At 36.9% G+C, this 144,179-nt stretch overlaps 5 protein-coding genes and 1 long non-coding RNA gene across 8 annotated transcripts in view; 5 read left to right on the top strand and 1 right to left on the bottom strand.

Moving 5' to 3' along the window:
- Nucleotides 1-7,432, top strand: part of LOC137033159 (uncharacterized) — a 10,082-nt gene extending 2,650 nt beyond the window's left edge. The window contains exons 2-3 of the long non-coding RNA XR_010896823.1: nt 5,163-5,181; nt 5,312-7,432. This is a non-coding gene — a long non-coding RNA (uncharacterized lncRNA). The remainder of the gene's footprint in view (nt 1-5,162; nt 5,182-5,311) is intronic.
- A 579-nt stretch (nt 7,433-8,011) lies between these two features.
- Nucleotides 8,012-14,066, top strand: zgc:195282 (uncharacterized protein LOC100192223 homolog). Its single transcript, XM_067405317.1, has 4 exons — nt 8,012-9,257; nt 12,658-12,752; nt 12,937-12,991; nt 13,076-14,066. Exons 1-4 carry the CDS (start codon nt 9,215-9,217, stop codon nt 13,120-13,122), a joined length of 240 nt encoding a protein of 79 aa, XP_067261418.1. The 5' UTR covers nt 8,012-9,214; the 3' UTR covers nt 13,123-14,066.
- A 20,994-nt stretch (nt 14,067-35,060) lies between these two features.
- Nucleotides 35,061-39,910, bottom strand: slc25a51a (solute carrier family 25 member 51a). The gene is made up of 2 exons (XM_067405127.1): nt 39,813-39,910; nt 35,061-35,989 (listed from the first exon to the last, which is right to left on the bottom strand). Exon 2 carries the CDS (start codon nt 35,907-35,909, stop codon nt 35,061-35,063), a length of 849 nt encoding a protein of 282 aa, XP_067261228.1. The 5' UTR covers nt 35,910-35,989; nt 39,813-39,910.
- A 583-nt stretch (nt 39,911-40,493) lies between these two features.
- LOC137032285 (thymosin beta-b) lies at nt 40,494-41,253 on the top strand. The gene is made up of 3 exons (XM_067404001.1): nt 40,494-40,555; nt 40,680-40,797; nt 40,929-41,253. The coding sequence occupies exons 2-3, from the start codon at nt 40,698-40,700 to the stop codon at nt 40,958-40,960; spliced, it is 132 nt and encodes a 43-aa protein (XP_067260102.1). The 5' UTR covers nt 40,494-40,555; nt 40,680-40,697; the 3' UTR covers nt 40,961-41,253.
- A 6,095-nt stretch (nt 41,254-47,348) lies between these two features.
- pgm2 (phosphoglucomutase 2) lies at nt 47,349-61,301 on the top strand. The gene is made up of 14 exons (XM_067404683.1): nt 47,349-47,592; nt 49,646-49,813; nt 51,805-51,996; nt 54,464-54,547; nt 54,656-54,849; nt 56,353-56,542; nt 56,667-56,764; nt 56,841-57,024; nt 57,767-57,860; nt 58,335-58,464; nt 58,553-58,742; nt 58,838-58,971; nt 60,046-60,144; nt 60,498-61,301. The coding sequence occupies exons 1-14, from the start codon at nt 47,518-47,520 to the stop codon at nt 60,511-60,513; spliced, it is 1,848 nt and encodes a 615-aa protein (XP_067260784.1). The 5' UTR covers nt 47,349-47,517; the 3' UTR covers nt 60,514-61,301.
- A 905-nt stretch (nt 61,302-62,206) lies between these two features.
- Nucleotides 62,207-142,611, top strand: tbc1d1 (TBC1 (tre-2/USP6, BUB2, cdc16) domain family, member 1). 3 transcript variants are annotated; one of them, XM_067402881.1, is made up of 24 exons: nt 62,207-62,623; nt 64,323-64,602; nt 65,068-65,310; nt 88,217-88,507; nt 88,966-89,160; nt 95,693-95,782; nt 96,503-96,607; nt 97,000-97,132; nt 98,147-98,238; nt 98,833-98,943; nt 99,098-99,208; nt 100,174-100,260; nt 102,478-102,758; nt 104,926-105,024; nt 106,345-106,464; nt 107,278-107,414; nt 118,834-119,022; nt 121,824-121,985; nt 122,857-123,018; nt 126,244-126,488; nt 130,232-130,391; nt 137,027-137,196; nt 141,583-141,759; nt 142,071-142,611. In XM_067402881.1, the coding sequence occupies exons 2-24, from the start codon at nt 64,327-64,329 to the stop codon at nt 142,281-142,283; spliced, it is 3,849 nt and encodes a 1,282-aa protein (XP_067258982.1). In that variant the 5' UTR covers nt 62,207-62,623; nt 64,323-64,326; the 3' UTR covers nt 142,284-142,611. The 3 variants fall into 3 exon arrangements, with proteins under 3 accessions (XP_067258982.1, XP_067258983.1, XP_067258984.1); XM_067402882.1 differs by lacking the exons at nt 104,926-105,024; nt 106,345-106,464 and having other exon boundaries at nt 62,217-62,623; XM_067402883.1 differs by lacking the exons at nt 62,207-62,623; nt 64,323-64,602; nt 65,068-65,310 and adding an exon at nt 74,491-74,628.
- The last annotated feature ends 1,568 nt before the right edge of the window (nt 142,612-144,179 follow it).

Raw genomic sequence — 144,179 nt, 5'->3', positions numbered from 1 at the left:
TTATATGTGAACATGTAGTAGCAGGCTAATTTATGTCCTGAGATAGTAGCCTATAAAGGGGGGCTGGTTTTTAATCTTGCTCTTTCTTTCTCTTTTTTTTTCCATTTAACTGATTTAACCCAGAAATAATGTGTTCTGGGTTAAATAAAATGTTTAGTGAATTAACAGATCTGCAGTTTTCTTCAAGAAGTCTTCAGTGAGTCACATAGGAGCTGTGATGTGTGGGTGTGCAGTCCCATTTTATAATCCCACCTTGACACACTGTTTTTATCTCACTTTCTTTTGAAAGTCACATGCACGTCATATGCTTCCCAGAATGCGTTTACGATATACTGTTTATTCGTGTCCTGTTATCTCTTTATGTGTAAAGCTCCGAGCCCAAAGTAAGATCTTTTCTGGTAACACTGAAACGCATAGGATAGATACTACACTTATAGAAGGCGTGTTCTGTAGTGATAATTTAAAGATTGGGCGAGAGATGGCAGCAAGAGGGGCTGCTTTGAAAGGAAATATGGGGGAGTGATAGAGAGAGGGATAGGGGGATGGGGAGAGAGAGGATGGGGGTAGGGAGGTGTGTGAGAGTGTGTGTAAGGGGGGGCTCGGCTGATATGTCCTCTTATTGGTTTGTTCAAATGGTGGGGGAGGGGCACCCAGCATACACCAGCTGTATGAGGAGAGAGAGGAGAAACAAAGGGTGAGATGGCGAGGGGGGGATAGCGTATATTTCCTCACTAATATTCCGGGATAATTAAAAATCAGGCAGGGCAGATGATTTAAAATGCTGATACGCTCAAATTAAAAATGAACATGCACCCAGATTCTGATCTGTTTCAATATTAAACAAAAAAAAAAAACTAGTGGAAAAACTTGCTTTTAAGAATATAACTCTTTTATTAATACTTAATGAATATTTTACAGTAGTTTTATGTTTTCAATTGTTACATTGTTTTTTTTTTATCCAGTGCCCATTCTCAGCACTCTTTGACCAGGCAGATTTTATTCATCAAGAGATCTTTGTAATGTAGTGAAATGCATATACGTACATAAGCCAGATGAAGCTGTGCTTTGCATTATTTATTTAAAGGACAAAGGAATTACTGGAACCCTCGAAAACCAGTGTGACTAGTCTCAAAAAAGAGAGAGCGCGCAAGACCGAGAGAGAGGAAGAGAGCAGACTGGGTGAGAATGAGCGAGAGAAAGAAGGGGGAAAAAAACAGGAAATGAGAGAGGGAGAAGGGAGGAGAGCGCCCGGTCTCCTTGTGTTTAAGCCAAACCAAATCTGAGGGAATTGGCATTGGCCGCTTCGCATGAGAACCGAGAGGAAAAAACTATAAGACAGAAAAAGGTTGAAGAGAAATGCCAAGAATGCAAAGGCAAGAATCAACACATTTAAGAGTCTTTCGTTCTGCTGGCTGACTCGCTCTCTTTTCTGAATGCAATTATAAACTACCACATTTTCACACTGTAAGCTGAAAGCCGGTTTTGATTAAGACGCGTCGACTTGGGTGTTGGTAGTTCGGCGTTAATTAGTGGAAGACCTGGGTTTAATCACCTCTGCGGGCCTGTAAACATAAAAACATGTCTACTAAACCTAAAAGTTCTTCAAAACGGTGCATTCTGGTAGGCAGCTGGGACGTCTTAAGCTGTCTTTGAATAGTTAGACACCACCATTTGGCTGGGACAGATGAGTTTACTGATTCGGGATCGCTGTGATGTTTTTTGGAGTTGAAATAGTGGGATTCTGGTCTAGGCATTCCGTGTTGCGTCTTCCATGTTAACATCAGAGGTTGAGTGTTTTTGCCAAGTTTTCTATAGCGGGTCAGGCGTAGATACGCTGTCTGCTTTCAAGTCACATGGCCCATGGATGTCATGCCAAAACCTAACACACACACAATCATATATACATCACACACATGCCAGCTTGTCTCAGGCCTGTGGCTCTGTATGTTAACGTGCCACATACTGTTCACATAAACATGTTTTATGACATGTTACTAATGCCAAACCTAGATAATCACGAATCAATTTGCTAACAAGAAACTCTTATGAGTTGTTTCCTTTTAATGAAACTTTTAAAGAGACTCAAAAACTCAGGAGTTGGCATGTTTAATCAGTCTGGCGAATTCTTCAATGAATGAATTCACCAAATCAGTTAGAGCGGCTATAATCAACTGTACAAGTTCCATCTTAAAAGAGTGCTGTAGGGAAGATGTATATTTGGAGGTTAAAACCCAGAAATGAGTTAACATTTTAGCACTTCTGGTTCCATCGTCTTGGAGTCAATGAGTTTATTTGAATAGGATGTTGGTTAAATGCCTGAAGTAAGGTCTGTGTTTAACACAATCTCAAGATATTTTCTTATTTTAATGTATGACAAAATAAATTCACCTTCCCCATTCAGGATTGTTTAAAGGTGCCCTAGAATCAAAAATTGAATTTACCTCGGCATAGTTGATTAACAAGAGTTCAGTACATGGAAAAGACATACACTGAGTTTCAAATTCCATTGTTTCCTCCTCCTTATGTAAATCTCATTTCTTTAAAAGACCTCCGAAAAACAGGCAAATGTTACGTAACAGTTGGGATCATTAATATGTATGCCCCAAATATTTGCATATGCCAGCTCATGTTCAAGGCATTACACAAGGGCAGCCAGTAACGTCTGGATCTGTGCACAGCTGAATCAACAGACTAGGTAAGCAAGCAAGAACAATAGCGAAAAATGGCAGATGGAGCGATAATAACTGACATGATCCATGATATCATGATATTTTTAGTGATATTTGTAAATTGTTAGCATGTTGCTAATGGACTGTTAAATGTGGTTAAAGTTACCATCATTTCTTACTGTATTCACAGAGACAAGAGAGCCGTCGCTATTTTCATTATTAAACCCTTGCAGTCTGTATAATTCATAAACTTCATTCTTTATAAATCTCTCCAACAGTATGTAATGTTAGCTTTAGCCACGGAGCACTATCAAACTCATTCAGAATGCATGCAGTATGCATGATGAACATCTTGTAAAGATCCATTTGAGGGTTATATTGTTGTGTGAACTTTGTAAATACACTGTATTATAGTCGAGAGCTCGGGGGGGCAGGGAGCGTGCGATTTAAAGGGGCAGTGCATAGTTAATGATGCCCCAAAATAGGCAGTTAAAAAAAATGAATTAAAAAGAAATCTATGGGGTATTTTGAGCTGAAACGTCACAGACACATTCAGGGGACACCTTAGTCTCTAGCGTCAGTCAGGTTTACATGCATAGCTCTTATTAGCCTTAGCCTACGTCTGTTACATCGGGAACCTTAAGGCCTGTACACACCGGGATGAATATAGCGCTTGATTATCGCCGACATTTAACGCCTCATGACTAAACAGACTAAAACGCATTCATTTTTAAAAAAAACGCCACAGGTTTGTTTTTTTGGTTTGACGCACCGTTAAAAACTGACAGACCAATGAGAGTGGTGTTTTTTTTCATGTGCCTGGAGCTGCTGAAGTTACAGTAAAACACGACTTGTTGGCGCTCAAGCACAAAACGGGCTTGCCTAGCACACAGTGATACCAAGATGACGACAAGGAAGACCCCTACAAACTATCCCTGCATCTCAAACAGCTCTCTAGCTTCCTAGGTCGTATCAGTATACCGTGTAAATGAATGTGGCCGACTCCCTGATCAGTGCCCTGACTAGTGAACTAGGGAGCTGAATGAGATGCATGCTATGGGTGCTCTGCCAGTTCTTGGCCACATCAATAGATGTGTATTATTTCTGTATTTTTACTGTTTTTTTTTTTTTTCTTTTACATTCAAGAAATATAGTTGAGAATGTCCGTTTCATAAATATGTTTATTTGCACTACTGTCATTGTGACTTATTTGCAGTACCTTTTCTGACTACCATCTCTCATAGGTCATATGCCATATATGCCATTTTATTAATATTATAAATATGTTTATTTGCACTACAGTTAAGCAGAAGCGCCATATACTGTCAGGGAGTGAATTTGCATGTTCACTCTGCGCATCGGCAGTGAAAAACGCTTGGGTATGAACACAAAGAATGTCTCTTGAAAAACGCTGGTGATTAACGCGTGCGATATTTGCCCCGGTGTGTACAGGCCTTTAAACGTCATGACTCTGAATGGGAAAACTCACTAGTCCACTTTTATACTCAAACTTTCAGGGGAACTATATATTAAATAAACATTGTCAAGATGGTTAAAGATGGTGATGATGTTGAAGTAAACTGACCGTGGTATAGTTTGTTTATAGACTACGTTTAGCTTTTTATTTCTGTCGATTGTATTTAGGCTTCTAAGTTCATAAAAGTTGTTCATTTAACATGATGAAAAAAACTTGTAAGAATTATAAACTTTTGTTGGTCGGAGCTTATTTTCTGCAATAATCCAAAAGCCAGTGGAAAAATCCTGTTGGGTTTTTGTTGAGGGAACCAGGGTGATGCTAACGTCTGGGTTGCCCTACAAAAATATGTTATTACTGCAGTGCTCTATACATCATTACTTCAGTGTAACCATTAGGCTGCTCTAACTTGCACTGAAAGAAAGCAAAAATATATAAAGTTTTTGTTCATGTTCATCCTAATTTTTATAGCTACTTTAAGCATTATGGTAATGCAGTTAATTAATACACATCTTCACCTAGAGAGCTTAATTTTAGCTCTTTAGGTCCAAGTATGAAAAAAGTTTGGAAACCCCTGTACTAATGTACACTCCCAACATCTTATTTTGATATATTACCATTTTCATAAACCAACCAGGTCTAATACAAAAAAAGGTTTATTATTCAGAATATTTGAATGTATAGTCAAACTGTTTTCAACATTTTGAAGTCATTTTTCCTACATTTGAAAGAAAGCTTTCATTAGACACTGACACAACTTACCCCAAAGCATCTGACTCACTTTATCCCACAGCTACCATTCAGGATGCTTCATTTAATAATTCATGGCTAATCTTTAGCAAAATAATTTACATCTTCATTGGCAATTCACCAACATGTATAATGTATATTTTCAGACCTGAATAAATTTGCTTTGACCTCAAATTAATTTTATGTGCACTGTGGAAAATATACTTTGAAATGCAAACAACAGTTCTGAATAAAAAATGATTGTCACTTTTCTTGTGTTCATCTCCCAGACACCGGCAGCTGTAAATGGTGAGTACTTTCTAAATATGTATTCACAATCACATGGCAAAAATTGTGTACAGTTTGCTTGATTAAGAGGGTGACACAGCTTACCCCACTCTCCCCACTCTTATTCTATCCCCTCTCCTCCATTTCTCAGCCAGAAAGAAGAGGATTTAGGCTGGTTTTTCAGAGCCAAACCAAACCAGCATGAAAAAGGACAGAAAGAGAAGCCCTCCCTTCCTCTAACCCTGTTTTGCTCTTCTCTGTGTAGTTTGGCAGTAGACGGTAGTGCTTGTGTGTGTGTGTGTGTGTGTGTGTGTGTGTGTGTGTGTGTGTGTGTGTGTGTGTGTGTGTGTGTGTGTGTGTGTGTGTGTGTGTGTGCGGTCTGTGTGAACAAGCGCTCATGTGGACAGGGCTCTGACTCTGCTGTTTGGTGAAGTTCCCAGTTAGGCTTGATGGGAAATGCTTTTTTATCCCTCACTGAATGAAGTTGGTTCAGCATACACAAAACTGTAGAGTAACCATTGGACCAAACGCTGAGAAGAAACTCATGCCTGATGCTTACCTGCCCAACAGAAATCCACTATTTAAAGGTACAATATGTAAAATTTTTGCAGTAAAATATCCAAAAACCACTAGGCTAGTGTTATATATTTTGTCCAGCTGATTACTAACAATATCGCTAATGTTTTCAACTACTTGTAAATCATGAGAAAATTCCCATTCTAAACAGTGACACGGGGCAGTGCAGTCGCCTGTCAATGACGCAGTTACCTTTGTTACCGCCTTTACTGACGTAGAAACCACATGACAACAGTGCCGTGGACAAATGCGGAAGTAGAGTCTAGCGTCCAGCAAACCACTAGCTTGCTTCAAGCAGTTCCTTATTTACTTCTTGCATGTTTTATGGTGGATTGTGTTACTTATTTATGGAACATAATTACTGTTTACCATCTGCCGCTTGTTCTGTCGACAAGGACAGCTCCCGTAAACTCATGACCGGAAAAGCGGAAGCGGCGCCGGCGACTGTGTCATAATAAAAGTCCCGCTGCTCGTGAGGCGTGTGTTGATCAATCGCTCCAGCTCCTCGTTCAGCTCCCGCAACACTCAGTCCTGCTCTGCTTCATACTACAGTAACATTAATAATCGCATCCACGAACATGAGTTCTTCCAGACTCCAATCCCTATTCTTTTGCACCGTCTGTTGAGGTAGAGACCACATGTCCCAAGTTTCCGCTCTAAAACTTAGCGTCATCAAACTACGCCTTTGTTTTGAATAGGCTTCTAGCGACCTCTAGCGGAAAAAATTATAACAAATTGTACCTTTAACCCTCTATGGTACGTGTCATGTTATTAATATGGAATAAACTACCATTCAACAGTTTGGGGCAGTACAATTTTAAGATTTTGAAAAAAGTTTCTTTTGTCCCATTTGTTGGATCAGAAATACAGTAAAAACAGTCATATTGTGAAATATTATTACAACTTAAAGCAACTGTTTTCTGTTTTAATATATTTTAAAATGTAATTTATTCTTGTAATGGCAAAGCTGAATTTTCAGCATCATTACTCCGGTCTTCAGTGTCACATGATCCTTCAGAAATCAATCTAATATGCTGATTTGGTGCTCAAGAAACATTTCTTATTATCATCAATGTTCAAAACAGCTGTGCTGCTTAATATCTTATGGAAACAATGATGCATATTTTTCAGGTTTCAGTTTTTTTGTAACAGTACAATGCTTTGTAATTTTTACTGTCGCACTTCTTCAGTTTAATGCATTCTTGCTGAATAAAAGTATTAAAGGTGCTAAAGAGGATGTTTTGTTTTATACATTTTTGCAATATTACTTGAAACTGTCTTTACAAACTGATAAAAGACTATTTATTAGGTGCACTGAAAGGAATAATATTAATATACATCATCTGTGCACGAGGTAGGGCCTTAAAAATATCAGCCAATCGTTTACGCGATCATCGCATAAACGATTGGCCCTCTGGCTTGTCAATCACTGCCATGACGTTCCTTGTGAGAGACGAGCGCGGCTGCGCGCTCCAGTAACTTTCCACACTCCACAGGCGCCGCATGCGATGCAGATTATGAGTTACCTGCGGTGAGTCCGACATAATGAATCCACTAACACAACACAGCGAATGCCGGTGGTAAACACTCATGGTGTTTACGAGTTTTGGGAGGCGTTCCTTCGAAGGAGGGGGGTTGTTCTTACGCATGCGCTCATTTCAAAAACTCTAACAGTCTGGTTTCTCAGTCGACGAAAAAATCCTCTCTATCACCTTCAATTTCTTCTGAAAAACAAAATCTGACCCTATACTTTTGAACGGTATTGTACAGTAGTTTGGAAGTTTGTAAACATTTGGAAGTATGGTAACATTACAATTTTTTTTATGTTTTATGTTTTAAGGCTGCATTTATTTAATTAAAAAATACAGTAAAGAAAAGAAAACAATTTTAATTTGTAATAATATTTTGCAATATAATGGTTTTTACTGTATTTTTATTAAATAAATGCAGCCTCTGTGTGCATAAGAGACTTTTTTCAAAAACATAAAAAATTGCAATGTTTCCAAACTTTTGACAGGTACTGTATGTTTACAAAAATAAAAACATAAACAGATAAAAAAAAAAAAAAAAAAAGTGAACATTTTGGGAAATAGCAACATTGGCCTAGTAGCATGGATGCAGCATCATGCAAATGCAAATATTTTCAGTTGCTTAAGACATTTTAGAAATATGCTTCAGCCATGATGACTTTATTCCATAAACAAAAGTATCTGTCAACATGCCGCCTCCAATGAGGCAAGCCGCTCCAAGTAGAATAAAACAGCTTTTATTAGGCTACTTATTTAACTGAAGTCTTCATCCATGTAAATGCACATGATTTAAAAAAATATTTTTAATGAGGAAAAAATAGTGAGTGCACCTCTAAAGGCTGCCCTTTTATTGCCTTTTTAAAAAAACTCCAACAATGCAAATGCTGTAGTTGTTTAAAACAGCAAGAAAGTGAGGACTCGCATATATTTACAGACAACAAAAAAACATTATAGTTAGAATGTGAGTTTATAAAATCTACAAATCAGGTGCAGCTAAACACCCAGGTGAGCATTTACCACTTATCAGCTATATAGAAGAAATCATATGAATTCCAGATTGAGCTGCTCAAACCATAACAAAGCTTGTCCTATTCAAATAAATTCTATGTGTTTTCCCTGCCAGTGCACGCATTGTGGAGGAGTTGTGTGTATGTGTATAAATCATGCTAAACTGAGGGCAATAGTGCATTGCAACTCGAGCCAGACTCTTATTCATCCTTTATATCTCAACACACTCTCAGTCTCGGCTTCAATGATTCTCCTTCTCACGGCTTTCTGTGCTCATCCAATCAAACTCCTTGTGGTGATGTCATTGCTCTGTGTGCGCGGCAGCAGTTTTGGGTTTCTCCTAAACTCCCATCGTTCTCCCACACTGGAGCTTTTTCATCTCTCGGATGGAGAGAAAGAGGATGAAAAAGCGCGAGCGGACAGATCGAGGGGTTGAGAAGCGGCGACCATGACAACACATGAAATCTGAGCGGCTGACATCTGTGTCTCTCTCGTTCCCTCTGTCCCTCTCAATCTCCCTCTGTGTTGTTTCTTTGACTCGCATCCAGCAAACAACCCACAAGCTTTCATTTCATAACAGACTCCGACAAGTCTGATGACCTCACACGGCCCTCGACATCATCTTTGATTTCAAACCGCAACGACTGACCACAGCAGAAGTGTGAATAAAGTCTCTTTAAAACAGCAAGACTGACTTAAGTCCAACCCTGCTATGACAGACTCATCATATCACAGCACCCACACACACTTCTGACCAACATTTTCCTCCTCTCTTTCTTCCGACTGTTCGAATTGAGCGTATTTGTTTTTGAAATCATTTCTTGCTTCCTGTCACTGCACCTCTTGCCACATCCTGAGAGGCTGTCACAGTTGACAAGCTCACATGCATTTCCTGCATCTCAACATCTTGTGCATAAAACTATTAGAGGTCGGCTACAAACATGGTGAGCTTCTGTCCTATATGTGGGAAACCTGTTTATTTTGGTGAGTGACATCTGGGGTCGAAGGGATCCATCTTTAATATGCTTAAAACATACTGATTAAGATTATATTGAGGTATTATGTAGTTATCAACAGTGAAAAACATCAATATAAGGCGCCGAGATGCTGCATTTAACAAACATTTCACATCAGGTTCTGTTTTGACTTAAAAATGCTCGTTTTGACTTGCTGTTGAGGTATTTCAATACTATATTGATTATATTGAGCCCAAGTTGTGTGTTCTCATGTTTATTGGTGTGGTAACATTTTATATTAACAATAGAGGGTTGTAAAAAGGGCATCGCAGAGCATGCTAAATGCTAATTTCAGAGTAGCTTTATAGGATAGATCACTGAGACATCTATCTGATGTCTGCACTTACATCTGCAAGATGCAGAGGTCTAAAGAGTACCTAAAACCATACTTGAGTAAAAGTACAGATACCTTGCATCGAAAATAACTCCACTACAAGTTACAAGTAAACAATTTCAATATGACTTGAGTAAAAGTCTGAAAGTATCTGATTTTAACAGTATTTTACTCATGCTGAATGTAGGCTCAGAGATGCTCTAGTCCTGAGAGACCGCCAGTGAAAATAAGAAACAATTGATTTGTAAGATGAGAAATCAAATTTATTTTCTAAAATCAAAATAAAACGGAACACCTCAATATTACAATAAATCAAGGTGGACACAACAACCGTCTACAAACTCTCAAGTCTCAGTTAAGCTCAAGTGGCCATAAGTAAACCAATATAAAATAGTCAAAGTCTACCGTAAGTGTTGGTTTGAGCCTCATCACCAGCTGCAGTCAGTTCCTCATCTAATAAATCAAACAACTGCGATCAGCAACTACCTGCTAATGCACTCACATTCATGTAAAGTAGCCTTGTTGACAAGTTTGAGTGAGTAAGGGCAAAACGCACAAGATATAGTACCTTCAATGCACTTAGATGGCGATATCACTTCTTTATATCAGAAACAAACTGCTGCAGAAAAAGTTAGATGCAGTGCAATATGTAATTTGTAATTGCATTACTCATCACAAATGTAGTGGAGTAAAAAGTAGATTTACTTGCTCAAAAATGTAGTCAAGTAAAGAGTTAAAGTTGCCAATATCTTTGATATTCAGTAGCCAAAAAGATAGTACAGTAACTGCTTTACACCTCTGGCAAGATGTATTTTTTAGTCTTTGCTCATCTGCAATATGTCTCTAAAACGTTTCCTGTCAGATGTTAAATAGACATTTCGAAAATATCTTTAAGATGTTGATGATTTATGTAAAACTGCTTTTTCCTAGACGTTTATCAGATGTTTGTGCACAACAGATGTTTTCCAGATTAAGCACGCTTTAGCAGACATCTTAGAGACGTACCTGTGCTATATGGGTTCTGCCATTACTCTATGAAACAAACTAGTTGTGTAACTAAGAGGGTGTAGGCCTTTATCTGTATGCATTTTTGTAGAGTTAATCAGTCTGCAGTCTCCTAACCGCCATCAGCGTCTCACGACATGAGTCACATGAGCACAGGAAGTGTCTGCCTGTGGCAGGAAGTGGAATAGGGCAGAGCAAGAGAGGCTTGATTGTTTAAACTGGCAGATAGCAATGCAGAAACCTATGGACACTTGAAGAAAGAGGAGAATTTGGATAGAAAAATCTTGTAGCTGCCAGTCAGCTTTCAGCATCTAGACTGAAGAAAAAAAACTCCTTCAGTTATTGAGGTGGACTGCAGGCTGTTGTTGATTCTGCCAGGAAGAGAAAAGCTGAGCAAGATGTTTGTAGCTGAGGTTCAGTATCAGTATGATCCTGGTTCAACCTAGAGGTTTCATGTCCTATGGTTAAGGTCAGGGTTTTAGTAGGAGGGCTCGTGCTAGGCCCACATGAAAGAGTAATGAAAGGGTAATATATCTACATAGAACTGCGAATGCAATCCAAAATGAATGTGAAATCGATCCAAGATGGAAGAATTCAATGAGTGGAATACAAGTTCAGATTCACAGTCTCCTTATTAATTGGAGTGTGAGGTTAAAACTAATATAATTATTTTTTTTACAACATAGAATAATTTTGATTTATCCTTTGGTATGTAAAAAAAGAAAGATGAATTTATAATATTGCACTTTTCAGTAGATATCTATGGGGCAAGTCTGTACCATTCCAAATAAACTTTACAAACTAAATGACAAGTCCAAATTCTTCTTCTTTTAGTCGTTTCAGAGGAATAGCAAGAATAATCTGGTTCAAAATTACAAACACAAACCATTTTTTTTTCTTTGGAACAACATGCACCAACAATGAGCCATGTAAGACCAGAATAATGCATTAAGGAAGTAAATAGGATAAACTTTGATGTCATGTTGACTTACAGTTATGAAAAGAGATTTAAAAAAAGGAAACGATTATTGTGTTCATATGTTGGCATGAAAAATGTCAAAAAGTCAGTGTTTTTATTGTTAACTAAAACTATTAAAAACCCTTTTCTGTAATGGGCTGAAAAAATATATAAATATTAGATGAAAATATTAATATTAGATGAATGTAAAGTTTAAGTACTAAAACTAAAATAAAGTTTAATAGATTAAAAAACTAATATAAATCAAGAAAGCACATAAAATTACTAAAACCAAAAATATAAATAAATATAAAAATATATATGCGGAAGAGGATTAGGGCCAAGCAATAATAAAAAATAAAACCATCTCAATATTAAAGTCATTAAATTACGAGAAAAAAACGTGTTAAATTTCAAGAAAAAAGTCGAGATAAAATGTTGAGAATAAACTCGTTAAATTACGAGAAAAAACTTGTTAAATTTTGAGAAAAAAGTCGAGATAAAATGTTGAGAATAAAGTCATTAAATTACGAAAACAAATTCGTTAAATTACGAATTTGTTCTCATAATTTAACAACCTTTTTCTCATAATTTAATGAGTTTATTCTCAACGTTTTATCTTGACTTTTTTCTCGAAATTTAACGACATTTTTCTCATAAATTAACGAATTTGTTCTCGTAATTTAACAACTTTTTTCTTGTAATTTAATGAGTAAATTCTCAACATTTTATCTCGAGTTTTTTCTCGAAATTTAACAACTTTAATCTCGAGATGGTTTTATTTTTTTATTATTGCTTGGCCCTAATCCTCTTCCGTAAATATAAAAATAGAAACTAATTGAAAATATCAATCAATACTATAATAACACTGATTCTGCACTTTTAAAAAATCTGTTAAATAGGGCACGATAAATGTATTAATTTGACAGAATTTTCCGTATTTATTTTTTTTTACTGGTGTTTTTATCCCTCGATTTTAAACCGCTTCCTTTGACTCTTACCAAACTAACTCTATAGCTTCAGTAAACTCACCTGGCTGATTGCTTAACCTTTGACCTTTGATTCATGCAGGTGAGAAGAAGAGGTCATTGGGACGGGATTATCACCCATTATGCTTGAAGTGTCACAAGTGTAAAAGACAGCTAACACCTGGTCAGCATGCAGAGGTATACATATATCCACTTTATCATATGTATTTGTCTTTTTATGCATAAATAATAACAAGCTCTGTAAACTGATGATAAAATGGATGCATTGAACTGTTACACTGATAATATGCAAAATGCAGAAAAGTGGAAGTTGACAGAAAGAGTACTAGATCCAGATTGTCATTTTTACATCTCTATGCAGCATGATGAGAAGCCATACTGCACTAACTGCTACATGAGAGATTTTGGACCCAGAGGTGAGAGCAAATGACTGTATTTATTGTATTTTTTAATATAATAATAATAAAAAAAATAATAATGTACTATGTTTCTTTGTGCAGGTAGCCGAAATCCTGTTGCTCGGACCTTTAACACAGCTGCTTCTTAAGAGAGATCCTGCAATCTTGAGAAACACACAGCATCTAGATCTCAACACATCTACAGTGTCTTTACGCACAGTAAACCATTGGAAAATACAGCCAAGTTGATCTCTCCTAACCACAGAATAAAATATAACTCCGCCCTTATGTTTCCATTCATCATAAACTCATAAAAATAGCCAGAACCTACCAAACCAACAGCCATCCACGTTGGCATTCTCTCAGGGAACTGAACTACTTCATATGTTTATTCTAGAAATCTCTTGCCATGCTTTCTGAGTTATGGCACTTTATTGAACATTATTCTAGAATTAAGTTGTGTCTTTCCTGTTTCATCATTTCCTGGCCTTTAGAATGGGAGATGCAGACAAACTAGTTATGAAAATTGTTGGCATGTATCTCGTATATAAACGCGTTTTTGGTTTAAAAATACAAAGTCAACACTCTGTATACCATTAATTAATTGATTAACTTGAAACACAATGTAATTTTTTTGTGTGTTCTATTATTGTTTGTTCTTTTTTTCTGGGATTTTGCAGATCAGAGACAATAAAACAAAGGTTTTTTTTTTTTTTTTTTCATGAGCCAGCAAATGTACAAAGGAAAAATGACAATAATTAATCATTGTGTCTTTTTAATTAGAAGCAGAAGCTTGCGTCCCAAACCTCATGGCGCATATGTGATGGCTTTATCATTTTTGTTAGTTCAGGAAGAATACATATTTGATTTTATCTGTTTTTTTTTTTCTTTTTTCTCATTAGCTCATTGAACAGGAGTGTCACTCAGAGCTGCCAGCTATCATACTGTCAACTCATTTAATCAGAAGTGTAATTTCATGTCTCTTATCCTCAAATCCATGAAATAAACTGTAAAAAATTAATAATTTAATAACTATGTTTTTATTGAACGTTTTTTTTTTATGAAAATTGGATTTGAATAAAGATTTATACCTCAAAATGCAACTGCCTACAATTTAAGTTTCTTATTTCATATAAAAATAAATATATTATAAAAATGTATAAATTATATAAATATAATTATACATATATAATTATTAATTAAAAAAAATATATATGTATGATTATATCTTTATTATATCTAAATTATATAATTTATATCTATATCTATATATATATATATATATATATATATATATATATATATGTGTGTGTGTGTGTGACAATAAGTAATCATTGTCTTTTTAATTAGTTTTAATTATTTTTATTAAAATAAATATTTTCATTATTTATTTTAATTTATTTATTTTTATTTAGATATTAATTTATATAAATATATATTATAAAAAATATAATAAAAATGATATTATGTATAATTATATCTATAATATATAGCTGCCTGTTAACGTATTGTTAACTCATTGATTTTATTAAATAATAATTATTGTTTTTATTGATTTGTCTTTTTTCTGAAAATTGGATTTGAATAATTAAACATTTATACATCAAAATGTAACTGCCTATTGAAATAGATAATTTACTAGATGCATATTTTCTAAAAAGATATATAAACATTAGAATATCATCAAAAAGTTTCACTAATTTCACTAATTCCATTCAAACAGTGAAACTTGTATATTATATTCATTCATTACACACAGACTGATATATTTCAAATGTTTATTACTTTTAATTTTGATCCCAAATCCCAAATTCAGTATCTCAGAAAATTAGAATATTGTGAAAAGGTTCAATATTGAAGACACCTGGTGCCACACTCTAATCAACTAATTAACTCAAAACACCTGCAAAGGCCTTTAAATGGTCTCTCACCCTGCGTTCCAATGTCCATACTATCCATCCTAAATAGTATGTGAGATTAAAATAAGTGTGTCCCAAAGCATAGTATGTTGAAAAGAGTATGCCAAAAGTCCCCGGATGATCTACTATTTCTGGTAGATTTTCGAAGTGTGGATCCGTGCACACTATAGAGGCTAATATTGCCCACAACCCATTGCGCGTTGGACGAGGATTCAGTTCAGAACTACAAACACGAGTAAAAAGTGTTAAAAACTACAAAACATGGCGGATATACGCGATCGACGCTGAGAGATTTGAGTGACTAATAATCAGTTTAACCTGATAGAAAATATATATTTAATGTTACCCGTGTTATTTTTCATCTGCAAATACCAATGTGGACTTTTATAAAGATCTGATTGGCCATTAACTTTTAAATGCATCATTATGCATTAATATGAGGACAGTTCTCCACATGAAAGACTCGCGACTGCAGATCAACGTGCTGCATTTCTCTCCGATACGGTAGGAAATTAACTAAATGAAATGTGGAGGATGTAAGATGATTGACAGGGCAGTTTACGGTGACTGGATGCAACAGAGAGAATTGACGCGATTGTGACGTGTTAGTATGTCCCAAAGCTTGTCTACTCTTTTACTACACACTCAGAAGTAAGTACTTTTTGTTCACAGAAAGAGTATATACTTTTAGGGCGTAGTATTAGTAGGCGAATTGGAACGCAGCACCAGTCTAGTTCTGTAGGCTACACAATCATGGGGAAGACTGCTGATTTGACAGTTGTCCAAAAGACGACCATTGACACCTTGCACAAGGAGGGCAAGACACAAAAGGTCATTGCAAAAGAGGCTGGCTGTTCACAGAGCTCTGTGTCCAAGCACATTAATAGAGAGGCGAAGGGAAGGAAAAGATGTGGTAGAAAAAAGTGTACAAGCAATAGGGATTACGGATGGGCATGATTAATCGACGATCGATACGAATTTCGTCGATCACGTTAATTTGTTATCGATTAATCTAATGCATTTTTTTTATGTAATGCAGGTTGCGTTGCGTGTGAGTCTTAAAGCAATTAAATGAATTTCACTGTGTGGCAGCAATTAAACATTTTACAACCAGGGTGCAATATTTGACACCATACTCGGTTATCTGTGATCTTCCGTTTTGATTCTGAGGAAGACTCCCCCACCCCTGAATGGTACAGACTGGTGGAAAGTGAACGGAATAAGGTTCCCCAGGTTGGCCAAGTTAGCACGGAGGTACTTGTGCATCCCAGCAACGTCAGTCCCCTCAGAGCAGGTGTTTTCAGCGGCTGGACTGACCCCAGATTATGTCAACATACTTATATTTCTCAACAAAAATCAGTAGACTGGTGCAGAAGTTGTATGCGAGTTACTAAAGTTAGTTATTTTTCACAAGGCTTTAAGTAGCCTAATTTGTTAAGTTAGCCTAATTGTTAGGAAGGCTAATATCTGGCCCTTTCTTCTGGCTTGGATAGTTTTGAGTTACATTTTGACAAAACCTGTCAGATCTAAGTATTATTATGTTTTTTGTTTAAGTTATTGTTTAACATGATTCTTTTTTATTATTAATATTTTGGAACAAATGAGGTCTCGGTTTAAGAACATCGGCTCACAGCTGCAGGTTCCGCTGCTTTAGTTTGCCTAACTGAACCTAGTTTAACTGTCTGCCACAAGTTGATCTTGTAATAAAGGTCTCATCAAGGAAAAACATGCTGTATTTTTGTATTCATTGCATTTTTTTAATTATAAAAGTTAAATAATTAATTTTACTATAAAAATATTATTGAATAATTGATAGTCGATCATTAATTCTCCCAACAATCGACTAAGAAAATTTAATCGAATGCCCATCCCTAATAGGGATAACCGCACCCTGGAGAGGATTGTGAAACAAAACCCATTCAAAAATGTGGGGGAGATTCACAAAGAGTGGACTGCAGCTGGAGTCAGTGCTTCAAGAACCACTACACACAGACGTATATGCAAGACATGGGTTTCAGCTGTCGCATTCCTTGTGTCAAGCCACTCTTGAACAACAGACAGCGTCAGAAGCGTCTCGCCTGGGCTAAAGACAAAAAGGACTGGACTGCTGCTGAGTGGTCCAAAGTTGTGTTCTCTGATGAAAGTAAATTTTGCATTTCCTTTGGAAATTAGGGTCCCAGAGTCTGGAGAAAGAGAGGAGAGGCACACAATCCACGTTGCTTGAGGTCCAGTGTAAAGTTTCCACAGTCAGTGATGGTTTTGGGTGCCATGTCATCTGCTGGTGTTGGTCCACTGTGTTTTCTGAGGTCCAAGGTCAAAGCTACCAGTACCTGGTTTAAGGATCATGGTATCCCTGTTCTTAATTAGCCAGCAAACTCGCCTGACCTTAACACAATAGAAAATCTATGGGGTATTATGAAGAGGAAGATGCGATATGCCAGACCCAACAATGCAGAAGAGCTGAAGGCCACTATCAGAGCAACCTGGGCTCTCATAACACCTGAGCAGTGCCACAGACTGATCGACTCCATGCCACGCAAAAGGAGCCCCAACTAAGTATTGAGTGCTGTACATGCTCATACTTTTCATGTTCATACTTTTCAGTTGGCCAAGATTTCTAAAAATCCTTTCTTTGTATTGGTCTTAAGTAATGTTCTAATTTTCTGAGATACTGAATTTTCCATAAATTAAACGAATTAAACATTTGAAATATATCAGTCTGTGTAATGAATGAATATAATATACAAGAATAACTGATGATATTCTAATTATATGACCAGCACCTATATATATATATATATATATATATATATATATGTATGTGTGTGTGTGTGTGTGACAATAATTAATAATAATTATGTTTATAATATTATAATTATAATATATATATTATTATATTAAGTATAATTATAATAATTAATCTATAATATAATATATATATATATATATATATATATATATATATATATATTATTGCCTGCTCATCTTCATAAGCATCCACATGCATTCACAGTAAGTATGATTTACAAAAACACCCATCATCTGGAGCCAGAGAGAGAGAGAGAGAAGCCTGGCAAAAGGCTGTTTTCACAAGGCCAGGGCAGTCTGCTGGAATGTGTCTGTGTGAGTGTGTGTGAGCTGGCAGCCTTTCTGTAGCAGACCTACTGCTGGATACCTGCTGCTGATCCTGTCAAACTCTCACATGCACACACACACACACACACACACAGGGCCTGTTTGTGCAGGCATATGTGCATGTGTGAGCACGGCCTTCAAGTGCACATATGTGATTACCTTCATGCATGAGCAAACATTTGCACTGAGGAAGAACATAAATCAGGTGAAGATCCCAGACTTAGTTCGTTATCATTGCCACTTCTTTTTTTCTTTCCGATTAAGACAGAGAAAAAATGAAAGCACAAAAAAGGTGGCATGGAGGAGGTGGCGGGATTATTCCAGGGAGCGAGTGAGGGAGGGTGCGTGCATGTGTGTAAAGAGGGTTCCCTGCTGCAGCGTGTCTTTGAACCCACCCCCACCTTGACAGGTCACATGGTTTGTGTGATGCCAGCTGTCTCATTTGCATGTGTTTTAACTACACCGCAAATCCATCAATTGGGAGAGAAAGGGAGAGAGAAAGAGAGAAGGGGCGGAGATACAAAAAAGGGGCTGTAGACACAGTAGAAGAACTGATTGATGAAGAAAGAAAAAGATGCCTTCATTCCTATGGGCTTCAGAGATGTGGAGGTTGTTAGATGCCCACCACACCCTCTGAAGGCTCATTTGATATGTGCATGGCAAAGAGCAGGGATCGCCTATGTTACTGTGGCTAATATGCATATGGCTCTTTCTATAATTGGGGTACATTTCACATCAAGACAAAATACAAAAACAATATGCTTACTCAAAAAAAAAAAAAAATACTATTGGTTTCAGTTTATATATTTCATCAGTGTAACATCTGCAGTTGCTAAGCTTTATCATTAAACATGATGTTAAAGGGATGATTCACCCACAAATGAAAATTCTGTCATCATTTACTCACCCTCTTGTTGTTCCAAACCTGTATGAGTTTCTTTCTTTTGTTAAACACAAAATAAGATATTTTAAAGAATGTTGGTAATCAGAAAGTTGATGGCACCCATTGACATCCATAGTAGGAAAAAAAAAATACTTGATATGTCTGGTTACCAACATTCTTTGAAATATCTTATTTTGTGTTCAACAGAAGAATGAAACTCATACAAGTTTGGAACAGCATAAGTGTGAGTAAATGAAGAAAAAAAAAAATGTTTTGGGTGAACTAAAGAGAGGTTTTTCCTTTGTGTATTTGTCATGCTACAGACAATCTGATTAAGTGCTGCAATTCAAGTAACATGTACTTAACAGTTCTTTTATCTGTTTTGTATACAGTAATTATTTTTAAGAATTTTTGCAGATATCCATATGATTTATTATTATAACTCTGCCTTTTTGCATAATATCTCATCAAATTACCATAAGTATCTGGGATAGTCCACCCAAAAATGAAAATTCTGTCATTATTTAATTGTGTTGTTCCAAACAGTTATACATTTCTTTCTGATGTGGAATGTAAAAGAAGATTTTGGTAACAGAACAGTCACAGTTCCCCCTTTACTTCCACTGTACAGACAAAAAATACAATGGAAGTCAATGGGATTGGGAACCTTAACTGTTATGTTATCAACATTCTTCAAAATATCTTATTTTGTGTTCAGCAAAAGAAAAAGTCATTTTGAAGACCCACTCAATTGGGACACTGCAAAAACTAATTTTAAGAGACATCAAGGCAATTTCAAGCAAACTGAAACTTATGGTGCACAAATTTTCTGTGAGATTATAATATACTTTCCCTTAATGGATAAAATAAACATTTTTCTTAAGAAAATATTTTAGAAAAATATATATAATTATCATCAATGGACATGAAATATACCCTAAATTGTATAGTGACTCATATATACCATCTGCATTGTGGGAGTGGGGGGAGAGTAATGCATATGCATTCATAATATGCATAAATTGAACATTTTATATTAATTTTATTCCTCATAGTGAACACTATTCTTCATTGTTCTTGTTGGCTATTAATAGCAATATAGCATTGTGCTTAATTACTGTCTTAACCAACTTTTATTGTCTTGCATTGAAAAATGTGTTAATAAGCACCCTGAAGCACTTCATAAGACTCGGTTTGTGCTTCTGCGGTGGAGGTTTCACATTCACCCACTCATATCGGTGACACTGTGGATGTAGGAGGCTAATGTCATTGTACTAATCAAAGCCTGGGCTAATAGCTAATGCTATCAAAGAGTGATGAAGCAGTCCATTCATCTTTACAGAGACAGCAGCTCTGCATGAGAGAACCGTGCACTTCAAACAATGTATTGTGAGATCATCAAACACAAAGGCGTGTGGGTATTTTCAACCCTGCAATGTGAACATGTGGATGTTTTTGTTTGATATGAAAATCTCATTGATATGTAGGTACTGTGATAGGTCTATGTGCGAGGATGGTAACATAATGCAATGTGATATTAAAGGAAGTCTGTGACATTTTTTAAGCTGCTGGGAAAATCAGGGAGCTTTTCGATTCTGATGACAAAGTAAGGTACAAAACATTTGTATCAAATTTTGTTATTGCAGTAGATTGAACAATTGGGCCTTGCTATGTAAATGTAAAGATAGATGTATTCAATAGCAGAAATGACAGCTATCAACTACAGACAGCAGCCCCTCACTGCAGAACACTCAAGATCCAAGGGGCGGAGTCAGGTAGGTTAAGGTATGTGGGAAGTGGGAGGAGTTGGATCTAGAACCAGGGGGTGGGGATGGGTAGGTTTAGAGTCAGGGGGCGGAGTCAGGCAGGTTTAGGGCTATGGATCTTGGATCTTGTGTTCTGCACTGAGGACCATCTTACTACAGAAGCTAGATGTGTGGTAAAAAATAAGAATTATTTAAAGTAAGTACGAAAAGGAAGTTGTGATAGTCTTTTCTTCCCTATTTTGACTCATATCTGAATGAAACAGCTGGGGAAAAAGGGGAATGGGGCAGGACTTGATTTTGTCCATTGGGGATTGATTAGATGGTTGTGGTTTGCTTTTGACAGGATGCCCTGCCCTCATGCCAGTAAACACGTCATCAGAGAAGAGATGTCGCTGCAAAAGGCAGGGGAAGTTATTTTGATTTAAAGCACACGGAAGTGTTTTCTCAGACACTCCCCCGTCACCCAAATGCATTCACGCCATCATAATTAACGTAGTCTCGAGATGACAACACGTCACATTCTATTCAGAGCTGTTTATGTCCTCGGACTGGGAATGCATTCCATGCAAAACTATCAACGGCTATATGAATCTGCAGCGGAAAGTGGTACAGCGTTCACGTGGTACAAGTAGGAGCTCTCCGAAAATTCCTATCTTACAAGCTGTAATTACGAGCTCTAAGAGGACGTGAACAGTTTTGAAATCTTGTAATTACGGTAATTACAACATGGCGTAAAGGCACGTATAGTTAGTCCCGCCCCAAAGGCTCACACTATTGGTTAGGCCAGTGGTGCTGTGTAATGGTGCATTCACATGGGCCATCAGCGTTAAAGTCGTCATGAAATCAATATTGACCCTATTTACTTTGTTAGTGCATATTACTAGTCTTGGTGAACAATTAATCAGTGCAAGTTAATACACAGAAAAAAACTGTTTGTCGTGGTAATCTTTAATTCAGGGATGCAAACAGGTAAGGGGAAAAAAGGTGAGAACATTGCGTGGTGCAGGGCATGGATTTTTTTAAAAGTTATTTGCTTTACATGCTCATTTGTAGTTATTTTACCCTATATGTCCAAAACTAATTTTTCATGAAAAAAAATGACTTGCAACAAATGAATTGCAACATTTTACCAAAATCAACATTTGGTTGAAATCTGATGTTATAAAAGACGAAGTGCTATGCAGGATATTTAAGACAATATTGGCTGATTAGATGGCAATACTGTTTGCCATATCTCAGACCTCAAAAACATAAAATATTACCCATTATAGACATGAGTTTTAAAGTAAAGAGTAAAGGAAACACTGTACAGTACTGAAACAACCAGTTCTTTATTTACCCTTGTAAGCTCACAAGTAGGCTACCCTTGTTGCTCGTGGTGGATTTTTCTGGACCTCGGCAACTAAAGATGCGTTCATTGAATAAAATGAATAGCAATAAAAAGCGTTCACTAAAAGCTCCTATGTGTACCAGGTGGCCGCTGTACCACCTGACCGCTGTAGATTAATTTAGGTGTTGACAGCGGTGCCATTGAAACACATAATTCCCAGTCCGAGGACGTGAACAGCTCCAAATATAACGTCACGTGTTGTCATCTCAAGATTATGCGGTGGCGTGAATGCAGCATAACTTCTCTGCAATAGAGTACCTCAGGGATGACGCATTTTTGTAGCTAAACCCGGAAGCGAGTTAGCATTTTAGGGCTTCCGGTTCCATCGCTCCGAAGTCAATGGGTTTTTAGAATGGGTTTTTGCTAAATCACCTGAAATAAGATCTGTGATTAACAAAGCCTCTAAATATTTTCACATTTTGATCTATGACATAAAACACACAAGTTATAACCTGCTTGTGATTTTTTAAACCTTTAATGTGTCTTAAAAACAGCGGTTGCTAACAAGGTGCTAAAACGGACTACTTAATTTGGCGGGGACTTTAGACGTCATCATGACAAACAGAACATTTGGACAGTATTGCTCATGAAAAAGTGGATAAGCATTAATAACAGCGCAGATCATAATCAGCGAGCATGTTTTTAAATAAAGTTTGAGGAAGCTTGGTGGTGACGACGTTGATCCGCGACCATGGTGTGCTGTAGTCCGTTTATAGCCCTACTGTTAGCTTTTTATATCTGATGACTTTATTTAGGCTTCAAAATGTATAAATGTTGTCAACTTATAAAGATTATCTTGATAGACAAAACGTTTAAGTGTCATAACCCTTTGCTAAACAAAGTGTTACGAATGGAGACTCAGGCAGGAGATCCAAGTGCAGCATTTATTTACAAGTGAGAGTGGTCGTACAGGCAGGGTCAATCAGGAGCGAACAGGAACAGCAAGGAACAGGCAGAATCGTGGTCAAGGAACAGGCAATGATCAGGACAGGCAGATATCACTCACAGGTCGGTATACAAGCAAGAGGTCGAGGCAGGCGGCAGACAGGGATAAACAGGGTAACAGTCCAAACGGTAACAGGCAGAACAGACAGGGAATAAACGCTCAGAAATGACACACAAGGAAATCAAGACTTCGCGGTGAGGTGGTGTGAGTGAAAGTCCTTTATAGTCCTGATAATGAGCTGCAGCTGGGTGTGGTGATAGTGTGGAGTGATTGTGAAGTGAGTGCAGGTGATGAGCAATGGAGGATCATGGGAAATGTAGTCCGGGATGTGACAGGAACATGACAGGAACAGATGGTGATCGTGACATAACGCCCCCCTCCCGGAAGGCGCGTCCTCGCGACGTAAATGGAACAGCTAGGGAGGGGGGGGTGGGTGCATTGGGGACTGGTATGCGGACATGAACAGGGTCCCCAATGCAGGTTCCAGGAACTCGACCACCATGGCGGGTCAGGTGCTACGGGCAGCCACGGCAGGTCAGGTGGCTCAGGCGGCCACGGCAGGTCAGGTGGCTCAGGCGGCCACGGCAGGTCAGGTGGCAAGGGCGGCCACGGCAGGTCAGGTGGCAAGGGCGGCCACGGCAGGTCAGGTGGCAAGGGCGGCCACGGCAGGTCAGGTGGCAAAGGCGGCCACGGCAGGTCAGGTGGCAAGAGCGGCCACGGCAGGTCAGGTGGCTCGGGCGGCCACGGCAGGTCAGGTGGCTCGGGCGGCCACGGCAGGTCAGGTGGCTCGGGCGGCCACGGCAGGTCAGGTGGCTCGGGCGGCCACGGCAGTTCAGGTGGCTCGGGCGGCCACGGCAGTTCAGGTGGCTCGGGCGGCCACGGCAGTTCAGGTGGCTTGGGCAGCCATGGCAGGTCAAGAGTCTCTGGCGACCACGGCGGGTCAGGTGGTCTGGGCAGTTCAGGGACCGCTGATGACCGCGGCCGTGCAGGGTTCCCACCCACAAACTCCCCACCCCTAGGTATACTGCCCCCCCCCAAAAAGTTCTTGGGGATTTCAGCGGGGCCCGTCGCAGGTTCGTGGGCAAGGAGTTCGGGTGGCGGCGGCAGGGCCAGGCGTGTCGGTGAAGCCGTCAGGGCAAGACTCCTGAGTGGCGTTGGCAGCGCAAGGAGTTTGAGTGGCGCCGGCAGGGCTGGAAGCGTGGATGGCACCGGCAGGGCTAGAAGCGTGGATGGCGCCGGCAGGGCTAGAAGCGTGGATGGCGCCGGCAGGGCTAGAAGCGTGGATGGCGCCGGCAGGGCTAGAAGCACAGGTGGTGCCGGCAGGGCAAGAAGCACAGGTGGCGCCGGCAGGGCAAGAAGCACAGGTGGCGCCGGCAGGGCAAGAAGCACAGGTGGCGCCGGCAGGGCAAGAAGCACAGGTGGCGCCGGCAGGGCAAGAAGCACAGGTGGCGCCGGCAGGGCGAGGAGCACAGGTGGCGCCGGCAGAGCGAGGAGCACAGGTGGCGCCGGCAGAGCGAGGAGCACAGGTGGCGCCGGCAGAGCGAGGAGCACAGGTGGCGCCGGCAGAGCGAGGAGCTTGGGTGGTGCTGGCAGACCGAGGAGCTCGGGTGGTGCTGGCAGACCGAGGAGCTCGGGTGGCGCCGGCAGGACAAGACGCTTGGGCGTAAGAGGGGGAAGAACAGAAGGAGCCTTCTTCCTCCTCCTCCTCCTCTTCCGAGGATGAGGCGATGGTTCACCGACTGGAGCGGTTTCTGGAGCAGACTCACTGGCTGAAGCGGGTTCTGGGGTGGACTCCATGGCTGGAATGCCCCCTACCTCCGTGAGCACCGAAGAGGCGGCCATCTTGCCCGTAGGCACTGGCAAAGCAGCCATCTTGTCCATCGCGTCCAGGGCGCTTGAGTCCATGGCAACCGGCGAACTTGAGAGCGTTGCAATAGGCGAACTTGAGAGCGTTGCAATAGGCGAACTTGAGAGCGTTGCAATAGATGAACTTGAGAGCGTTGCAATAGATGAACTTGAGAGCGAAGCGGCCACCGGGCTTGAGAGCGTAGCGGCCGGCGGGCCTGAGAGTGTAGCGACCGGCTGGCTTGGGTGCGAAGCGGCTGGTGGATGCTTAGGGATGCCAGCCGCTCGAGCTGAAGTCATCGGCGGATCTGCCACACTGCAACGCAGTCCTCTCCGCTCCCTGACTGATCTAGAGACGTGACGTGACTCTGGGCGATCAGCGGCGACGTGACGTTGCTCTGGGCGATCAGCGAAGGCGTGACGTTGCTCTGGGCGATCAGCGAAGGCGTGACGTTGCTCTGGGCGATCAGCGAAGGCGTGACGTTGCTCTGGGCGATCAGCGAAGGCGTGACGTTGCTCTGGGCGATCAGCGAAGGCGTGACGTTGCTCTGGGCGATCAGCGAAGGCGTGACGTTGCTCTGGGCGATCAGCGAAGGCGTGACGTTGCTCTGGGCGATCAGCGAAGGCGTGACGTTGCTCTGGGCGATCAGCGAAGGCGTGACGTTGCTCTGGGCGATCAGCGGCGACGTGACTTGTGGTAGAGGCCGCCATTTTGTGTGTGTTCTCGGGCTTGGCAGCCATTACAGGATTCACCGTTGTGTCGGAATCCTCTGCGACTCCCACAGTGAAAGTCGAACCAACTGCAAGCAAGGCAAAGTCCAGGAAGTCTATGAACGATCCGCGGGGACCATTGGTGAGTACACAGTCCTTTAGTGGTTCGTTTAATCCGTAAGCGAAGAAGTCAATGAGGGCACAGTCCGGCAGATCAGATAGATAAGCAATATCCAAAAAGTTCTGAATGTGCACCTCGAGGGTACGGGTACCTTGGCGGAGGCTGATCAGTTGCATTGCTGGGTCCATGTTGAAACGGGAAAGACGCTCACCGAAGCTGCTGGATCTGGTAGTGGCGAAGTCTTCTGTTACGAATGGAGACTCAGGCAGGAGATCCAAGTGCAGCATTTATTTACAAGTGAGAGTGGTCGTACAGGCAGGGTCAATCAGGAGCGAACAGGAACAGCAAGGAACAGGCAGAATCGTGGTCAAGGAACAGGCAATGATCAGGACAGGCAGATATCACTCACAGGTCGGTATACAAGCAAGAGGTCGAGGCAGGCGGCAGACAGGGATAAACAGGGTAACAGTCCAAACGGTAACAGGCAGAACAGACAGGGAATAAACGCTCAGAAATGACACACAAGGAAATCAAGACTTCGCGGTGAGGTGGTGTGAGTGAAAGTCCTTTATAGTCCTGATAATGAGCTGCAGCTGGGTGTGGTGATAGTGTGGAGTGATTGTGAAGTGAGTGCAGGTGATGAGCAATGGAGGATCATGGGAAATGTAGTCCGGGATGTGACAGGAACATGACAGGAACAGATGGTGATCGTGACACAAAGAGCTTATTTTCTGCGATTTTCCAAAAGTCTATGGGAAAAATGAATAGGCTTTCGATTGAGGGAACCTGTGCGCCGCTAACTTCCAGATTGGCCTACAAAAACATGTCATCCCTGAGGTACTCTATGGCGTCTCTCATTTTAAATGCACAAGCCCTTAAATTCGAACAGATTTTGATTGGCTGTCAGTGTTTTATCGTTCAACAGCTGGAAAAAAATCATTCTGAAAGCGATCCCAAAAATATTATTCCTCTATATCATTATCATTATACCTGTGGTGTGGACTCTGCTATTCTTATATGTAGATTGATTTTTAGAACTATATCTTTATCGTTATCGTTCTTGGCATGAACGGGCCTTAAAGCTGCTTAGTGCTGCGTTCAAGCCATGTCCTAATTACAGTAATTTTGAGACGTTCTACTCTGAGCTGTTCTGGGAATTGGGACTGGGAATTATGCATTTCTTTGACAACACTGGGCAAATTCCAATTGGAAGTGAGCATCCCTATCACTTCTAAGGGCAGAGCCCTTGAAGTAGGGAATTTGGAGGGAACAGGGTGCTTGTGTGTCATAATGAAGCCATTTCAAATGCAGTTTGTGAATGGGGCAATGAAAGACCACATACTTTCCTCAGCTTTACATGGAATGATACACAACAATGTTAGGCAGCAGCAACAGGAAAATCTTATTCTAATTAATATGATACAAATATATGAACATTTATAATAAAGTTTTTTAAAATATGCTTTATAGCCTATATGTGCATGTGTTCTTGATTTGCTCTTAAATTTATAAGTTCAGCATTAAACACATTTCTTACCTATGAAACTTTTTTAAACTTATTATGAAATGCATGACGAAAATGTGTATAACATATCACAACAAAACAACTTGAATTATATACGTTAACGCCAGCTCTCCCGCCATATCTAGATTTAAAATGAACCCTGGGCCAAATGATCATAAACAATTAAATTACTTCCTTCAAGTGAACATGGCATGTTCCTTCACTAATGGATTTGTGGAAGGGCCCTTCGCAATTCATTTTTTCACTTTCCTACAAATGGCGTCCCCTTCCCGAAGTGCTCAAGAATGCAAAAAATGCAGTTTGGATTCGCCCACTATCAACACCTAAATGAATCTACAGCAGCTAGGTGGTACGTTGGTCACGTGGTATGCGAAGGGGCTCTCAGAAAATTCCCAGTTTAGGCTACATGTAGTAATTACGAGCTCTAGGAGTGGGTGAACGAGTTTACAAGTTGAAATCTCATAATTACGACATGACATGAACACACTTTTGGTTCCCAATGAAAACAAGCAATGTTTTATTGCGCCACAAAAAGAAAAGAACACAGTGTTTATAGTTTTTAGGCAATTCAACACACAATGACTTACTTATATGCCTAGATGTGGCTGCATATTAAGCTAAGATCTTAAAAATTACACTTTTCTTCTTTAGAAAAAATAACTTACCTTCCAGCTCATCGTGGGTGTTGGAGCCGTTTCAGACATGCTATCGTCGCCCCCTGTTGGAGACTGTTGTTTGTGCACTCTCCTTCAAAACAAGGGTTATTTCTGCACACTGCAAAGGAGAGCCCAGAGAAGGCCAGAGAAGAGTCAACTAATATAACGAAGTAAAATGCTGTAAATGGCTGGTAGCCTGGTACACATATTTCTGACTAGAGAAAAAAGTAAAAAGAATGGTCTTTAAACTAATAAGCCTGTGTTTACTTGCTGTACTTATTTAATGTCAATTCTGAAGAAATAATGTAACATGCAAAAATGGACGTCATTTTATGTGATAGAAGGCCATTATATAGGCAACCTCATGTCTTTCTGTGACCATATCAATAAACAAGGGTGACATTATTTAAAATGCAACACATCTTAATTACAGAATATGATGATCAGAATAAGTAGGCCTTCACATTTCATTCAGTAAGTTGTTTTAATTAAATTTTACAGTGTTTTTACAAGTTACAAAGTTTTTACTTAAATAAAAAACACACAAAAACCAATACAAAGTTTTAACACTTAACATCATAAACACACAAATATTTGCAGTAAACAGAGTTACATTTATTTAGATGACAGGCATGAACAAACTGAGGTCAGGAGATACATGGGGGAAAGCGTGTAAAATAATTTTATCAACAATTGTAAACAGTCTGACACATGAACAACATTTGATCTACTTAGAACATAATTATCTAAAAATGAACTTGATTTAAAGGGATAATTGCAGAGGAAATATTTAGAGGTAAATATTGTTTATAAAGATTTCATCTCTCAGTTCACATGCAGTTGTTTTAAACAGTGTGTCTTGAGCTTAAATGTTGCCAAGTTCAAGATTAAATACTTTTTTATTCTATTTTTTCTTTTTATATCAGTTATATCTTCTTAACTGAAGTTTAATAGTTTAAGTATGTGCTCAAGTGTTTTTTGAATTTTAAACTTGAATGACATAGAACAAGATGTGAAATATTCCTTCATGTTGATGTCTAGTTTGTGAGATTAAACTGATTTTAATTTAAATTTTGATCCTCCGTAGATCAAATGACTTTTCACATATGAATGTGCAGGTCAGAGTTCAGCTTCATAGTATGCAGGAAAGCTTGTGTATTCATTCTCCAACATTTGCATACTGTTCAAATGATTGGGGTCAGTAAGGTTTTTTTCTCTTTTTTTGACATAAATGAATACTTATATTTAGCAACATTGCATTAATTTGATCAAAAGTTACAGTAACATTTTTTAAAACGTTACAAAAGACTTCTATATCAAATGAATGTTGTTCTTTTGAACTTTCTATTTATCAAAAAAAAAAAACATACTATGGGTTTCACAAATATATTATCCTGAGTAACCCTAAAAAAGTTTCAGAGATTGAGAAAGGAGAAGGAGGCCAGGCGAGCTCATTTATGAAGGACCCATACAGATTCACCAAAACTTTGTTGGAAGAAGCAAGATCTGGGAGGTTGACCAGTCCTAAGAAAGTTGTGGAGGGATTCCTTAAAGAGAGTCACAGTGACACTTTTGGGTCACCAGAACTAAAACTCCTGAGGAAGAGTTTGACACCAGTGAACCAAACTGGAGAGTCCAGGAAAATGTACATAAAACTGATCAGCATCTGCTCTAGGACCAAATGATATACCTTATAAAGTATAAAAGAGATGTCCGATGTTACTCCACCGGTCATGTAAACTATTGCGTAGGATATGAGCAAAAGGCATCATCCCATTGTCCTAAGAAAAGAGGGGAGGGCTGCTTCATACCAAAGGAAGAGGACTCCTCTGAGAAAGGAAAGTTTTTTTCTCTATGTTGGCCAGAAGCATGGCTACTTACATGGTGAAAAACAAGTATGTTGATACATCAATTCAGAAGGGTGGCATCCCAGGCTTCTCTGTGTGACTGGAACATAGTCAGCTAAGTCAGCTATTATTCGGGAGGCCAAGGAGAGAAGATGCAATTTTACAGAAATCTTTGGCTAATGTGTATGGATCATTCCCCCATCATCTTATTAATACAGCCATGGGAACACAGCACAAGGAAAGGAATCCAGAGGGTCGTTAATGGAGTCAACCTCCAATAAGAGGCTTTATAGATGACCTAACTGTAACAACTTCAAACTATGTATAAGCTAGATGGATCCTAAAGGAACTTGGTGATGTGGCAGCATGGGCAAGAATGAAGTTCAAACCAAGGTAGTCAAGAAGTATGGTGATCAGAAATGGGAAATTGACAAGTTCCTAATTCAAATCCAGGGGAAGGTTATACCATCAATTGAGGAAGACCCAGTAAAATGACAGAAGACTCTTAATGACAGAAGAAGCGTATCCAGGACAGGCAGAAGAATTGTTGAAAAAGAGAGTATTCAGGCTTACAAGGAAAGTTCAAGGCCTCACTCTTTCAGCATGGCCTGCTACCAAGTCTTATGTGGCTCCATGCCCATGACATTAGTGGAAGGACTTAAGAGGCGAGTGAATAAACACCTTCACAGGTGGCTTGGAATTCCACCAAGTTTCACATCAGTAGGGCTATACATCAGATTGGGACAGTTACAGCTACCCCTGTCGTCAATGGTTGAGTTCAAAGTGGCAAAGTGCAGGGCTGTGATGATGTACAGAGATTCAGGTGATGAGAAGATCAGAGGTGCAGATGTCACCACAAGAGCAGGACACAAGTGGGCAGCTGATGCAGCAGTGGTACAGGCAGAGAGAAGGCTGAAGTTGAATGACATGATTGGGAGTCAGTGCATGGGGAGACAAGGACTCAGAACTACCCATTTCCAGCAATGAGGGAAGGCAGACATAATACAGAGGATAGAAATGATCCAGGCGAAGTTCGACACCTGGAGGAGAACGAGACAAGGACTAGGGCATAGGTAAGCAAGTTTGGTCCTAGAGAGCCACTGTCCTGCAGAGTTTAGCTCCAACCCTGAAAAAAAAATACTCACCTGCCTATAGCCTTAGTAATCCTAAAGAGCTTGATTAGATTGATCAGGTGTGTTTGATTAAGGCTGGAGCTAAACTGCAGGATAGCGGGTCTCTAGGACTGAAGTTGCCTACCCCTGGTCTAGGGTCTTGGAACTGGGAGTATATCAAGCCTCGACAAAGTAGGACTTGCCAAAGCGGAAGATCATGTGGCCTGAACTTTTTTTTTGCATCTCTTTCCTACTCCGATCAGTGCATGACACTCTTCCATCACCAGCAAACTTTTACAGGTGGAGAATGAAGGAGGGCGCAGTTGCGTAAGTTATGTAGAGGGAAAGGAACCTTGGCGCACATAATAGCAGGATGTAAAACTGCAGTTAGCCATGGAAGATACAGATGGAGTCAGGATAATATCCTCCAAGCACTGTCTGACAGCTTGGAGTAGGAAAAATGGAAAAAGTTCATCAGTGAGGGAGAGAAGCCGCACTCCTCCAAAAAGGCCAAGAAGAGCCTCCTGCAGTAAACACAGTGGGAGATGAGGGTGGACCTGGAAAGGAAACTATGTTTTCCCCAGGTTGTCCAAACATCCCTAAGACCAGATGTGGCTATCTGGTCTGAGCAGTGAAGAAGGATCATAATTATTGAGCTGACAGTCCTATGGGAAGATGGATGCGAGAAGGCCTCAGACAAGAAAGCAACCAAATACCAGGAACATGTACAACAATGAAGGAACAAAGGGTGGAAGGCATGTTTCCAGTTGAGGTTGGTTGCAGGGGTTTCCCTGCACAAAGCTTTGGGAATGGAAGAAATGGAGATGAAGACAGCTACACATAGGTTGGGGGAGGCAGCAGAAAGAGCCTCTTGTTGGCTTTGGAATAGGTGGGAGGAGTTGAGCTGGAAGCCAGGAGAAGATGGGCCGTGACTGGCCTTCAATGCTGACCAGCAAACTGGAGGACGTTGTGGTTTAGGGTCAAACAACAGAAGAATGTTGGATGCCACCTGATGACGACATATCCTAGCTGAAAGCTAAAGTCATAGTTGACTGCAGGAGTTGGCATTTCATATGTATTTAATAGTATGCAGTTTGAACTATTATAAGTGCAGTTGAATAGTATGAACTGTTTTCAACACTGATGATGAGAAATGTTACCTGAGCACCAAATCAGCATATTACAATGATTTCTGAAGGATTGTGTGACACTGAAACTGGAGTAATGGCTGCTGAAAATTCAGCTTTGTCAACTCATGAATAAATTACAAATTTTAAAGTATATTAAAACAGTATTTAATACTGTTTTTATTGTATTTATGATCAAATAAATGCAGCCTGGGTGAGAACATGAGATTTCTTTAAAAAATTATTTTAAAAAATTGTAACGACCCCAAATTTTTGAACAGTAGTGTAAATGGAAGTGAATAGAGCACAAAATGTACTTTAACTGCCCCTTTACAAATATAATCCATTCACACTGCTGTTTACACCAGAACTGGTGTCAGATCGACAACATAGTATGTGAAAACTAAAAGGCGAATCTTAATTCCACAAAACTGCAACAAATTACATTTACAGACACAACTGATATCATCCAATATGCACCTTGGCACTTTGCCATTTTCAACTGAGTCTGTGGTCTCACCTTAAAAACCAAATATATTTGGGAGTCACTCAAAGAAGCTTTTAGTGCATGAGAAACACAAACCAAACATGGCCAAATCATTGCTTATGCCATTGAAATAACCTGTTATATCTTAAATGGGCACAAAAGCATGAAGAATTCTGGCTCAGATGGGATGAATCTGTTACCACATGAAAGCTACAGCGACCACAAACACCCAACTGACTCTGGTGTTTATTGGTTTCCAGATGACTAATCAATGCTTGGACTGAAACCAAAGTCATCATAATATGGTGACTGGAGTCTACAGCATTTGGCGGCACCAAAGCTAACTCAGCAAAACTATATATAAAGCTGGCAGCAAAAAAAACAGTAAACTGTGCTCCTGATCATTCCCACCCTAGTAATGACACACTTAGTGATTTGAATACTTTGTGGTTAAGAGACCACAGTACAGTCAGTTTAGAAAAAGAAAAAGCTGGGAATATAGAGTCCCTGAGTGAGTTGAGGTCAACAATGTCTCTCTCAACACTCGCTTTTTCTCATGTGTGATCCAATCCGAACATTATTCCTTTCATAAAACTGGATGAGGCATATGTTTCATCTAGTCAGATGCTGAATTAAATGGATAGTTAAGTTAAAAATGAATTATTTTATGTAACACAAAACATGAATTCTGCCCACTCTTTTCAATATAATGAAAGTGAATTAAGACTGCTGTCATGCTCCAAAAGGAAAACAATTATTTTATCAACATAAAAGTATCAGAGAAGTCTTCTGCAGCCAAATTAATTTAAGTCATTATCCACTGAATATCCACCCTTTTATGAGCACTCATGAAACAGATGTTTGATTCATGAATGAATTGTTCTTTTATGTCTGTCAATGAATCGGCTGATTCAGTTCACAAAAACTGCTCTGCTTCATTCATGAATAATTTTTTGTGTCATGCAAGATCCTTCTGAGGTGATTTCTCTTTCCTCAATAAAACCATTCCATTGGGTAAGACAACTTTTTATGGGTACTGCTGCCTGATTAGAAATGATAAAAAAAGCACTTTTTCTGTGTATTTAATTGTGAAAATATGTTAAAGGGGCCCTTGATTATGATTTGGTGTGTAATGTTGCTGTCTGAGCAACATCTGCAAAGTTACGACGCTAAAGTTCAATGCAAAGGGAGCTATTTTCTTTTACAGAAATCGCTTTTTAAAGACTACAATGAGCTTCTTCCTGGGTTGGTGACATCACAAACCCCAAAATGTACATAAATCCTGCCCCCGGGAACACGCAACAAAGGGGGTGGGGCCATGTTGGGCTGCTTTAGAGAAGAGTTGTTGTTGCCATGCCGTCATTTGCTGGACTGCTTCACAAACGAGTGTCAATTTGCACAAAAGATTAACATAACGGCACATGCTAGTTAATGAACAGAATCAACTCCACAGAAACTACATAAATTCATCCACTCACCATTCAGAAACATCCAGTTGCATTCTAAAAGTTATAACTTCTTCCTGAGTCTCCCCATCACTGTCCAACTCTGGTTTGAACAATGCAAGGCTGAACACCATTACTGATAATCATAATTTTGGCTGCGTGAGATTCTCCAGTTTTGTTGTTGTTGAGCAACCAAAGCAAGAGCTGTTAAAGCTCCACCCTCTTTTGGAAAGTGGGGCAGGAGCAGCAGCTCATTTGCATTTAAAGGAATACACACAAAAAACGGTGTGTTTTTGCTCACATTCAAATAGGGGCAAATTTGATAAGCTATAATAAATGATCTGTGGGGTATTTTGAGCTGAAACCTCACAGACATTCTGGGGACACCAGAGACTTATATTACATCTTGTGAAAAAGGACATAATCGGTCCCATTTAATTAAGGTCTTTTAAATTACATACAGTACCATTTAAATGTTTTGGGTGAGTAAGATTTTTTTTAAAGAAAATTAATATTTTCATTTAGCAAGGATGCATTAAATTTATCAAAATGGACAGTAAATACATGTACATTGTTACAAAAGATTTCTACTTCAAATAAATTCTGTTCTTTTAAACGGCACTGTTTTGAACATTGATAAGAAATATTTCTTGAGCATCAAATCAGCATATTAGAATGATTTTTGAATGTTCACGTGACACTAAAGACTGTTATGGCTGCTGAAAGTTCAGGTTAATAAATTACATTTTAAAATGTATTTAAAAAAGAAAACAATTATTTCTAATTGTAATATTTCACAATATTACTGTTTTTACTGTATTTTTGGTCAAATAAATGCAGCTTTGGTGAACATAAGAGAGTTATTTTTCTATAAACATCTTACCAACCTCAACTTTTGAGCAGTATCACAAATTTAAGAAAACATGTTTTTCTAAAAATTATCAAAATAAACATTTCCCTTTCAGTAAGTCTTAGGTTCAAAGTCATATGGAATGACATGAGGATAAATAAATGAAAACAGAATTTTCATTTCTAGGGTGAACCTTTAATATAGCATACTATCCCTTTAACATATTGCACAATATGTATTTAGCAGCAGAAATTGAGTAAGGAAGACTAATTTTCACTCCTTTCTCTGACTTTAATTCCCCCTTTGTTCTTTCTTATCTCAATCAAAGCATTTTCAGTAATAGTTCATAAGCAGCATTTATGATTCCCCATGAGAAAACAGATCTCTGGAAGTTCAAATGCACACCTCGGAAAAGACGACTCACCTTCCCATCCCTCTCTCTCAAAACGGTCGTCAATATCACTCTGCAGGACTGGAACTCCCCTCCAATCTGTACTTGTGCGTGAGACTTAACTACATTCAGAGGATAAAACAGCACACCGAGAGCCGCTCCCAGAATCCCCCCACATACAAAGTCATTAACCAAATGCCCTGCCTTTGACTCAGCCTCAGGGAGCAGTTCTTTAATTGGTCCACGCAAGCCGAAGAAAAAAGCATTGCTAGGGCCATTTCTGAGTAGGATTGGGACAAGGCCACGGTAAAGTTCTCGGACGCCATGTTGCTGAAGCAAAACACGAAAAATATGTGCAGTGTTCTGAAAGTTTCCATGATGACGTGGATCCTGCAGTAAAGTTTGGACCCTCTCGAAAGGCGTCAACACTGCTTCAGCGGTTCCCGCTAAGACTGCTGCAATACTGTCCGTTAACAGGATGGGGGCTTGAGGAGCGTGTAACCTCAGCAACCTGGAGAAGTCCTCATAGAGTCCAAACATAATTGCAATAGTGCTGCTTTTCTGGAGTAATGGCGGGAGGATGCCTCGGTACAGTGTGCGCAAACCATCCCTCTGGAGCTGCCGCACAGCTTCCCATGCCGGCACACCGAACAATTGCTGGCGGAACAGCGCCTTGTGTATGGGAAACGTGATGCCGATGTTGGCGAACGCTGCTACAGAACCACACAAGTAGTGGTTCTGATTCTGCATTGGCTCCTGGTCTTGGTCAGCGGAGGCCATGGTCTTTGTTGATACCCAATCAAAGGTTGAAAATGAGGATCAGATATGACATCATCTGGTGCAAAAACTATAATGTGCTTCTGATGAAAAAAAGAAACAATTGGTATTTAAAACAAATATTTTTCTACATAAAAGTAACAATTGAAATAATATATGCAATATGCAATTTTAATTTAAAATTTAATTTGCATAATATTAATACTCTTATTCTGCAATGCATTTAATTAATCAAAAGTCACAAGTGAACACAAAAAAAAAATCTATTTCATAATATTACCGTTTAATTATATTTTTTATCAAATAAATGTAGCCTTGTGAGAAGACTTCTTTCAAACACATTTTTTTTTTAAAATCGCATCGAACCCAAAATTTTGAACGGTCGTGTATTTTTCTGATAATGTCAAAGTGGATTTGAAATATAAATAAACATACTTCAAACTAGGGCTGACCGATATATCGCATGCGATTGTCACGTGCATTTCGTCAGTAAAGCCGGTTCCCTGATTATCGTTAAATCGCCATCACCTGCTTTCAAATGGAGCGGCATCTAATAGACAGAGCCGTAGATCCCTGAAAAGCCACGCAATATCAAGTTCATTATCGAAGGTGATTCATCTGCGATATGAACACGATATTGCGTGGCTTGTCAGTGAACAGGGATCGGTAATCAGGGAACCGACTTACTGAAGAAATGCACGTGACAATCGCATGCCTTTGACGCAAGGCCTCATGGGGCGTAGGAAACTTGTGGATATTGGTCAGCCCTACTTCAAACAACAAATTATAGAAAAAATAAACATACAAAAATAAAATAAAAATAACTTTAAACAGCCTTATGTACACTTAATTTATTTGGCTCATGGGGATAAAAAAAAAAAAAAAAACTGCAGCCCCTTTGGAAGCTTGCTGAGGCCCCCTAATGGGCTCCAGCCCACTAGTTGACAACCACAGGAATAGTATGTTGAATTAAAGGGTTAGTTCATGCAAAAATGTGTGTCATTAAGTACTCATCCTCATGCCATCCCGAACCCTTAACACTTGTCTTTGGAACACAAATTAAGACATTTCTGATGAAATCCGAGGGTATCTGATCCACACATAGATAGCAATGTCATTGCACCTTCTGAGGTCCAGAAAGGTATTAAAGTCATCGATAAAATGATGTGATGCTGACGCAGGAGCCGGCCAATACTGAGCCCACGTTTGGATGTAAACATGGAAGCTCTGCAACGAAAATAGCATAGCAGTATGACAGGACAGACGAATTTATTGACTGAAGTTGTTTTTTTTGTTTTGTTTTGTTTTTGCGCACAAAAGGTATTCTCGTCAATTCATAATAGGGCTGCACGATTTATCAGGATTTTATCGCACGCGATTTGGCAAAGGCTGCGATTATTTTATGCGCTGCTTGTCAGAGCTGTACGGCTCTGTGATCAGTAGTAAATGCTTCTCCATCTGAAAGCCAGAGGGCGCTCTCGCTCAGAAACTGCAAATATGCCCTGCTCCCGAAGTAGAACACCCATCATTCCAGAAAAAAACCATTATATCGCTGTAGCTTAGGGGTGTTTGATTCCAGGTTTTTTGGAGTCGACTCCGACTCCCACTGTAGGAGTCGATGGAATCGAGTCCATTTACTGTACATCAAAACAGGGTCATAAATAAGCCAAGATGGCTGTCCTTACACACTTAATTTATTTTTCCCTGACGTGAAGCCTTAAAATCCCCTCATTAAAACAACACGTCTAGCGAGACGGTCCAAAATAGGCCAATTTAGATATGACTTGATGAGTAGCTGCTAATTGTGATACCTAATTTTACTGAAAGAAAAGTCACGAAAAACATCTGTGGTTGAATATTATGTCAGAATTAAATAAACGAGAAAGCAGGGATTCTTTAATGAATTCATCTCATTATAATGGCTTTTTGTTGAACAAGGTTATCTAGTTTAATGAACAAGGTTATCTATGGAAAATTTTCTATCTATATTTATTGCAGTCATCTACCATCAATACTAAAGCTGAGACGGAGGTATGTATAATTACAAACTAAAGTCACTATGACTATTATCTAATTCTAAAGTAAGCTACCTAAATGTATGTGACAAAGTGTCTGCGACAGCTGACACGATTCGTCAGTGTCCGAATTCCTCGCTTCATTTCGTTGACTCCTTGCTTAGTGCACTTAACCATAGACATTACACACTTAAAGGTGCTCTAAGCGATCCTGGGTGGAGTATCTTCCTGTTGACGTTCGAAGTGTTGTCAAACAAAACAGAGGCTAGCTAGACCCTCCCTCCTCCTCCTCCTCCTCCTCCTCCTCCTCCCCTCCGTTCTTCCTGAAACAGTCATGAACGCACATTTAAAATCATTCTTGTCGGTTATTGGCTGGAGCATGTTTATTATGTTTTGTGGTCCAGGCTGCACCAGGTAGTTCTTATTGCCGTTTTTGGAGCTTGTGGCGACTACAGAGTTTGCTGTATGTGACAAAAAATTTTTTGGCCTAAAAACGCGTGACATCGCTTAGAGCACCTTTAACTGCTATGCATTATGTAGGCTATGGATTCGAGAATCCGTAAACAAGTGAGCGATTCCGGACACAGCAACAGAGTCGACACAGAGAGTCGATCCCGACTCTGGGGCTATTCAGAGTCGAGGAGTCGACTCCCCATCACTACTGTAGCTGAATAAACAGAAGATTGAAACGTTTTGATTGATTGAAAATGACTAATAAACACACGACTGCCTTATTCTGTGTAAGAAGCCACATCATCTCACAGAAGGATGCTCAACTGTCGTTATGAAGTGAGTTTGGAGTAAAACGTTATTAAATGTTGTATTTTGTTGGACAAGATGTTAATAAATGCTTCTCATGTCTGGAAAGATGTTTGATGCGTATCGCTTTTTCAAATGCACATTATAAGCAGTTCAAACTCGCGGTGCTTTCAGATGGATTAGCATTTGGAGCCATAGTTCATTGACAAGCCGCGCATAAAAAATAATCCCAGCTTTGCGATTTCGCACTAAGCCAAATCGTTTACGCGCTGTTTCAATGTTTCTTTTCTAATTGTCCGATTAATCGTGCAGCCCTACTTCATAACATTAAGGTTGAACCACTGCAGTCACGTCGACAATTTTAGCGGTGTCTTTAATACCTTTCTGGACTTCAAAAGGTGCAATGTCATTGCTGCTTATGTGTGGATCAGATACCCTCAGATTTCATCAAAAATATCTTAATTTGTGTTCAAAGGTCTTACAGGTTTGGGATGACATGAGGATGAGTACTTAATGACAGAAAATTTATTTTTGGGTGAACTAACCCTTTAATACCGACATAGTTGATTTTAATATAAGGATTTTTTTTTTTGTCCAGGTCATTCACTCTATCTAAGATAGTTTTAGTCTAAAATTAAATACAGCAAATCCAGTATAACATTTAATTCCACATTGCTAGAGAGAAGTGGAAACCAGTACACATTTTCATAAGTGTACAGATCAATAATAGTAATAAATCAATATGGAGTTTCATTCAAACAGCTTTCATAATATTTCTGCCATTTTGGTTTATTCTTTTTCTTTTGATGCAGCAGTGAATAATATACCAAGTCGCTGTATCTGTAGTTTTGTTGAGAAACTATGGATGACATAAATTATGGTTGTCATGGAAATTAATGTAAAGGCGTGACCTGTAATGTTTATGACAAAGAAAGACAGATAAATTAGCCGCGCCCGTTCATCTCAGCGATGCAGAACAGATATAAGACCATTTCATACAGTCGGAAGATTATTTCGGTCAATAAAGATAATGAAGCATCTTCAATCGTTGACAACAATTAGAGCTACATCATCCAAAAACACCACATCACGTTCAAACAGGCAGCAACCGAACATATTATTATTGTTTTACCCGCTATGAATGACCTCTGGGTGAAGAGATGATAAAATATCCCGTGACATAGACAATTTGATGACTAAGTGTCTATTTTATAAATATAGAAATCTCGCCTCATGTCATTCGTGCAAATACACGCGCTTCCGTCGTCCACATGTACCACAACACGCTCGCGCGCATCTCGCGCTCTGATTGGCTTGATACATGCCATCACTTAATGCGCTGATCTGAGATCTGCTGTGCCTGACAATGCCTTATCTGAGATTTGATGTGTTCTTTGGTCTTTTTCCTTTTAAGAACTTTATTTCAAGATCGCATGTCAACTGACATACAGCAGAACAATGAAGATCATTGTACTTGATAATGTGGCGTCATCATAGATTAATGAATAAAATTAAAGTTTGAATAAAAGTTTTTTTCAATTTTTTTTATGTCTAACTAAAAGAAAAATACAATTATTATAATATACAAGTTCAAGATATTTGTATCAGGACATTTATTTTCATCCGTGTTTTTTGGGAATGAAGCTAGCCTATAGCTACTGACAGAGACAAAACTTGTCAATCAATTGATCAATTAACCAATGACAATAAAGGAGCAAAATTGTCAACAAGTTGCACCTGCAATGTTAATTAAATTGAGCCTCAGTTATTTAGCAGTCAGATTGTATTGTTTAAATCCAATATAAGTGTCAACTCAGAAACCCTAATTGGTATCTCCTACATTTTGTTTGTTGTTCTTCTGCAGTGAAGTCAGAGGTTTGGGATTTTATTTCGTTGCATGTTGTCTTATTTAAGTGCACTTATTTGTTATGGGGTTGACATGCTTTAGTTTATACTTTTATTTGTTGTTCATCTGTTTATCCCATTTATTTCCCCTTAGAAAAACTGAAGTAAAACAATGGCTGACAAACCAGATATCAGTGAGATCTCTCAGTTTGACAAGACCAAGCTGAAGAAGACTGAGACGCAAGAGAAGAACACCCTTCCCACCAAAGAGAGTAAGTCTGAGATGCCTTCTGTTAATTTTGTTCCCAACACTTTTTGCTAATCTCTGCAAATTCACTTCAAACCTGCTTTTTTTTTTTTTTTTTTTTTTTTATCCAATGGGTTTTTGTTTTCCCTCCTGCAGCAATTGAACAGGAGAAACAATGTGAGGCATAAGTTATCTACTTCAGATCATCACCAAGGGCAAGATGTAGAGGACTCCGTGAGATTGCAAGTCACTTCACTTTAGGCAGAAGATGGCATCTCCCAACCACCAGTCACTGCAGCCATAGGCTGGAGTGGGATATTCACAGTTTTAACTTCTGTAGTAGACCATTCTGAAGGATGACTGGCTTTTCATGATCATTTCTACAGTATGATCATGTGTTTGTGAAGAGGCAGTCATCTTTGCAATGAGGATGTCTAATTCTCAGAAAGTTCTGTAAATCCATCTGTAAGAATTAGTTTTATCTGCCCTCATTTTGAACTTTGGTGAAATAAACCTTTCAAATGAACTGGTGTCTAGTCATTTTTAACTCTGTAGTTTTAATCTGGCCTGGACACTAATTCAATCCTGGGATGTTGGGTCTTTAATCTTGTAGGCCTGCTATAGGTTTGCAAGAGGGTAAACCCATTGTTTGCATCTCTTTGAGCTTACTTTTTGGTAGGCCAAGTATAGGATGTGACAGTTTGTGATCCACTGTGCTGCTTTTTGTTTCTGTATAAAGTCGGATGTCTTTGGCTGTTTAGCATTAAAGGGTGCGTTCACCCATAAAGTCTCCTCCATAGAGTGCCCCAGGGATGACGTGTTTTTGTAGGCCAACCCGGAAGTTAGCGGCGCACTGGTTCCCTCGACTGAAAGCCTATTCATTTTTCCCATAGACTTTTGGAAAATCGCAGAAAATAAGCTCTGTTTAACAAAGGGTAATGACACTTACACGTTTTGCTATCAAGAATCTTTACTAGTTAACACAACATTTATAGATTTTGAAGCCTAAATAAAGTCAGATATAAAAGGTAAACAGTAGGCTATAAACGGACTACAGCACACCATGGTCGTGGATCAACGTCACCACCAAGCGTCCTCAAACTTTATTTAGAAAACAACTCTATTTAAAAACATGCTCGCTGATTATGAGCTGCGCTGTGTATGAATACTTATCCACTTTTTCATGAGAAATGCTGTCCAAACGTCCCGTTTTCAAAGGAAGTAGTCCCTTTTAGCAATTTTTTTAGCAACTGCCGATTTTGAAGACACAGTAAAAGTTTAAAAAATCACAAGTGGGTTATAACTGGTGTGTTTTATGTCATAGATCAAAACGTGAAAGTATTTAGAGGCTTTAACCACAGACCTTATTTCAGGCGATTTTAGCAAAAACCCATAGACTTTTCGGCATTGGAACCGGAAGTCCTAAAATGCTAACTCGATTCCGGGTTTTGCCTACAGAAACGCGTCATCCCTGGGGCACTCTATTACTCGCTCTCATGTAATTCCACATCATTAAGACCTTTTCTTCATCTTCAGAACACAAATAGTTTTTTTTTTTGTTGTTTTTTTATCTGAGGGGTATGTCAGATTTAACCACTTTCAAGGTCCAGAAAGGTATTAAAGACCTAGTTAAAGGGTTAGTTCACCTAAAAATGAAAATGCCATTTATTACTCACCCTCACATCATTCTACACCTGTAAGACCTTCATTCAGCTTTGGAACACAAATTAAGATATTTTTGATTAAATCCAATGGCTCAGTGAGGACTGCATTCAAAGCAATGACATTTCCTCTGTCAAGATCCATAAAGGTACTAAAAAATTTAAAACCGTTCATGTGAGTTCAGTAGTTCTACCTTAATATAAAGAGACAAGAATACTTGTGTGCCAAAAAAAAACTTTTCAACAATATAGTGATGGGCAATTTCAAAACACTGCTTCAGAGCTTTACAAATCGAATTAGGGACTAGGATCTCCTATCAAACAGCTAAACTGCTGAAATCATGTGACTTTGGCGCTCCGAGTCACTGATTTGATTCGTAAAGCTCCGAGGCAGTGTTTTTTTTGACGCACGAAAACATTCTTGTCGCTTTATAATATTAAGGTAGAACCACTGAACTCACATGAACTGTTTTGAATATGTCTTTAGTACCTTTATGGATCTTGAGAGAGGAAATGTCATTGCTGTGAATGCAGGCCTCACTGAGCCATCGGATTTCATCAAAAATATCTTAATTTGTGTTCCGAAGATGAATGAAGGTCTTACAGGTGTGGAACGACATGAGGGTGAGTAATTAATGACATTATTTTCATTTTTGGGTGAACTAACCCTTTAAAGTCGATTCAGCCTTCATTTTATGAAGCGATTAGAATCATTTTTGGGTGCAAAAAACGACTTTATTCAACAATATTTTATATTCTTCTGTGTCATTCTGCTATATTGTTTACATTCAGCGCTTCCAGGTTCTACGTCAGAGCGCCGACTCAGGATTGGATGTCTCCTGCGTCAGCATCACACGTATGCGTCATGCTGCTCACATGAACAGCCTCTGCCAATACTGGGTCGGCGTTCTGACGTAGAACCTGGAAGTGCTGAACGTAAACAATATAGCAGAATGACACAGAAGAGAAGATATTGTTGAATAAAGTCATTATTTTTGTTTTGTTTTTGCGCACGTCTTTAGTACCTTTCTGGACCTTGAAACTGGTGGTTAAATGGCTGTCTATGGAGGGGTCATATACCTCATGGATTTCATCAAAAATATCTTAATTTGTGTTCCGAAGATGAATGAAGGTCTTACAGGTGTGGAACGATATGAGGGTGAGTAATTAATGACAGAATTTTAATTTTTAGGTGAACTAACCCTTTAAGATGCAGTGGCTGCATCAGAATACGCACATACCCCTGCTGTGTAGTACATCTGAATCACAATCATGAAACTGTTGGCAAAAAGCACCCGGATGGCCTACTGTTTCTGGTGAGATTCTGAAGCGTGCATGCAATGGACACATTATCCCATAAGGACACGGGAGAGGATTTGTTCAGTGACGACATGAAGAAAAATATATAAAATCTGGATTTATACTGCACAGATTCAGAACACAATTTTTTAATGGTCACAAGTTAAGTCCTTATAGTCAAAAGAAATACCTACTCAGAGTGTATGCAATTTCAGTCTCACTGTCAATGGGAATACTATTGTGCAGCATCTCGCGTGCTCTGTGAATGGCCCTCTAATCTTAAATTAACACCTTCAATGCGAATATGCAGCCTGCATAGCGCACGGCGAAAGAAGATTTGTCGTGTAGGGCACCACTGTAGGGAATTATAATCTGGCAGTGGTGGGGAGTCAGTCAACAGCGGTTCTCACAGAACATATTCTTTGTTCCCTATCTAGTTGCTTTTCAGTGCACGAGTGCTATGTGAACTTTAAAGAACTTCTAATCTCAAAATGCATCACAAGACACTGCATCCCTTTCCTTATCTCATGTTTTTAAGCGCGAGAACATGTTCTGTGTGAACTGCCCTTTCCAACGTAAAGATGCTTTTTGATCTCTTTCATTGCATTCCTGACCCACTTATACCATTCCAAAAAAGTTATTCTGAGAGGTAATGGCATCTCTTGAGCATGGAGTTTTAGCTGAGGTGATGACAATGCACTTGTCCTCCACTCCCTGTCAGAATCATTCAGCAACTTGAGATGTGCATCAGTTAGCTAGCCATGTGTTGTACTTCTTGGCCTTTCTTGCAGCTGTTCTCTTTAATAGTCCTCAGCACCCGGTCTTGCTCTTTAATTTTAAACAGATCCTGTTTTGTAGACACCACACAATTACAACTGTATATCTGCAAAGTCAAGTTTGACAGCAGCAAAATGGCAAAATGTACAGAACACATCATATCTGAGGGGAAACCAGGGCATAGGACAGATCAACACCCACCACCATGCAGTCCTATAGGGTCATAGCTTGTTCCTTTCAATCCGACCACCATCACTGTGACCTTGACCACCCACTTCATCATATTATTACACCATTAAAAGGTTTTTCGTCCTACACGTGACATCTTTTTAAGTTAAGCCAGGGGTTTCTAAAAATTTCTAAAGGTCCTCTGGACCACAAGGGGGTGCTAGAGGGTAATTCAGAGAAAAAAAATATACAGAATATTTTAACATTTTTACATTGTTATTGCCTTATTCAGCTTTCTAAAGGCAGGTCAGAAATGAATACATTAAATGTGATTATTTTATTTCATTAATAATACTTGTTTTTAACAGTAGGACTGAACAGTAAGGGAAATTCTAGGTTTCTACTCAGCAAAGATGGTTTCAAACAATTAATTTTTCTTTTCAAGTTTATATATCTAAAATGACTGAAATCCAAATAAGCTTGGCAGATCTTTTTGCAAAGGGTTTAAACAAAAGTTTTTTATGCATTAACAATTATTGCGCATGCACCTGTGGATCAGTCCTTAAAGTGATAGTTCACCCAAAAATGAAAATTGTCCCATAATTTACTCACATTAAAACCATCCTAGGTGTATATGACTTTCAGCCGAACACAATCGGAGTTATGTTAAAAAATATCCTGGTTCTTCACAGCTTTGTAATGGGATTGAATGGTGCCCGGGTTTTTGAAGTCCAAAAAAGCGCATCCACACATGATAAAAGTAATCCAGTGGGATAATAAATGCCTTCTGAAGCAAAGCAATGGGTTTTTGTAAGAAAAATATCCATAACTTTATAAACTACTGGTAGCGGCCCTGCGAGGTCCGGCAGAAGAGCGACTGTTTACAGTTTACAGGCAGTAATAATAATTCCTTAATAATTAATAATAATTCCTTACATTTATATAGCGCTTTTCTGGGCACTCAAAGCGCTTTACATATTGAAGGGGGAATCTCCTCAACCACAACCAATGTGCAGCATCCACCTGGATGATGCGACTGCAGCCATATTGCGCCAGAACGCCCACCACACACCAGCTTATTGGTGAAGAGTGATGTAGACAGTCAGTGTATGGGGATGATTAGAAGGCCATGATGGACAGAGGCCAATGGGCAAATTTGGCCAGTATACTCTTTTCGAAGGACATCCTGGCATTTTTAACGACCACAGAGAGTCAGGACCTTGTTTAACATCTCATCCGAAGGACAATTAAGGTCACAGTTACAATAAGTTAAGACACTAAAGAGATATTTCTACGGACTCTGTAAAACACTAGGAAAAAGATGCCCAAGGTCCACCTGCGTGAACATAGACCTGCTACAGGGAGGCACGAGGACTGAAGATATGGACAGCTGGGACAGGAAGGACAGCTGATCGTCCTTGCAGTGCCAAAAAACGTGTGGTCCCGAGACATGTTCAAAAAAGCAGTTGAAAGTGAGAGTATGTTTCGTATTTGCTGAGTTTACCACTACTGTAAGTGGTGCTGACACACCAGTACAGTGCCTGGCCTGCAGTAGCTGGTTACATAAATGCTGATTTCACTGCCTGCAGGGCAGGCCAACAGAGGTGTGACAGACATTCACAGCTTTTGTGTGGGTGACAGCAATGGAGCAGAACAAAAACATTACAACCCTAAAATGCATTTAAAAAACTAATGGCAAATATTTAACAAATGCTTCCCCTGAACAAAAGAACAATATGTCCATAAGGCCTTTCACAAACAGACATTTGGAAAAAGGTCACATAACATAAAATGGCACTTTCTGCATTATTACATAAATCATTGTTTAGTATGTTTATGAAGCCACTTTCCATACTTTCCATTTTCTGGTTCCCGTGCTGTATCTGATATGAAATGGCATCCCATTAAAAAGCAACTAAATAGCAAAACCGAGCCTTCTGATGAACAAACATCCCTTGCTAAGCTGAACTTGACATGAGCTTAGACTCTCAGAGCACTTTTTATATGCCAATGCATGACCTAACAATCCATGGAAAGAATGCAAATATTATCATCCATTATTGACCTTAATATGTTTATATATATGGCAACTCAACAGGTCAAATTCATAGTAAGAGAGAAAACGTTTTTAAACAATAACTTCTGTTATGATCTCGATACTTCGTAGTTCAGTCATAGTAGAGTCTGTAATCTACCACAGATATTCAAAGTCTGTAATCTGAAATTCTATTCAAGTCTCTTACAAATACTAATTTTATACAGATACGTTTAGCTTTATTTATTGCAGCACATCAGTTTAATGATATTCCACACATTTGAAACGGCTTCAGTGTTAGTATCATTAATAGCAGTAGTTTGGAGCCCCCTGCTGTATGAAATAATATCTACAGGTACAACTTAAGTTCTTCATGAAAGTAATGTGTATAATAACACAAACGAGCTTTTACTTTCACTTTCAATGCATGTATTATTAGTAACAACACTAGACGCTAAATTAATCTTAAGGAATAAAAGTTAAATTGATCAGGTTAAAGAACTGAAGCTTTTTCCTGAAGCTTGGGGGACAGGCTGATAACCATAAGTGCTCCACCAATGAGCTACTACGCTATGGCATGAGCGAATCACGCGTCCCGCCCCCTCGATAAGGCCCCGCCCACTTCGTTTCATTCACTCAGCAATACGGACATACAACATCATTTATAGTCCAACAGGACAGTCACTGGTCACGCTATCGTTATATTCATCCAGAGCGACCGTCAGCATTCACATGTTCGTGTAATAGAGCAGAAGTTGAATCATTTGTTTGTTTGAATTACTGTTAAGTCCCGTAGAAGAGCAACATGGAGAACGGCCTGGAAAGCACAGGAGACAGTCGTCTGGACCAAGCTGTCACGCAGTGGTTGCTGTATGACAAGGTACGACCAAAGACATAGCTTTATATATATGAGATTTGACATATTTAGTGCTGAAACTGAAGTTCGGTAGCATGTTGTACAAATCTCTTTTGAGTGTCTCATTACCTAACAGCTCAGTTATGAAACCGTGAAGAGGAACATCCTGACATTGCTTTATGTGATGATCCACTAAGGCGGTTATTCACTAACGTTAACTATTACTAAGTGCCACTTTTCAGAGTAGTTGTAAACATGCTTTTACAGTATGCTTAACAGGAAGTGCTCTTTCTCTTACTAACTAGTTTCTAATTGTGATTTGGTCAGTTTATTGATATGAAATTAATACGAAGTTTATTGGTATGACTTATTTAAATGTCATTAATACGGATTCTATTAAAAATTCTTTGCTCAGAGGTTGTTAAGGATACTTTTTTGTCCAAGAGTTTTCTCCTAAAATTCCTTTGGAGAAATTAGAACAGAAACCAATAAGAGTATAGAGCTAAACAACTATAAAATTAATATACAGTACAAGACTGTTCAAATTTAAGATTTGTACTAGTTTTGAAAGAAGTCTCTTATGTTCACCAAGCCTGAATTTGATCAAAAATAACTATTTTAATATATTTTAATATGTAATTTATTCCTGTGATGGCAAAACTGAATGTTCAGCATCATTACTCCAGTCTTCAGTGTCACATGATCATTCAGAAATCATTCTAATATGCTGATTTGCTGCTCAAGAAACATTCCTTATTATTATTATTGCGGAAAACAGTACTGCTGCTTAATATTTTTGTGAAAACTGTAATACATATTTTGATGAAGAGAAAGTACAAAAGACCAGATAGAAATCTTTTGTAACATTATAAATGTTTTTACTGTCACTTTTGATCAATTTAATGCATCCTTGGCCTTGCTGAATAAAAGTATTGGTTCTTTCCAAAAAAAAAAAAAAGAAAAAAAAAGAAAATAGCTTACTGACACCAAACCTTTTAAAAAAGATTTTAAAGTTTTGATAATTTGTTTGGTTTGAGTTTTTCTTTTCATATCGAAATCACTGTCTTTTGATAGCAAACCTTGGTATCTTCTATCTTGGCAAATCTGAGCATTTCACAGATTGTTGGGCAAATTGGGCAAATGTGTCAGATTCAGTTGGTACAAAAAACACATGACCTGCCTCAACTGAAAGCGAATGAGCACTATGCTTCGAAAACAAAAAAACAGACAAACCGGCTCAAACTTTTTTCTAGATTGTTCGGTTACAATGAAAAGGTCAGAGTATTCTCTAATACACTAATATTCTGTATGTTTAACTCATTTGAAAGCAAGTGCACACATCATATTGTTAATGTGTTCATTGTGAGGGAAATACTTTTCATTTGTCCTGATATTAACTTAAATAGAATGTAACTCCTTGTCAATGGACAATTCCATAAATGCAGTTTAATGTCGTTACAGTAATTGGTGTCGTGTGCTTAACTGGGTCACATGAAACGTAGTTAATGGTTTTACACAGAAGTTTATGGTCGTTGATTAGGTAAAATTGGATATTTAGATTTCAACCTCTTTTTCAGTGCAGAATGTAACAAAGCTGATTGAATTCTGTTATAGGTATCACTATATGATTAATTTATGTATTTTGGCTGTGTATGTTTGTATTGGCCTGTGTGCTGCTCAGAGAGGTCATCATAAGTGTCTGTGCAGTCAGGATTGGATCACGGCCCTTCGCTTTGCATCCTCACATGGTCTCACTTATCAGGAGCACGAAAGCATATTGTCCCTCACATGATGGACAGGAGACATGTAGACACACACACAAAATTAACACTAATCAAAATCATCAGGACAAAGTGCCTAGAAACATAGAAGCTCCTTTCTTTCCCCCCTTCTCTCTCTTTTTTTTTTTTGTTACACTTCTAGAAAATATGCAAAGTCAACATAAAACCAAAATGGATCTTATTTACTTTCCTAATACACATTCCTGGTCTTATTGTGAATGATTACATGAGTGCACATTATTTGAAAGGATTTTTAAAAAGTTATATACAATATATATTTTTGTGTGTGTTAACAGAATCCAAAGACAGTTGCTGCTGTGCGGTCTATGGTTAAAGATAAAGCCTTGTCAGAGCTGCAGAGGTGTTTCGGGGCCCGTATGGAGTTTGGCACAGCTGGACTGAGAGCTGCCATGGGACCTGGAGTGTCCTGCATGAATGACCTCACCATCATACAGACCACTCAGGTGATGTACTGTACCCAAGCTTCCCATGTCATCTTCCCATTTATTTGTCACTGAATCATTAAAACTTCAAACTATGACATCAGATCAGGAAATTCAAGTGCTTCACACAGAAGCTACAGGCTAGAGGGTGTGTCTAGGTTGTATTTAGCAATATAACACCAAGACTGTCAAAACGGCACTGATAAGTAGTTTGTTCCAACAGGAAAGTCAGTCGTGGGGAACTACGTACCCTCCTTAAAGTTGGCATAATTTTTTTTTTTAAATGCATGTTATTGATCTTATCGTGAACCAGTAAAAAACAAACTTCTTTCTGGTGATATACTATGCAGCGCTTCTCTAATCATTTACTCCACTTAAAGTGATAGTTCACCCAAAAATGAAAATTTTTCATCATTCCTCAAGTTGTTTCAAACCTGTATAAATTTCTTTGTTCTGCTGTACACAAAGGAAGATATTTGGAAGAATGTTTGTAACCAAGCAGATCCCGCCCCCCATTAACTACCATCATATTTTTTTTCCTACTTTGGTTGTTAATGGGTGAGATTTGCTTGGTTACTAACATTCTTCCTTTGTGTACAGCAGAACAAAGAAATTTATACACGTTTGGAACATCTTGAGGGTGAGTAAATGATGACAATTTTTGTTTTTTTGGGTGAACTTCTTCTTCTGCCTTCACTTTTGAGAGCAACAGCTATATCTCAAGATCCAATCAACAGCTGATGCATATAACCAAGTCCCTGCCCTACATTTGTTTTTCTCAATAATCCGTGACACCCGGTTGTATGTCGCAATATGGAAAAAATATCTGTCATTACTTCAGTTTTATTGCGACTTTATGGTGTGAAATTTTGTGGCAGAAAAGGTCCATTGTTAATTGTCAATAGTGTAGCGAATCGATGTATGAAGCACGTCTGACACCGAAGTCACTTTAATACCAAGCAGCTTTCCGTTGGCCAATGTGGCAAATCCCCATGACCAAATTTAACCTGTTGTGTAATCTGTGTGAAAAGTGCGAAATTCCTGATCACATGAGTTTCTATTGAAATGTCTGAATTTCGCCCATGATAATTTGCTGGACATCGGTAAATGTCACCAATGAGAAAAAATGGTAGATGTGCTGAATGAAAATGCAAATTTATTCTCTGACAGTAGGTGGCGCTAAAGAAAAAAATACAGCAGTACACAAGGGCAGCTGTGCACAACGTTTAGTTTCTGAGATCACTTGTCACGGAGAAGAAATTAATTCCGAATTTTGTATTCACTTTGCTATTCTTGTCGCTTAGCAATATAGTCTGTTTGTCATAGTGTATATCGGCTCTGGGGAATGTGACCAGACGCGTGAATTTCATTGGTTAGCTAGTTTTCTTTGCAGTATGATGGAAAAGAGATTAGAGGATTGTGGCGAGCAGGGCGGGTGAGAGCCATGAGGGAACGGCGTGAGGCCGGTGACGCGAGAGTTAACGAGCTCCACCTGTGAGGCGCACCGGCCTTGAGTCTCTCATGGAGGATGAGAGAGGACCAGGCCTGGACTTTATTTTATGTTTTATTATGTTTGTGTGGCCGACAGACGTCCGCGAAGGTCTGCCGGCATTACTTTCGTTTTGTATTTGTTTATTTTGAATTAAAGTTTTGTTGAACGTTCGCCGGTTCCCGCCTCCTTCTTCCCATACTTACGAACAGTGTTACAAGGACCTCTTCTGGCTTTCCATAAAAAATCTGTCGCATTTTTGGCATGTGAATGTTCGTTCATGCAAATAAAACGTTTATTGCACCTAATTTTTGCACCGGTTGCTCGTCTTGGTGTGAACAAGACTTAAACTTTCATTTTGGTCATGGGAACACAGCACTTGTACAGTATACAGTCCAATTTATTAAGACGTTTTTTTGATTTTTACATACATGCAAACACTTTTAGAATGCTGGCAAATGTTCTGCAGAGCATAAGGTAATGGACAACATTGATTTTCATTTCTCTCTTTTGCTTCTGGTAGGGTTTCTGTGCGTACCTGGAGCAGTGTTTTACAGATCTGAAGCAGAGGGGGGTGGTGATTGGATTCGATGCTCGCGCTCACCCCTCTAGTGGTGGCAGCAGTAAAAGATTCGCCTGCCTTGCTGCTTCTGTCTTGATAAGCCGAGGGGTCCCAGTCTACCTCTTCAGTGACATCACACCCACTCCATACGTGGTACGTATGAACCTGCTACACTTACAGGCACTGGGGTAGAGCATGACACATTAGAGCCACAGCACCCACTCACTTTCAAAGTAATTAATACCTATGATTAATTCGGTGCTCTGCATTGTACCCAACTCTCAGAAAAATGTGTAAAAAATTTACCTTTAGGGGTACAACGACTTGTCACTGGGGTAGTACCCTTAAAAGTACATCTTTGTACCTTTTTTACCCCTAAAAGGTGCATATTAGTACCTTAGAGTAGCAATATTAAGGTACCTTAAGGCTTAAGGTACTACTATGAAACTTTTAAGGTTTTGATAAGGTATAAAGTTGTCTTTTTAAGGGTACTGCCCCAGTGACAAGCTGTTGTACCCTTAGGGTGCATTCACACTTGTAGTTCGGTTCGTTTGGTTCATTTGGTTCGGACCAAAGAAGAAAAAAAAACATTTAGTCCTGGTCAGATTAGCGTTCAGATTGGCAATTTTATCACCAAACCAAAAGATACTGAACCTAAAGGCATAGGGGGGATACATTCACAACCTGATTGGTTGGATTTTATGACGTATTGCCTATTTTGAGACGGAACTTACCGAACATCCAAAACAATGCTGTTTGCTGAGGTAAATGTGCAAATGGGCAAACTCGCGACTATGACAAGAAAAACCGACATGTGTGAGGATTCTGTCCTTTTTATGGTCTCTACTTCCTGTTTTTGGTTCGGTTACATGTCTTTGGTCCATGTTGCGTTCATATATCATACGAACCGCACCAGAGTTCGTTTGGAAGCCGACAGAGACCCATCTTTTCAGCGGTCTCGATCCGCTTGTTTGGTGCGCACCAGGGTTCGGATGACAGCGTTCACACATTCAAATGAACCGCACTAACAGAGCAATCGCACCAGGGTTCGTTTTAATCGAACCAAACATGACAAGTGTGAACGCACCCTTAAAGAGTGAACAATGTCCCTTAGCTGTTCTGAATTCACTGTAAACCACGGCTTCTTGGGGTTTATTGCTTTAAAGGTGCTCTAAGCGATCCTGGGTGGAGTAATTTCCTGTTGACGTTCGAAGTGTTGTCAAACAAAACAGAGGCTAACTAGTCCCTCCCTCCTCCTCCTCCTCCAGTCTGCACCAGTTTGTTTTTGTTGCCGTTTTTGGAGCTTGTGGCGACTACAGAGTCCGCGTTTTTTTGCAGTGTGTTCAGGGGATGGGCAGCTAGCTGATAGTGAGGAGATGTTTGCTGTATGTGACAAAAAATGTATTGGCCTAAAAACGTGTGACATCGCTTAGAGCACCTTTAATCAAGCAGCACAACAATTTTTAACATTGATAATAAGAAGAAATGTTTCTTGAGCACCAAATCTGCATATTAGCATATTGACTTTGACATGTTCCAGTACCATTTACCACAGTAAAAAATATTAAAATTGTATATAAAACATGAATCTACTACTTTCCTTTTCTAGCTGGTGCCATGGTACAGTAATGGGATCACTGTGGTGCATATGCCATGGTACTGAATGATTACCATACTAATTTGTATGGTACTTCATGATGCTTCTATTGAACATATTTAAAAATATGAAGAAGTAACATTGTCCATTTTTTTCATTATTTAGAAGTTAGTTGTAGTGTTCAAATATGTTTTTGAAAATGTGTTACTTCCAGCTACAAATAATTAATTACAAATCAAAAGCCAAACGCATGAGAAAGAAGACAGATACACACAATTGCATGTGAAAACATTGTGAGATTGTTGCACAAGAGACTGGAAGGGTTCATGAAGATTCTTCACCAATCATCAACTTTTTTTGTTCCCACGAGTACACGGACACACTATCGCTCATTCTCTTATCACTCGCTCAACCTTTCACTTTGAGCCCTCAAACAGCTTTCTCTCACTCAGTGTCCTCTAGCCCAAAAACATTTTGGTCCCTGTTATGTAAAATGGAGTAATAGTCCAAAAAACATTGGTTTAAAAAATCAAATACGTCATATTTCTTATAACTTAAGAGGGAAAAAGTTATGCCATCCACTGTAGTTTGCCATATTCTTCATCTTTTGGTGGCCACAAGGGAATCTGGGTACAAATTTTCGTGCAGTCAGAGGTCTGCCACACCATGATCACATGAACCTTGCATGCTCAGAGCATGTTTTTTTTTTTTTTTTTGCATGTACAATTTTAGGTAGCTATTTTTTAAGGTAGTGTTATTTTTAAAAGTTACATGATTCATTGTTGTTGTGAATACTGGAGTAATAATGACAGCAGAAAATTGTTATTTTTTTTTAATATGTTAAAACAACAATTTTAAATTGTAATAATATTTCACAACATTACTCATTTTACTGTATTTTTTATCAAATAAATGCAGGCTTGGTGAGCATAAGAGACTTCTTTCAAGTACTTAAATAAATCTTTTAAATGGTAGTGAAAACTTAAAAAAAATTAACACACCTCTTCCCTTTCCTTCTTTTAGCCTTTTACTGTGTCGCATCTAGGATTGTGTGCTGGTATCATGGTAACAGCCTCCCATAATCCCAAACAAGATAATGGATACAAGGTATTATCCATCCCTCAGGCTAAATAAGATGTTTGATTTGGAAGAAGCATGTTTTTTGAGCATGTTTGTTTAGACTTCTAGGTTTTTCAATATGTGTGTGTGTTTAAGGTATACTGGGCAAATGGAGCTCAGATCATTCCTCCCCATGATAAGGGCATAGCTGCAGCTATAGAACAAAACCTTGAGCCATGGCCTGAATCATGGGACACAGATGGAGCTCTTCAGAGTTCCCTACTCAATGACCCATACCAGGACATACACAGAGAATACTGCCAAACCATACAGCAGCACTGCTTTCACAGGTACACTCACAAAGACATGTCTGCAGAACTAGGACTGGGTCAAAAAGTTGATTTATTCAATTTCAAATTAATTTTCAAAAATTCCAAGATTAATACTTTAATCTTTTCTTTTCTCAGTGAATGTGTAAAGTTAACTATTTAGGATTATGAAATTATGCCATTAAACATGCCTTTTATTTTTAATACTCAACTATATATATTTTTATTATTTATTTTTTGAAAAAAAAAAAAATAAATAAAGTCAAAATATTTTATTTATTATTTTTTTATATATATAGTTTTTCTCTTAAAAATAAAAGTATGCAAAGATCAAATCAATCATGACAACTCTCGGAATAGTTTTAGCATGCTATTGAATATGGCAATGTTAAAGGGTTAGTTCACAAAAAAATGAAAATAATGTCATTAATTGTCATTGCCAGCAAGACAATAAACACTTTCATTGCCCAGAAAGCTACTAAAGACATATTTAAATCAGTTCATGTGACTACAGCGGTTCAACCATAATGTTATGAAGCGACGAGAATACTTTTTGTGTGCCAAAAAAGCAAAATAACGACTTTATTCAACAATATCTAGTGATGGGTGATTTCAAAACACTGCTTCATGAAGCTTCCAAGCTTTACAAATCTTTTGTTTTGAATCAGTGGTTCAGAGCGCCAAAGTCACATGATTTCAATAAACGAGGCTTCGTTACGTCATAAGTGTTTTGAAATTTCAGTTGTTCACCACTGGGGGGCGTGACTTTGGTGCTTCATGAAGCAGTGTTTTGAAAACGCCTATTACTAGATATTGTTGAATAAAGTAATTATTTTGTTTTTTTGCCGCACAAAAAGTATTCTTGTCGCTTCATAACATTAAAGTTGAACCACTGTAGTCACATGAACTGTTTTAAATATGTCTTTAGTAGCTTTCTGGGCCTCTGAAAGTGTTCATTATCTTGCTGGCAATGCAAGCCTCACTGAGCCATCAGATTTTATGAAAAATATCTTAATTTGTGTTCTGAAGATGAACGAAGGTCTTACGGGTGTGGCACGACATGAGGGTTATAGAATTTTCATTTTTGGGTGTACTAACCCTTTAATGTATTTGGTCTTGGCGGACTAGATCTGTTACACTGATGCTGCTGTTGATTATAGCTGCTGCTGCAGAGCAAGTATGGATTTACTACTGTTAATAAATACACAGACACGCTGCTGCTGCTGCTGCATAAATCCCTTAGCAGGTGGAGCTGGGGGATGTGGAGGGCTTCAGAGGAGCTCTGATAGCATACTAGCATACCACAAACAATAAAAACCAGATTATTTAAATGTTGAGCAAGCAATCTCATTGGGTGCAAGATCAGCAGATGCCAATCAGCTTGTGGCATGTGGTAATGATGTGATTGCTTGCAAATTACATGTGAAGGACCTATCAGCCTGCGCCCTCAAGAGTTTCATGAGTGCCAGTACCCAGCCCTATTAATTAATCAGTCTGGTTTTTGCACAATTTCTGTTCTCACAGGGAGCTGAATAAGAATACAAAGGTGAAGATTGTCCATACATCAGTTCATGGAGTGGGCCACATTTTTGTCCAGGCTGCTTTTAAGGCATTTGACCTTCATCCTCCATATGCTGTGGAAGAGCAGAAAGATCCTGACCCGGAGTTCCCCACTGTCAAATACCCCAACCCTGAGGAGGGAGAGGGAGTCCTGGTACAATACACATGCGCACGCACACACACACACACACGCATACACCCATTTGGAAAAGTGACTTTTTCTGTTCTTTACATGCAGTGCCAGATGGACAGTAATCTGTATGTGTTTGTGTATGTAGACGCTGTCCTTCGCTCTTGCAGATAAAGAGGGAGCAACTGTTATTCTGGCAAATGACCCTGATGCTGACCGACTAGCTATTGCAGAGAAACAGAAGAGGTCAGTGTTATTTGGCATTTCGCGTTGATTTTCATGCATTGTGTCATTTTATGAACCGCAATAATTCTTTCTGTAGTGGGCAGTGGAGGGTATTCTCTGGCAATGAGTTGGGTGCTTTGCTCGGCTGGTGGATGTTCCAATGCTGGAAGCAGCAGAAAGTAGAGGGAAAAGCCTCCATTAAGGATGTCTACATGCTATCCAGCACGGTCTCTTCAAAAATCCTCCGTGCCATCGCAGTGAAAGAGGGCTTCCACTTTGAGGTACCTCTGCTTTTTAACCCTATATAATGTGTAATATGAGTGATTCCTCAGTTTTGTGGCCCCTTTACCACAGTGGTTCTCAACCTTTTAACTCTAAGACAATTTTCAAAGGCCCTCCTATCTAAGCATATCAAATATATGTTATCAGTTTAATGTTTTTTGTTTTTTGGGGGCTCCACTGGAAGTTTGGTTGAGAACCACTGCTCTAACCTATGGAAAATGTCATTTTCTGACATCAGCAAATATTATAATTGGTTAAATACTGGGATAATTTCAGTGTAAACTTTATTTTATATGATTATCAACTATGTAGCTAAATTATAAACTGAATTTAGTTGCAAATTGACTGTTCCATGGGTCAATAAGATTGTGCGTTCCCACAGCCCTGGAAACCTAAATATCAGGGATATTTAAAAGTGTAATTTTCAGGCCTGGAAAAGTCATGAAAATGGATCTTAAATAGTGAAGAACATTCCTATAATCAATATAAATATATTTTTGGAATGCACACTTCTAGAGTATTTCTTTGGCTCTTCTTTGTGAGTGTGATCTCACATAAAATGTCTTTTAAAAATCCTTATTCAGTCATCAGAAATGATTGGAAAGGCCTGGATAAAATCATGGGAATTCTTTGGTCAGATAGTTCTGCTTTGTACAATATCATGTTTGATTCATCAGATTCATCATGCACTCTTGATCTTTTACTTTTTGTTTGCTGACTCTCTGCATGTCTGTTATGCAGGAGACTCTAACAGGCTTTAAATGGATGGGAAACAGAGCTAGAGAGCTCATGGACCAGGGAAAAACTGTTCTGTTTGCCTTTGAAGAAGCTATTGGTACACTTAAAATCCACACACCTTATTTATATTAGTAAGCCAATGACTGTTATTTCAAGACACTAAAGCTGTCTTAATTATAACAGAAATCATGGAGGTCCTTGAGTAAGAAACTTCATCTAAGATTGATCTTTTGTTCCTTTTCTATGTGGTTTTGGATGGAACATTTTATGATATATAACACATAACCTAAATCTTGATCAGTTTGACCCTGTCCTAGCTAGGGCTGTCTATCATCATGTGATGCATATTGCAGTGTGTATCATTATAATTAAAATATTTTTGCAATTGCAATTCAAACTACACCAAACCAGAGATAGTATAAGGACCTCTTATGTTTTAAACAAAAATGAAACTAACGATCCTCTACATGAGATGGTTCTCTATCACTCTTAGTTGGAATATTTTAAAATACACAGTGGTGCAAAACCTCAAAAGCTTTAACATTTTTCTTTGGGTGCATTGTTTTTGTAGGTTACATGTGTTCTCATGCAGTTTTGGATAAAGATGGTGTAAGTGCAGCTGCCATTGCTGGCGAGTTCGTCTCTTACCTGGCTTCTAAAAATATAACTCTGTCCCATCAACTCAGATCCATTTATGAGGAGTAAGTCACAAAAACTTTAGCATTGACATCTCTAATAAATTGTCTTCTTGCTAATCATTACTGTCACATTGTCTCTCACTGATTTCAGGTATGGTTACCACATTACCAAGAATTCCTACTTTATCTGTCACAACCAAGACACCATAAATCGGTTGTTTGAGCGTCTGCGGAATTACGACGGGAAGAACTCGTACCCTAAAGAGTGCGGGGGCTTTGCCATCACAGCAGTGAGAGACCTTACGACCGGCTATGACAGCAACCAGCCCGACAATAAGGCTGTGCGTAAACCATAATGACCAGAATTCTTGTGACAGTTGATCTTTGTTAAATGTTTCTTATCTTATATCTGTGTGTCTCTTATTATTACTCACAGGTTCTGCCTACCAGTAAAAGCAGCCAGATGATTACCTTCACCTTTGCTAACGGGGGTGTGGCTACAATGAGGACAAGTGGCACGGAACCTAAAATCAAATATTACACTGAGCTCTGTGCTGCACCAGGAAACAGGTTTTACACTCATCATTTCACATTTGCCTAATTTTTAAATTATTATTATTATTATTATTATCATTATTAATTAAATACTGTTTTTTCTGTTACAGTTCAATATCAATTTTGCAATAGTAATTTATTTCTTTAATTTTTTATAAAATTACAAATAATACTAAATATATATAAATATATATATATATATATATATATATATATATATATATATATATATATATATATATATATATATATATATATATATATATATATATATATATATATATATATATATATATTAGTAATAACAATATATTAGTAATAACAATATATATCACATATGTATGACTTTAGTTATAATAGAATTATTATTATATTATATATAAGAATAATTATTATTCTGTACAGTATATAGTAATTCAATAGGTTTATACAATAATAATAATTATAATAATATATTACGTATAAATATATTGATTCAGTTATAATAGAATTATTATTATTATTATTATTAGATAATTTATTATTAAATATGGTTTTAATGTTACAATACATTAGTATTACTTGCAATAGCAATATTTTTCATTATTTTGTTTAATTTTATAAATAAATAAAATAAACATTTTTAATAATAATATATATTACATATATTTATATATTTAGTAATAGAATAGTAGAATTATTATGTATTATATAAAATATTGTTATAAGTATTATTAATTTATACAGTATATTATTATTCAATATGACTGCACAATAATAACAATAATAATAATAATTACTACATGTTATTATGTATTAGAGTAAATTATGTATTAGAGTATTTTTTTTTAAAATTATGATGTGATAAACATTTCCAACAGTAGTTTTCTGTGTTGTTGTCACATACAGCATATTTTAAGGTAGGTATAAAGTAGTAGTTGATCATTATTATATTCTATGCATAGAGAAAATTTGGCATATTTTCACATTATACGCACTGTAGGCATAATCATAGTCTTGGCACTTGCTAAATAATTAAGTAGTGGCACGTGCCACATGAATAGCTCATGATCATGTATGAAAAGGTTTTCTGTATTTCTGTTTTTCTAGTGATCTTAACCAGTTGAACGCTGAATTGGATAACTTGGTTGATGCCATTGTGGAACACTTCTACCAACCTGAGAAAAACGACCTGACTCCTCGACCAGAGTGAGAGACACAGTCACACAGGATTACAAAGATATTCTTATCTTATCTAATTCTGCTATTATTCTTAACCTACCACACATAACCACTCTTATTAAAGCTTACATATTCTGAGTCTTAATCTAAGCAGGTTTTCTCCTTATGTAGATCAAAAACTGGTGCCACTTGAACATAACAATTGCCTTTTTCATTTACATTTTTCCACTTCTCAGTTTTCTAATCTACAATGTTATCGGATAAAATAATTCATTCATAATTCAAAATTAATTTGCCTTTTTTTTATTACAGCAGTGATCTATGAATGTAATAATGCAATTAAAGTGTGTTTGAATTAATATAAAGATTATTTATCTCAGCAGATATATTAGTTGAGTTGGTTGACAGAAATGATTCCATATTGCTGGAGCAGAGGACAATATCTAGTAGCTGTTAAATTCAGCCAACCAAATAACCTCAGAACTCAAAAGCCAGCTGATGTCATTAAATACCAGCAATTAATACAAGAATAGTTTTACCAAAAACTATTTTAAAGGAATTAGAGGGACCTAACAACCTTACTGTGGAAGAGTTTCATTACATTCTCATTCCATCATCTAAGTTAAGTGACCTGTAATTTTTTGATTTATTAAATGTAATTTGTTTGTAAATGTTTATTACCATTTTAAATGTCAGTTTGATAATAGATTCAGAACTGTTAACTGTGAGGTTGAGATTGGGAACCTTTTGGGAAAATTTTACATTAAGCAGATAAGTGTTTGTTAAGTGTTAAAGCAACTCTGATGTCATTTTGGCAGTGGTTATGATGCTGAGATTTAACAGAAAATGCCTTACTACCAACATCAGTGTTGACTAGGCATATATGTCATCTAATGTCACCACATAAAAATACCTGTTTTTTTTTTTTTCATGTAAAGAGATTTCATACGTTTCAGGTGCTTAATAGTTTGATACTTTTAAACTTAAAATGATGTTTTGTCCTCTTTTGAATCAATAAACAGCAAGTGGTAATCACAAAGTGGTCTTTCATCTGTGCGTGAGGAATAAATAAAATGGATTTAATATATTAAATGAGGCAAATAAATACATTTTATGCTGTGAGTGTGATTGAACATGTTAATCCAACTTTCACTGTTCTTATTTGAAAGTCAGTCACAGTTCTCATGGGCTCTACATTCAAGTTTACTTTCCTGTAGACTGGTATGTGAAATAAACTGGACTATAAAAAGGGGAAAATTGCATGTATTATCTGTTTAAGGCCAGCAGAGGGTATTGTTTATCTCAAATATATAATATAATATTTCTTTATAAGATATATAAATATAGAACTATTCATTTAAACCGATTACTTTTTTTTTTTTGTTCATAGGAAGTCTGTATTTGTTCTTAGTTTATAATTGTGTTTTATTTTGCAGTCATAAGCAATCTTGGTCACTCTACACCTCTTTATTTCTGGTCTTGCATAGTTGACAGTAGTGTGTGTGTGTGTGTGTGTGTGTGTGTGTGTGTGTGTGTGTGTGTGTGTGTGTAGCTCGCAGTGGTCTTTACTTTCGGTTTGTGTAACACAAACCTGAAGAGAGCAGTTGTGTCTTAAATTAAGAGTAATAGTTGTCTGCGGGCACGCGCACAAACACCGAGCGCGCGCACCGGGATAAATCAATCTGGACAGTGGAGGCAGCAGGTGCGCTCTAGATAAAGGCACATTTTGGGTAACACTTTGCTTTACAGCCAAAATATATTACACGTGTCGCTTGTTGATACTATTAAGTGCAATAATAGTTATCAAGAATAGACTACAGTACAATTAGGCCTACATTTTAAGTTGTTAACCACAGTTTAGGCTAACTGTATACGTAAACAAAACGTGACACTGACTTACTTCTTTGGACATCAAAAAGTCAACATTCACTTTGTATTGTAGTATGAGGGGAAAAAATGCAACGAATGCACAAAATCTAACGTCTCCTTTTGAGTTCCTCAGAAGTAAAAAAAAAAAAAAAAAAAAGTCATACGGGAAACATCATGAGGATGAGTAATAATGACATTTTTACCCGGAAAAGCCTTTAAAAAAAAAAGAAAAAAGAAAGAAACTATAAACACAAATTCCGCAACTTTATTAAAACCAGCGTGGATTTGAAGGCACAACCGGACTGAAAAGATTCGTTTTTATCATTATTTTTTCTATTGTTATTTTAGTGCTGGCAAGACCTTCTCTCCCCGTGATCTGCACACCGTCAGAAGTTCATTCAAACGTCAGATAAGAAGACTTCCTCAATCACACGCGCAGCTCGCGCTACTCACACTACTCCGTATACTGTCGCGTTATTGCAATGGCGAGAGTCTGATACAGTGATTAATCGACCACTTTGGAGAAAGGTCAGCCTTTAAATCAGTTGCCGATGGGACATTATTTTCTGTATTGTCAAAAACCAACGGGACCGTTATTTAAGAACTTCCTCAAATAGGCGGTGCATCGTGCCTAAAGGTAAGTGAAAGTTACAACTTTTGTAAAGAGCATTGTTTGTATATAGAATGAATAACACTTAAAAGTAATTTATAGCAAAATATGGATCTGTGACAAATCTATGACCTTGCCAAATGTCCTCAAAATCTTTTTTTTTTTTTTTTTTTTTGTGACTGTTGCCTCTCTCCTAATAATCGTAGTCTACTTGATTCCATGATCTATCCTGTATTTTTTGTTGTGACATTTTGCCATCTCTTGTTGTCATCAGAGAAACTTTCTTTTGACCTCTCTGTAAATAGTTGTGTATCATTAGACATGCATGGCTATTTATAGTCACTGTTGGCTTCAGTGTGCATATAGGCTATGTCATGAGAAACCTGTCTCAGAATCACAATCTATTCCAATGCCTCAAACACTTTTGTTCTACAATGTGACCTTTACATGATCTTATATAAGATTATTATCTTATAAAGCTTCTGTATGTAGAGGATGAGGTTCATTTTTGAAGTTATTATTATCATCACTACAAACTCTATTCTGAATGGCATGAAACACTAAAACATTTGCAGTGACATTTGTTGGTGTAGTATAAAATAATACAAAAATTACTTTTGTTAGTGTAACATAATACAGTCAGATGATTCTAGGTTATATTAAATAATATTCTTGACTAAATTAAACCAGTTAATTTAATTAAAGCACATTTTTTTAGGTTTTAGCCAGTTGTTGTCAAGTTGAAATAAAATATAAATATTAATATAAATATTAGATGAAAAACTTAAACTTAAAAAAAAATGAAAATTAGAAATGTTGCTTCGGCAACTAATTGAAATAAGTTAAAAATTTAAAATAATCAAAAATCATATAAAAACTAATAAAAATGACAAAAAAATACTAAAACTTAAACTAAAATGAAACCTGAAAATATAAAAAGACCAAATCAAAATATTAATAAATAATAAGTATATAAAAATACTAGAACAACACACATTTTTTCAGTGATAATCTTTGTTTATTTTTAAAATATGTTTGGTTATGTTCATTATCTAATGCAAATTCAAAAGCAAAAAATAAACATTGATAAATGTAACAATTTACATGAAATACTGGTTAGTTAAAAATACTATTATTATTATTATTATATTTTATTAATATTATTTTAGCATTTTTAGACAGCTTTGTCTAAAGCTTGTAATTGATAAAGAGAATCATAAGAAAAAAGTATTCTTTGCCTCCTCTATAGTGTTGCCAAGTCAGTGGTTTTCCCGCAGAATTGGGCTACTTTAACATTGTTCTGTGGTTGAAATAACATGATATTTAACACTTGGAATATGAATTTAAGCAGGGGAACCCTGCCAAAAATGCAGATTTTACCCCCCAGGATGCAATTCTTTTTTTACTGGGGGATGCCCTTGAAACTCGATTGGGCTAGTTTTGAGTAGCAATTGGATTTTGTTGTGAAACCTGGCAACCCTGCTTCTCTGTAACATTTGCGCTTTCAGAGTAAGCTGTTTTATTCTCCTGCAAATGGCAGAGCTGATGAAGTTGCCACTCAAAGGGTTTGAAATAGGCAATGAAGCACATTCAGACCTACTTTACTGTGTGCCAATGTATCAAACACCTTCAATGTATCTTTTCACAGAACCCCCTGCTTCATTTATTTTGGTGTTTTTTTATGTTTTTGATAAGGTTACACCTAGTTCCTCATTTTTTTGATTAGGAGCATGGAGGGCATTTGTTTCGAGGTCAAACCCAGAGATGACCCAATCAAAGATCATCCTCTCTGTGCCCATACACAATCACTTCCTGGATCAGAGGATAAGAGGAAGAAAGAGGAAGGGGGAGAGGAGATTCAGTACAGACTAACTCTGGTTGGATCTTTGGCCATCCATCCACAGACCACCATGGCCATGCTCCCCTGGGTGGTGGCTGAGATTCGGAGGCCCCGGCCGGGGGAGAACAACAGAAACCATGAATTCAATGGCCCTCACTCTCCAGAGGTCAGTTTATTTGATAGTAATTGGATGTAAAACATGTTGGAAAAAATACATGTTACAGAAAAACAAAGCAACGTGAAGCCCAATTGTATTGTAAATAGACATATACTACTGTTCAAAAGTTGGGGTCGGTAGTCTCTTATGTTCACCATAAAAATACAGTAAAACAGTTATATTATTTCAATCTAACCTCTTCAGACCCTGTAACCATTGGAATGGACATCAAATATTTTTCGGTTTAAACCAATACGTTTTTATGTTTGAATAAAATGAGTACTTTCTGGTCACTGACTGGTCCCTGATCAACCAATCACAATGAAATCATGACCCATAACTTAATCGGCATTCAAGCATCACTTAAGACATGCATGGCTATCCAATAGGAGGACGAGAAGTACAAGAATAATGTGCGTACATAGAAAAATACCATGGTAGCACCATAGCACTATGTTTTGTTCTCTTTGATAGTCCAAGGTTCGAGATCAGCCTGTGGTACTGCAGATTTCAGCCGATTCAGTGTGCTGCATTTTGGACACGGCAGGACCGGGGAAGCCATGGGACCCATTGCAGCATATGGTTCTGTTTGATCACAGGCCACATCGAATCACCAAACTCATTCACAACAGCCAGGAGCCCAGCTATTTTGGCTGTCTGCTCAGAGAGGAGAAGAAAGCAGCCTGCTATGTATTCCGCTGCCAGGACCAGCTAAAGGTAAGGAGGCATTTTTGGATTAGCTACATTTGAACTCTGGATTGATTCACTAATATGGAATGATTAATATGAACTTCAAATTCAGTTGAAGAACTTGTGCAAGCTAAATTGAAATGGAATGGACTCCAAGCAGTGTCACACAATTCTGTGTGAATTTTGACAGTGAATTAGTGTTGGTTTTGAGATTGTTGTGTTTTTGGCTGTTAGAACTGTTAGCAGGTTTGTTGTAGGTGTTATTCTCACACATGACTTTGAAGTGAATCTCTTTTGATGATGGAAAGCTTAGAGGTTTAAATGTCAAGCCTCCCTCCTAATGGGTGTGTGCATTTGTGCAAGTATGAGTTTTGTGTAAATAAGATAGAGTACCATAACCACACAATGACAATCAGAGAGAACAATCAGTTTTTTTACACTTTAGAAGAGTGGTGCCCATGCATAACATTCTGCCACAAAAAACAATAGAGTATTGCAGGTCAATGCCATGTGTTGCTATGCGGTTGCAAAGGTGTTTTAGAGGTGGCTTCTTATTGGCCCACCTCAATCTTAAAGGTGCCATCGAACGTTTTTTTACAAGATGTAATATAAGTCTAAGGTGTCCCCTGAATGTGTCTGTGAAGTTTCAGCTCAAAATACCCCATAGATTTTTTTTTATAAATTTTTTAACTGCCTATTTTGGGGCATAATTAGAAATGTGCCGATTCAGGCTGCGGCCCCTTTAATTGCTCGCGCTCTCTAAAGAATGAAGCTGCAAGTGTTTAATAATGAAAATAACGACGTCTCATCTCCGTGAATACAGTAAGAAACAATGATAACTTTAACCACATTTAACAGTACATTATCAACATGCTAACGAAAAATTTAGAAAGACAATTTACAAATATCACTAAAAATATCATGTTATCATGGATCATGTCAGTTATTATTGCTCCATCTGCCATTTTTCGCTGTTGTTCTTGCTTGCTTACCTAGTCTGATGATTCAGCTGTGCACAGATCCAGACTAGGGCTGTTCAACGATAACCGTGGTTATCGTGTACAAAATAAGAGTCTGTGTTTACATAATATATGTGTGTTTGTTTTGTGTATAATTATTATGTATATATAAATATACACACATATATGTATATATTTAAGAAAAATAGCTTTTATTTCTATACAAATATTTACATTTATATAGAATTTAAATATATAAAAATAGAAATATATTTATATATTTATACATACATGCTTATATTTCTTAAATATATACATATGTGTGTGTATTTATATATATAATAATTATACAAAAAACAAACACACATATATTACGTAAACACAGACTCTTATTTTGTACACGATAACCACGGTTATCGTTGAACAGCCCTAATCCAGACGTTAATACTGGCTGCCCTTGTCTAATGCCTTGAACATGAGCTGGTATATGCAAATATTAGGGGCGTACATATTAATGATCCTGACTGTTACGTAACAGTCTAACTATGCCAAGATAAATTCAATTTTTAATTGTAGGGCACCTTTAAAGAGACAGTCCACCCAAAAATGAAAATTCTGCCATTTACTCACCCTCATGTGGTTTTAAACCTTTTTTCTGTGCACAAAAGAAGATATCTTGAGGAACGTTGGGAATTAAACAACATTTTGGTCTATTGAATTCCATTATATGGACAAACAGAATGTTTAACAGGAGAAATAAAGTCATACAGGCACAGCTTGACATTAACACCCGGATGCGGGTGGATTTCAGTGGTGTGTAACGCGGCCACTCCTACTAGCCACTTTGGTGGGTTGAATTTTTTGTATAATATGTACATTTTTCAATTGTAATTTTTTAAAAAGGCATCTGAAATAATAAACTAAGTGCAATAGTGTTATCAAAAACATTTATTATTGATACATAATCGATGCTGAAATATCTGAAACTCTTACAGTACTCATTTTCTGCAGAATAGATACACAATACCAGCTGCGCTTTCTCATCTCTCCAACAGCGAGTTGAGAGACAAACCCCGTCTCCCCTTACTTACTCAATTTATTTGCTCTGGATGAATATTGTTGGTGTTACAGGTCTTGAATTTCATTGTCATATGGCGTGTATTGCATGTGGCTCATTCCCACAGATTTTCTGTTCACACCCAAAGTGTGCGTACATAAAGCTGCCTCTCAGTACTAAATTGAGTTCTTTTTCACTGCTTATTGCACTTAAACAGTCAAATACACACAAAATAATGTCAAAATGACGGTCTTGGTGAGTATTCACGCAAACAGTCAGTTATGTTAAGTGAACGTAAACAGTCGAGAAAGAAAAGGCATGTGTAACAGTATAATGGATCTGTGCGTCAGGTCTTAAAGTGACAGCAGCCTAATATACCTGCTGCCAAATTATGAGATAATATTAAATATATCTATATGGCAGTTTTTTCCCATAGTATCGATGTCAAAAGTGATAATGCTGAGTGGCTGGTAACTTTGGAAAACCACTAGCCACAGTGGCTGGAGAGCAAAAAATGTTAATGTCAAGCCCTGCATACAGGGTTGGAAAGACATGAGGATGATTAGATATTGACATCATTTTCATTTTTTGGGTGAACTACTGTATCCTTTTAAGTCTTAAAAATGTAATGGCTCACATATTCTCAAATTGATCAGTCAACAAAGTTTAAAAAGTTAAGCTGAGGTTTAATATTAACCTGAATGAGCAATAACAATTGTGATTATTGCCTTAACAAGCACCACTGATCATGAAGGTAAATGAAAAGGTACACATTTGACTGGGTTATAAGGAAATGGAAGACAAAGAAATTACTTTCTTCTTCACATAAAGGTGAGCACATGTGGCTATCCACTGCCATAAAGCTTATAAAAAGTGGTTTATGTTTATGTATGTGGGTTTATGAGAGAGACTGATTTTGACGTTATACTTTCATCTTTTGACATCACACCTGTTCCAAATCACAACTTGTTCCAAATGTGTTATCATTTGGTATCATGGCCAGTAGCACAGATTTATTTAGCTGTCTGTAATAAAGCTAAAACACAGTACAAATCAAAACAGTTTTGTGAAAAAAAAAAAAAGAGTAAAAAAGGTGTCTTTATTGTATTGGTAAATCATGGTGGTTTATTACAATGGACTGATTGTTTTTGAATATTGACTTGTAGTGATGGAGTGTCTGAGGTATAGATTATGAAGCTTCCTTCATCAACCTGCATTTAGGCAGGATGTAGATCTAAGTTGTCATAGTAACCATTTCCTGTGTCAGTGAGCCAACCGCAATGTGGCTATTGACTCCCTGACTGTGACTGTTTATTGATGTGATAAACAGACAGAGAGATAGAAAGAGAGATAGACAGGTCATGTCACTGGCCACCTGTCACTCATGTGCTTCCACTTTCCAAAATCAGTGTGTGCGTGCATGTCTGAATGACTGAGATTCAGATCATAGCGGTGTTCCCTCAACTTCACATGCCCCATGTTCTTTTTTTAAACTGAAAAACAACAACTGAATGACCTCATCAACCATAAATTATGAAGACATGTTTTCTATCCGCTTTCATGTAAGCTTTTCACCAGCCAATTTAAGCTAACATAATTCCATTTACTCTGTCTTTCATGTGAGACCTTACAGCTGTGCTTCAGCTCAACAGCTTTACATATAGCAAATACCTTTGTATCTTTTCTTGTTGTTCATTATGTCACTGTAATCTTAGGGTGACAGCTGTGAAAAGTCACATTTAATCTGTGAAAGTCTGTGAGAGTCACATTGTAGTTATGAGTAACTTAAAGGCTTAGTTCACCTAAAAATGAAAATGATCCCATAATTTACTCACCCTCAAGCCTTCCTAGGTGTATATGACTTTATTTTTTCAGTAAAACACAATCAGAGTATATTATAAAAATATTCTGGCTCTTCCAAGCTTTATAATGGGAGAGAATGGTAACCAATATTTTGAAGCATCAAAAAAGCATATCCATCCACCATAAAAGTAATCCATATGGAACCAGGGGGGTAATAAAGACCTTTTGAAGCAAGGTGATTTTTGTAAGAAAATTATTTATAACTTTATAGACTATAATCACTAGCTACCGGTAACATCCGTCCGCACATTCACGAGAGAGTTGAATTCCGGTATATGACAGGATGTAGGAGCAGCGTATGCTTAGGTGAGAGTAGACGCCTCTAGCGGTTCAAACAAATAGAGCTGAGCAAAAAAACTCAAGCTCCTCCGTCATTTCTCTGTTAAATTCTCGTTTTAGACTTCTAATTCGTGACCAGTGTTTTGTTTTTCTCTATCCTCTGCCATTCCGCGTTCGTCAATATGTCATGCGTCAGATCAAAGTTCACTCTTCCGCCAGAATCAGCTTGCATGCAGAAATATGGATATTTTTCTTACAAAAACGCATCGCTTTGCTTCAGAAGGTTCACTTCAAGAGAGATAGCCTATATTCTTCAGTATTGTGGCGTACATCTGAGTGTAATGAATTACAGGATGGTGACTTGGTTCCATCCATCGGTAGTTGATTGGATTTTGAGATGTGAGTGTTGTGTTGATAAGAATGCTAGTTTGCCAACACAATCTCATGGCAATTTGTAACTATTTGATTTTTTGGCAAATTGGTGGCTAAGGGCATGTTTACATGACAACCATGTACTAAGAACGGAAAAGGTTTTCCTTTGAGTTTTTGTGTACAGACGGCATTGTCAAAATTATCCCCGTTCACACTGATCTGTGACAATGACTAATAAAGCTCTATTATGCATGCCAAGCCAGTAGTTGGCTATGTCACTTTATAAAGAAAAACTATGCACCTATAGACTGAACACATAATACGCATGCGCATGATGTCAACTAGTTTACATGGAAACGATAACAGTGTCGCACTTTGAATCTTGTTTTCAAAATTTAGGGCCCCCAAAGTGCTTTTGTCATGTAAATGAACAGCAAAACTACCGAACTAAAAACGGTGTTGTATAAATGGCCCTTAATTTGTATCAATTTGTATGATCTCATTGGTACGTTTTCATACAATCTGCTGATGCCCCAGTCAAGGTTAGTTTTAGGGGTGGGGTTGTGCGAAGACCTTCATGCTTTTTTTCTAAAAATAACAGGCTGCATCTGAAATCGCATACTTCCCTACTATATTATGCAAAAAAACAGTATGAGACAAAAGAAGTATGTCCGAATTCACAGTATTCATAAAAGAGTGGGCAAGTACCTGGATGACCTACTTCTTCCGGCAAGATTCTGAAGTGTGCATACGGTGGACACTTTATTATCCCATGAGGCCTCTGGAGAGGATTTATGAATGGCAGTGAAGCGTCGTAACTGACGCCGGTAGGTCACATGAAAATGACATCATGGCGCATGTAGTACGTTCATACTACACACATTCATACTATATACTGTAGAACATACTTTTTTAGCAGTCATGAAGTAATTACTTATTCAAAGTAAGTACATACTGAAGGGAGCATGTGATTTCGATGCAGCCATACATTTCCATACGATTCACATCATATGAATTCATACGTAATCGCCACTTCATTAAAAAGTTACATTCTTCCATGAGATTGGGTTGGAGCTTGCAGTTGATTGTGGAAGATTTAAACAGTTTAAATAATTGGAGAAGTCTGCTGTTATACGTCACCAGAGAGAAGTCAAGTCATCTTTATTTATATAGCACTTTTTACAATGCAGATTGTGTCAAAGCAGCTTTACAGTGATAACTGGCAAATAGAAAAGAAAATGGTAGAAGAAAATGGTGTCATTGTCCATCTTAAGTAAATTCAGTATTGATTCATTCCTTTGTAAAAATCAATAGTTAATTCATCTAGATATCAGCTCTGGAGAAAACAGTGATGTCATCGTCCAGCTTAGTTCAGTTTGCATACAAAGGTGTCAATGCATGCAAATCAAAAACATTGTTGAATATCAAGTGTTCCCAACTAAGCAAGCCAAAAGACAACAGCGGGAAGGAACACAAACTCCAACAGGTGACAAAATGGAAAAAAAAAACCTTGGGAGAAACCAGGCTCAGTTGGGGGGCCAGTTCTCCTCTGGCCAACAACGAACAGTGCATGATTATAATTCAGGCAGCGTTGTAGGTCACAAGTCAGATATTTAATCCAGTTCCATCTAGTTGAGGATCGGGTTCATCACGCTGGTATGGAAATGGTTTTGTTGAGGATCTGTGCCATTGGCTGTCGTGTCGATGAGGCCTTCACAGGGGATGGTCTAGTTGACACAATCTCAGATGAAACTTCAGGGCTTCGTTGTTGTCGTGTCTAGGCACACATCCTCCATCTGATCTGGATACGGCCCGGATCCGACTGACTACGTTAGACCTCAGGATAAACAGAAAGACTAATATTAGCATAGATGCCATTCTTCTTCTGATGTAATGAGTACATCTGGTGTTATATGAAGAGTTCCCAGTTCCCAGTCCTGGCTCACCAATCAACATTAATTTATTGATAATATGTGTATGCCAGGTTAAAGAGATGCGTTTTTAAACTGACAGAGTGTGTCTGCTTCCAGAACAATGCTAGGAACAATTGCTAGGAAGTCTGTAGTTTTACCATAAATTTGGATCATAACATTTTAATTAAAAATTACCAGGTCAAATCATTTTTTAAAAATAGAAACATATTCATGGATGAATTGTCAATTGTCAGTTTTCATTTCATGTAAACTTGAAAAATAAAGGAAAATAAAGGAAATTTTTTTTTGTAGTTTTTAAAAACAACCCAAAATCCAGTTTGTAGTAGGTGCATTTTTTTTTGTTAAATTACACTTTTTTTCTTTCTTTTTTTTTTTTTGTTAAAAAATTAATTAAGCTTGTATTTTTGTTAATACAATGAATTTGAAAATGAAAATTATTTTACCTTTTTCACAGGAGTAAAATTGGATATAACTTTGTACAAACAAACTAGTTGCATGCCAGCAAGGATAATGTTTACGTTTTGTGGCTTCAAAACTGTATTTTAACCTTTCATTTTAACATTGTTCCAGATAATAAAATAACTATTTTTCTTTAGGAACAGCCTATATGGCTCCTGTTTCATATTTATAACACTTTAAGTATGAATACTGAGGGAGATGTGTTTGCTGTTTCTAGTAATGGAAAAAGATCAGATATCCATTACAGTGTCAAGGGACCGGAACAATTTAAGCAGGACAGAGAGATTTGTGAGTGTGTGTGTGTGGGACAGAATGTAGAATAAAATGTGCTACAAAACAATTTTATCAGATTTAGATTAAACAAGAAGATGTACTGATGACATACAGTTGTAAAAAAAATGATATTGAATGTTATAAAACAATGTCTCACTGAATATACAGGTGCTGGTCATATAATTAGAATATCATTAAAAAGTTGATTTTACTAATTCCATTCAAAAAGTGAAACTTTTATATTATATTCATTCATTACACACAGACTGATATATTTCAAATGTTTATTTCTTTTAATTTTGATAATTATAACTGAAAACTAAGGAAAATCCCAAATTCAGTATCTCAGAAAATTAGAATATTGTGAAAAGGTTCAATATTAAAGACACCTGGTGCCACACTCTTATCAGCTAATTAACTCAAAACACCTGCAAAGGCCTTTAAATGGTCTCTCAGTCTAGTTCTGTAGGCTACACAATCATGGGGAAGACTGCTGACTTGACAGTTGTCCAAAAGACGACCATTGACACCTTGCACAAGGAGAGCAAGACACAAAAGGTCATTGCAAAAGAGGCTGGCTGTTCACAGAGCTCTGTGTCCAAGCACATTAATAGAGAGGCGAAGGGAAGGAAAAGATGTGGTAGAAAAAAAGTGTACAAGCAATAGGGATAACCGCACCCTGGAGAGGATTGTGAAACAAAACCCATTCAAAAATGTGGGGGAGATTCACAAAGAGTGGACTGCAGCTGGAGTCAGTGCTTCAAGAACCACTACGCACAGACGTAAGCAAGACATAGGTTTCAGCTGTCGCATTCCTTGTCAAGCCACTCTTGAACAACAGACAGCATCAGAAGAGTCTAAAGACAAAAAGGACTGGACTGCTGCTGAGTGGTCCAAAGTTATATTCTCTGATGAAAGTAAATTTTGCATTTCCTTTGGAAATCAGGGTCCCAGAGTCTGGAGGAAGAGAGGAGAGGCACACAATCCACGTTGCTTGAGGTCCAGTGTAAAGTTTACACTGTTATAATCACCAGTTATAATCATCAAAATTAAAAGAAATAAACTTTTGAAATATATCAGTCTGTGTGTAGTGAATGAATATAATATACAAGTTTCACTTTTTGAATGGAATTTGTGAAAAAAATCAACTTTTTGATGATATTTTAATTATATGACCAGCACCTGTATTTAATTTAGTGTGGAATTTTAGAGAGTCCCTATTTGTTTAACTTGCATGGTCCAAAAGCCTGACAACATATTGCTCATATTGCTTAAACGCTTTTTTCATTTAAACCTATAAATAATTTCATTTAAACAAGTTAAGATGTAGAATGAATAAACACTTAAAATGGTTCACTATTTCTAGGTCACTAAGCAAAAACAAGCATTTCAAGATACTCTTCTCAAATTATGCTGAATAACATGATTGTCAGCTTCTGTAATTTAAGCAAATGACATTAAATACTAATATATTATAAAAAACTATTTAATATTCAATTAAACTTTTCACTCAAATTGTTTTGCTTATAATATAATTTGTGATGAATATTTTACTAAAAATTAGAAAAAAAGGCTATATGTTTCTACAGTCTGTCAGATTATACAGTGATAATTTAATGATGAAATTTATTTTATTAAATAGAAACATTTCTGTGACTGTAAATCCTATCTGCCACCAGGTGGTGGTCAAATCCTGAACATGGGAAATCTCTTATGCGTGGAGAGTAAATAATTATTTCAACAACTTTTAACAGCTATTATTATTTATAAATAATCTTAAATCCAGTCTAAAATAAACTAAATTAGGTTTTATTTATATTGCAACTAGTAGTTTCATCTCTCTTCCCATAGGATCTAAAAAAATTTTTAAGCTTACAATTGAACATTTTCCACTAAACACAAGATAGGCTACAGCCAAGCCGTTTGTATTCCTGTGGATGCGATATGATCTGCTACTTCAGTGTAATTTTCTCTAAACATCATGTGAATGTTACCGTCACATCCCACTAGCTCCGTTCAAACGGTCACACACACTCCAAACTCCCTCTAGTTTCACTTTCTCCATGAGTTCTGGATGGCAGAAGCGATGAAAGCGCGCTTTCACATCTTACATTTATTGCGGAGGGATGTGAAAAGCGAGCAGGAGACAGTGAGTACCTTTATAAACTTTGTTTGGAATTTGTTTAGTTGGAAAGTGTATTTGTGTTAGCATGGTTAGCTAGTCGGTTAGCCACTAATGAGAGATGTTAGTGAACATTAGCCTATTGAAACATTATTTATCCCCTTGTTATTTAATTAAATTATTTACTTTTCTCTCTCATGAAGAGTGAATAACGAATTGATTATGTAATGCTTTATAGTACTTCTAGATAATTAACTTTTTCTTTGTAAAGTTGTCTTGATGGCAGTGTTTCAAAACCTACCGAGCTGCCTATCTAGACAGCATTTTTGGGCATTGATTCAAATGTTCATAACGCGCCAATGTTGTCTAGGAAGGCAGGTCACTTTGTTTTGAGGCAGGCAGTCTATCTACCAGTTTGTTAATGAAATTAACAGTTCAAATATTATATTAAAAAAGTGTATTTGTACAAATAAATATGCTACTAGTCTAAATCTGGGTGAATAAAGACAATAACTTAGATGGCGGTTATTTGATAGGTCAGGCAACTGTAACAGTAGCTGTTATACAGTCATTTATCCCTATGTAGAAAGGGATTTGTTGAGATGGTTTAAATCAGTTTTTAATGTGCTAAATTCAAAATAATGTATCAAATATGCTGAAAAATGACTCAAAGTTAGGTAAAGTTCATGTTGAGAATAAAAGGGTGGTGCAGTTTGTTCAGTTCAGTAAGTGTTCTCATTCAAGCCTCAGTCTGTTCTAGACTAATGACACTCAAGGTATTGTGAAGGAAGATTGGTGGTGTGTCAGATATGTTTTGGGAAGGAACATCAAGAACAAAATGGGGAAGTGTGCATGAGAAATGTCAATCATATACATAGACTTTAAAGCTGTTTTTGTTCATGAATGAATATAATATAATTTGTCATTTTTCTCCCAGCTAGTCATAATGTACCTTTTGTTGTGTTCATCTAATTGTCTGACTTTTTAAACTTTTTAGATAAGTTGAGTTCAATATAGTTAAGTATTTTCATTAGGTTTTCCTATATGTGTTTTGTGCTGCCAAATTCTTCAGTAGTAGCCTACTGGGAACCACCTCTTTTTAAGGTGTGTGTCACAGTCACATGTCCCACACTTAGTTCCACCTCATGTGACTGGTGCTCTCTCCTTTTCTTTTTTTTTTAAAGAGTTCCTTAACCAATGTGTCTCTAAGCGTACTTTATGAGCTTTTAATTTTTAACACTGAACTTGAAGACCTATTGTGTTGTGCATGTGTTGTTCTTGCTGTGGATGGGCAAAACGGCAGGGTGATACAGTAGCAACAAATATTATATTTTTCAGCTTTGTGACTACATATATTTCAATATGTGAGCAAATATAGCCATTGTTGCCAAAATGTAGTAATTTTCTTTTGTTTGCAGCTGCAGTATAAGAAAACAGTAATATTAATGGTTGAATCTGAGTTATAAATCATAGTATAGTTCAGAAGTTTGTTTCATTTTGATTAATTTTACAGACATTTCCATAAAACCATAAAACACAATGAAGTTCAAAATTCAAAATACAGGTAAAACACCTGTAAAAAATAAATACGGAAATTTTCGTCAAATTAGTACAGTACATTGTGCCTTATTTTTACAGATATTATTATCTGTATTTTTTATCCTTATTTTTTTTGCTTTTAATCTCGGGTCATGGGTTTTAATGAAACTATTCTAATTATTTTAATTTATTATTTTGTTTTATTAAAACAAAATCAATAAATGAAATAAAGCTTTATTAAATTATACACATAAAAGAATCAAACCTTTTAACTTTTGCACTGTTAAAACTATTATTCTAATTTTAATGTTAATGACACTATTCTTATTATTCTATTATTTAGGTTTATTCCAATGTTTTATTTAATTATTCACATAAAATAATCAAACTTTTGAACTTTTACACTATTAAAACTATTAATCTGACATTATTCAAATTGTTTATTCATTTTGTTATTTTGATCAATTTTATTATTCAATTTAAAATCATCTAGTGCTTGGCAGGTCTTAAAGGTGCCCTAGAATGAAAAATTGAATTTACCTAAATAAGTTAAATAAGAAGAGTTCAGTACATGGAAATGATATACAGTGAGTCTCAAACTCCATTGTTTCCTCCTTCTTATATAAATCTCATTTGTTTAAAAGACCTCCGAAGAACAGGTGAATCTCAACATAACACCGACTGTTATGTAACAGTCGGGCTCATTAATATGTATGACCCCAATATTTGCATATACCAGCTCATGATTGAGGCATTACACAAGGGCAGGCAGTATTAATGTCTGGATCTGTGCACAGCTGAATCATCAGACTAGGGAAGCAAGCAAGGACAATATTTAAAAATGGCAGATGGAGCGATAATAACTGACATGATTCATGATATCATGATATTTTTAGTGATATTTGTAAATTGTCTTTCTAAATGTTTCGTTAGCATGTTGCTAATGTACTGTTAAATGTGGTTAAAGTTACCATCGTTTATTACTGTATTCACGGAGACAAGAGCCGTCATTATTTTCATTTTTAAACACTTGCAGTCTGTATAATGCATAAACACAACTTCATTCTTTATAAATCTCTCCAACAGTGTAGCTTTAGCCGTTAGCCACGGAGCATAGCCTCAAACTCATTCAGAATCAAATGTAAACATTCAAATAAATACAATACTCACACAATCCGATGTATGCATGCAGCATGCATGACGAACACTTTGTAAAGATCTATTTGAGGGTTATATTAGCTGTGTGAACTTTGTTTATGCAATGATAGAGTCGAGAGCTCGGGAGGGGGCGGAGAGCGCGAGCAATTAAAGGGGCTGCAGCCTGAATAGGCGCATTTCTAATTATGCCCCAAAATAGGCAGTTAAAAAAAAAGAATTAAAAAAAATCTATGGGGTATTTTGAGCTGAAACGTCACAGACACATTCAGGGGACACCTTTAAAAAATTTTTAAATAATACTTCAACAACACATTATCACACCATGCCTTTATTTATTTAGCAAAAATAAAGCCAGAATGGAAAAAACATGGTTGGCAAAGTTAGGACACTCTGTGATTCAGTTGCCTGTAGATCCAATTTTAGCAGCAATAACTTGAAGTAATGGTGCGTTCAAGTCCTCCTGGGAAGTTCGTATTTATGAGGTGGGAAGTCGTGTATACGACGGTAGGTATGTTCAAGTCACTTTCGTCGGAGTATGATGGTGGTGTGCCTTCTCTAAATTAATTACACAAAATAACAACACTTCTGCTTCTAGAAAATGGAGAGCAAAGAATGTGCATTAGTTGTACCTATGTTGCTCTTTTATGTTTTTAAATAATTTATGAAGCCATTGTAAAAATTTATTGTTACATATTTCATTTTTATATTGGGATGCTATCGTATTTTTTGCTGGGAATCAGCTTACTTAGTTGTAAATAGAAAAGCCTGACAATGTCACTGTATTGTGGTATTTCACCATGTTTCTGACTGACACGCCCCCAACTCGTACAGATCGGAGATTAAAGAAAATTACGAGCTTCCCACTGGTATTTACGACATTGTGGTGGCGTTTATGTCGGTTCTGCTCGTAAATACGATCTTTCCGACATGACTTGAACGCACCATAAGTATTGAAATATTGAAGTCATTTTCTGTAAGACTTTATCAGTCTCTCACATCATTTCCTTACAACATTACTTAAGTTTTATTGAGGTTTGTGGGCATTTGTTAATGCACAGCTCTCACCACAGCTTTTCAGTAGGGAAGAGGTCTGGACTTCACTGGACCATTGCAACACCTTTAAATTTGCTGGTGATCTTCAGATCATTGTCCAGTTGCATGACCCAATTTTGGCCAAGCTTTAGCTTTCAGACAGATGGCCTCACATTTGACTCTAGAATACTTTGGTATACAGAGGAGTTCATATGGTCGACTCGACTGTTATGCCTAGCCGACATTTATTCATGTATATCATTGGGCCCAAAATATGTAATTTTTTGTTAAACTTTTAATATATTGTTGGTAAATTAGATAAGTTTCATTATTGATTAGCCACTTTTTGATTAGTAAATTTAATTGAACCCCTGAAAAAAACGAAATCCAGAACAATTGAAATGGAAAAAATGGAATTTGGGAAAAAATAATAATAAAAATATGGATTTCATAGGGCCCTACATACTTGTCCCATCTTTTTATAATTGTACTGTCATGAACCTTATCATTTAACATGTTAACTGAGGCCTGAGGTGTAATTCTGGCTGTCTGCAGTTTCTCTGAGCATTACATGGTCTGATCTTGTGGTGAATTTGCTGGGACATCCACTCATCACTTGTGAATAATCTTCCTTACTGTAGAATAATGAACTTCAAATTGTTTGGAAATGGGCATATAACCCTTCCTAGATTGATGGCAGCAACAATTGCTTCTCTAAGATCATTGCTGATGTCTTTCGTCCTTGGCATTGTGTTAACACACCTGAAGGCTCCAGACCAGCAAACTGCCAAAACTTCTGCTTTCATAGAGGTCATCACACTTGCTGATGATCGATTAATCAAAGGTATTTGATTAGTAGTCCCTGATTGTTACTTACCCTCTTCTTAATTCCTGTGTTAACAGTAGGGTGCCCTAAGATTGTCACCCATGGCTTTTCCATTTTGGCTGTATTTTTTCTAAACAAATAATGACACTGTTGCTGCATCCCAATTCACCTACTTATACTACGCCCTAAAAGTATGTACTCTTTCTGTGAACAAAAAGTACTTACTTTTGAGTGTGTAGCAAAAGAGTAGACAAGCTTTGGGACATACTATCACGTCATACAATCGCGTCAATTCTCTCTGTCGCATCCAGTCACCGTAAACTGCCCTGTCAATCATCTTACATCCTCCACATTTCATTTAGCTAATTTCCTACCGTATCGGAGTGAAATGCAGCATGTTGATCTGCAGTCGCGGGTCTTTCATGTGGAGAACTCTCCTTATTAATGCATTAATGCTTTATAGTGTGCACGGATCCACACTTCGAAAATCTACCGGAAATAGTAGATCATCCGGGGACTTTTGGCTTACTCTTTTCAACATACTATGCTTTGGGACACACTTATTTTAATCTCACATACTATTTAGGATGTATAGTATGAACATTGGGACGCAGGGTGTGTGATATGTCATTTTGTTGTTCATATGAGGTTTTTATTTACCAAATTTTAAGACCTGCCAAGGACCAGATGATTTTTTTATTATGCCCTGATACAGAAAACCATGGAATTCAATAGAGTGTCCTAACTTTTTCACATGACTGTTGGCCGCTCCTTGCATTTTATCTCATTATCATATGAATAATTATGTGGTTTTAGTTGAGTGGTGGCTGTGGCAATTAGATGACCTCATCATCTAGTATTTCCTCTCTTTTCCTATAACCTCATGACCTCAAAAACCTGAACTTTGAGATTGTGGTCTTGTGAGTGGGTGTGCACTGTGGAGCAATGGGAAACGTGTGCTGAGTATCCTTTTGTGTTATCACACAGTTGTTTTAAAAGTCTATAACACAGTAAAATATGACAGATACATTCATGTAAATATTTGTAAAATGTCACAGTGATTTAAAAGAATGTTAAAGTAAATTATCTTTGACAATTGTCTAGATTGTTTGTCCCTCTTTTCCTGAAGTTTTCCAGCATTGTGTGTGTATGTGTGTCTGGATAAAGTCAAAGCTGTTTTTTCCCCCCGGGTTAGAGCTGTGTGGCATTTCCCAGACTCCCTTGTGTTCTGTCTATCTGTTTCTCCCCCTCACTTGTTTAGATGTTAATGGGCTTAGTGTTGCATCAAAGTGCTGAGACAAGCTATTTTTTTAATGATTATGCCAACAGTAAAGATGTTTAAGCTGTTGGTGACTCACCCAAGTTGTTCATCAGCTTGACTGTCTAGGTATTTTTAGTTAAAAATGGCCAAAGCAGTTCAATCTCAGATACTTTGACTGGTTTAAGATGTTGTATGAGTCCAGATCTTGGTGCTATCTGTGCTGATAATGACCTGAGCTTCACCAAAGCTGCTTGCCACTTTCACTCCTCCAGTGAGGTACAGGAGCTGTTTGTTAAGGGGTTTTCTGCTCTTCTATGTTTATGCCAAACTGAAAGGGCACTGACTTCTCTTTATTTTTGGATTATTCACTGTTCCAGCCCTCCTGACTTCCTCTGTGTGAGTGAGTGTGTGTGTTACTAAGTAAGAACAGACCTTGTGTTTGTCTGTCTTAAGTGTTCTTGGGCACAGAAAACCATGGCTGGTTGTTCACGACAGAGGGGGATGCATAGTAGCGCAAGCAGTAACGTACGTAAAGGGTTAGTTCACCCAAAAATGAAAATTCTGTTGTTAGTCACCCTTATGTCGTTCCACACCCGTAAGACCTTTGTTCCTCTTCGGAACACAAATGCAGATCTTTTCAATGAAATCTGAGAGCTTTCTGTCCCTCTATTGGGAGCAATGAATCTACCACATTCATGGTCCAGAAAGGTACTAAAGACTACATTAACTATCCCTTTAAGTTTGGAGATGTTATACTGCATCACACAGTGGAAGTACATGAAAGGTGGCTAACTTTGAAAAGATGCATCTCTCGTCTTGAACATGTCTAAAGAAATTAAATTTTGCTAAAATTAATTAAAGTCAAAGACTATCTATCATCTACCATCTATTCTAATGAAAAAGATGACTTGCATATTGTTTAACTTGTAATGTAAATAAATCATGCTATTATTTGTCTTACTGCTTTTATGCTGTATATAATAGGGATGTGCAATGATTAATCGCGATTAATCGTTTGCAAAATAAAAGTCTGTGTTTACACATAATATATGTGTATGTTCTGTGTATAATAATTATGTATATATAAATACACACACATACATGTATAAATTTAAGAAATAAATGCATGTTTAAATAAATATATATATATTATATATTTTTTATATTACATATAAATATAAATATTTTATATATAAATCCAACATTTTTCTTAAATATATACATGTATATGTGTGTATTTATAATATATACATAATTATTATACACAGAACACACACATATATTATAGGGGTGTCACGATTCTCCAAATCCTCGATTCGATTACATTTTCGATTCTAAGGTCACGGTTCGATTCGATTCTCGATTTTTACATTTTTTTTAAAGCACAGGTTGCTATGCCATTTTTCAGACTAGACTTTTATGCAATATAATCACCCTAGCTGTGAGATGCGTTCTACTTGGGATTGGAGTTTTCCACCACCGAATAAGGTCGCATGTCTGCGGCTATGAATACTCCTAACGCCTGTTTCACACTGCAAGCGTGAGCGTCGCGTGCGCAGCGCAGCGCATGAGCGTAACTACACCGTCACTGCAGTAGCAGAGACGCGCGAGTATTCACAATGGAAGCGTTTGTACAGCGTCACAGCAGCGGCTCGAAGCTGCATAGTGAGAATTTCTTTACAAAGACAGCTATAAATTTGTTTTTATAAGTTGGTCATTTATAAACTTGATAGTCTTGAAAGTTTGTTAACATGGGGAAGTGTACAACATTTTCATATAAACAAATAAATAAAAATAAATAAAAGCCTCGTGTTATCCATTGCTGCACATGAATGGAGGTGAGCTTTGTGTTTGACATCATCTGCCGCGTGCACATGTTTACAAGACGACAAACTCGTATGGTACACGCACATAAGCATAGCTTGCAAACTGTTTTTTTTTTTTTTTTTTTTGTCGACAGCGCGAACGTTGTCAACATAACTCACTGGAAATCCAAAATACTTCCACGCAGCGACTTCAGTGAAAGAGGAGGGGGTTCGAGACGAGTTCTGTCGATGATGGGTCTCCTGCATCTGCAGTTGCCATGCTATCTTTTGAGTGGCTGTTAGAGGAGGTTGACTGGCAGGGTTTTTTTTTCCGCTTAGCAAGCAACCGGACGCGACGTGGGGGCGCGGCAGCATCGACGATTCCATTTATTAATTCGAAGTTCGAGATTGTGACTTAACTTCGGTCGATTTCGATTTAAAATCGAAATCGTGACACCCTTAATATATTACATAAACACAGACTTTTATTTTGCAAACGATTAATCGTTGCACATCCCTAATATATAATTATTTTACATTAGCATTTTTACTGTTATACAGTAAAAATTACTGTATTACATTAGTGATAAGAATAAAGGGAATTACAAAAAAACTCAAAAGTATCCAGATGCATTACATTAAAGAGAATTATGAGGCGAATTTAGTCTTTTTAATCTTTTAAACCTTTTAAAATTGTAATTTAAAACTTAATTGTCAAATTTTAATTAAATAATTTTTTTTTTTTTTTTTTTAATTTCCTATACATGTTTTCGTTAGATTCTCCCATGAACACACGCCAGTAATTCCAGTCTTTGGCAGGCTTGCATCTTTTAAACTGTAAGCAAACCTCCACACAATCAAACACTGTTACCAGAGATAAAGCCATCCCAGAGAGAGAAGAGAAGGGTGGAGGAGGGTATGAGATATTGTAACTGTTTTTCTGAAGGTGATCTTCCTAGAAAGATGTCATGGTGCGGCGCTCTGAGCCTCTGACTGAACCACATTGTTCTGAATCAGCATGGGAGGCGGAGCCAGAGTCAGCACCAGGTCCTAATAAAACAGAGAAACAGCTAAGAGAGGGAGAGAGGGAGGGACAGAAGAGAACAGAGGAAGCTTTGAGGGACTTACACTTAGCATTTGAAGTTACAGAAAAGTAAAGGTGAGGACGCAGGAAAGTGAGGAAAAGAAATGTAGCTGAAATGGATGGATGAGGAGAACACAGGAAAGTGACAATCAGGTTTGGACATGCCTTCTCTGCGTAGATGGCTGAGTCAGGTGAGTTATATGAGTGTGTATGTGAGTGTATCAAGGCCATTCTGTTCATTGTTGCCATTTATGATCACAACATGCCCAATGTTAAGTAAATATGCGTATCATTTTATTTGTTATTAAGGGTCCTTAAAGCTTTGTTTGCTCATCATTTGCATGACAGCATGGTTCCCATTGGTGTTCTTCAACAATTGGGCTGAGAGCAAAACTTTGACGCTTGAAGCATTTGAACTGTTTTGTGTGGTTAGTTAAATGTCTTATTTTGGCCTTTTAAACTGCGTATGCATAGTTTTAGCTGGCAGCCAATTATTTTCTGATATTCCTGTTTGCAACAGGCTGTTATGCAAGACTAGTCTTGTTGATACTTGAATATACAAGTTCATCATCTTTGGTACAAATGCTTGCAACCTTGGACTTATGAGATTATTAACAAAAAGTAGTATCTTGTTTAACGCAGATTGATACTTTTCAAGGTCCAATAAATATCATTAGAGCATTAGATGTGGTTTTCCATTGCAGAACATCATTAACTAGACTTCTGTTATTTTCACAACTAGCATTACATCCAGTCTGATCTGTGAGAGTTAAAGGTTGTTGGTCAAATTTCTTCCCTTTCAGTTGTTTTTGTCTTGTCATCCTTTTCTCATAAAAGATGGCCAATGAAATTACTCTCACACTGTGGTAGCCAATCAAATTATTCCTTTATTACGGTGCACTAAATAGATTAGACCCATTTTTGGCTGAATTAACACTTTAAGCAAGGTACAAGCAGACCTTAAAATTAGATGAGGCATTACTGCAGCTTTATGAAACGCAATTACACATATAAAGGCTATTTGGGGTATTTTGGCTGGTTAAAGTTGGTAAAAGCTTATGAATCCCAATTTCTGATTTACTCAGTGGGCACTGACAGATCTGAGTGTTAAAGGGTTCACTCAAAAATTTGATTTCTGTCAATAAGTACTCACCCTCATGTTGTGCGAAACCCATAACACCTTTGTTAATCTTCGGAACATAAATTATGATATTTTTGATGAAATCCAAGACGATTTTATCCTCCATAGAAAGCAATGTAAATTACCGTCATTCAAGGTCCAGAAAAGTAGTAAAGACATTGTTAAAATAGCTAACATGACTACAGTGGTTCAACCTTGATGTTATGAAGTGACGAGAATACTTTTTGTGCGCCAAAACAAAAATAATGACTATAAAATTCATTAATAAAAAAATTGAATATCTTGTATCTTGTTTCACTATGAAATATGTAAAATTATGAAAGTGAAATGGGTAGTGAATGCTATAAAAAGATCTTGGATTTTGGATCTGATAACATTAGACAATGGTTGAATTGTACTTTTGGATTCACAGTAAGACTTTTAACAACTTTATCTGACGAAGAGAAAGGTTTTGATCATGATGAGTCAGTATCTATAGTATCCTGGTTTCATATCCTGAAGTTCTGCTGATCAGGCCCAACTGTCTTTAAATAAACATGCACACACTTTGACTCACACATTAGTGCATGGTGAATCAGACCTAGGCACAGAATAAAGAAAAAAATACTTTGATATCTACACTCAAGGTACCACATGCACTGATTTGGTTTCTAAACAGTGCTCTAATGAAAAGCACTCATTGAGAAACATTCAGCTGTGCGATTGCTTTGATTAGCCAAAGGGTTTGTACTAGACTGCCCACATAGTGGCCTTTTGAAGAGTTCTTCAGCTGATTGTATTACTGGGCAAAATCTCCACATCTACATCAGATAGTTGAGAGTTTAGTACATTCAAACCAGCACATGTTACAGTAGTTAACTATGTTTTTTTCTAATTGACTAGGCTGCTTCTTTGTCTGTGTATACATATATACACTCTGTGGCCACAAAACATTTGCACAATTTAAGCCACATTTAAAACATCAAACTAAGTTGCATCTGCAAACAAACCATGCAAGAGCTTTTCTCAGAATTAATTTCACTTTTATCCAATTTCACCCAAGGTCATTTGTTGTAACATTTGAGAAGCAGAAAGTCTCCAATTTGTGTCTTCATTTTAAACAGAATAACTGTTTTATGATTCAAAATGTAACTTGTTTTGCTTGAAAATGCAACTAGCTTTTAGATGTTGTCTTCAGGTGTTCTTAATGCTTTGATTAGTCATTTAGATGTAATTTTAAATATGTAATTTTGCTGATCCCATGCATATTGCTTTGATATTTTTTTGTAATGCTGTTTCATTTGTGTGTTTTTAAAGGCACTGTAAGTAATGTCTACGAACCCGAATCTTACCAACCCAAGCATGCAAAATAATCCACAAGCAGAGAATGACTTGTCTGGGGTACATTTCCCATACAACAACATAACTCACTGCTTAGTGAGAACATAGTACGATGCTTCGTTGATGAAATCAACTAGTTAGTCATGACTGTTTACCAAGACTGTATTGTCACAAATTTGTATTTCAACCACCTTGGTTAATGATCAAGCAGGTGGTGGAGTAATAACTTCTTTTAATGAATCTGTTTGAGATCGAATTAATGCCAGATTTTTTGCTAAAATTACAGACATACAGCACTAATTCTGCTTTTTTTTCTTAGTTATTTATTTTTTTCAGATTCATATTACTAGAGCATGTACACATAGCCACATGCGCACTCTTCAAAAACGATGCTTTAAATCTCTTGACAAATTAAAAGATGTAAAAGAAATTTGTATATTATTCAAAAGGCCTATTTGAAATGAAAGATATGAATTGTAATGAATGACAGCTTGCTTATTTTGTTCAATATAAGGATTTATTAAGTCCACATGTAATGCAAACAAGAAGCTATGCTTCTAACCACAGGTCGAGAGCTGTCGTTCAACCACACAACTTTGCAATGCTGTTTGCGAATGTTGGAACTATACTTTTGGGAAACACTGACTTGTCAAACTATGTTGGTAGCGATGGAACTTGCGACCATATTTGTCTAAGGATGCTTTTGGGAAACGCACCCCTGATTGTTTTCTGCAGCATGTGAAAAAAATCTACAAAATCGGTTACAGCATCTTTATCTGGGACTTGTCCAAGTTTTAGGGCCACTGCACATACAATCAGCCTTCTAGAAGCCTACTACATAGTACACTGGTTTTGACCCCTTAATAATGTTTATGGCCCATGAAAGACTGTACAAAATGGTGGCAATATTATACTTTCATAGTTGTTGAATGAAAATACAATAATCAGTAGATTGTGTTGGAACTACACTGAATTCCTGGTCACATGCCTGTACCATTGAGTGCTTATGAAACAACTCCAAATTGAGCTTGTACTATAGCCTGAGGTATTTTCCCAATGTTCGCTGTTTTCTCCTGGGCCAGCCTGTTTAACTTTTAGTTTTTTCTATGGATGTTGTTGAAATAGACTTTGACTTAGGTCTGCATACCAGTGAATTAAGATTTGATTAGCAGAAAAATAACCAACTGCATCTAAATGCTGCAGCTGTCTGGTGCAGCAGACACACTCATTTGCCCACCACTGAGAGGTGACCATTTCTGCTGTAGTCTGACAGAGAACTAGATCTGAATTAGAATTTTTAATACCAAGTGATGGGATAAATACAGTGTAAACACGCTATTAAATTAACACACAAGTACACCTGACTTACATTAACTCAGCCAGCCTCTGCTTGCAGAGAATGACAGAATGCTCTGACTTTGCAATTGAATATATCTGTTTTTTAGCCTTGTTAAAAAATGATTTTTTTGAAAAGTGTGGAGAATCACCTGGGTTAGTGTTAAATGCTCCAGTAGTTTCACTCTTTTTAGTATCACGGGAAATAGTTATAGAGCGGTATTGCCTTGTTTGTGAAGAATTGCCTCTCCACAAAGGAATTTAACTTGTAACTCTGTTACTGTTATTCATACTTAAACAACTTGTCCCACCATCTGTCTTCTGGACAAGAATGATACATGAAATTGTGTGTCTCTTTGTGGTGAAGATGCATTCTATTACTTACAGAAGCAATCTGATAAAGCAGAAAAAACAACAAGCCATATCATAATCTAGTTCATTACCATACATTATTAATTTTTTTTGACCACAGTAATCTTTGTCCTTTCAATTGAGCATTTTAATTATTCTCTAGATAATCTCATATTCATAACAGAGAAAACTATAGTACTTCACAATGTAAAAGTGCACCATCTAAGTCTTTGGAGATACTGCAGCTCTTGTAATTTAAAAAAAGTATAATCTTTATAATAGTCCTAGCTACTGAGAATATTGTGAGGAATGGAAGTGCGAGTTTATTGTCCGCCTGTCATGTTTCTTAGCATTTTTTATAGCTAAAAAGTGGTAATGTTTTGCAAGATGTGGTTTTGGGCTGGTGTGCCAAAGTGTCTGTCACATCATCACAGTTATTGAGGTTTATGCTGTTGTTCTGAACCCTCTGCTGCTGGAGTGACATTTACATTCAGATTTTAATATGGTAATGCAACTCTGAAAGCTTATAGAATCATATTCCCTCCACGATTGTAATGATGTGCAATGGAAACATTCCATGGATGATTCATAGAACCATTGATGCCAATGTACAGCCTTTTTTTTAAGAGTATGGCTGACTGAGAGTAGAGCATACAGTTGCATTGGTAACTGAAATCTTTCGTGATGCATATCAGTCAGAGTGTCTTTAGTTTACATTGTTTACCTGACCTCATTCTTTTTCTCTTTCACGTCTGTCCTCCAGGTTCCAGAGATCATCAGCACTCTCAGACAGGCTGGCAAAAGTTCTGCCCGACAGGAAGACACTCCCTCATCTCTGCCTAGCAATGGTCAGTCAGATGCCTACTGCTCCACAGCAGCCGATGCAGCAACAGCCTTTGCTAAGAAGTTTGAGGTGTTGTTCTGTGGGCGAGTGGTGGTGGCCCACAAGAAAGCACCACCCGCACTGATAGATGAATGTATTGAGAAGTTTGGACGTGTCAGCGTCACGGGAACACTTGCAGCGGGCATCAGGCGGGCATTCTCGCTCAATCAGGTTACACTCAAATTTTGTGATTTTAGATTCTTAACCTAATACTAATTTGCAATTATAGTTCTAGATTAAACTTTCTGCACCAGGGATTTGTAACTTTTATGTAACTTTTCATCATCTACAACAATTAAATTCTAAAACATTACTGAACATATTATATTATATTATATTATATTATATTATATTATATTATATTATATTATATTATATTATATTATATTATATTATATTATATTATATTATATTATATTATATTATATTATATTATATTATATTATATTATTATTAATGCAATATTATATTATTATTAATGCAATATTATATTGTATAATATAAAATGTCTACTTTTTATATGTATATCATATCCATTTTCATAGTGACCATTCTTGTGACCATCTTGAAATGTTAAATATTTTTTAAGTAAGTTTTGTCCTTAACAGATAATTTTGTTTCACTTCCAGATGGCCAATGGAACAAACGAGGGAGCAGATGGAGGTGGAAAACGACCTCTATTTTTCAAACGAGATCAGAGTTTTCCGTTTCTGCAGGCATTAGATGAGAACGGCCTATCACCGGAGCTCCAGCGACGAGCAGCAGACGGGGCCACCGGGGTCCAACCCACTAGCCTCCAGGAGAACAGAACCATGCTGTTCACGGTGAGTGACACACACACTCCCTCACACATGCCAGTATAAACACCGGAACCAGAGGTAGGACTGTGTCAATATAGGGCTGGGCAATATGACCCAAAAAATGTGTCACGATTAGGGCTGGGTATTGCCACAATTTTCACGATTTGATTCGATTACTATTCACATGCTTTCAATTCGATTCGATTACGATTTCGATTCAATTTGATATTGATTATTTTGGATGTAGTAGTTATAGTACATGGCAAATTTTCTAGAGGAAAAACAGGAAGTAGAGACCCTAAAAAGGGCAGAATCCTCATGCATGTCGGTTTTTCTTGTCATAGTCGCGAGTTTGCCCATCACAGGCATCAGACGCATCTCCACGCAGCAGATTGTTTGTGTGTGTGACGGAGGGATTCCCGCCGCTGTTTTGACTACTTTACACATTTTATAAGCTCTTCACAAGTTCCCAGCAGGCCATGATACCATCACATGCAGGCTACGAACACACAACGAGCGCATTTACCTCAGCAAACAGCATTGTTTTGGTTATTCGGTAAGTTCCGTCTCAAAATAGGCAATACGTCATAAAATCCGACCAATCAGGTTGTGAATGTATCCCTATGCCTTTAGGTTCGGTATCTTTTGGTTCGGTGATGAAATTGCCAATCTGAACGCTAACCGGACCAGGACTAAATGTTTTTTTTTCTTCTTTGGTCCGGACCAAATGATCCAAACGAACCGAACTACAAGTGTGAACGCACCCTTATTGACGTCTTTCCGAGGTTGAAACACTGATTAAGCTATTACACGAGACATGATACGGATTTCACTAAGTTGTACTGTATATTTTAACATACCTCCAGATGTTTAATTGTGTTTATTTAGCGCTGTAACTGGTATTAAAGTGGAGGAGAGGATGTTCACATGCGCACCGTGCTGCAGCTTAGCTTTAGCGCCAGTTAAATCGATCTGTCACGTCACATTAAACAGCATCAAAACGGTATTATTTTTTGAATCTCATAATAAGATGGACGTCATTTGAAATCTGAGACTTTGCTTCATATCAGAAGTAACAAAGCACAAAGATTAGTGCGATTTATTGGATGGGAGGCGCTACATATTCTGCTCATTCATCAACTGAAAACAGACTAGACTAATCGATTCTTGGGATTTAAGAATCGATATTGGTTCGCAAAAATGAGAATCGATTAAAATCGAGAAATTGATATTTTTTACCCAGCCCTAGTCACAATAAAATTGTTCATATCAGCTGATATCGATAATTATCATAATTTTCACAATTTATTTCTTTCAAGTTAAAAGGTGGATTTTTGCTTCTAAGTGAGAGTTGTAGAAACCAGACTGTTAATTGTGGTTTTAAACTACTCTTTATTGTCGGAACATGACAAATACTTAATGTTTTTTAATTCTTTACACTTTTCCAGTATTTCTTCTTAACAGAATAAATATCTTAATAGAAAAATTAATTTTTTAGTTTCTGCATGGGCTAAAGGGTCAGGTCAAGTCACAAGGTTTGTGTTGCCTGACTTTGATGGCATGTACTGTATCTTTGGCACAGTTTATATTAATAGTTATTACAATATTAATAATATTTTGTGCGTTATCTCTTAAAAATGCACATTTGTCAGTAGCTTGAGTTGACAGTAGTAGTAGCTTGAGTTGGGATGCAGATGTAAATTTATGTTCATTAACAAGAACATTAACATCTGCAAAAATTGTAAAAATTTGTATATATGGTAAAATTTAAATATTCTGGCCTTCTGAAGTGAAGCGATGTGTTTGTGTAAAAAAAAAAAAAAAAAAAAAAAAAAAATCTGTATTTAACAAGTTATGAAGTAAAATATCTAGCTTCTGCTAGACCGCCTTCATATAACATTTTTCGAATTCACTTAATGAATAAGTTTAGCTGTGTCTCGAGTCGACATATGCATTGGGATGTGTTGCTTATGAGTTAGTTTGCAATACACAGTCCTTCACTGAGGTTAATAAGCATTCACAGGGTCACAAAGAACAACAGCTCTTATGCCTTTGTTTAGTGCTGGCCCTTTTGTTTGTTAGGGGTGTAACGGTACACAAAACTCACGGTTCGGTACGTACCTCGGTTTTGAAGTCACGGTTCGGTACAGTTTTCGGTACAGCAGGTGGAGAGAAAACTAAACATAATTTTTTTTTTTTTTTATTAAACAGAGGTTTACTGAACAAATTGTGTTTTTGTCTTTAAATATATTAAATTAAATTCAAACTAAAAGTTTCTTAAGGATAAAAAAAATGATCTCTGCTAATGCTTTAAACTATGTAGGGAGCCCTAACTTGAAAGAAGCCCAAACTATTAGCCTAAATTCAATTGCTTTTTATTTTTAGATAAAATAATCAACACTCAAATAACAAATTGCATGCAAACCTGTAAGCTGCACCTAAGGCAGTTTTTGCATTAACTTCTAAATGTTTTTACTCCAATTCGTTGTTGAAATATAATCATTTCTACACAGTGGCTGTTATTTTAACATCAGATTTATTTAAACATACATTAAATAGCCTAATCAGGATATCACTAAAAGATTAAGTAAAATAATGAATATATTGGCTAATACAGTGCATATATTAAGCGAAAGAGTTCATTTCTCTAGCGAACTAACAAGCTGTGAACACTGAATGGCTTTTCTGAGGTAAATGCATCATGACATATTGTTGAATACGGACACTTTCATTGAGGTCTTTCCACCGTTGAAACACTGAATGAGCGATTACATGAGATATGACCGTTTCAGTAAGTTGTAATGAATCTTGCAACATACCTTCAGATGTTATTTCATGTTTATTCTGTAACTAGTATTAAGGAGGAAGAGATGAACACATTCACTTGCGCTCCGCGCTCGCGCTGCCGGTTGAACTGAGGCGCCTGTACAGTGATCTGTCACCCCACATCAAAGCACGTCAAAATGGCATTTTTGTTTAAACTTCATGATTTCGTGGACAGAATTTGAAGGATGACACTTTGTTTCTTATCGAAAGTAACAAAAGAGCTTATTGCGGTTATTGGTGGTGAATATTGGTTGCAATGTAATGCTTCGGTACACATGTGCACCGTACTGAAAGCCCTGTACCGAAACGGTTCGGTACAAATACGTGTACCGTTACACCCCTATTGTTTGTTCTTATGTGAATCACATCTAGATCCGTTTCACATTGACCTTTTTCAACATAAAATCCTAAAATCCTTTCCTAACATAATCCACAAAACAGATTTTAGTTGAAATGCTGTCTTTGTTCAACTCGCGATTCAAGATTATATGATTCTTCCAAAAATTGCACTGAAATGAACATGAACATGTATAATACATAAACATCTCTGAAGCCATGCAGAAACCTGTTTGGACGTCTGCTAAAGCTTTCAAAGAAAGATCTTAATAGTTTTCTCTGTAGAGATACAACATACAATTAAACATTTTGAAGTGTGTGTTCTGTGGTGTCAACATGTCTTGTAATTGTGACTCCTGTAAGTGTGTGAGAGGTCAGCATGCCTTACCCCTGTGTGCACACATGTATATGCATGTATGGACATTTGTGCAGGTGTGTCTGCATGTGGCTCTTTTATGGACATTTTTTTAGTCACACTATGAGGCAATTTCACTATTTCTTCTTCTATCGCTCTTTTTCTCTGTCTGTCTGTCTCTGTCTCTCACTTGAATTCCATGTTCCTCTCCCCTGAGTGGAGTGTGCGATGGTATGTCAGTGTTGTAGCCTGAAGCACAGGTTTACATTCTCATTAAACAAGTCTGTGCTAAAATTGTTACTGCTTCTTTTCACTCAAATCTGTACTCCTGTAATATTGTTAAATATTATTACAAATTAAAATAATCATTTGAATATATTTTACAATATAATGTATTCCTGTGAAATAGAAATATTTTGTAATGTTATAAATGTCTTTACTGTCACTTTTGATCAATTTGATGCAAAAGTAAGAAAAATCATACTGAATCATACTTACCCATTATGAAACTTTTCTAGGTGAACAGGTGTAACAGTCACATAAATTCCTCTGGAACTCAGACTTCAAAAAAAAGTTTGCGCAATGTTAGCAGTAACATGTATTCTGTTCATCTTCCATGCTGTGTTTTGCTTTACTCTGCTGTGTTGTGACCTAAAGAGTGAGTAAAAGTTTTATATATATATAAATTTATAGAGAGAAAAAAAAAAAAAAAAAAAATATATATATATAACAGTCAAACCATAAATTATTCAGATTTTTACAAGTGGGTGCAGGACACTACCCAAAAAATTTTCATACAGTGGACTACCAGTAAAATTGATAAAAATTTGGAACCAAAAATTATTCAGACACTTTGACATGTGAATGCATTAAAAATATTAATGCAGCATCCCTTTTTTTCTGTCATCCTTTGGCTAGAATTACAATATATGATCACGCTCTTATTCATGCAAATGCTGTCTTGTCACACACTTGACGCACAGAAAGACACGCCATTGTGCGTCTGAGTTCTCTGTCACGCTTGAACAATAACAAAAACATCCGTTTTGTTGAGTATCCTCATAAGAGCAGCCTTGAATGATTTAAATAAAGTCTTAAAATTAAAGTAAAGTGCTGTGAGAAAGTGGGACGCATGTGAAATCTGCATCATGTGCAGCAGCGGCAGCTCTTAAAGTAAGAGCAACCATTGCTGTCTGTCATTGAAGATAATGAAAAAACAAATGTAACAGAGAAAATGAATCACTGCTGTTGACTAAAGAACTTGTGTAGCTTTAATAATGATTATCCATAATTAATTTAGGCTATAAATTATGCAGTGCAGACTGTTTGGCAACTTTATTCAATTTCTGTATTTTTCCTAGTATCTGTTAGACAGGTAAACATGACATTTATTATGGGTTTATGTGAGGATTATTCTAAGTTCACTTAAATTAAAAGTTGTTATATTTTTGAAGCCTAATAAATGTAAAAAATTATATAGTTTTCAGTTACACTGTAATGTTGAATGGCTATAATTCATGTTTAAAATTGGGGGAAAAAATCAATTTCATCGAGACATTCATGGAGATTAACTGTGAAATTATTACATTATAAAATATAAAAATTGTGATTAATCGCAGAAAAAATGTGTGATTAATTGAGTTCATTATTAATCGATTGACGGCACTTTATATATATATATATATATATATTATATATATATATATATATATATGTATGTATTTAACTTTTACACAATGGGCTCTCATTCTCACACACTCTTTTGGTCGCATCACAATAGATGGCACACAAACCTGACCCTGAAGCTATTTATGAAACATTAACCCGACCTGAAACCCGCAATTTTTGTCGGCACCCATTGGGCTCAAGTCATGTAGCAGACCTCTAAAATAGATATATTTAGCTGGCAGAGCAGATCAACAATACACAGTTTACATCAAATTGTATGGTACCTTCATGATGTTTCTAATTAGCTAGTTAGGTTAGACCAATTATTTCATGATTTTTTAATGTAGTTTGATTGGTGCACATGAACATGTTTGTATTTATATGGGGAGTCACAGGGGTTACGCACTTTTATATTGTTATAGTTTGATCCAGAGGCACACAGAGTTAAAATGTGGATTGTGCTGTGTAATTTATTATTAAAAGTTGCACATTGCAAGATCTGATCAGTACTTCCTGTTTCTCTGACTGACAGGAAGCTGTCAGCTCCTTATCAGGAAATTACATAGCAACAATGAGGAGCATCACAGTTAGCAGTTTTAAAATAATTACTGAATTGCCTGCAGAAGCAGCTCCAGTGTTATGAAATTACATTGTGGTCACTCTGTTCCAGTTTTATTTGTTTGTTCTTTTTTTTTTTTATAAGGAAGTCGCATCAAATGTGTGGTGATGTGTTTGCTATTGTGTCATTTTTTTATTTTAGAAACTGAGTAACCATCCATAGCGGAAGCAATGGTCACAGTGTGTGCTTGTGTTTTTGATGTTCTCTAAAGTTGTGAACAGTCAGTGATCCTATCATTGGTCCTATCCTGTACTTTATTCAGTGACTGTGCTGCAAAATAAATTATATTTTAGCCGAGTTATGAGTTTGAAGACTGAATTGAATGTATTATATAGGATCCAGTCTCTTTCATCACAAAAACAACACAAGTTTGCTGGCTGCACGCAGAAAGAATACCCAATGAATATCTTGGATGAATGAATGCTTAGTGCATCTAAAATTATGAAGTTATGATCTCATCTGTAGTTCAACAGAGGAAAACTAGAGGCAGGTCAAATAATATATGTGGTTGCACAGAGGTGTAGTCTCACAGAGCAAATATGTGCATGATCATGTAGTGAAACCAAAAACACTCTCACACACACACACTGATTTGAATTTTCAGACATGTTTACACTGTAAAACAGCCTCAGCTCTGACATCATTTGGTCAGCATCCCAGGAAGAGCTATAATTAATGGCTTAAATTTCACTCTCCATCATTTTTATCTATACATGCATATTAATTTATTAATGTATCTCTGTCTGTTGCAGATTGGGCGCTCTCAGATCTTTCTCGTCAGTCCCGACACTAAGAAAGTGGCCATAGAGAAGAGCTTCAGAGAGATTTCCTTCTGTTCTCAGGTCTGTTTCGTCACATTGACGCTGAGCTGTTGTTGTGGCCAGTTAATTATCTTCTGACTACATAATGACTTTGTTAAATAGAGATCTGATCAACAACCAGGCATGATTGAGCAAGACTTCAAGCTAGCTGAATTCATTAACATAGCTGAAAAGAAATCAGTCCATTGTCTTTGCGCTTGTCCAGACCTGTTTTGAAAATATTCGTATTCACATGCTGCATCATAGTATTTAAACATATGCCAAATCAGGTACTGTAGCCTGTTAGTGGGTGGTTCACAATGTAAAAAGTTTACTTCTATTATAGTATTTATATTATACACCATCATTCAAAAGTTTGGGGTCAGTAATTGATAATGAATAAGCAATGTTTCTTGAGCAGCAAATCAACATATTAGAATTATTTCTAAAGGATCATGTGACACTGAAGATAATGAAGTAATGGCTGCTGAAAATTCAGCTTTGCAATCACAGGAATAGATTACATTTGAAATTATATTAGGAAAGTAAATTTAAATTGTAAATGTTTGCCACAATATTACTTTTATTGTATTTTTGATCAAATAAATGCAGTTGTGGTATAAGATACGCATAAGATACTTATTTCAAAAACAATACAATTTTTTTACTTTTGAACAGTAGTGTAGTTTCCTAGTTGACCCATTACAAGTGGCTCTTTGGCTCTTTCCCCTTATGACTCTTCCTCTTTCTTTCTTTCTCTAGGGTATTCGTCACGTGGACCATTTTGGCTTCATATGCAGGGAGTCGGTGGAATGTGGAGGCTGCCAGTTTGTTTGCTATGTTTTCCAGTGTGCTAATGAAGCTCTGGTGAGAACCATGGATGAATAGATGGAGGGATGAAAACATTGTTTCCATCTGAAGAACGTATTCAGAATAGTTCCTTTAGAAAGGACAGAAAAATTATGATCCTTTGATAATGACGATGAAAATACAAAGAGTTACAACACAGAGAACAATGCTAATTTTCTGTTTATGTACAAAATACAATGAATCACTAACTGGTGCTCTTTCACATCAGAAACCAAACGGATATGACATGTTACAAATGTTTGGAAATATTTCATGGAAATATTTCAATCCCTACAAGCGATTTACAGCTTTAAATAGTCAGAATACTTCCATGGAATGCAGTTATTGTTTTTTAAACTCTTTCCAAACTGTCAAGTGAAATGCTCAGATTGTCACTCTTTCATGTTCAGGTGGATGAGATCATGTTGACTTTAAAGCAGGCGTTCTCTGTGGCCGCCCTCCAGCAGAACAGTAGGACCCAGAGTCAGCAGTGTGACAGCTGTCCCCTGCAGCAGCTGCACAAACTGTGTGACAGAATAGAGGGTGAGATGTCTACTGTTCATCATATCACTCAAGTCTATCATGGTTTATCTCTGTATCAGTCCATTGCTCTTTTTGTATCCTTTCATGTTTTGCACCTGTCAAAAGTGTCAAGTAACAAAACTTCTAGTGCACAGACATTTATTTGGGACAGATTTATTGGGTGCTTGTACATTTAAAGGGATAGTTCATCCAACAAGTACAATTCTTCCATCACTTCCTTTTTCCTTGAATCACAAAAAGGAAATAGTTTGAAAAAATGTTCCCTCTCCTTTTTCCATACTATAAAAATATACATTACCGTTCAATGGTTTGGGGGTGGTAAGATTTTTCCCTTATGTTCACCAAGTCACATGATCCTTCAGAAATCATTCTAATATGCTGATTTGGTGCTCAAATATCATTTATTATTATCAGTGTTGAAAACAGTTGTGCTGCTTAATGTTTTGTGGAAATAGTAATACATTTTTTTCAGGATTCTTTGATTAATAAAAAGTTCAAAAGAACAGCATTTATTTGTAATATTTTTTTTGTGTAAGTTTACTGTCACTTTTGATTATTAATTTCTTTCAAAGATAAAAATCTATTGTAGTGTAGCATGTAGTCATTCAGCTTCAGGAAGCTAAAAAAGTCATAAAAATCACATAAATCTGTTTTATAGTACTTCTGATGCTTTTTTCCCCTTTTTGGCCTTTGGTGAATATATGCTTTCATTTTATGGAAAAAGTAGTCTGATTTTAAATACATTATCCCCTTTTGTGCTCCTATGTAGAAAGAAAATCACATAGGTTTGGAATTAAATTTGGGTTAATTATGACAGAATTTTAGTTTTTAAGCTAACTATTCATTATACACTTCCCAACTTAACCATAATGATGGCAGAATTGAAAAATTGTTTATTCAGAACATGAATTAGGAGGTTAGAACAGATTTTCAATTCCCAGATTTCATTTCAGAGTTCTGCGGGCTTCACCAGTGCATACTTTGTACATGGCATGACACTGTGTTTATGTGCAGGTCTACATCCATCCAAAGCTAAGTTGGAACTGCAGAAGCATTTGGCAGGTCTAGATAATCAGGAGCAGGCAGCTGTGTTTGAGAGCACCATGGTGAGTTATTTCAATTTTAAAACCGCTATAACACTACACAAATACGCTTTAGCTCCCTGGTTCTTTGGATTAGCAGTGTGTGTCAAATCCTTTAAGTGAGGCATTCAAGGAATGTGTGTTTTTCTGTTCAGAGGGTGTGACTGGTATAAATTAAACCAGTTGGTCCACTAGTCTTGCATCCTGAAACCACAGTAAACCTGAATGACTGAATATTTATCAACCTGATAAACGGACCCATATCCTCAGAGCATTAACTGTTTTTCTCCTTTACTTTTAGATAATGGTTTTAATTTAATAACAGCTTTGAGGGTTCAACAAACAGACAGTTGTCTTTACAATGTTTATTATAATATAATTTATTTAAATATTCCCCGTTTTTACATATTTTTTATATATGTAATTTTTTTTGTCACCTTAAAATGCTTAGACTAGCTGAAATTTGTGTTTTTGTGTAAATAGTGTAATAAATTAATAAATTCCTTCTGCTCTCTATTGATCACTTTTCCCACTGAGCATGATTGTGTTTTGTAAGATCGCTGATGCCACCTTGTGGGAATTTGGAGAAATAAAACCTTTGTTTGTGTGTTTGAACAGAAAGCCAGGCCTAAGTCGGATCAGGAAGAGAATGAGTTGGTTGTGTCATGTCTAAGACGACTGTATGAGGACAGACAAAAGACACACACACACAATGGACAAACAAAAAAAGTACACCTCCATTTAATTAATTAAGATCTATATGAACACTCCCATTTTATTAGTCTGTTTTAAACTTGAATATCACAGCTGGGATCTTGAAGTATTTGGTGTGAATGCCTGTCCGTATGCGATACTGTATACATGTTTGTGTTTGACTTCTCAGGAGGTTCCTGTTAATGCTGATAGCAGTGTGAGTTCCAGTCGTGTGCGTCTGGAAGAGTTCAAGACTAGAGCAAAAAGGTCCCTCACTGAATCACTGGAAGGGATCTGGAAGGTACGCAAGCATTTTACTATTTTTGAATGTTTTGGCCCCCTTCTACATTTTTACAGTATGTGCATCTAACATTCAAGGAATGCAGTCCTTGTATGGGACTTATAGTGTGTAGCAAGATATGTGCTGTAGCTTCAGTTTAGGTCCAAAATGAATAAAAGAACTTAAAGGGTTAGTTCACCCAAAAATGAAAATTCTGTCATTAATTACTCACCCTCAAGTCGTTCCAAACCTGTAAGACTTTTGTTCGTCTTCAGAACACAAATTAAGAAATTTTGGATGAAATCCGAGAGCTCTCTGACTCGTCCATAGACAGAAATATAATCACCGCTTTCAAGGTCCAGAAAGGTACTAAAGAATTTAGTGACTCCAGTGGTTCAACCTTAATTTTATGAAAACAAAACCAAAATAACGACTTTATTCAACAATATCTTCTCTTCTGTGTCATTCTCCTGTGCTGTTTACTTTCAGTCTCCTGCATCAGCTTCACACACATGCATTGTGCTGCTCACGTGAACAGCGTTGGCCAATACTGAGCCGGCATTCTGACGTAGAACCTGGAAGTGGTGAATGTAAACAGTGTAGGAGAATGACATGATTGTTGAATAAAGTCATTATTTTTGTTTGGATTTTTTGCACAAAAAGTATTCTCATCACTTCATAAAATTAAGGTTGAACCACTGTAGTCACATGGACTATTTTAATGATGTCTTTAGTACTTTCCGGACCTTGAAAGTGGTGGTTAAATTGCTGTCTATGGAAGAGTCAGAGAGCTCTCGGATTTAATCAGAAATATCTTAATTTGTGTTTCGAAGATGAACGAAGATCTTAGGGGTTTGGGACGACATGAGGGTGAGTCATTAATGACAGAATTTTCATTTTTGGGTGAACTAACCATTTAACTATAAAACTGTTTATAGTTCCATAAAAACATAATTTATGGAAAAATGTATGTCTCCATGTAATAGGGTGGCAGCAAGTCCAAATCCCAGAGGGAGAACAGTGAAGGAGAGAGCACCTCCTCCAGCTCCACCACACTGAACAGCACATATCAGGTACAGCACTCACATCATCAATATATTTTCTGTCATAATGTCATATAGGACTGGACAATATTTTGAGTATCCATAATAAATTTGTGATTTTGTTGAGGAAGTAAAATTAAGCAAATATATATATATATTATATACAGTACAGTCCAAAAGTTTGGAACCACTAAGATTTTTAATGTTTTAAAAGAAGTTTCGTCTGCTTACCAAGGCTACATTTATTTAATTAAAAATACAGTAAAAACAGTAATATTGTGAAATATTATTACAATTTAAAATAACTGTTTTCTATTTGAATATATTTCACAAAGTAATTTATTCCTGTGATGGCAAAGCTGAATTTTCAGCATCATTACTCCAGTCTTCAGTGTCACATGATCCTTCAGAAATCATTCTAATATGCTGATCTGCTGCTCAAGAAACATTTAATGTGTACAATTGTACAAAATATTTGTGTACAATATTTTTTTTTTCAGGATTATTTGATGAATAGAAAGTTCAAAAGAACAGTGTTGATCTGAAATCTAATCTTTTGTAACATTATAAATGTCTTTACTGCCACTTTTGATTGATTTAATGCATCCTTGCTGAATAAAAGTATTAATTTCTTTAATTTCTTTTCAAAAAAATAAATAATAAAAATTCTTACTGACCCCAAACTTTTGAACGCTAGTGTATAATGCTACAGAAGCTTTGTATTTCAGATAAATGCTGTTCTTTTGAACTGTCTATTCATCAAGCAATCCTGAAAAAAAAGTACACAACCGTTTTCAAAACTGAAAATAATCATAAATGTTTATTGAGCAGCAAATCAGCATATTCGAATGATTTCTGAAGGATCATGTGACACTGAAGACTGGAGTAATGATGCTGAAAATTCAGCTTTGCCATCACAGGAATAAATTACTTTGTGAAATATATTCAAATAGAAAACAGTTATTTTAAATTGTAATAATATTTCACAATATTACTGTTTTTACTATATTTTTAATTAAATAAATGTAGCCTTGGTGAGTAGACAAAACTTCTTTTAAAAACATTTTAGTGGTTCCAAACTTTTGGACTGTACTGTATATATATATATATATATATATATATATATATATATATTTGGCGATTTGCTTGGCAAAAGAACAGAAACAGATAAAATTTTCAATCCTTGTTTCATGGCTTGCATCTATGCATCTTTCAATGAAAAATCTTTCAGCAGCATAACTCCAGTCTTCAGTGTCCCATGATCCTTCAGATATCATTCTAATATGCTGATTTGCTGCATTTCTTATTTTTATTGATGTTAAAAAATGTTGTGCCACTTAATATTTTTGTGGAAACTGTAACTGTAAACTTTTTTATCAGGATTTTTTGCTGAATAGAAAGTTCAAAAGAAGTGTTTATTTGAAGTAGAAAACTTTTGTAACCTTATTAATGGCTTTATTTTCATTTATGATCAATTTAATGAATCTTTCTATATAAAATTAATTCTTGGTAATTTAAAAAAAAAAAAAAAAAACTCTGACCCCAAATATGTGAATGGTAGTGCAAAATGTGTAGGATAAAATGACCTGCCAGTCTATTATTCTGATTATTTTATGGTTAGAAGCTTATTAGTCTATATTTAAAGGGATAGTTCACCCAAAAATGAAAATTCTGTCGTCATTTATCATATCATATCGTTCCATACCTATATGACTTTCTTTCTTCTGTGGAATACAAGAGAAGGTATTTTGAAGTATGTTTGGAACTAAACAGTTTTGGTTCCCATTAATGTCCATTGTATGGCCAAAAATACAATGGAAGCAAATGGTAACCAACATTATTTGGCTATCCGCATTCTTCAAAATATCTTCTTTTATGTGCAACAGAACAAAAAAATACATACAGTTTTGGAATGACATGAGGGCTGGTTAATTATGACAATTTAATTTTTTGGGTCAACTATCCCTTTAACCATAGCATCTTTGAGGAACTTAATGCTTTTATATAATGGTGTCAACAGCAGTATAAGTGCACAATAAATAATTTAATTTATAAGTTCTAATAATCACAATACTGTTTTACAACTTTTTATTTCAGTGATTTTAGAGCTAAAGCTATCTGTCATATAAAATGTCTTTTCCTCTAACAGTTACAATAACTCACATGAACTTACCGTCTTTAAAAGTTTTTTTTTTTCAATAATAATTTATTCCATCAGAGTTGACATTTTCTGTTTTGTTTTTTAAGGAATCATCACTGGCGGAGCCCCTCTGCTCTCTCCTAACCTCCAGTCCACTCCGCTCTCACAATTCCACAGGGGATCTGAAGCGTCTAGAAGGCTCAGCGAGAGGTCAGGAGGATCCTGAGAGCCCGCCTCAGGGTTTCAGGAGACGTGCAAGCACAATTAGTCACTCCCCCATGCTGTTGTCCTCTGAGCCAAGCCTCCCCCCTCTTCAACCTACTGCCGCCACCAAGCCCAAACTGGTCCGACACTACTCCGTCAGCACAGACTCGCCACACCAGAGCAAGTGAGACAGTGTGTGTGTGTGCTACTGTAGCTGATTCTTTTGATTATTGTACATAGGTTTAGTTTATGTCTGTAGAATGAAATTTAAAGGGGGGTATCACACGCAGTTTCTGCCAATCTCATGTTAATCTTTAGTACATATAATTAATATTTCATCCTTCATATCTCTGAAAAGTCTTTAGTTTTATCATATTTATAAAAGATAGATACGTTCTACCGATTCTTTCAGAAAAAAGCCGAGCTCCTGGAGGCGTGCCTGCGTTGGGCAGAGCTAAAGAGTCAGGAGCACACGCAGCTTTTGCGTAGAGATCGTCTGCAAGCTGTGACATCATTATAAATAAAAAGGGGAAAAAAACTTGGTGGCGTTGGAACCGGAAGTCCTAAAATGCTAACTCACTTCCGGGTTTTGCCTACAAAAACGCGTCATCCCTGGGGCACTCTATTTAATCCTTACATGGAGGCACGGGCGCGATCACTGGCGCATGAACTGGACCACAAGTTTTTGTTGTAGTGTTGTCAAAAGTACCGACTTCGGTACCTAGTCGGTACTGAAATTTTAAAAACGTGACGCTTTGAGCGCTGTTGTGTGGATTCGTAAACATCTCTGATTGGCCGTTGTTTTCACGGCTCATCGGATATGTCTGTGATAGGCTTCAATGATCAACACTGTAAAAACGTTGTAAATAGTCATCAATTAATCTGTTCACTAAGCGCTTACACAGTTACACACGGGAGCGTTTGAAAGCAGGCGTCTATCGCGGATCGGTCCACTGTTAGACGCCTGCTTTCAATCGCTCGCGCTCCCACTTTCAAAACGCTTTCAAATTCAAACACTTCCGTGTGCTTTCAAATGCTCCCAGGCGCTGATCATTGTAGCCAATCACAGGCATATCCGATGAGCACGTCAACACAATGGCCAATCAGAGATGTTTATGAATCCGCTCAACAGCGCTCAAAGCATCACGTTTTTTTTTTTTTTCAGTACCGATAGGTACCGAAGTCGGTACTTTTGACAACACTATTTTGTTGTTTACATTTTATGCACTTGCGTGCCGATTGCCAACAAAACACAGACATCTGATGCAGCTTTACTCACCACCTGCGATCTGCAAATCCAGCGCCGAACTGTGACTTGTTTACAAAGCATTCATCACCGAAATCCTGGGAACAAACAAACAAACGTGCACAACTCTGTTGCTGCCTCAGAAAAACAAAATGTATCCACTGTTCCCTTAATGCTGGGTTCTTTGGGAAATTTATTTTTTGAAAATTGTACTCCTTCCAAAATAAACGTGAGAGCATGTTATAGGCTACCGGCTCCCGGTAGTCAAATACGACAGCGCTACTGCAACTCGCATATAGTGCGGGAATTGAAGATCGGATTTATATTTGTTTTGCAGAGACACACTTATTTGGTCAAGGGTAAATGGAAGAGATTTAAATATAGTTTTTTTTTTAACGAACAATAAAAATGCATGAAGTCACCAGGTGTAAATAGGCCAAATAAGTTTGAAGATTGGTGTTTGACAAAAAAAAAAACATTGCAAAAAGTGTAATCTATATTACATTTTTCTATATGAAGCATAGACTTTGTTAGACTTTATTCTAGCCACACAACAAACATTTTATAGAAAAATCTTCTAAGCTAGGGTGAAGTCAATATGTGCATTAATAACAACCTCCAGAGTCATAGCACTTGTGTGTGTACTCATAGAAAACAATGTGTTTGAATTTTAAAGATGTGGTATGTGCAAGCCCATTGTACATTGGCAATATTTCAATAATTTCTATATATAGTGCAGCCCTACTGTGAAAACAAAATGTGGACAAAATCACCAATTGCAAATTCATAATTTCTGTGACACAATTCAAACATAATTAAAAGTTGAATTTTTGAATTTTTTTTACATGTACAGGTATGTACAACATTTGTTAAATGCAAAGTGTTTTTATATGTTTATTCTGTCATCACCAGTGACAGACTTTTGTCAGTCAGTTACTGTGGGGTTGTGTGGAAGTTTCCTGTTCTTACATCATCACATTTCTTAGTCTGTAATGTGAATTCAGTTCATTGTGTGTTCCACTTTTTTTTCCATTCTGTGTATCTCTGCTTTTGTATCCCTTTGCACCCTCCTTTATCTTTTCCATCCTTTCTGTATTTCCATCAGTCCTTCCTCCCCTCTGGCTTCTTCCTCTCCCGTGTGTCAGCGGCCGTTGAGGCCTCATACTTTTGCTCTTGATCTTTCCACCCGGACCCTCAAGCGGAGGTGAGGTGTGTGTGTGTGTGTGTGTCTATGTGTTCTTCTCTCTGCTTTACTGTCATTCACAAACAGGTCAGGGTGCTTTTTTCCCCATAAAATTGATTTATTGTCTGTTTTTCTTTTCTCTGAATTTTCTGAGCTTTCTGTGTAAAAGATTGTGAAAACACAATGGGGGATTTCACTCAAAATTAACTGCACTTACAGGCTGGTTCTGAGTGCTGTGTTGTTGAGGACGCAGGAGACCATGATGTGACCTGTTAGTCCTCTGTCCTTAATCAGTATTGCGGCCCGATCAATAGAAATTACACAACATCCCTTTCAAATAAAATACTGCAAAAAAATGCTGTTTGCATTCTGTAATGAGGCTCATTTGCATAGAGCTAGATTTGCCCCAAAATAAAGTCAATTTAAATGACTCAAAGTCAACATAATGTCAAAATTACCCCTTATTTATTTTAGTGTACTTTCAATGGTTGATCAGTTTGTGTTTTTCTTTATAATCTTTCTGCAAAAGATTAGGATTGCGTCAATATAAAAATCTCTATAAAAATAGTGATAAACCAATTATTATTTACATGTTATGGCCGATAACCGTTAAATAGCCAAAATTAAATTTGATACTATTTTGTCTAAACATAAAAAAATAAAAACAGTAAAAAATTCAAATCAATCATTTTACTAACATAATTTATTAATCAATTTATTATTATTATAGTGTTTAACACCTACTTTCCACAATCCAGTCAATTCTGGTGGATAAAATAAAGTCCCAGTACTGGGAATATAATTTTTAATTCAAAAACAGAATTATTACAGTGTTATTTTAGTATAATTTATATACGTTTATAGTATTTATTATTTATTTTGTATTTTGATTTTATTTTTTATATTTTTATTTTTCACTTTAGTGTAAGTTTTAATAACTTTGTGCATTTTTATTACTTTTTTTAATATTTATATTTAGCTTTAATTTTTTTTTTAATTTTAGTCCTTAAACTTATTTCAGTGAGGCATAGCAAAATTTGAGCTTTATTTCATTTAACGAACACAATTTTTAGTTTTAAGTAACAATAACAACACTTTTCAGGATTATTACAGAAGTATATTTTATTATATTAATAATAGATTAATTATTATATGAATAATCCACAGGGTTTTGCCCATCATATTTAGCACAAATGTGAATTCACCCCAATGTTTTCTCAGTTTTGCTCCAACAAGAGCAAGATAGATTTCCCTTTTGTGTGCTGGTTTCAGTGACTCTCTGTCTCACTCCTTTACTCTGTGGCCTCTCTCTCTCTCTCTTTCTCACGCTCTATCTCTCAGTCCATCAGGGCTGAGTGGCTTTAGAGCGAGATTACACTCCTCCTCCTCTGTTCCAAATTTCCTCAAATTTCTGGCCCCTGTAGTGGAGACTGATGATACCTGTGACTCTCAGAGGAAGAGGTACTCAGTTTCTTCTTCACATTCTGCCAGTCCATTTTTCCATATTTTTTTGTCTTCCATCTCTGTTCTTTCTCTGCACCTGCCACAGAGGCAGATGTGGATAAACACTCATAGGAGTGAATAAAGAATAAATTTTCTTGTAATAAATCTGGATGTGCACAGGAAGTCAACTAATCGAGTACTTGTTCTGCAGCTTAGTTTTTGTTAATGTATGTTGGTTTCTTTTCGTTTGTTTTTTAAAAAAAATCAAGAATTACAAAATTACTCAAAAGGCTATTGCTAGTAATGAGTTGGTCTACGATTGCTTTTTAAAGGTGCCCTAGAATCAAAAATTGAATTTACCTTGGCATAGTTAAATAACAAGAGTTCAGTACATGGAAATGACATACTGTGAGTCTCAAACACTGTTGTTTCCTCCTCCTTGTGTAAATCTCATTTGTTTAAAAGACTTCCAAAGAACAGGCGAATCTCATCGCGATTTAAAAGGGCTCCAGCCTGAATCGGTGCATAGTTAATGATGCCCCAAAATAGGCAGTTAAAAAAATGTATTTAAAAAAAATCTATGGGGTATTTTGAGCTGAAACTTCACAGACACATTCAGGAGACACCTTAGACTTATATTACATCTTGTAAAAACTGGTTCTAGGGCACCTTTAACAGATTTGAAATTGTGTTTGGTGGGGCTTTCATATCAAATTAAATATGCTGTTTACTCTTACAGAAGTCTGTGACTCCCTTCACTTCTGTCTGTCTGTGTTTGGTTATATTTGTGAATGAATGCCTATGCTTATGTATTTCTGTGTGTGTGTGTAGTGATGTGGCAGCCCTGTCCAGTCCTGGTGCAATGTGTGTCGTTGGGGATGACAGTCCATTACGTAGCCGTAGACACTCCTGGAGACAACAGATCTTCTTAAGAGTCGCCACACCACAGAAAGGCTCAGACACCAAAGGTAATACCCTACTTAAATACATCATGTAGGTTACATCAAACATCACCTATATCAACTACACTTAACAGTGTACAGTGCAGTAAGTCCCTTTACATGCTACGGTTACCGTTGGTGTCCTCCAGGTGGTGCTCTTGCTCTTAATGATGCTTAAAGGAACTGAGTATGGGTGAGTTTGACAGCTGACAGCCTACTTGGACTTGATGTTTCTTTTGGCAGAGAAGCGTAATTACATTGATTATAACTCTCTTAATTTCCCCCGCACTCAGACATGACTCTGTCAGTGCTCGCTTTTCTTGTTTTCTTGACCTGTTTTGTCTTTTTTTTTCTTGAACTGCCAAAAGAGCAAATCAAGTCTGTTATTTTGAAGTTGGTAGCTCATTAGATTTGGCAGTATATCACAGTAAATGTTGATCCGGATGTCACAACGCCCTTCAGGTGTGTGTGAGTGTGAATTAAAGAAATTATCATTAATTATCCAAACTTGTTTAACTTTGTAGGCCCAAAACTTTAAATGCCTGCAAGTTATGTTGATGTAAAGCATGGGTTTAACAGTTGTTACAACTGTTAAACCTGTGGGCTGTATAACTGTAACAGTTGTTAAAACCCAGTGCTGTTGTTAAAAAGGCCAAGTGTATTATTGACTTATCTGTTTGATGGCAGTTGTGGCCTAATGATTAAGTCGGACTTGTAACCCGAAGGTCCTGGGTTCGAGTCTCAGTACCGGCTGGGGTGAGTGAATGAACAGCGTTCTCTTCCACTCTCATTACCCACAACTGAGGTGCCGCAGCAAAAATGGGGTTCGCGGTGTGTGTGTGTGTGTTCAATATTCACTGCTGTTTGAATATTGGCTTCATGTCACTTTTTTTTTAAGAATGGCCATCAATGTAGACCTTAAAGGGTTAGTTCACCCCAAAACTAAAATTCTGTCATTAATTACTCACCCTCATGCCGTTCCAAACCCGTTTCGTTCATTTACAGATCGAACAGATCTAATTTAGGCTTTTACTCGCATCTAAACATTGATCAGTGAACATAAGCAGAAGCTCAACATAACCTGAATGATGCACAAGAACCGCTTCCGGGAGCTCAAACATGCTGCGTAACCAATGAGGTTCATTCTCGTGCGTTAAACATCACGTTTGATGTTTGTTCTTGTGCATAATTTAGGTTAGGTTGAGCTTCTGTTTATGTTCGCTGATCAATGTTTATATGCGAGTAAAAGCCTAAATTATCTCTGTTCATCATATAAAGCGATCGTGTCTCTTCAGAAAATTTGGACTAAACCACTCAGTTCATATCGATTAGTTTTACGATCTCTTTTGAACTTTTTGAAGCATCAACGTTTCAGTTGCAAAGGCAGTCTATGGAAGGAAATCTGACAGCATTCTATCATTAAAAAGGTCTTCATTTGTGTTCTGAAGATGAATGAAAGTCTTATGGATGTGTGTTTTGGGTCATTGTCATGCTGAAAGTGATTCCCTCTACCTTCACTAAAGCCCCATTTCAGCTGAAGAAGAGCAACCCCAAAAAATGGTGCTGCCACCACCATGCTACACCACATCTTTTGCTGAGGTGCTATGTTGTTTTTGCGGCAAACGTACCTTTCAGAATTTTGGTCTTGGTCTCTTCAGACTACGTCTGTCACTATCAATTTTTTTGAATAATCGATTTAGCTAGAAAAATCTAAAAATTATTATACATTAAAAATAACTTTTAATTAAAATTATATCAACAGTAGTGCCTTTACTTTTACTGCTCTCATAAATTGTATTACTTGTGTTACATGGATATTTTTAAACCTACACTTAATTTCTCGCAAAAAGTATTTTAGCAAAATGTGTATTTTAGCACTCCTTTTCTACTGCACTTCATCTGTTTGACATGCATGTGCCTACCGGCGCTCATTCATTGTCTGTGAAGTTTAACAAGACACTTGTTGTCAGAATAAGCAAAATGGAAATACTTGCGGGACTTTCTAACATTTACAGATAAGGATATAACCATAAAATGTATGTTGTGCGCTGAGGAAAATGCATTTTAAAGGCATTAAACAGCACATACATCTCTCAAAGCACAAGAGGGCAAGATGCGGTAAATCCTTATGCTTTTGTTTGAAGCGCTAATAAATAAATATAAAGCAGAAGTTTATATCATGTTTCAGATAACTTGGATCATATACCTTTGCCGAAGCAGCTCACTCTGTCTGCCGCAATTTTCCATATGCGTTTTTTCCAAAGAAATTAGCTATTCACTACTGTAAAGCAACGTGACTGGCTGATGGTTTCCCGGTCACAGCGCGCAGATGCGACAAATTGATAATCAAATTTGTTGTCGATGATTTTCGCTATCGATAATAATTGATTTTAACGATTAGTTGTTGCAGACCATAACACATTTTTTCCATATGGTTTTAGGAGACTGGATATGTTTTAGCCGGGCTTGGATGTTTTTTTTTTTTGTTTTTGTTTTTTTGAAAAGGCTTGCGTCTTGCCACCCTGCCGCAAGGGGCAGATGGAGAATACGGGTGATAGTTGTCACATTTAAGGAGCACTCAGTACTTGCCCGAAAGAGCTGCAACTCTTCACAACATCCCTGTTTTCTCTTTGTCTTCTCATCAATTTTGGAAGGATGCCCCATTCTTGATAATTTCACTGTTCTGCCATACAATCTAATTCCTTGGATTTATTTATTTATTTTTTTGTAACTCTTACCTGAGCCATTCAGTTATCAGATCCTGTTGATGCTTTATAAGCTCTTGTATCATGCAAAAAGATGTCAGAACAATCTTACAAGAACAGCTATTTAAAGTTAATTAGTGTCACTTCAGGTGAAGACAGGTATGGACTTGAAGATTACTTGATAACCTTGATGATTAGTTAATTGTGAACACCGGCACATTACCCAATCATTAAAGGGTGTGCACATTTATGCAGTTGGGTTATTTTAGGTTAAGGATTTTTCTTTGAAATGTGTCGCTTTAGTTTTCAGGGATATTGCATAGGTTGTCATTTTTACATTAAAGGTGCAAAAGTTCTGATATGATTTATCAGTTTCATTTTCACATCACAAAAAGCAGCTGTTTTAACAGAAGTGTGTAGACTTTTATATCCACTCTACAAAAAAAGTCTTCGGAGGAGACAAAATCACTTTATACACTGTAAAATTGTTATAGATATTTAGATTATAGATATATTTCATGTGTAGTTTAATGTATTACTTGCTATTTCTTTGTAAGTATTTATGAAATTTACAAGCAGTTTGAAAATTGTTAAAAAGTAAACCCTACACCATTTTTATTTAAGTGTATGATGAACAGATTTAGACTTTTCTTCACATATTTACAATGATCAACTCACACTAAATATGGTTAACGGAAGCTCAACCGAGCCTACTTGGTGTGCCAAAAAACCCTAATTGGTTCTTGCTTTTGAAGCAAACATGTTTGAGCTGCCATTTTACATTTTCTATGTATTGGGTATACTGTATGTATGAATGAAAGATATTATTTTCATTTTTGGATGAATTGTCCCTTTAAAAAGATCCTCATGACACTTCAAGCTGCTTTTTTCCATACAATAAAAGTGAGTGAGGGTGCTTTAGATGCTCACAAGGACCAAAAAAGTCCTTCTCTGAAATCTCATTTGCACTCCTGCATATTCAAACTTGGAACAATGGATTCATTGGGGACCAGGATTACGGGGCCCACAATGGCAGTGGTTCCCAATCTGGGGTCCACGCCTCTTGTGTGATAAAGCCATACCCATTATAGTCAGCACTTCTGTCTACACTGGATGCGGCATAACATGACGAAACAAGTCTATAACAAGAATAAAAAAGAATACAAGAATAAAATACTTCAATGTAAAATATTTAGATATTATAATTTGATTAATGAAATAAAAACAACATTGCACTCAATAATGATCATTCAACAAAAAATAAATGTTTACTTAGTTTAAAAAAGTTTAATTATGCTTAAATTTTAATTACACCTATTGGTTGTATGTAATATTTTTTTCAAATATAGCATTTTTCAAATAGCTCTGTGGGGTATAGCCTATTTGGGATAGAAGTATATACATATTTATGAACAATTTTGGTATTTTCCTAATCTATTATATGGCTTCTAAAGAATGGAATATAGGGCACAAGATTACTTCTATCATACTTTTATGGTTTATGGTCAAAAACAATGGCCTTTACTGTATGTTAAAAATTTGAAATAGGTAATTGTTTTAAAAAGAAATAAAGTCAAATTGTGAGATATAAAGTTGCTATTGCTAGAAACAAAATTGCAATAGTGAGATAAAGTCTCAAACACGTAATTTTTTTACTTGGTGGTAAACAGGCTTCCATTGTTATTGTAGACTGTGTTTGTGTGCTCAATTAAAAGGTGGTCATTATCTGATTCTGGGGAACTGGCTGGATTTTAATTACTTCTTTTTGCCGTTTACAGAAAAGTGTGTGTTGATGTAAGTGCAGTAATATGAGTACTTCCTTAAAGTAAAATGCGTGCCAAGAGCGCTGTTGTTGTATGTGTGCGTGTTTCTCTAGTATTTTTGGGTGTGTCTTGACAAGTGTGTGTCTGTGCTAAATGAAGTAATGTTTGTGTTAATGAGGTAATATGTGTGTGTGTGTGTGTGTGAGTTGGGTGTGGTGTTTTGCAGGAGGTCATGTTGACAGATATCTACAGGAAAGCACCGGCCTTATTGACCCACTTACATATGTGTGTTTGCACACTTGCAAGGCGTTGGCCTGGGCAGAAACACCACTTATTTACAGAGGGAGTGGCCAGTGTGTGTGTGTGCACGCGTGTGTGTTTGCAGAGGGAGTGACCGGCGCCCAAATGTCCAAGTGCGTCAGTGTCCGCTGTAGAAATCTCCACACATACACTCAAACACATGTGCTACTCCACCCCACTGGAACAGGGTCAGGTGTGTGTGTGTGTGTGTGTGCGTGCTTATGATTCTTCACATACGAAATTGCTGTTTTGACAGAAGTTTTATGGCCCTTCTGCTGAAAGCCATGAATTATGTGATGCAGAGTCATTGACTGACCAAGATCAAATGTGTTTGTGTGTGGAGGCACTTCAGTTCTTTCAGTGTCACCCATGGACAAAGAAGTGTGTGTGTGTGTGTGTGTGTGTGTGTGTGTGTGTGTATATATATATATATACACATACACAGTGTATATACAAAATGTTTGTTTTATTTCTAATATTTAGATAACTGGTGTTAATTTCAGACAGGTTTGTTAAGTAGTTTGCCAGGTCTTCTTAGGTAAACGGAAAGAGGTTGTTCCACATTATTAAGCAAGTCTCAGTTTTCATTTCATGGGGAGGAAGAAAAATCTTTCTAAAGATGAGAAGCATGAAATGTGCAATGTCTTGCAAAGGGCATGATAACACCTAATATTTTATGAAAAAGCTATAAAAGCTATAAAAATAAACCCCACTGTTAAGCAGTAAACAAGGTATTTGAAGCTGCTGGTGTCTCTGGATTCTCAAGAATCTCTCCATGTAGGAAGTGAAGTTGCATTTCAGCCACCCCTAATCAAAGCTTACAAAGAGAAATTAAATACATTTTCAAATAGTTTTATTGCTGTGGTGTGTTTTGTGGCATGGGTGAATGAAAAATTGTTGTTGTCCTGAATGAAAATCCTTTTTCAGAAGGCACTATCCTTCTTTTTTAACAATAGCAGAAAATGGTCAGTTATGAATTCCATATACAGTGGGTACGGAAAGTATTCAGACCCCCTTAAATTTTTCACTCTTTGTTATATTGCAGCCATTTGCTAAAATCATTTAAGTTCATTTTTTTCCTCATTAATGTACACACAGCACCCCATATTGACAGAAAAACACAGTATTGTTGACATTTTTGCAGATTTATTAAAAAAGAAAAACTGAAATATCACATGGTCCTAAGTATTCAGACCCTTTGCTCAGTATTTAGTAGAAGCACCCTTTTGATCTAATACAGCCATGAGTCTTTTTGGGAAAGATGCAACAAGTTTTTCACACCTGGATTTGGGGATCGTCTGCCATTCCTCCTTGCAGATCCTCTCCAGTTCTGTCAGGCTGGATGGTAAATGTTGGTGGACAGCCATTTTTAGGTCTCTCCAGAGATGCTCAATTGGGTTTAAGTCAGGGCTCTGGCTGGGCCATTCAAGAACAGTCACAGAGTTGTTGTGAAGCCACTCCTTCATTATTTTAGCTGTGTGCTTAGGGTCATTGTCTTGTTGGAAGGTAAACCTTCGGCCCAGTCTGAGGTCCTGAGCACTCTGGAGAAGGTTTTCGTCCAGGATATCCCTGTACTTGGCCGCATTCATCTTTCCCTTGATTGCAACCAGTCGTCCTGTCCCTGCAGCTGAAAAACATTCCCTTCACTGTTGGGACTGTATTGAACAGGTGATGAGCAGTGCCTGGTTTTCTCCACACATACCACCTAGAATTAAGGCCAAAAAGTTCTATCTTGGTCTCATCAGACCAGAGAATCTTTTTTCTCACCATCTTGGAGTCCTTCAGGTGTTTTTTAGCAAACTCCATGTGGGCTTTCATGTGTCTTGCACTGAGGAGAGGCTTCCGTCGGGCCACTCTGCCATAAAGCCCGAAATGGTGGAGGGCTGCAGTGATGGTTGACTTTCTACAACTTTCTCCCATCTCCTGACTGCATCTCTGGAGCTCAGCCACAGTGATCTTTGGGTTCTTCTTTACCTCTCTCACCAAGGCTCTTCTCCCCTGATAGCTCAGTTTGGCTGGACAGCCAGCTCTCGAAGGGTTCTGGTCATCCCAAACGTCTACCATTTAAGGATTATGGAGGCCACTGCTCTTAGGAACCTTAAGTGCAGCAGACTTTTTTTTGTAACCATGGCCAGAATTGCCACAATTCTGTCTCTGAGCTCTTCAGGCAGTTCCTTTTGACCTCATGATTCTCATTTGCTCTGACATGCACTGTGAGCTGTAAGGTCTTATATAGACAGGTGTGTGGCTTTTCTAATGAAGTGCAATCAGTGTAATCAAACACAGCTGGACTCAAATGAAGGTGTAGAACCATCTCAAGGATGATCAGAAGAAATGGACAGCACCTGAGTTAAATATATGAGTGTAACAGCAAAGGGTCTGAATACTTAGGACCATGTGATATTTCATTTTTTTATTTTTTAATAAATCTGCAAAAATGTCAACAATTCTGTGTTTTTCTGTCAATATGGGGTGCTGTGTCTACATTAATGAGGAAAAAAATGAACTTAAATGATTTTAGCAAATGGCTTTACGTATACTTTCCGTACCCACTGTATCTTGCAGAATTCATTTTGACACCCTCAGGGACCCTAAAGGGACCTTCCATCTCACTTCCCAATATTCCAGCCCAAATCATCACCTGCCAGCTCCTTTCTGATGTCACAGTCTTGTTGGAGCGCGGTGGCCACTCACCAACCATTCAAAAATCCATCCATCTTGACCATCCATTGTAGTGCGCCATTTGTCAATGAAAAAAACTATTTAAAAATAGCTTGTTTATGTTTCTGAACAGACTTCAGACGGATACCAGCATCAGGAACAAGTGGATGTATTATTTTTAATGCCGTCCTGGATCATGTCAGAGGATTATGTTTGTTCAGAGAATTTGACTGCAGATTGTTTTGTAAACGAGACACAGTGTAATGGAGAGTTCGCGAAGAATCCATAATAAACCCATAATAAAAATTCCATGTCATGACCCATTTAAGAGAATGTGTTTTAACATAAAATAATCTTACATACTTAACCTTTAAAGGGTTAGTTCACCCAAAAATGAAAATTATGTAATTAATGACTCACCCTCATGTTGTTTCACACCCATAAGACCGCCGTTCATCTTCGGAACACAGTTTAAGATATTTTAGATTTAGTCTGAGAGCTTTCTGTCCCTCCATTGAAAATGTATGTACGGTATACTGTCCATGTCCAGAAAGGTAATAAAAACATCATCAAAGTGGTCCATGTGACATCAGTGGGTTAGTTAGAAGTTTTTGAAGCATCGAAAATACATTTTGGTCAAAAAATAAACAAAAACTATAACTTTATTCAGCATTGTATTCTCTTCCGGGTCTGTTGTCAATCCGCATTCACGACTCCGGAGTGACGCTGTTTTAGAAATGTTCTATTCGGTTAATTATTCTACAAGTGAATGCATCCAAAAAAGATTGAGCAGTATTTGGCTGGTCATGTGATCTCAACATGGCAACCCCCAATGAAGCGACCAGCTCCATATGAAATTAAACTGCTTTTATTCTAATGATACTGTTTGACTGAAGCCTACATGTCATATCAGTAGCTGTGTTTAAATGGACAGTTTTTGCTTCAATCTGAATGAATTCATTCCGATTGATGAATCCGAACATAGTGTTTACATCAACGCCAAATAAAGTGATCGGGTTGATGTGCACGTTTATATGTCACAAGCTTCTGATCAGATTTAATCTTTTGACATGCGCTCACAGCACAAATATACAGTTACCCGCTATTGTTGCATACTAACTTTTTCTTTGTTTTAAAAAGCAGACTTAATATTTATCCGTTTCGGGTTCTGATTAGGCGACGACAAGCACATGGACCATTGAGTGATGCTCCTTGTATTTATCAAGCAGTAAAACCCTTCCCGTGCACAAAACCAGTTGTCTCTGGATTAGAGTATGAATGAAGTACTGGTGGGATGTTGTCCTGCTCCACTTTACAGTTGATGAGTGGAAAGAGAATTTCAGAAGGACAGGACACTTATTTATGACTCTTTATTCAACTGGAAGAACAGCTCGTTCCACACGTCAATACGCTATCTCTACGTCATTGCACATGCACAGTACTCTCTAGTTTCGGTTTTCAGTCCAATCAAGTGTTTACATGTCCTCTCAATCGTACAAAAGGAGTAAACCACCCTTACAATCAGAATGAAATTTTAATCAGATCTGACCAATTCATTCCGACTGACATGGTTACATGTGACTTTTTTGTATTCCGATTGTGCTACTAGTCCGATTACAATCAGATTATTAGGGTCCATGTAAACGCAGCTAGTGTAACATACTTTAAAGTATAAAGTATTTTTACTTTGTACGATTTATTTCTTTATGTTTGGAAACCTTTTAATAATAACAACAAAAAAGAACCTAGTTCTCCTTGCAAGTGGACATTTTTTTATTCACTTAGCTAAGCTTTCTCTTCATTCAGTTGTTATTTGGCAAACAGTTCAGATTTTTAGTTTCTAACGTTGTTATGGTATAAGTTTCCAGTCCTATTTTTATTTTTAAATACGAAGAAAGAATCCATTGTTGCAATGAATGATGATGAGTACACATGACAATTACAGTTACATTTGCTGTCTATTACTAATATATACAGCCACAAATATTTGGGATTATGAAATGTGTTTTGTAATCACTGGAATAAAGAAAGTGAGGGGAAAAAAACTCCCTTATATTTTGAAAATTGAACACAGAAGTTAAAAAATCCTGTAACCCTATGAGCCTTAAAAGCTGTTCATGCTGACAACAGAGACATTTTCAATGAGAGCTGGTGATAGACATTTCTGCAATGTTTATATTTATGCAAATGAGCTGCATTGCTGGTGTTTTCTGAAAATCCAGTCAATATATGACATTTTTGTCATTTTTTTTTTTAAACTGTGGGTGGGAAGATGGCTAAACTATAGCGGTTTAGACAAGATATGGTTTCCTATGTTCTTATGTTTCCCATAAGACATGTACAGTGTGTGGCTGAATATTGTTTTATTTCTTTCATTTATTTTTTCTTCCCCCTGTAACATGCACCCTTTATATCAGATGATCTCACTGTATGTTTATACCATAAATTACAGAACATTTTATTTTTTCACATTTTCTCACTTCGTAAAAAAAAAAAAAGGGGGGGGTATTTTGAGGTCTCGGATCCACCCTATAGTTTGGGTGGCGTTCGTTTTATTTTTAACACCTCTGCCTGTACACATGGACACGTGTATATGAGTGAGATACATGTTTGTCTTTCTGTGTGTGTTTTGTGGTTTGCTCCTTTGTTAAGTGTTAATTTTTACAAACATGATGGAAAACTACAAAATCTTGTGGAGGACTTGTGCAGTTATCAATATACCTGCCATTTATTCAAATGTGATGTTTTTATGATTTAAAAAAGAGAGGTTTTTTAGGAGGTGAAATTGCTTTTCTTGGCTAGACATTAAAGTAAACACAAGGTCACACAGGCTAAGATATATGTAACACATGTGACACTAAAGTAATTGAATAAACATGAACTAAATAACAAAATGTAACACAGAACACAAAATGTACATTACTGATAACAAAACAAAGACTAAACTGTTTAAATGTAATATAAACCATATGTAATATGTCACGCAGGGACTTTCTAGAAATGTCCTTTTATTGTTTTCATTTTAAATTATTTGGAAATTATTATAGTCATGGTTTTTACTTTAATAAACATAAATTTTACATTTATTTTAAAGTTAAATTACATATAATTAAATTAAAGGTGCCCTAGAATCAAAAATTGAATTTACCTTGGCATAGTTGAATAACAAGAGTTCAGTACATGGAAATGACATACAGTGAGTCTCAAACTCCATTGTTTCCTCCTTCTTGTGTAAATCTCATTTGTTTAAAAGACCTCCGAAAAACAGGTGAATCTCAACATAACACCGACTGTTACGTTACAGTCGGGATCATTACTATGTACGCCCCCAATATTTGCATATGCCAGCTTATGTTCAAGCATTACACAAGGGCAGCCAGTATTAACATCTGGATCTGTGCACAGCTGAATAATCAGACTAGGTAAGCAAGCTAGAACAATAGCGAAAAATGGCAGATGGAGCAATAATAATTGACATGATCCATGATTACATAATATTTTTAGTGATATTTGATAGTTGTATATGTGCAGGGAGCGCGCGATTTAAAGGGGCTGCGCGCTGAATCTGTGCATAGTTAATGATGCCCCAAAATACGCAGTTAAAAAAATGTATAATAAAAAAACTATGGGGTATTTTGAGCTGAAACTTCACAGACACATTCAGGGGACACCTTAGACTTATATTACATCTTGTAAAAACTGGTTCTAAGGCACCTTTAATAAATCATTTGCAGTTATATAATTTATATGTTAAGGTATCTTAAAGTTAACCATTCAACCTTTCACTGTAGCAATTTAAAGTCTTTTATTGACTCCATACCATAATACAGTTATTGGTATTGATTGCTAAAATTATGGTATAATAATGACATACATAGACATGATGATATTAGTAGTTTATGTAGATGTTATGTTTATGTAAATATTGTTAGTCATTTATCTTGGCAAACACTGGTAGTTCATGTAGGTTGATTTTTGTCTTATGACAAACTGTTTATATTTTTCTTTATTTTTCAGAATCCAGCTTAGAGGTTGGCAGCAGAATGGCGCTGGGAGGTGGAGTGGGGGCCGGGGACAGCACCCTGGGGGCAGTGCCAGAGGAGAGAAGAAAGAAGAGTGGTGCAGAGCTAAGAGAATTATGGAGGAAAGCCATTCTTCAACAGATCCTCCTGCTGCGGATGGAGAAGGAGAATCAGAAACTACAAGGTAAAACACAAACACACATGCAGTTAGTCTTATCATTGTGAACATTTTGATTTCAGCATACAATCTGCCAAGTAATCCAGCTACCAGTAGGATGCCTTTACAGACTCAATTAACAAAAATTAAATCAATTATGTTACTAATTTTGGTTTTAGGTTTGACAAAAATAAGCTCACTTGTTCTCCTAATTAGCTCTAGTTTATGTTCACCACTGCAGTGAAATATTGGTCATTATGTTAGTTTAAGTTTATTATTATTACTTTTGTTAATGTTATATAGATATTACAATTTTTTTTAATGAAATCGCAACATCTAGATTAGTAGGTATTATGTCGCAATAAAGCTTAGTTTGTTCTTGCCCTTAAGATATAAGCAATGAATGGTATTCAGCATTAAAAAAAAAATCCCTTCTGCGGTCCTCTGGAATTTAGAGCTGAGGCTGCTGCTAGACGGATGATTTGTCTGGTGTACATTCAGCCAGCATACACAAAAGCCCCTCCCATAAACAGTGCAGCACACACACTTCTGTGCAACTTGGCGCACCCATGCGCTGCCTTACCTGGAAGTCCCTGCTGCAGGTTAAGAGATGATCATGAAATATGAAGAGTTTTGCTGGCACAGATGGATTCTGATTTGGGTGTGCTCATGATTGACATCCTGCCCTGCCATGCTCAGTCATGCTTCTCATGACCTGAAAAGAAACAACAGAAACTTGAAAAGAAAGCAGCCAGACCTATTGAAAAGGGTGTGGGCATAAAAAAAGTGGGTCAGAAGAAGTGTACTGGGAAGACTGTCTGCCCTACATCTAGCCTGCGTTTATATTACCACTTTTCCTCTCAATCACAAGACATTTGATGTTTGACACTTTAGAGACCTCTATTTCTGTTTCTTTTTTTCTGTATTTTTTATGTTTTTTTTGTCCCATGGGTAAGGATGGGTGTGGAGGGTATTATTGTCTTGTTCCTGAAATTTCCCTTCTTGCTGTTATATCTCTTCCTGTGTTTGTGTGTTTGTCTGAATGAGAATTCACACTGGTGCAATGTGCGACTGGACTTGCTAGACTTACTACAGCTAGCTTTTAATAACATAACAAATGACAATAAAGCAAATATAAATCAAAGACCACATTGCAAGGACAGTGCGATCATGCAGGTTTGCACTGCACAACATCAGGAAGATTAATGGAGCATGCTGCACAAATTCTTGTCCAGGCCCTTGTCATTTCTAGGCTGGACTATTGCAGTGCTCTTCTGGCTGGACTTCCATCATGTGCAATCAAATCTCTACAAATTATCCAGAATGCAGCAGTATGACTGGTCTTCAATGCACCCTCCTATCTCCACTCGCTCTTATGAGTCTACATCCACTCCAGAAGCCTGAGCGATGCCTCGTAGTATCTTCACTGAGAGGCACAAAATCACTTTCTATCACAACCTGAGTTACCCTCGATTTCCATGAAACCATGGAAACACCAAAGACGCTTTAATATATTGCATGTTTTATTAGACAAGGAAACAACTGTTTGGTTATATTTATAGACAGAAAATGAATTATTGCTATATAGCTCAACATGTTTAGTCTTATTGTTGGAATCTTGTTTTCTTGATTTTCCGTAACTGTTTTCACCATGCCTCAGAGAAAAACACTATTTTGTCAAGTAGCTAACATAGCATAATCAGATGTAGCTTTATTTTTAGTAATAGTAATACAGCATTTTCTCATTCATACAGTGTTTTTAAAATTAATTGCATGCATTTATCAACACAGGCCATCCAGCATTTATTAATATGATATTCTAATATCGAGCTTACTGCAGTGTGCAACAAGTGTCTCATAGCAGCCACCGAGCGAACACTCAGAGTAATGTTACAACATATTTTTGTGTTACAACATAACACTCAAATGTATCATATGATAAAACAGCGCTGTGTTACCTCATACGCTTGACTGGAAGAAGCGGAAGCAGCAACTGTGGTGTAATAATAGTTCCACTGCTCTCGAGGCTGGTGTCGCACTCATCTCCAGCATCACTCGGCCCTGCTCTACTTCATACCATAACATTAATAATCTCATCCATGAGTATGATTTCTGCCCGAGTCCCATCCCAATTCTTTTCCACTGACTGTGAGGTGAGGACGACAACTCCCAAGAATCCGCGCTCAAACTTAGCGTCATAAAGCTATGCCTTTGTTTTGAATAGGCACATTTCTATCTCTTTTGAAGTATCACTTTCCACAAAAATAGTAAGCACAAAAATGTGTCAGCATCTCACACATGCATTGCGGTGCTCACATATACAGCTTGGTCTTTGATTTATATCTAATAAATAAAGTTATTTTTTTGTTTTTAAGCACAAAAAGTATTCTTGACGCTTCATAACATTAAGGTTGAACCACTGTAGTCACATGGACTATTTTAACAATGTCTTTAATACTTTTCTGGACCTCAAAAGGTGCAGTGACATTGATGTCTGTCTATGCGTGGTTCAGAAACCCTCGGATTTCATCAAAAATATATTAATTTGTGTTCCAAAGATGAACAAAGGTCTTACGGGTTTGGGAAGACATAAGGGTTAATACATGATGACAGAAATGACATTTTTGGGTGAACTAACCCTTTAAGCTTAAATGCTAAGAGTTTATCACATCAGAACCCATAAATGTTACTGAAAAATAATTAATGCAACCAGTAAGTAATTAAATGCTCAGTGGTGTAATGCAGTTGTTAATGTGCTATTCTTTAGCTCCACCATCTTTATTCTGCATATTTTCAGTTTCTTAACCTTTTATTCAATGTGTGTACAGCATCAGAGAGTGATCTGCAGTGCAGACGACAGAAGCTGGACTATGAAGAGATCACTCCATGTCTGAAAGATGTCACTCTGGTCTGGGAGAGAATGCTCACCACCACTGGGAGGTCAAAGGTCAGATTCGACACAGAGGAGATCCACACAGCTGTGGGACAAGGTAACTAAAATGCACACACACCCACAGATACATAAGAATGTTGAAGTTGATGTGAGTTATGAGGTTTGCCATCAGCCTATTTAATGAATGTTTTGACATCTGGATTAACTAAACTGAAACTGAACATTGAGTGAGGAGTGTGTAATATGTTGTCTTAGTTTATGTATCAGTTTTCAGTTTAGAGTAGTGTATAGTGTTAACTATGTATTTTATTATTGTTTTTCATATTTGATGGTGTATGCCAAATATATACATGTTTGATATTCATAGATAAAGGAGCTGTCTCTTTGATAGTCAGTTTTTTATAATGTTAGTTCTGCAGAACATTATTGTGAATGGTGAGCTCACATGCTCTAATGCACACACACACACTCACTTGTTCAAGTTCCGTGGAACTGTGGCACTCACTTGAAATGATCACGTACTCCTACACATTCAAAGATGTTACACATAGTTCACATTATCACAATAATTCTGGTGTAATTCTTCACACACTGATGATCGTTCTGATTTATGTATGATAAGCTGTGGTGGAGACAAAATGCTGAGTGTTTGCAATTCTGTTTAGTCATGCTAGTGGCTCGGATATTACACAAGAAACCATGTTTTAAGCCTGTAGTTGGTTTTTGGATTTGTGATGTTTGTGAATGTCATTTTCGGATGTGGGTGAATGGGGATGCTTGTTACCGTTTTGACGTCAGTCGTGGCTCATGTTGACTTTGTCCTCTTGAAGTGATTATACGGACATCAATCTACATGTCAGATGAGATCACACACTACTGAAAAAACACTCACAAACTGTGGTGTTCTGCTTAAGGCATGTAACGCTCTCTTTCTCCTCTTCTCTCTGTTTTTTTTTTCTCTGTCTCAGGTGTTCCTCGTCAGCATCGAGGAGAGATCTGGAAGTTTCTTTCAGAGCAGTATTTGCTGAGGCAGGAGGTGCCCAGCGCCAAACCTCCTAACAATGACACTCCTTACAAAGAACTTCTGAAGCAGCTCACATCTCAACAGCATGCCATCCTCATAGACTTGGGTTAGTATTAAAGACACAATGGGACTGTGCAAAAGCCTAGTGAAATGTTTTTCTGCCTAGAGCTATGGCACCATCTAACTAAAATGGAACCTCATAAGTGACCAATTTGGGACATTCTTGATAGGCAACAACTATGCTTGATATCGCTCCTCTCATGAAGCACACAGGAGACTTGGCCCACAACTGATTCCAATAGAATTAGACATTAGCATGTTGCTGTGCTAACAATTAAATATTTTTTAAACAGTAGTTCTTAACCAGGGGGCAGGTGGGGGCCTCTGCAAACTTCCAGTGGGGCCACAATAAAACTTAATATAACTAAATAAATAATTTAAATGACATGATTATTTATTTGAATGTTAAAAAAAAGCTGTACATCATTAAAGTGGTATTTAGGTTTTTTTTGTTTGTTTATTTATTTGTATTACAACAGAAGGAGCAGAGGTACATATCAGCTTAAATAGGAGGGCCTTCAAAAATTTTCTTGGACGAAGTTGGGCCCTGAGAAGTCAAAAAGGTTGAATGCTCTTAAAAATACATATAATTCTCAAATGTTGGGTTAAATTTTAAATAAAATAAAATAAATAAAAGTATATTTTTTATTACATTAATATAAACTGCTGTTTAAAATTTTTTTAAAAATGCTTTTTTCAAAAAGCATCAAATTGACAGTGAAGTCATTTATAATGTTAAAAAAATGTAATTCAAATAAATGCTTTTTTCCTGAAAAAAATCTGTTGGTGGAGTAATGGCTGCTGGAAATTCAACTTTACCATTAAAATAAATTACATTTTAAATATACTAAAATAGAAAACAGTTATTTTAAAGGGTTAGTTCACCCAAAAATGAAAATTATGTCATTAATGACCCTCATGTCATTCCACACCACTCCGTTCATCTTCAGAACACAGTTTAAGATATTTTAGATTTAGTCCGAGAGCTTTCTGTCCCTCCATTGAAAATGTGTGTACGGTATACTGTCCATGTCCAGAAATAAAAACATCATCAAAGTAGTCCATGTGACATCAGTGGGTTAGTTAGAAGTTTTTGAAGCATCAAAAATACATTTTGGTCCAAAAATAACAAAAACTATGACTTTATTCAGCATTGTATTCTCTTCCGGGTCTGTTGTCAATCCGGGTTCACGTTGTCAATCCGTAAGACGCTGCTGACGTGTTATCCGGTGCGCCCGAGCTTCGTTTACAGTCTAAGGGAGACGCACGCTGTATTCAAGCTATTCTACATTGTTTGTATTTTGGTATTGCTATATTTTTTAAAATGGTGTGTAAGTGTGCATGTCGCGGATGTCCTAATCGCCAAAAACAACGACGTAAAAGTGTATTACCAACGCCGACAGATGAAAGGATTCAATGGAATCAATTCAATGGAAAGGATTCCGGGTTTGGAACGACATGAGGGTGAACTAACCCTTTAACTTTCAATAATATTTCACTCTAAACCTTTCTTTACTGTATTTTTGATCAAATAAATGCAACCATGGTGAACATGAGAATCTTTTCAAAAACATAAAGTTTTGATCCCAAACTTTTGCAATGATTGAATCAAATGAACCACTTAATATCCCCTTATTATTCAAAATGTTTGATATCCTCGTTTTCAATAATGTCAAATGCCCTTAAAATGCTTTCTTGGTAGGCAACTCACTGGGTTTTGGAACAGAGAGTTACTGTTAACCTCTTGTATGGTCTGTAGGTATTTGTTGCCTTTGAAGGTTGTCAGTTATCCAGGTCATTGCTGAAAGTCTAATAGACTAGACTAGTCTACTGGATGTGTCTCGCTTTTGCTCAAGATGCCTCTCAGAAATGTCTTGAACAAGATCGAAACTTGTCAATTTGATTAGAATAACTCAACTGAACAGTTAATCGTTGGCCTTGCTTAATGTTATGTTCTAGCATGCCGAAAAACAACTATTCTGCCATTCTTTGCCTTAAAAACACACTAACTTGTTCATGTTCATGCTTGCCCTGGAATGTTTTCAAAAATTGTCATTTGAGTATACACAAAAGTCTCCATTCTTTGCAAAATGATCATTACCTCAGTTATTATAGAGAACAACTTCTGCAGAACCTCAGGCTGAATGAATGGTTGAGACACTAGCGGAAATGGACAGATGTGAAGATGGAGAGATTAATGGGGAGGCTCAGACAAAGAAAGGGAGGTGTTACTGGCTCTCAGCACAGGGACAGCAGGGGGAAAAGAGAGATAGATATCTTTACAACACAGGAAGACACCTAATCTTATAGGAATGTATATTGTTTCTAGGATGACGCCCTCTCAGACGAGAAACATGAAAGCTCTTATTCTATACAATACTCCAGATTCTTATATTGCAAGATGCATACTTTTTGGTTGAAAATGTTTAGAACATAAATATATACATTTATGTTCTAAACATTTCCAACCAAAAGGTATTCAAAGGTTTATTTAGATTATTGTTTTATTAAAGTGAATGACACCATTTGCCATGGCAATTTTTATATATATATATATATATATATATATATATATATATAATATATATATATATATATATATATATATATATATATATATATATATATATATATATATAATATATATAATATAATATATAAAATTTAACCATGTCAGTGACCCATTATTTGCATACTGATATTTCATTTGGTGGTTTTAAAATGGCATGTCAAGTTTTCAAACAACTTGTCTTGAGACCTTACATTTTTTCATTCTCTCTGCATCTTACTTTTTAAAAGTAAAATCTTATCCGTGTGAATGGGCCTTTACGCTTTGGTAGGGATTCTGATGGTATTTTGCGCATTTGAATTCTCTGTTGTACTCGCACGATCCTATATCACATCAGGCAATGTGACAACTGGATGGGAAATTAACCACTTAAACCTCCCAGGCTGGACAAAAATGATCACACCTTGCCTGTTTGCAGTCATTAAAATACAATTCCCTCAAATAGTAACAATAACATCAGGCCCCAGGTCTTTCTTCTGTCAATTATTTTGTTTTAAGTGTGGCTAAAGTGCCGTACACTCATGAGAGTAACTTCTGAATCGGTCTGAACACTGTAAGACCAGAGGGAAGAGGAGGAGATTTAGCTGAATGAAGGAGGTTATATAATGTCTCTGCCAACATCAACAACAACAGCAGCATTGTTTCACTGAAACTGCTTTGAAAAAAAAAATACTTGAATGATTTTTTCTCTTCCTTTCCCAGGACGTACATTTCCCACTCATCCGTATTTCAGCACTCAGCTGGGGGCTGGCCAGCTGTCCCTCTATAATCTACTGAAGGCATATTCTCTACTGGACCCAGAGGTGGGTTACTGCCAGGGCTTGAGTTTTGTGGCTGGCGTGTTGCTGCTCCATATGTGTGAGGAGGACGCATTCCACATGCTCAAATTCCTCATGTATGAGATGGGGCTGCGGAAACAGTACAGACCTGATATGATCATACTACAGGTACAGTAATATTCACATGGTCAAATATATGACATCACATGATTTTTTTTTTACACCTAAATAGTGCTTTTGCCAAATGTTTAAGGACATACATTCATATGAGCTGAAGACTGCTGTCATATCAGTGGCCTTTATTCTACATTTCCTTCATGGTGGCTGCAATGTTTAATCACATAACCAGCCAAATAGCAGCAAGCTATTTATACATTATTCAGTCTCTTTCTGTTTTCCATGGAAGACAGTGTCAGGCAGTGTGGAATGACATGTTGAATAAAGGATGACAGGATAAAGCCCTTTTAAATCAAATTTTCTTGTAGGCATTTTAAATGATTTGATCTTGATTGGATAAAAGGTGAATTCTTTAGCCAAGTAGATATATGTTTCTCAGGTTTATGTAAACTGCTGTTTACTGCAGTTTTTTTTTTTTTTTTTTATACTTTTATTCAGCAGTGATGTATTAAATTGGTCAAACATGACAATAAAGACATTTATATTGATTGTCCAGCCAAATGTGTTTTCATATCTGAACATAGTTGAGACAAACCCATATGTCTGTCCTAAAGACCAGATTTCAGTCAAAACTCAGTTTTTACTAAACAAGTAGTTATTGCAATTAGCTTTGTACTGAAGAATTCCTCATGTTAAAGAGTTAATGGGATAGATTTTTTTATGAAATCTTAACTTTAGCGTGATCTCATTATTGTTTTTTTTATATCTTTATTTTATTTTAAACAATTAAAATAGTTCAGTTCACTTCCTTTTCAGTAATGAGTTGTGTTTATTTTTTACTGCAGTTAAAAATCATATAAATCAAATAAATAAAAAAAAATAATTAATCATGCAATCAGAGCTTGACATTAACTTTTTTGCTCACCAGCCACTGTGGCTAGTGGTTTATTAACTATTAGGGGTGTAACGGTACACAAAAATGACGGTTCGATACATACCCCGGTATTTAAGTCACGGTTTGGTACGGATTCGGTACAGCAGGAGGGAAATTAAGAAAAATTAAACACAAAATTTTTCTTTTTTTTTTCTTTTTTTAAACAGTGGTTTACTGAAGAAATAGTGTGTTTGTCTTTAAATAAAATCAATTATAATTAAAAATTTCTTATGGATAAAAAATCTCTCATCTAATGCTGTAAACGATATATAGGGAGCACTTTCTTGCACATTACTATAATATTAAAGGTTACAATTAACAACAGAGCCCAAATTCTTAAATTAAGTTGCTATTTATTTTTTGATATAATAATCAACACTCATAAAAATTGCACATGTAAATTGCATATATGCATTGCATTAACTTCAAAATCTGTTTCTACTCCAATTCAGTACTAAAATATATTAATTTACATAGTGGCCGTCATAACTCGTTTTCATGACAGATTTATTTAAACATATATTTAACATATACATTAAATAATCAAGACAGGTTAAGTAAAATATAATGAATATATAGGCTAATATAGAGTTATAGACTATATATATATAACTCTATATATATATAGAGTTTCTCTAGCGAACTAACAAGCTGTGGACACTGAATGGCATTTCTGAGGTAAATGCTACGCGACACATTGTTTACAAGCTGTTTCACTGATGTCTTTCCATGTTTGAAACACTGAGTGATCACACAAGATACATTTCAGTAAGTTGTACTGTATATTTCAACATACCTTCAGATGTTCATTTATGTTTATTCTGTTGAGGAAGAGATGATCGCGTTCACTCGCGCTCCGCACTGCTGTTTGAAATGAGGTGCCTGTACAGTGATCTGTCACGCCACATCAAAGAGCGACAAAAAGGCATATTGTTTGAATTTCGTAATAAAATGGACAGAATTTTAGGGATGAGACATTGTTTCTTATCTAAAGTAAACACAGAGCTCATTGCGATTATTGGTGGTTAATGGGCTATACAACTCTGTATTCGTCGGTACACATCAGAGGTTGCGTAAGACTTTTAAAAAAAATGTTGTTCACATTTGAACAAAAATAAAAGCAAATGTGTTATTATAATTAAAATATGAAAATTAAAATGACGGGTAATTTACACGTGAAATTTCTCTGTACTGTACTATAGGCTACGTGTTGGTAGCCATTAAAGAAAACGTAGTTTTATATTTATGTTTAAATAGTCCTATATTATGTTTTAAATTCATCTATTTGGTTATGAAAAGTGAACAGCATGAGTAAGATGCATCATAAGATGCGCAATATATAGGGAGACATGGAGTTTGTCAGACATGATTTTGACCACTCCATTAAGTTTTGTTTAGTAGAAAGCCTTTCTTTAAAGTGAATTTCGTTTTATAAAAATTGTATCTTAATTTTAATCAATGTTTCATTAACCAACCGATGTAATAAATAAGAAGCAAATATAGCAGAAAATATAATCATGACATGGAGGCGCTGGCGCGATCACTGGCGCATGAACTGGAGCGCGTCTTACAGGCTAAATGAACTGACACTCAGCGTATAGGCTGCTTGCCTCGCAGATATGAGAAATAACTCTATAGAAAACATGAAATATCTACTTTAACGAAAACAAAATAATTGAAACCGAAAAGAAAGGTAGGCTATATGCTGTTTTCAGTTGACAAATAAACAATACATAGTGCGCCTCCCATCCAATAAATTGCAATAGGCTTAAAGCTTTGTGTTGCTTTTGATATGGAACAAAGTCAAAGAAAATAAATTCAAGCAATAAATACCATTTTGGCGCTCTTTAATGTGGCATGATAGATAGCTTCTGGGTACTCGCCTGTGCCTTATCAAACGCAAAGCAAAACATTCGTGCCAGTTTAATTTTTGTTCTGGATCCAGTGCTCTGCTGCTACATTGGAGTGCACTCGCCACCAACTGGACAGGGGTAGGAATTACAGTTACAATTTACAATAGATCACCCTCAGTGTAATCTGTCAACGTGACGGACGGCCTTCAGCTTTTTCCGTCATTGATAAAAAAAGATTCTGTCAATGACGGACAATTTTCGGTTAACGCGACCTCTGGTACACATGTACCGAACCGAAAGACGTGTACCAAAAAGTTTCGGTACGAATACTTGTACCATTACACCCCTATTAACTATATTCACTTGCCATTTTTACTGGCCACAATTCTGACATTGATACCATGGGGAAAAACTGCCATATAGATATTTTTAATATTATCTCATAATTTGGCAGCAGGTATAATTAGGCTGCTGTCACTTTAAGAGCTGATGCACAGATCCATTATACTGTTCCACATGTATTTTCTTTCTCAACTGTTTACGTTCACTTAAAACATAACTGATTGTGTTTATGTGAATATTTACCAGCACTCAATTTAGTACTGAAGAGGCAGTTTTATGTGCACACACTTTGGGCGTGAGAACAAATCTGTGGAAATGAGTAAAATTATGTGCAATCCCATGCCAAAATTCAAGCCCTGTAAAACCAACAATATTCTTTCAGGGCATATGAAACTAGTGAGGGGAGGTCGGTTTGTGTGCCAACCTGCTGACGGAGAAATGAGTGATGGCGTTACATGCCAGTGATGAAATTCACCCGCATTCAGTGGGTTCGCAGGTGTTAATGTCAGGCCCTGCATGTAATTAATAGCACCACCATGGTAACCATCATGGTTCTTAATGTTTGTTTGATGAAGAGAGATTGTTTTTGTGTGTAAATATAGTTTAATGTATATACACACAGTATATTCTACTGACTTCTGTCTTGTGAATTCTCTCTTTCTTAGATTCAGATGTATCAGCTGTCTCGTCTGTTGCACGACTATCACAGAGATCTGCACACTCATCTAGAACAGTACGAGATCGGGCCCAGTCTGTACGCCGCTCCTTGGTTCCTCACTGCCTTTGCCTCACATTTCCCACTTGGATTCGTGGCTCGAGTGTTCGGTGAATGCACACATCCTTACTCACACTTACGCGCACACACTCTCAACACACACTTTTCCAATGTAAATAAGTTCCTGAGATTACACATTACCACAATTGTTTTTATAATTATACATTAAGCAGAATTATTTAAAACTGGGACAGTCCCTTTGGAGAAGTTCCTTGCTCAAGGGCACGATGGTTGTAGTTCATGAATTGCGTACAACCTGCAATCTATGGGTTTTGTTACCAGATCAGATGTTTAACTGCCAAAGACACACCAGTCACAGATAAAAAGCATCTTTTATTGAAGTAAAAAGTTAAAACGAAAGCACGTCAGGAGATATCAGCAGGCAGATCAGATGCCACAGTGGTAGATAGTGACGCATTGCCATTCTTTCAATTTCCATAGAAGTGTTTATGAAGATGGTCTACATGTTTGGCATTCTTTTGTTGTCTCGAAGGATACTGTGGAACACATACACAACAGCGCATTCTCTCTCTTTTCTCGTTACCATACACAGTCAGGTACACATATATATCTGCACGTACACAAACAAAGCCTGTCTACAGAGAAATATTAATGAAATGTTGCTAGCTGGCATCAGTTTTCATCTTAAAGGGTGGTTTTACAGGTTGGGGAAGAATTTTAGCATCTGTTTTTTACTTTCTTTGTCTCTTTTAAGTGGTGCCTGCTATTGCACATACTTTCACAAAATCCATTTACTGAAGTATTAATCTTTTGTGCATAATACGCCCTGTTTGAGCTACAGACATGGATGATATCTTAAGTCATGTGGTTTATTGTGCTGTTATTTTTGTAAGGAATCACAGTAATGATTTTATTTTTAACTAAAACTATTACAAATTATTTTCATTAATTTAAATAAAGTTTAGATAAAATTTTAGATGAAAAAATTATATTAGATTATAACATTTTAGATTATAAAAATTAAATTAATGACTTATGTACTTCATGAACTTGTACTTTAAAAATGTAACAAAATTTAAAATGTTGCCTTTGCAACTAACTGTAATAAAATTATTTTTATATTTTGTAGTTGAAGTACAAAAATGTTTATAACTGAAAATGCTAAAAAAAAAAAAAAATTAAAGCTGAACATAAATATTACAAAAACTGTGACAAAAGCACATAATATGATTTATTAAAACTTAAACTAAATTTAAAATGAAAACTGAAAATATAAAAATAAAAGCTAATTCAAAATATTAATAGATAATGTAATAGATATATTAGCATAAATAATACAAAAATAACACTGCCGGGTAGCTAGTGAAATGGGTAGGGAAAAAGGTCAAAAACACAAATTTTGTTTATTTAAAGGGGTCCTATTTTGCTTTTCCCTTTTCACATTAGTTAGTGCGTAATGTTATTGTTTGAGCATAAAAAAGATCTGCAAGGTTACAAAGCTTAAAGTCCCTTACAAAGGGAGATATTCACAGAAAACACTTTTTAAGAACTACAACAAACTGCTCGTTGAGACTACAACACGCTTCTTCCGGATCTTATGAAGTCACAATATCACTCATTTATGGCTAAACCCCACCCACGAAATTCAGAAAAAAAGTGATGAGGCCTGGTTGAGCTGTGCTAGAGAAGACAAAGAAGAAGAGCTGCTTTAGTAGCATGTTGTTGCCATGTTGAAGAGATGCTGTTTTTTTCCACCCTGGTTCCAAAACCCCATTCTTTTGTCCTAGGTGAACGAACTTGTTGTTAAAATTATTTTTAACACTCTTCCTGAACTTTATAACCCCAATGTTTATCTGAGTGCTGCACATTTTATGGAGAACAGCTTCCAGAACCTAAGAGAGTACAATGCCGACTACTCACAAATGCAGCAGTTCCCACTTTGTTGGGACAAAAAGTTGTTTATGGATCACAACATGTAATGGCTCCACTAGACTGCTAGCTACATTTACAGTGTTGTTTTGCTATGGGGCTCTCGCTTTTGTAAGAATGTTCACTGATCTTTAGGGAAATTACAACTCTTGTAAAATTCTATAAATCCGTACTTGCAAAGGTTCTGCACAATCGTCTTGTTCGTAACCGGTCACAGGGTTTGAATCAGGCTCAAATTGGTATTGCAAAATTGAACACATTCTGAGCTGTTCGCCAATCAGAAGAAACTGGGCCAGCTAACCAATCAGAGCACATTTCATATTTTGGATGGACGGGCTTCTTCAAAACAGGAACTAAACAGTGCATTTGAGACAGACTGGGAAGAGAGGTGAATTGCTGCAATAATGTAAAATATTTAAAAAAAAAATTCGTAAAATGCGTTTTTTTGAATAGTCGTGCATGAAAATCTATTCTAGTACACACCAAAAACAAAATCAAGACTTTGTAAAAGGGCATAATAGGACCCCTTTTAAATACTTGTTTACATTATCATAGTTTTAAACTTCTAATAATTTGTATTTTTATGATGCATTTTTATATATTACATTTGAAAAAGCAATTGCAATCTGAACAGAAATAAAACTGTATTTGTTTTTTTTTTTTTATTCCACCTGTATATTTTGCTGTATGAAATGAGATTTAATCAGAAAGTTCAGAAAAAAATGTGAAATTTACAGTTTTAGAACAGTGAAACACTGTTCTGCTATAGTACAATTACTGTCTGCATCAGGATTTCTCAACTCTGGCTCTCGAGGAACACTATTCAACCTTGATTGATCATACAACCTTGAAAAAAAAAAAAAAAAAAAAAAAATATATATATATATATATATATATATATATATATATATATATATATATATATATATATATATATATATATATATATATATATATATACATATACAGGTGCTGGTCATATAATTAGAATATCGTGAAAAAGTTCATTTTTTTCATGTAAAGTTCATGTAAATTATTTTAAAAATGAAACTTTCATTTATACTAGATTCCCTACATGTAAAGTAAAACATTTAAAAGTTTTTTTTTTTTTTTTTTTTTTTTTTATTTGTTGATTAGAGCATACAGCTCATGAAAGTCAAGAATCCAGTATCTCAAAATATTAGAATATTTACATTTGAGTTTCAATAAATGACCATCCCTACAGTATAAATTCCGGGTATCTCTTGTTCTTTGAAACCACACTAATGGGGAAGACTGCTGACTTGGCAATAGTCCAGGAGACAATCATTGACACCCTCCACAAAGAGAGTAAGTCAAAGATGGTCATTACTGAATGTGGTGGCTGTTTACAGAGTGATGTATCAAAGCATATTAAATGCAAAGTTGACTTGAAGGAAGAAATTGGGTAGGCAAAGGTGCACAAGCAACAGGGATGACCACAAGCTTGAGAATACTGTCAAGTAAAGCCGATTCAAACACTTGGGAGAGCTTCACAATGAGTCAAATGAAGCCGGAGTCAGCGCATCAAGAGTCACAACACTCGGACATCTTCAGGAAAAGGACTACCAAGCCACTTCTGAAACAGAAACAACATCAGAAGCATCTTACCTGGGCTAAGGAGAAAAAGAACTGGACAGTGAACAGTGGTCGAAAGTCCTATTTTCAGATAAAAGTAAATTTTGCATTTCATGTTGAAATCATGGTCCCAGAGTCTGAAGGAAGATTGGAGAGCCACAGATTCCAAGCTGCTTGAAGTCTAGTGGGAACTTTCTGAAGTTAGTAATGATTTGGGGGGCTGTGACATCTGCTGGTGCTGGTCCATTGTGTTTTATCAAGTGCAAAGTCAATGCAGCCATCTTCCAGGAGATTTTGGAGCACTTTATGCTTCCATCTGCTGACAAGATTTATGGAGGTGCTGATTTCCTTTTACAGCAGGACTTTTTCACCTGGCCACAGTGCAAAAACCACTTCCAAGTGGTTTGCTGACCATGATATTACTGTGTTTTATTGGCCAGCCAACATGCCTGACCCCTGAATCTATGGGATATTTTCAAGAGAAAGATGAGAAACAGTCGATCCAACAATATACAGATGATCTGAAGGCTCAATAATGCCTCAGCAGTGCCACAGGCTGATCACTTCCATGCCACACTTCACTGATGCTGTAATTTGTGCTAGTAGCAAGTCATTTGCTGTAATATGTGCTGCCAACCAAGTATTGAGTGCACAAATGAACATACTTTAAAGAACTTGAACTTTTCTGTTTTGAAAATCCATTTTTTGATTGATCTTAGGAAATATTTTAATATTTTGAGATACTGGATTTTGGACTTTATGAGCTGTACGCTCTAATCATCAAAATTAAAAAAAACAACTTTTGAAATGTTTTACTTTACAAGTAGGGAATCTAGAATACATTCTGGTCTATGTATCCCTGCCTGGTGGGGATAAAAAAATATCCCCCCGGGTGATGTTACTCCACAAACCACCAACAGAGCATATAATATACCAAAAATCAAAAAATCGCCAAGTAAAACACTGCGTTTATATAGAACTGTCTCTTTACGACCACAATGGGACACATTTCAGACGCGCATTCTGGCTTCGCCTCAGCACCAGGCGCAAGTCAAGCGAGCGTGGAAAAGGTGCATATTACGACGAGGGAGCTTCACTTGAACAGTAAACTGCGGTCAGATGAGATGTTGTCAGACTTGTCGGTAAAACTTAGAAAAATTAGCACGACTGTCCAGTCTGCCGTTATACTGTGCTCGTAGCATGCACCCAAGAACTGCATGCGCAAATGCGCCGGCGCGCTTTGCATAATTACTTTATTATAGCGTAAATAAAGCTCAAAAGAAACTACAAGCAATGACCGTCATTGTTCTGTTGTAAGTTAAGTCATGAAATTACCAAACATGCGATTAAAGCTGCCTTAAAACTGTGCATGCATGTATTTGTTGACATGGTTTTAAAGCTATTGTTGGCCTTAAAACAACTTAAGAATGCACATATGTACACTAAGGAAATCTAAATTTTCTCGGGGGACCATGCCCAGGTACCCCCCTAGCAAACTACATTTTCTGACCTCTGTAATTATGAAACCCTGCGTACGGCCCAGTGCGCACTTTTGGAATAAAAGTTTCATGTGTATGCACTGTGATCAAAATATAAATGGGACCAAACGCGAATGAATATAAATGTTTGTTTCTCATTATTCTATTAATAACTACCGATTGATTTTGCATTTCTATCAGAATTATTAGTGTCATTGTAGTGTTGCAAATATCTAAACTATCTAATACTTAAAATTTTTTGTAAAAATGTTTCTGTAACAGCTGCCAAAAATAGTATACAGCTCCACTGTGGTTAACAAATTTTCAAAAAAAAAAAAAGTTTCAAAATATCCCCCCTCTGTTTTTTTCACAAATCGCACCCTGTACACACCCTATATATATATACATACAGAAATACATTTTTACATATATATATTTGTTGCTGAATAAAATTATTCTTGAGGATTCATTTGATTTGATTAGCTGCCCTTCTCCATTTATCATTTCAAAGAGCTGAAAATCCTTTGCTTCTTTATCTTTCTTTGCAATCTCTCTTTATCTTTTATGGGAAAGCTGAAGTTAATTATGCATGATAATCACAATCGCTGGTGCTTAGCGACTGGCGCTAACTTTGTTTTGCTTTGCCACAATTCCGTGACAGTGTGTGTGGTGTGATTACAAGGCTGAATGTCACTGACCTTGTGGCACACAAACTCACATAGCTCTTTCCAAGGGTAATCAGTTGAACCATCGTATACCATCTTGAACCACTCATCTCATTTTACGCACGTTAACGTACACATTTCTGTTTACAATGTTTTGTCTTCACACACACATACAGTGCAAACACAGCTCTCAACAAATCTACTGGAGATTTTTAGTTGCAGATTTCTTCTACTCTTAGGCAAAAACTGTATTAAAGTAGATACAATAAAGAATAAAGTAATATAAAAATAATAGAATATATGTCAACTGTTATGGTCATAAGTTTACATATTTCATTTTACACACATTAATAATTTAGCTAAATATGACGGTTCAAAAATATGCATGATGTTTTTTTCTTAATAAGCTATTTTACACAACAGAAAAATACAAATTATTACAAGGTTAAAACTATGATAATGTAAACAAGTAGTTAAATAAGCTAAATTTATGTTTTTGACCTTTTTTTCCCCACCCATTCCACTGGCTACCTGGATAATCCATGTCTAGGTGCGCATTAAACGTTTTTAAGAAATGACGTTGAGGCAAAAATTGCCCTCTGCATATTGGATATTATTAATTGTTTATGCTTATTTTTCCTATTTTATTTAAATTTCCCCTTTAACATTAATTTTAAGTTCATTTATAAACACAAAATTAATTTAATAAAACTGTTTAGCAATTCTTCATTTTTTAAATGATAGTTTTATTTTATTGTTTGTTTGTTTGTTTTGACAAAATGGTGAAGAATTGGTGCATCCCTAATATATTTATCAGGCACGCTGTTTTTATAGACGACTGAACTTTAGTGGTGTATGTTATGTTATGTTATGTTATGTTATGTTATGTTATGTTATGTTATGTTATGTTATGTTATGTTATGTTATGTTATGTTATGTTATGTTATGTTATGTTATGTTATGTTATGTTATGTTATGTTTTGTTGCAGTCAAGCATAGATGCCTTCAAATGGATTCCTTGAACTGAACAGTATTTATTGATTTTATATTTTCCAGATATGCTGTTCCTTCAGGGATCAGAGGTCATCTTTAAGGTTGCCTTGAGTCTTCTTGGCAGCCACAAGCCTCTAATTCTCCAGCATGACAATTTAGAGTCAATTGTCGAGTTCATCAAAACAACTTTACCCAATCTCGGCCTTGTGCAAATGGAAAAAACAATCAATCAGGTAATATCTGTGTCAGAGTTAACTTGCACGCCTTCACCACCATACCTGCATTCCAAATAGATGTATTACTCATATAAATACACATGCTTACTTTCGCTAAGTGTCAAGGTAGCGGCACATTTGGGTGTGGATTCGTTTTGTGCTTTTGTGGTGACACCAATATACGTGTGTCTTTCCCTATACAATCAACACATACTCGTGCTTGGGTGTGTCCTGTGTTCATCTTCATATGTGGTTTTGCATAAGTACTAGTTTCATCATGAATTTGGCACAAATAATAGATGGAGTTAGTAAAGTATGGGTGTTGCTCTGTGTGTGTGTGTGTGTGTTTATGTCTGAAATAATTTTTACATGAAAAGGCGTTTCATGCAAGACAATTATCAGGAGTGCTGTCCTGTCTCTTGAATATTTTAAATCATGCCCAACCACGTACAATGAATAGATTTAGCAGCAAGAAAATTAAGTAAAACAAGTGTAACAAAATGAACAAATGTGAAAAGCATTGTGCAATATGTCATTCACTCGTATTCAATAAGCAAGCAGGTTTCTACATTTTTATGGGGTTTTTTTTATTATAGGGGTTGGTAAATACATTCTAGAGTAGACACACATAAATCAAACAACCTGTAAAAGTGGTTAATGTGGCCTGTGTGCTATATTACGTCTTCCAAAGCCATATGATTGCTATGTGAGGAACAGACTGAAATTTACACCTTTATCGTATTAATATCTTTCCCTGTAACGTAGAGGATAATGATGATTTTGATGATGAATTTAAATTTTAACTAATCAAAATCTAGGTATAGAATGAGAATCTTTTTAAACATATTACAATTTATTTTTAAAATTATATTTAAAATTTCTACACTAAATTATGTGTGTGTGTATATATAATATATACACACACACACACACAGTGGGTACGGAAAGTATTCAGACCCCCTTGTATTCAGGAAAGTATTCAGACCCCCCCACTCTTTGTTATATTGAAGCCATATGCTAAAATCATTTGTTAATTTTTTTTTTTTCTCATTAATGTACACACAGCACCCCATATTGACATAAAAACACAGAATTGTTGACATTTTTGCAGATTTATTTAAAAAAAAAAATGAAATATCACATGGTCCTAAGTATGCAGACCCTTTGCTGTGACACTCATATATTTAACTCAGGTGCTGTCCATTTCTTCTGATCATCCTTGAGATGGTTCTACACCTTCGAGTCCAGCTGTGTTTGATTATACTGATTGGACTTGATCAGGAAAGCCACACACCTGTGACCTTACAGCTCACAGTGCATGTCAGAGCAAATGAGAATCATGAGGTCAAAGGAACTGCCTGAAGAGTTCAGAGACAGAATTGTGGCAAAGGCACAGATCTGGCCAAGGTTACAAAAAAAAGTCTGCTGCACTTAAGGTTCCTAAGAGCACAGTGGCCTCCATAATCCTTAAATGGAAGACGTTTGGGATGACCAGAACCCTTCCTAGAGCTGGCCGTCCAGCCAAACTGAGCTATCAGGGGAGAAGAGCCTTGGTGAGAGAGGTAAAGAAGAACCCAAAGATCACTGTGGCTGAGCTCCAGAGATGCAGTCGGGAGATGGGAGAAAGTTGTAGAAAGTCAACCATCACTGCAGCCCTCCACTAGTCGGGGCTTTATGGCAGAGTGGCCCGACGGAAGCCTCTCCTCAGTGCAAGACACATGAAAGCCCGCATGGAGTTTGCTAAAAAACACTTGAAGGACTCCAAGATGGTGAGAAATAAGATTCTCTGGTCTGATGAGACCAAGATAGAACTTTTTGGCCTTAATTCTAAGCGGTATGTGTGGAGAAAACCAGGCACTGCTCATCACCTGTCCAATACAGTCCCAACAGTGAAGCATGGTGGTGGCAGCATCATGCTGTGGGGATGTTTTTCAGCTGCAGGGACAGGACGACTGGTTGCAATCGAGGGAAAGATGAATGCGGCCAAGTACAGGGATATCCTGGACGAAAACCTTCTCCAGAGTGCTCAGGACCTCAGACGGGGCTCAATGTTTACCTTCCAACAAGACAATGACTCTAAAATAATGGAGCGGCTTCACAACAACTCTGTGACTGTTCTTGAATGGCCCAGCCAGAGCCCTGACTTAAACCCAATTGAGCATCTCTGGAGAGACCTAAAAATGGCTGTCCACCAACGTTTACCATCCAACCTGACAGAACTGGAGAGGATCTGCAAGGAGGAATGGCAGAGGATCCCCAAATCCAGGTGTGAAAAACTTGTTGCATCTTTCCCAAAAAGACTCATGGCTGTATTAGATCAAAAGGGTGCTTCTACTAAATACTGAGCAAAGGGTCTGAATACTTAGGACCATGTGATATCAGTTTTTCTTTTTTAATAAATCTGCAAAAATGTCAACAATTCTGTGTTTTTCTGTCAATATGGGGTGCTGTGTGTACATTAATGAGGAAAAAAATGAACTTAAATGATTTTATCAAATGGCTGCAATATAACAAAGAAAAATTTAAGGGGGTCTGAATACTTTCCGTACCCACTGTGTGTGTGTGTGTGTGTGTGTGTGTGTATATATATATATATATATATATATATATATATATATATATATATATATATATATATATATATATATATATATATATATATATATATATACACATACATAGAGTCATATGAAAAAGTTAGGACATTATTGAATTCCTATTGAATTCCATGGTTTTCCGTATCATAATAAAAAATCATCTGGTCCTTGGCAGGTCTTAAAATTTGGAAAATAAACCTCAGATGAACAATAACACATGACATATCACACAGTGTCATTATTTATAAATTCAACAAAAACGAGGCCAAAATGGAAAAGCCATGGGTGAAAAACTAAGGACACCCTATGAACAAATTGCTTACAGATCCACTTTTAGCAGCAATAACTTGAAGTAATCATTTTCTGTATGACTTTATCAGTCTTTAACATCATTCTGGAAGAATTTTGGCCTATTCTTCTTTACAATGTTGCTCCAGTTTATTGAGGTTTGGGGGTATTCGTCTGTGCACAGCCCTCACCACAGCATTTCAGTCAGGATGAGGTCTGGACTTGACTGGCCCATTGCAACACCTTTATTTTTTTCTTTTCTTTAGCCATTCTGGTGTAAATTTGCTGGTGATCTGCAGATCATTGTCCATTTGCAGTTGGCCAAGCTTTAGTTGTCAGACAGATGGCCTCACATTTGATTCTAGAATCCTTTGGTATACAGAGGAGTTCACGGTCGACCCGATGACTGAGAGATGCCCGTGGCTACAAAACAAGCCCAAATCATCACCCCTCCACCAGCATGCTTGACTTTTGGGATGAGGTGTTTGTGCTGATATGCTGTGTTTAGTTTTCACCAAACTTCGTGCTGTGCATTATGGCATCTCCACTTTGGACTTGTGGTTTGTTCAGATGCAACTTTGCAAATCCCTGCCATGTTTTCTCCTGTAAACCCATCCAAACATGCCATACTTGTCCAGTCCTTTTTGTAATTGTACTGTCATGAACTTGAACATTTAACATGTTAACTGAGGTGTAGTTCTTGGGCTGTCTGCACCAAGAACTACACCTCAGACTCTACAGTCTGTTTCTCTGAGCATTACATGGTCTGATCTTGTGGTGAATTTCTTGGAAGATTGGTGTCTGTCTTGAATGTTTTCCACTTGTGAATATTCTTCCTTACTGTAGAATAATGGACTTCAAATTGTTTGGAAATGGGCGTATAACCCTTCCCAGATTGATGGCAGCAACAATTGCTTCTCTAAGATCATTGCTGATGTCTTTCGTCCTGGGCATTGTGTTAACACACACCTGAAGGCTCCAGACCAGCAAACAGCCAAAACTTCTGCTTTCATAGAGGTCATCACACTTGCTGATGATCGATTAATCAAAGGTATTTGATTAGCAGTGCCTGATTGTTACTTACCCTCTTAACTCCTAAGGTAAAAATAAGGGTGTCCTTAGTTTGTCAACCATGGCTTTTCCATTTTGGCCTAGTTTTTGTTAAATAAATAATGAAGTTCCACTGCCATATAAATGACTCCCATTATAGGATCACTGAGATAATCTCTGTTTGATGTCAAAGAAGTGTGTATGAGCACCCTACACTTTCTAGAAATTTATGAGACTCTAAAACGGCGGTTGCAAAGAGCTCTCTCTCTCTCTCTCTCTCTCTCACACACACACTATATGTTTTCATTTTGTTATTTTTGGATGTTGGATGAAGTTTTTTTAGACCCCCCCCCCCATCATATAACTGACATTTGTATGCACACACACGCGCCGCACACACACATACACACACATAAATATACATGCTTTGACATGCTCATCTTGTATATTTGTACATGTCTCTGTGAAGGTGTCAGAGATGGATATCAGTAAGCAGCTGCAGGCTTATGAGGTGGAATATCATGTTCTTCAGGACGAGCTCTTGGATGGTCCCTCCACTCTCAGCCAATCACAGCGAGTTGCCCAGTTGGAGAAGACCAATGGAAGCCTCCGACAGCAAAACTTAGACCTCCTAGAGGAGCTACAGGTAGCTCATGTTAACACAAGCAGAATCCTGTTATATATTTGCATTTACGTAGATTAAAGACTCGCACATTATCTGAATTTTCAGCATTGACATAATCAAGATTCAAAGTGAAATGGTGCATCTTTTTATACTCAGCGTTCAAAATATTTTCTTTGGGTTTTGTTTTGTGTGTCGTTTTGTTTCAGCTGTTTAAATTCAGCATTAGATGTAGTGTAAATAGTTTCCTTGAAAAAATTCTTCCTGAATATTTTATACTTTGTTTATTTTTTACATTGCAATTGACTTAAAGGTCATTATCTTCCTCCCATCAGGTTGCCCACGCTAAGATCAGATTTCTGGAGACTCGTGTGGACGGCCTGGTGAATCGAGAGTCTGAGCTACAGTCGGAGGTAAAGACTCTCCAGAAGGAACAGACCGAGCTGCAGCAGACTGTATCCAAACTCAGAGATCTCCTCAGGAGTCTGGGTATAAACAGCCCCTCCCCTGACCAGGACAACCTCACCAACACAAGCAACAACCAATAACTGTGCCAGTGAGGATACAGGGTCTAGTCTTTATAAACACTCAACTGTCATCACCAGTTCTGCTGTCAAGCTCCTCCTGTAAATATCACCTCTGTCATAATCCTAGGACGGGGTAGGGTTTTTTTCAGGGCACTGTAGTTTCTTTACCTGATAAGATCTTGGAGATATGATCTTGGTCTTTCTCACTAGAACTGATCAAACAACCTAAATGATCAAAACATTAAACAGCTCAAAAGAATAGCTGAGATGCCTCCTTTTCTGGTTCTTACAGCTATCATGACTGGCTTTTACTTTATGGACAGAGAAGTTTTGGGTCACTGTTTTTTAATAGACACTCCCTGCTGTTGTTTTGGTGTTTTTAAAATGGCAATGACTCCAACAAACCTCTCTTAAGTTAGATTTGATTGGCATTCAGGCATTAGATTGACAGTTCCCCAGCAAGCACTGAACAGCCCATTGAAAGGCTACGGATAAATGCACTTTTGCTGTGCAGTGTAATGTTTGCACCCTGTTCTTATTTCGTGTGAATGTTTGTTTGTGTGTGTGTATGTGTGCATGTATGTATGTGGCAATCAACCATTATATTCCAGTGCAATATAAAAAAAAAATAAAAAAAAAAGACAACCCTCCAGTACACTGTAAACCTGCACAATCTTCTGTTCTAAAAGAAACCAAAGAGGAGCTTCATATCTGAGTGCACTTCCATAAACAGAAAAATCTTTTTTTTTTCTTCTGAGGCTAAGACAGAATGCAGCTAATTGACACATGTCCCAAAATAGCATTAACACGATTCAAGCTACATACGGCCCCTTTCATTATTACACACAAATGCAAAACTTCACATATAAGCTCAGTATCCATCAATTTGTATGTGCGTTTTGGATCATTTGGATTTTTAGGTTTCCAGCGATGCGTTTTTAGCTAATTGGCTGCACTGCTGTTAATGTGGTACCCAAAACCAAAGACCTTATTTTTAATCCTTCTCTGCAACAAACTGTCAGGTGCTTTTATGTGTGTTTTATTAGTGCGTTTGTCTGAGCACACTGTACGCAAATGTCTGTTTTGAATTAGTTGTCACCTCTGTATTTGAGCGTGAAATACTTTGGCAGGTGGAAATACATTGGAAAAAGGGTTGTGAGTGAATGAGGAAAGAACAGATCATCTTGCTTCATTTGCGTGACAATATGCCCCTACCCTTTGACCTCTTGTGCTTTTCTGGAGAATTCCATTTGTGTTTCTCAGTGTTGGAAAGACAAGGACAGACACTGTTAAAACATCATTCTTGATGAAGTGCTTTATTTTTATTGGTTTTTATTGAGAGTATTCTTCTTATTATATGCATTAAAATACATTTTAAATTGTTTGATATACAGTGTTGGTTTCTCTTTGTGTGTGTGTGTGTGTGTGTGCGCTCGCATTTGTTTGTTTCACTCCAAAGACCAATTCCATGTAATACTGTTGAATGAGATGTTCTAATGAAGTTTTTCATTAACATTGCACCTGGTTTCGATGATCTAAAGTAAAAACTAAGATCAATTTCTTCAGGAAATCATTCGTAGAAGCTTTTACATAAGTTAAATACTCCATGCTTCTGCTTGTTAAAGTGAACAAGTAAAGTTGAGTTTGTGTTTGTTTGTAAAAAGCCATTTAAAATATCTAATATTATATATAGCTATTTAAGATTGCATCTATAACAGTTTAGAGGCAAATTAAAAGTGCTAATGTAAATATATAATGTAATGCTTTTGAGTTATAGGATTTTTTGTAAACACAGCTTTGTCATAATTATTCAACCCGTAGTCAAAGCTGCTGTTTTCAAGTCACTTATTTGTATGGTATGGTACAAAATTGTGTTAAAACAAAATTAAGATATAACTATAACAAAAGTAAATTAGC

Source organism: Chanodichthys erythropterus, chromosome 12 (genome assembly GCF_024489055.1).
Source record: "Chanodichthys erythropterus isolate Z2021 chromosome 12, ASM2448905v1, whole genome shotgun sequence".
Classification (NCBI taxonomy): domain Eukaryota; kingdom Metazoa; phylum Chordata; class Actinopteri; order Cypriniformes; family Xenocyprididae; genus Chanodichthys; species Chanodichthys erythropterus.
This window is presented reverse-complemented; position numbering and strand designations above follow the sequence as displayed.

Bases quoted from the DNA above. Each gene is read 5' to 3' on its own strand.
- zgc:195282 (XM_067405317.1), top strand. From the start codon at position 9,215: ATGGTGAGCTTCTGTCCTATATGTGGGAAACCTGTTTATTTTG. The intron at 9,258-12,657 runs GTGAGTGACATC...TGATTCATGCAG, and splicing joins TGGGAAACCTGTTTATTTTG to GTGAGAAGAAGAGGTCATTG. The intron at 12,753-12,936 runs GTATACATATAT...ATCTCTATGCAG, and splicing joins CACCTGGTCAGCATGCAGAG to CATGATGAGAAGCCATACTG.
- slc25a51a (XM_067405127.1), bottom strand. From the start codon at position 35,909: ATGGCCTCCGCTGACCAAGACCAGGAGCCAATGCAGAATCAGAACCAC.
- LOC137032285 (XM_067404001.1), top strand. From the start codon at position 40,698: ATGGCTGACAAACCAGATATCAGTGAGATCTCTCAGTTTGACAAGACC. The intron at 40,798-40,928 runs GTAAGTCTGAGA...TCCCTCCTGCAG, and splicing joins CACCCTTCCCACCAAAGAGA to CAATTGAACAGGAGAAACAA.
- pgm2 (XM_067404683.1), top strand. From the start codon at position 47,518: ATGGAGAACGGCCTGGAAAGCACAGGAGACAGTCGTCTGGACCAAGCT. The intron at 49,814-51,804 runs GTGATGTACTGT...TGCTTCTGGTAG, and splicing joins CCATCATACAGACCACTCAG to GGTTTCTGTGCGTACCTGGA. The intron at 58,743-58,837 runs GTGCGTAAACCA...TATTACTCACAG, and splicing joins ACCAGCCCGACAATAAGGCT to GTTCTGCCTACCAGTAAAAG.
- tbc1d1 (XM_067402881.1), top strand. From the start codon at position 64,327: ATGGAGGGCATTTGTTTCGAGGTCAAACCCAGAGATGACCCAATCAAA. The intron at 97,133-98,146 runs GTGAGATGTCTA...GTTTATGTGCAG, and splicing joins ACTGTGTGACAGAATAGAGG to GTCTACATCCATCCAAAGCT. The intron at 102,759-104,925 runs GTGAGACAGTGT...TATTTCCATCAG, and splicing joins GACTCGCCACACCAGAGCAA to TCCTTCCTCCCCTCTGGCTT.